Raw genomic sequence first — 144,179 nt, 5'->3', positions numbered from 1 at the left:
TCATGTACTTTTGGAGGAGTTATGTTGATTGTATGTTTAGAGTATATACACATGTCTGTTGTATTGTTATTGGAGGATACATGTTGATTGTACTTATCTTTTGTGTACATGTGTCTGGTGGGATTATTGGAGATTTTTGGTTGATTATACATGTGTAGTGTGTACATATGTTTGGTGGGATACGTGGAGGTATCATGTCGATTATACTCACGTTGGAGGTATTTATGAGGTTTGGGGTTGTTGCATGGATGATGATTATATATATATATCATGTTCATCATTCATTGCATCTGATGGCCATTGTCTCCCTTGTGGTGAGAGAGTCGTCAGTTGGTTTGGTTTAGCGTCGCACACTCGGCCACTCATGGGTAGTGGCAGCTGGAGTAGTTGCCGCTCATCCTGTCGTGCCACCCGGTCACGAGGTTTAGTGAGATCCGGCGTTGTGAGCAGTCAGGGACCCTGATGCTATTTAGCTAGATAGCTATTAGCGGACTGTCCGCCTCGACCACTATATAGTGGGCTGGAGGGTAGTACAGTCGTCACAGACCCAAGCCTCTCGGCCATACAGGGGTCGTGGTGTCTAGAGAGGTGGCGGGGGTGACCATGGAGCATGCATACGCAGTTATTATTCTTGCATTTGATGCGCGGTGCATCTGCATTTGCATACATGCCTAGTAGTTACTAGTTGCATGTGATTGTCGTTGTTGCACTTGTTTGAGATATGATTGTTGCACTTGGTTGCCATGCTGCATACATGTCATTTATTTTACATGTATATGCAGTCGTACTTATATTGCACAGGTGTCACGGGTATATCTGTTGCAAATCCGGTGAGTTTACTGATCATTGTACCATGGGTCGATTCCAGATTGGGTTTGTATCTGTCATCATGTTAGTTGTGCTTTGTACAGTTTATGTCAGGTTATTATGTCAGGTATGTTCAGATGCATTGATTATGATAGTATGACCATGTTCATATTCCCTACTGAGACTGTATACTTGTGATCTCCATATTGTTTATAGGCCATGCACTATCTTTTCTATTACCCGCTGAGTTACCTATACTCACCACCGCATGTATACATTTATGTTTTCAGGTAGCTTGTAGATGGCTGGTGTCGCTCGGAGTATCCTGTCTGCCGGGTCCTACGTCACATCCGAAGATCGTGATTGTTTTCTTTTGTATATTCTTTTCTTATTTTTGGCATTGTATTTGTGTATAGCCATGTGGCTATCTTATGATTTTGGTGTTGTATTTATTGTATAAAGCCTAGCCGGCTAGCAGTGTGTTGTTTGTGTTGTATTGGGTTTTCCGTGTTCGTTTTTTCGCTGTGTTGGTTTTTAGTACAGCCGTGTGGGCTGTTTTATATATAACTGCGTGGTTGTAATTGTTTCATTCCAGCCGTGTGGGCTGTTATTATAACTGCGTGGTTGTGTATATGAATATTCCAGCCGCATGTGGTTGATGTATATTTTGTTTGTACTTATGCTTCAGATTGTCACCGGTACAGGGGAGATGTTGTCGGATTTTTGTCTGGCAGGGACTCCTTTGGGGCGTGACAGTAATCGCCTTTATAGTCCACCCAGTTACGGGTGACGTTTGACGAAACCAAAGTACATAACTCCTTATGTAGGGATCCATGGTGACTTCAGGTCCAAGGACTAGTAGTCATACTAATAGTCACATGAGAAAGTATATGACACTCATATAACGATCCATGATACTTTCTCATGGCGGGTCATTCAGTATACATTCTCCAATGCATACCCATGTGTCAACTTGATATCTCTATATCCATGACTTGTGAGATCAAGTCATCGAGTTGACCTACATGCTAGTCTTATTAACATTGTCCCTGAATGTTAATACTCGACTAGGAATGATTAAGAGTAGTGTTCCCTATATCATCTCACTATCGGTTCAACTAACCGATTGATATAGGTGAGAATCTTCTACTCAAAGACGCTATTATACTTAGTTTATTTGGCACCAATACAAGTAAGTATAATAACCAACACAAATGCCTTTATTTATATAAGAATATGATATAACAAGTCCATAATACAATCATCAAATGATTGGCTCTAGGGCTCTAACTAACAGGACCTAGTGTATACCCACCTAAGTTTGAGGGAGAGTTCATGATATGGAAGAAACACATGAAAGTATTCTTTAAAACTGATTTTGAATTATTGTTAATAATCAAATATGGTTTTATGGTTCCCAAATACCAAAAAGGAGCTAAAAAGGAGGAATACCAGTGGACCAAGAAAAAACAAGCTGACTTCATGGTGAACGAATGAGCTGAGTTCCACCTGTTGAGCGTACTTACACCCCAGGAAGTTAGTCGAATTAGAACTTACAAACCTGTAAAAGATTTTGGGGAAAAGTTCTTGGAGCTACACAAAGGAACGTCCGAAGCAAAGCTCGAGAGATGGGACCTGCTCCAGAACCAAATCAGCAACCTCCGGATGGAAGAAGTTGCTCATCTACATGGAAGAATCAAGAAGCTAATCATTGGATTAACAAACATCGGAGAAATGGTAACTAATCAGGACGCACAAAGATATGTTTTAAATGTGTTCTCGAGAACACTAGAATGGGCATTAATAGTAGATTTCTACTATATCTCCAAAGACCTCAAAGTAAGTACACTAGAAAACCTTTTTCTTCTTTCGAATTACATGAGTCTTGGTGTGTAGGACAGTCCCAAGTCGGAATCTAGCACTATAAGCCTAGAAGAGCAGACTAGATTCAGACTCATCAATTAACGAAGACGAAGCAACCTTCATGGTAAGAAAATTTACTAAGTTTGTCGCAGACCAAGAAATTTATTCTGAGAAAATAGAAAGTAAGGTACTACAATTGTTAAGAAGAAGGGCACATTAAGGATGACTGCTTGAAACTGAAGAAGGAGAATAACAAAGGGCCAAGCAAACTGAAGCATAAAAATCTGAAGGCGACGTGGGACAAGTCATCATCGGAGTCCGAACTAGAGGAGTATGTCGAACTAGCACTCATGGCAAGTCACTAAGAGGAGAGCATCAATGAAGGGGAAGCTACATCTGAAGAAAGCAGCAACGAAAGGGGAGCATCCAACTTCAAACATGATATGGTAAGTGAAGTATGTTTCTTACCCCCTAATCAATTGTAGTCTGAAATAACCTTAATGACTAGATCTTTATGTAAACTAAAATCTAAAAATAATAAATTAAAGAAAGAAAATATGGATTTAAAAAAAAATAGCTAATGCATGTCCACTAGAACTGTTTGATAAACTCAAAATGAGAATATTAAATTAAAAGAACAAATAGAATCCTTGAAAAATGACTATGTATGTTTAACTCCGAAAGATGTACGAAATTTAAATTTTAGAAATTAAAAATGACTAAACTGGTATATTAGGAACCATAGGAGTCAAATTAGAAAAATCACTAAAAATTATGTTTCATCAAAATTTTTTATTAATCCAGTAAGAAATAATTTATATTGGATTCCCAAATCATGTTTAGTATAATTTAAAGTTAATCTTATGCATACTTTAAATTTCAATATATTTTATCTTTAACAGTATTTGAACAAATTATTTCAATGTCTATTGTTCATATTTTAAGTTAGAAATTTTTTCTATGATCTTTGCTAACAAAATTTTTTTAAAATTTTCATTTCCATTAAAATATTTTTTATGATTTTTTTTACAAAAATGGTATTTTGAAAATTAAAAATACACTTTAGATTGACTTTTTTTAAAATTTTATATTTTGTGATAAAATTAATGTTTTCTATCATAATAAAAATTTTTGACATTTTTTTTAGATTTTATCTGAATTATTACGAATTATTTTTAAAAAGTCAATTTTTAATATTAAAAATTTAAGTAAATAGATATTTGAGAACTTTAATTTTTCTAGTATTCTTCAATCTATTTTTCATATACAGAAATTTTAGTAGAATTTTTAGAGTTGAAATATATTTTTAAGATTTATCTTCGTAATATTGGTTATTTTAATAAAATAAATTATTTCTATTAGATAAACTATTTTTTTCTCGGTCAAAATTTTTATACTAATAAAAAATATTCTGTTTAAGTTTGACAAAAAAATTTAGGATTTTTTTGAAATAGATGATTAATTTATAAATTATTTTTGTCAAAATAAAAGATTAATTAGTAAAAATAAAATATTTTTGAAAATTATTTCTGAAAAATATTAACTTAATGATAATTGTTGTTATGTACCCCTCAAAAAATATTTTAATTTTTTCTAATAATTTATTTTATTTTTCTCCTTTTTTTTGATGTGATCAAAGGGGGAGAAATAGGTACAAGTAAAGGAGGAGTAAGGATATTTTTTCTTTTTTACGACTTTTGTAATTTTATTAACTTGCATAATTCATTGCATTGTAATATTTTATTCTATTTACAACTTCTTTATCTCTTTACATAATTATTACTTTTTGTTTAACCTTAACTTTAACTTGGGTTGATGCACATCAAAAAGGGAGAAATTGTAAGTACCTCGTGATAATTTTGATATAATCGACCAAGTTAAGTTAGATCCTATGCATTTGATCCTTGTGTCTAAGTGTGTAAGAGCTTAGGAACACAAGAAGTCGAGCAGAAGATGCAACTAGCGAGAATGATGGTACGGAAAAGGAGTAAACGAGCTCGATGCATTCGAAGGACAAGATGCTACGGAAGAGTACCCTGGTGGATGAGAAAGACATGCACGACATTGAAGGAATGAGAAGTCAGGGAGGAAGCCTGTTCGAGGAGAAGGTCGGAGTTGAGTTCAAGTTAGCTCAACTCTGATTAGACGGAGAATCACCCACATGAAGACAACGGCTACTATGGAGCTGATCTGCCTCTTGGAAGGCACCATTCCATGGCTTGAAAGGAACCTTCGATGAGTAATGCGAAGGTGCATTCCAGCCCATGGAAGGCGTTTTCTATAGTCGTTACCCGAGCATAAAGTTTTATCCTCAAGAGATAAAACTTATCCGATAGAAGGCGCCTTGAATCTCTTTGAAGGCGCCTTCAAGCTGTGGATAACATTTTCCAAGAGTTATAAAAGACCCATAGAGTTAGGAAATATTGAACAACTCTTGTATTCATTTCCTTGCACATTTTTGAGAGGTCAACGAGTGTAACAAGCATTTTTGCCTGTACGAAGGAAATCTTTTTAGTACTTTTTTTCCTTGGATTAATAATCATCTAAGTTGTAACTAAGTAATTTCTTAGTCTTTTTTATTTGGTTAATTGTTTAATTTTCTTTTTATAAGTGTGTTATTAATATGAGTTGAAAGATCGAGAAGAGTTTAGTTTTATTTCGTATAGATAATTCACCCCCTCTTGCTGGTCCCACTACACTAACAATTCACTTAAATATCATTCGAATAAACTTGGAAAAATAAGAAGATGCAGATCCACGGAAAATACTAGGGGATAAAAACATTGAAGACCTCAAAGCAAAGAGAAATATATATAACCAATCATCTGTTTCAGACGATATATATCTTCCCTTTAGCTAGTGGTCTTTGTCTCACAGGAATTCTGAATTGATAGTATCGTTCAGAAAACCAAATAGAAATCATGATCATTTATAATTCATAAGACATTTAATTAAGCAAACAAAGAACAGACTGCAAAATACACAATTTGACTGTGTCTGTCTTGATAAAATATACAAATTGAGACAACTGAAGCATAATCAACTGTCTTGGTGCAAATACAATCAGTTACGTTTGACTGTTTGCAATCTGCATGATCTATACTAAAAAATTTACGCATGTTAGTATATGATTCGGGATTTTAAATTATATTATAAGGGATTTAATTACATCCATCACAGTTTGGGAATGAAACATAGGAGGAAAGCAACCACAATCGGTATGAGTTATTCTAACCGCAAGATTTGACTTGAGCTCTTGGAGTAGATCATGCATGTGGTGATTATCTTCATCGAGCTTCTCCTGCTTAGAAGTTAGAACTTGTCCTAGCCCCAAGCTTTACAGTGTGACATCTATCTGTCTAAGAGCTGCTCTTCTAACCTCCAGGGCACACTCAGTAAAGAGATATTCATATCAATTTGATTGAAGAACTCAGCAAAGAAAATTATCACGTTACATTAGACATATCAATGAATGGCAAACCAAAAGAAGAGGGCCCTAATACAACATTTCAGGTGGGGCACGGGGTGAAGTTACAGGCGACGATGGAGTCGCCACCAAAAGCGCCGGAGTTAGCCCTTCGAAACCGCAGCGCCGCCAGGACTACCTCTTGCTGTGAACCGAGTAGCGCTCTATTCATGAGGTCGATCACGCTCAGCGTGGGGTAATAAAAACTTAGGCTGTTGTAGGAGTTGAGGAGGGAGGTCGTTCCTTCACGGAGCAGAGTTCTGTAGACGTCTCTACGTCCCTGCAGCGCTTCCCACAGCGTCGTCTCCGCCCCGTACCGCCCGGCGGCTACTGGGCCGAACGCGATGGCCACCCGTGTGTCGGGGCTCACCATCCTCCAATAGCATTTGTACTCCACCATCGTCCATTTACTGCACAAGTATACAACCATCTCAAGGAGAGAAAGACTGATACGAGTAAACAGAGAGCATGAGCGTACTAGTAAGGGCAAGCGGATGCCTCGAAGAATGTTATCGCTGGCGGAGGAGGAGAAGGAAGCAATGGCGTTGGCACCCATCTAATAGGTGGTGGCGGAGGCTGTACTGGCCACAGCGTCGCCGCCCTAGGACAAGCCTCGGTGGGCTTCGCTGGCTCGGATAGTAGAGGCTCAACCGCGTACATGGCCATGCCAAACATTCGGAAAAGAAGCGTCAGTCCACGCGCCGGCCCAGCCGCCGCACCACATACGGCTGGAGCACCAACCACCCTCGCGTAGCACCCGCCCAGGTCGGGGCTTCCATCTAAGTACACCGAATAGCTACCAAACCAATTGGTCTCCTCCTTGTACACCGTCGCCGCCCCATCGCTGCCCCCGCACGTCACCGCCACCGTGGCACCTACATTGCCACGATAAAGATCACAATAACATACATATATTATCATGCATTGCATTAATTAATAAAGGGCCACCGGAGAGAGGGTAGTCGAAGAAGCTTCGCTCGCCGTCCTTGCACTGATCACAGTAGACGGTGCCGGTGACCAACGTAGTGGCGCTTGCCGATCTCAAGAAATCTTGCTCTGTGACGAACAAGATGATGCAGGCTAGGAACAGAGACATGAAGGCATCCTTTAGGCGTTCCATATCGCTACAATACTAGTATTGAGAAACTGAGCAGCAAGCTAGGGCTCAATCTGTATAATAACAGAGGAACGAATGGAAGCAAGGAAAGTGCACTGAAGCAACGAAGAATGAAATATGTAGAAGAGTAAATGAGGTTTCCTACCTCCCAAACCAATCAACTGCTCCAATTTATTACCAATGGGAACCAGGAAGAATGGTGTTCAATCAATGAACTTACAGATGGCATTAAATGTGGCATTTGAAAAAAGATGCCGCCGAAGGCTGAAGCTGTGAAATAATGGCGGTGGGCAGTTGGGAGAGCATTTAGATATAATGGAGCTTGGAGCTTCGTGCAATTGATCTAGTCTCTCCATCTTATTCTTTCGTCACCACACAACCACATCTCTTGCTCACGAGCTTAAATTTGAGTTTAGAGGGAAAAGGAATATCTCCAAAGTCCAAGCTTGTGGACTATTAAAAGATGCCACGACAGGAGTGAAAACATTTGTAATACTAAAAAAACTTGGATATTCCAGGTTCATCCATGTCTGCAGAATAAACAGAGACTGCCAGGTTACAAGATTCATATTAATCACGCATGAAGTTAATCCTGAAACCACAGCTATTACATGTCGAATTCGAGGACAAGAAGGTTGTAATAGCATAAACTTACAAATCTTTCTTTGGCTCAATCTGAGTAATCAACATCACATGAATGACTATTCGCCACCATTCAAGAAAACTAAAATTAACACATTATAGTAGAGATGCCTTTACGCAATATAGTAGAACAGAAGTAGTGAAGTCTGATCTCAGTCGTGTATTTTCAAATCTTTTATGCTTTAATAGGATCTGAGAAATACTAACCACCAGCAAGTTTTGATCATAATAACAATGGTTTATCTAGAGATTAAGGTATCAAACTCTCAATCCTATCCATAGCAACAAGGTAGTAAGAGTCCAACTACTAAAGCTTATCAATTTTTAAGATCATTCTTCAGATAATGTCAAGATACCAAATGAGGAAGGAGTAAGTTATTTGATTGTGCAGTTTGCTAAAACTATAGCCCATGGAGCACATTCTGATTGTGAAGAATAAACAAGAATTGATAAGACAACATCACTACTATCAAGGTAAATAGAAGTATATAGAGAAAAGTAATCAAAAAGGTCAACAGTTCCAATCAAATTGATAGGGAAACAATTAGTATTTCAAGTTGAAGTTTAAATCTTCGTCTTATCACACCAGGATACACATTTGAGAGATGACACTTTCATGAGGATATGAAATTCAAGTATTTCATGGTGCCTTGACTCTGTTACACCACAAAAACAACTAAAAGTGTTAAGGGAACCAAGAAAACCAATATATGTTTGATTTGAAATTAGATTATTAGTACAGAACAAAGAATTACTGTCAATGAGAATTTCCTTAGAAGTTGTTTACCTACAAATGAAGAAAAAACAAATAATTGGATTTTCTTGGACAATTTAGGTTGTGAATAATAGCTTAACTGAAAAAGTGAGAAAGAAGGCAACACAATGAATTAAAAATTTAACTACTAAACCTCAAAATCAAAGAGGTGCTTAACAGTTGTGAATATTCTAAACTGAAAAATGTAAGGAAATAAGCACAATTAAAGTAGAGGTTCGCTAAAAACTACAATTGGCGGGCCTCTTTGTATGTGTTATTTTGAAAGAGGACTTAACGATTACTTGCTTGCCGGAACTAGAAGTTATAATTGTCGTAGATATGGATCCTATAAAAACCTCATTCAAGGAATGGTACCCGGCCATTTCTCAAGAACACTAGCTAAAAGGCCCTAGATACTAACACTTGGATTTGGAACCTAATGCTCACAATTTCAATAGTCATACCAATATTTTGGAGGAGATTTCTCAAAAAGTATTTAGGTCTCATTTCTGTCAAAAAAGTTACTTACATAACCACCCATTTTGAGCATAATTTTCTTGTAGACGCGACTTGGAAGATCAGTAGCTTCTAGGATGTTATTGAAGAAAAACAAGGTATCAAGATGATGCAAATAATAATGCGTCAATAGAAAAACACCATGAAATCAAACAATGAAAAATATAAGAACTGTACTATCTAAACAATGTAGAAAAGAAGCATGTAGTATAAATGCATCAAAAGATCAGAAAGAGAAATTACAATATCAGAATTTCCAATATTCCAGAGATGGAACATGGGGAGGAAAGTCATTTCCAAAACTACAAACAATCAGATGAAATTATAAATCAAAAGCTACAAGTCAATCTTCGTCTTTGCAGCAAATATTTTCAATCCACACTCCAAGTATCCTCTTGGAACCCCAATAACTGCAAGAAGACACAAATTTTAGCAAATATTCTAAAGACACAATGAAGGAATGAAGGTTAAATATCACATGTGAAATGAATCACAAGGGAGCATGACTGTAGATCAGAAAGAACCATTGTTGTTTTTCCTGTTCTTGTCAACTTTACTCATTTCTCTAACCCTCAGTTCTGTTTATTATAACAAAAGGAGCTCCTAGTATGACCAAATCATTATAAGATCGAGAACTTTTGATCTCACAATAAAAAGTAGCATCTATTGAGAATAAACAGTTGCACTAATTCAGCATATATTATCTGGATCCACACTGTACAAATTCAGTGATTGAGAGCAAACTATCGCCAATAGGTCTATGAGTATTGTCAACCATGTTCGGTATTGATCATCCTCAACATATATAGCTCATTTATTTGCTCAATAAGACCAAAACAGTGGGTTATGAGGTGTTACTTGAGCAAGAATACTGTTGTGAAGGTAGTCATATGTTCAAAGATAAGATATAATAGCGAATAGAATCACAAGGAATAATTTGTTCACACAAGATATTTTCTCAAATTGAAACTTGAAACTGAATTAGACAGATTTTGAAGGTAATGTTTGGGCAAGAAAATCAAATATCTTAACAAAGTTGTGTTATAAGTTTTAAAATACTAAACTTTTAGGCTATATCACAAAAAAAAAAAAAAGATGGTGCACCAACATTAACAAAGATACAGATCTAATAAAATGTTACAAGCAAATGTTCCATCAAATATGCTGGGCATAAAACTGGAACTTCCTTTTTAGGGTTTCATCACGACCACATTCTTTCCCATCTCTTCTATTTGAATTTTTCATCATGCCTTGCAATAGAAAGATCATGCAAGACTAATAAAGTCGCCAACAATTAATGACAACAATTACAAAATATTTTCTCATTGGTGTTCAAGTGCTTCCACTTTGCTTTGTGGTTTTTCTTGGATACACATTTCATCTCATCTAGGAGAAGCTTGAATTTCAAGAAAAGTGCGAATTGTCATATCAATACACAAATGTATCTCCCTGAGAATTTCATTGCAAGCACAAACCTCACTTAAAATTTGAAATTTGTTCTTCATGGGTTGTTAAAGCAAGCAAGATCATGTCAATGTCCTAAAACAAGCACCACCGTTAAGCAAATACTGTTGGATATAATTATCCCTATTAGGTGGGCTTATTTGAAAGTTTCATATGTGAATACGATTTGAACCCTTTAAAGTAATCTAACTTAGGCTTATTGGGTTCAGTTGTTGGATGTAGAACTTGTATGTGTAGAACTTTTAGTCCCGCATCTATCATCATCTATATGTTGATAATAGATGTTCAGTATATATATGGACTTTTAGTCACGCATCTATTATTATATATGGGTTGATAATAAATATCTACTATATATATGATTAGTTCCCAAGGGCTTAGGGGAGAATCTTGACAGAGCTTTTAGTTCCCCATTGACCTAAAGCTTTTCAGCGCTGTCACCCCTAAGCCCCTTGGAAGACCTTCCTTTTATTTTCGCTGCATCTTCTTCCATAGGATTATTTCTGGACGACGCTAAAGACAAGGATGACTCTTCAATCAGGTTTCTTGTCATATTTGTTTATGTATTTATTTTTCTTATGTCATGTCTTTGATGAAACGAAGATCCATGCTCACATGTTCTTGTTTTTCCTATTCGAATTCTTATTTTGATAGTCTAGAATTCATGCAGCTTAGGTTTTACAAGAACCATCAATTGGTATCAGAGCCAAATTCTCTCTTTCATCGATTTCATGGTTTAAAGTTTAAGTTTTTTCGTCAATTTATTGTTTATATGCTAGATTAAATTTTCCTAGTATAATACAATTATTTGATCGTCGAAATCTTTTGTATAGAAAATCTAGGAAAGACTTGATCTTTCATGTAGCAATGGTTTAATAGATTGGATTGGTCGACCAATAGATTACCAAGCCTAAAACATCGAACATAATTGATAGAAATTGATTAAGAATTTATCTTAAATGATTTTCTGCCTTAAACTCGCGACTATGTCAATTTTAATCGATTAAGTTTAATTTTTAATCGATTAAGATTATTTTGTATTCGATTATTTTTATGAATCGATTAAAAAAAATTGTGAAACAGTTTGCTATGATTCCAACATGAACTGTGAAAGAAAGAAAAAAAAATTAAGGTTTTTTTCCTGTCCTTACACTTTCACATTCAACCAGCATTATTATTTTTTATTTAAAAAAAACAAAATACATTAAATAATTATTTAATGCAACGATTAAAACATTAAATAGTATTAAATAATACTATTTAATTATTGAATTTAAAGAAAGTTCTAGCTTCTTAAGAAAGAATTCTATATATAATCACGTAGTCGCATATAGTAGACTTTCGAATCGATTGGGATAATCTATTGGATCATACCAATCGACTATCATAAAGTATCAATCGATTAATAAGCCTAATTTTATATTGTTAAGGCTGATTAAGTAATTTCTATTCGAATTAAGTTCCTAGTATTTTCTTGGGTCTATGTACACAACGTGCTACTAAGTTGAATTAATGTGTTGGCCCAAAGGAAGGCACCTTAGGTAGGTTTAGTACATTTTGTGTTGGTAGATGTATATCCTTGCTAAAAGTAATCGACCCAAAGGAAGGTTACTTTTATGCCAGATATATGCATAAGGTAGCTTACAACTATGGAACAAAATATTATTTTGTTCAAATCATGCACAAAATATGTCGGCCCAAAGGAAGGCATATTATATGGTCGATTAAGGTTGTTGTGAGTTATGGACCAAAATATAACTCATATAAAGTATCATATTATGCACACAATGGGTCGGCCCAAAGGAAGACACATTGTCTGACCAATTAAAGTTTGAGTTATATTAGAGAGTATCGCTAACAAATAATATGTCAGCCTAAAGGAAGGCACATTATGTTCTTGGTATCTCATAAAGAGTCCATTTATATGCATTTAAAATTTTATTTTATTTACATAATTTTATATTACTTATATGTTCTTGGCTTTAGTAAAATCGTGAGCTTAAATAAATTTCTCTCTTTAATTTTAGTGCAATATGTAATTCCCAACATTAATAATATCTCAACATTAATTGGTTTGAATTTTGCTGCATGGAAAGAATACGTGATTGTAGTCTTATGCTACATGGACCTAGACTATGTATTAAGAAATGATCACCCCACACCTCTAACAAGTGCTAGCACTATAGAGCAAAGGGTTGAATTTAATTGTGGGAGAGATCAAATAGCATGAGTCTAAGTATCATGAGGCTATCCCAATGAACACCAATTAAAGAGTCAATAACTGAGGGAGAAGATGCTAGGAGTTTTCTAAACCAATTGGCAGACTGATTCACCTCAAATAAAAAGGTCAAGACTACTACACTTCTTATGAAGTTGGTAACCATGCGGTATACAAGAAAAGGAAACATAAGGGAGAGACTGAGGCGTGAAACACCTGAAAGTGCTCACCTAGCATCTAGATCTCAAGGTTCAGGCAAGAAGAGAAAAAGGAAAGCGGACTACAGATTCTAAGAGTCTTCAAAATTTTATTAGTTCGGAAGTTAATTTATCTATTGTACTCACTGGCACTTGGTGGATAGATACCAGTGCTACTACTCACATAAGTGTCACTATGCAGGGTTGTCTCAGGAGTTGGCTTCCACTTGATGGTGAAAGATACATTTATACAGGAAATGGAAAGAAGGCTAAAGTCGAGTCGATTGATGTTTTTAGGCTTTGTTTAAGAACCAATGCCTTTCTGGATTTAGAAAATACATTTATTGTACTGTCTTTTTGACGAAATTTAATTTCAATTTCTTATTTAGACAAATCATATTATTCTTGTTCATTTAGAAATGGAATTTTAAGTATTTTCTTTAATTCAGTGTTGGTTGGCAATGATTCCTTGGTTGATAAGCTTTATAAATTGAACACCTTTAGTCCTACAGTTGACAACATAATAATGCATAGTATAGGTATGAAACGTAAATTAGCTGACGAGAATTCTTCCATGTTGCGACATAGACATTTAGGACATATATCCAAACAACAGCTAGAAAGGTTAATGTCACATGGAATTCTCGATTCCCTTAACATGTCAGACTTTGATGTTTGCATATAGTGTATCAAGGGGAAGACTATTAACAAAAGGAATAAGGGGGCTAGCCATTGTAGTGATGTTTTGGAGCTAATACATACAAATATTTGTGGATCATTCCCTAAGGCATCTTGGAATGGACACATATTTTATTGGCTTCATAGATGACTATTTCAGATTTGACTATCTGTACCTTATTCATGAGAAATTACAATATTTGGATATATTCAAAATTTTTAAAGCCGGAGTTGAACTTCAACTAGGTAAGAAAATTAAAGCTGTCTGATCCGACCATGGAGGTGAATATTACAATCGATATGATGAATTAGGTGAACAAGGTCTGGACCTTTTGCAAATTACCTTGCTGTTGAGCGTCGCAATCAAACCCTAAAAGACATGGTAAGAAGTATGATGACTTTGACTTCTCTACCAAAATCCTTGTGGGGTGAAGCACTCAAGACTGCAGTTTACATACTCAATAGAGTACCTAGTAAGACAGTAACTAAAATCCCATTTAAGATGTGGATGGGTAAGAAGCCTAGCATTAGGCACTTATATGTCTGGGGTTGTCCAGCTGAAGCTAGGCCTTACAAGCCTAAGGAAAGGAAACTAGACTCAAGAATGGTTAGCTGTAATTTTGTAGGATACTCTGAGAAGTCAAGAGGGTTTAAATTTTATGATCCTTCTAATAGATCCTTCTTCGGAATGGGAAATGCCAAGTTCATTGAGGACAGTGGGAATAATAAAATTAGGGAAGTATCTTTTGAGGAAAGCATTGGTGATCCTCTTGTAGTTACATTATGGGTATCACACATCCAGTGAGCGTAGTGAACCAAAATATTCCCATGACATCTCCAATATAATTGGAGGAACCTACCACTGAAATTGAAGTATTACCTCATATTGATAAGCAAGTACCTCAACCACCTCAAACACAAGTGTCTTTAAGGCGATCCACAAGAGAATGGAGAACCACTAATTCTAGTGATTATATTTATCTCTAAGAGCATGATTTTAACATAGGGTTGAAGAGTGATCCTACATATTTCCAAAAAGTAAAACAATATTCTAACCTTAAAAGGTGGATTAATGCCATGCAAGAAGAGTTGAAGTCTATGGCGGATAATGACGTTTGGGAACTTGTCGAATTGCTTGAAGGAAAGAAGCCCATTAGTTGTAAATGGATATTTAAAACCAAGCGGCATTCAAAGGGCAATGTTGAAAGGTATAAGGCTCGTCTTGTTGCCAAGGGATTCACTCAGAAAGAAGACATTGCTTACAAGAAGACTTTCTCATTTGTGTCAACAGAAGACTCCCTTAGGGTAATCATAACACTTGTAGTTTTTTATAATTTGGAGCTATATCAAATGGATAAAGACTACATTCCTCAATGGAGACATAGAGGAGCATATATATATGGTGCAACTAGAGAATTTTAAGTCTAAAGACTCAAAGCACCTAGTATGTAGATTAGAGAAGTCCATTTATGGTTTAAAGCAGGCATCCCATTAGTGGTACCAGAAATTTGATCAAGTGGTTAACTCATTTGGATTTAAAGAGAACCCCGTTGATCAGTGTATATATGTCAAGTTCAGTGGGAGTAAGTTTGTTATACTTGTTTTGTATGTGGACGATATATTGCTCGTGAGCAATAATAAGGGTATGCTTCATCAAACCAAGTCATTTCTATCTGGTAATTTTGAAATGAAAGATCTTGGTGAAACATTTTTGTTTTAGGTATATAGATCTATCGTGATTATTTAAGAGGCATTCTTGGACTTTCACAATAGGTCTATATTGAAAAGATGTTTATAAGGTATGGTATGCAGAACTGTACACCTGGTGACACACCTGTGTCAAGAGGTGATAAGTTCAGGTTGTAGCAGTGTCCATGGCTTGAACTTGAAATAAAGGAGATGGAACAATTTCCATATACGTCAGCAGTGGGAAGTCTTATGTATGCACAAGTTTGTACTCGACCAGATATAGCATTTATAGTGGGGATGTTAGGAAAATATGTAAGTAACCCAGGACCATCACACTGGAAAGCGGTAAAAAGAGTGATGCAATATTTGCAAAGAACTAAAGGACATATGCTCATGTATTAGAGATCAAATCACTTAGAGGTGATTGGATATTCAAACTCTGATTTTACTGCATGCTTGGATAGCAGGAGGTCCACTTTGGGCTATATTTTCATGCTTGCTGGAGGGGCTAAATCTTGGAAGAGTGTCAAGCAGACGCTAATAGCTAGTTCTATTATGGAGGTAGAATTGATATCATGTTATGAAGCATCCATTCATGGGATTTGGCTGCGGAACTTCATCACAACATTACAGATCGTTGATGGCATTGACAATTCATTGAGGATCTACTGTGATAATAAAGCAGCAGAACTTTATACCAAGAACAACCGCAGTTCATCGAAGTCTAAACACATCGACATCAAGTTTCTAGCGGTTAAAGAAAGAGTTCAGAGTTGTCAAATTATGGTAGAGCACATCAGCACAGATTCTATGTTAGTTGATCCACTCACCAAAGACTTAGTGCCTAAGGCGTTTCATGCGCATGGTGTGGGTATGAGACTCTTTCTTATGGAAGAAGAACTCATCTAGTAGGAGTTTGTATTTATTGCTCTATGTTGATTAATAAAGACAAATATTTGTTTTAATTATTGTACGTACTTAAAGTTTAAAATATTAATGGAAATTTATATGTTTGTTTGACACTCTGACTATGATATCATTATTTACTGTTGTTATTTAGCATTTGGTGTTTGTAAATAAGATATAGATTCCTTTTGGAATAATATAGTTTAGATCATGATTTGCTATTGCAGTTTAGCATAAAATATTTTACAAATATGATCTAACCTCTTTTGAGGTCATCTTAGGACCAGTTGAAAATTGACATATACTGATCACATTTCATGTAATTTTCACTCTACACATCTACATCTTGATCTATGTTATTAATGACATTGGTATTGTGATTACTATTGGGGCTTGTTACGATCATATACATTAGCTATGACCTCTTTAGTCATATACTAAGGAAGTTAATGGACCAGATTATTTGCAGGGGTATCTTATACCCATAAAGTTTGAAATCTACTAAAGTTTTACTTGTATTCCATATACAACTCACATATAGCCCAAGTGAGAGATTGTTGGATATAATTATCCTCATTAGGTGGGCTTATTTGTAAGTTGCATATGTGAATACGATATGAACCTTTTAAAGTGATCTAACTTAGGTTTATTGGGTTCAATTGTTGGATGTAGAACTTGTATGTATAGAACCTTTAGTTCTGTATCTATTATCATCTATATGCTGATAATAGATATTCAATATATATAAGGACTTTTAGTCCCGCATCTATTATTATCTATGGGCTGATAATAGATGTCTACTATATATAGGGTTGATCCCCAAGGGCTTAAGGGAGAATCTTGATAGCGCTTTTGGTTCCCCATTGACCTAAAGCTTTTCGGCGCCGTCACCCCTAAGCTCCTTGGAAGACCTTCCTTTTCTTTCTGCTACATCTTCTTCCCCAGGGATTATTTCTGGACGACACTAAAGACAAGGATGACTCTTCAATTAGGTTCCTTGTCATATTTGTTTATGTATTTATTTTTCTTATGTCATATCTTTGATGAAACGAAGATCCATGCTCACATGTTTTTGTTTTTCCTATTCGAATTCTTATTTTGATTGTCTAGAATTCATGTGGCTTAGGTTTTACAAGAACCATGAAATACAAGTTGATGAGCAAGATCATTGTCAACATCCTAGAACCTATGTTACATGGATATGGATATCGTATCGGACATGACACGGATACGACAATATGAAAAATTTTAAAAATATAAGACACGATACGGGGTAGGATGCGGCGATTATTAAAAAAATATAAAAAATATTATATATATATATATATATATATATATATATATATATATATATATAGTATTAAAAATTAAAAATCTTAAATAGAAAACCATATTACATCAATTATAATATCCATTACAAACAAAAATTAAATATAACAAAATATAAAACACCAAATCCATCTCAAATAAGTAAAAAAAAAAATCAAACATCTATATTAGTCTCATCACCAACACTGCCTTCATCAGTAATTAATTTATTTATGAATTAGTCCTAAAAAATTTATTATTTTTTAATTTAATTCTTGCAACTTTTAATTTTTACAATTGAGCCCAAACGTATCCGAAAACATGTTTCATCTATGTCTTAGCCGTATCTGATTGATCAAACTTTTAAAAAGTCAATAACACTATTTTTACTGTATCCGACATATGTATTTGTGTGTCGTGTCCGTATCATATCTGACACTTCAAATATTTTTTTTTGAGGGTCCATGCTACACAACCTAGAGCAAGCACCACTCTTGAATTAAATACAAGTTGATGGTCCAGGCATTGTGTATTGGATATTATATTTGAAAAATAAAATAAAATTGATAAAACTATAGTTTCAACTATTGCAAAAATCGAGGTTTGCAACTGTTTGAAATTTTAATGAAACTACATAAACACGTTAAATAAAATTTCAAATTTTGTAATAAAATAAAACTTTATACATGTTAACTTATCAATTTTGTAATCTTAAATTATCCACACAATAAAAATTCTTTCATATTATTTTTTTTAAATAAAATATTTATCAATTTATACTTTACAAAAACAATCTTTTATAACTAGTTTAGAGCCATATTATGAAACTTTAGAAAAGTGAGAAAAAAATTAAGAAAACTAAGGTGGTCGAAAATCAATTTTGATTTATGCATAAAAGGCCGACAATAAAAATTATACATTTTCATATTGAAAAGTATTGGAAAAAGAAGAAAGACTTATATATTGTATTTACTAACCTTATTAAAGATCTTGTCCTAAGAGAAATAATATGAAAAATTTTAGAAAACAAAGTATTCATGAAATATATATTGAAACAATTAAGGATAATGTAATGACAAAAATTTATACTCCAAGCAAATTGACCGAAGCATTTTCTATAAAAAATAGGGTTACGTCAACTCTAAGTGTATATATTTTTTATATTAATTATGGAAGAACTCACTAGATACATCCAAAACACACTACCACAGTGTACGTTATTTGCACATGATATTGGTTTGGTTAATGAGACATGTATAGGAGTAAATATTAATCTCAAATTTTGATAAGAATTATTGAAAGTTAAAGATTTTATGCTTAGTAGAGTAAAGGACGAATATATGAAATTTAAGTTTAGTAGTAGTAGTACAAGTAGTAAGATAATTATTAAGATAAGAGATGACGAATTACCTATAACTGAAAGTATTTATTAAAAATAGAGGGGTTGATAAAGGTGTTTTACATAAGATACAAGTATAATTGATGAAATGGAGAACGTTAGATGTTCTGTGTGATCGTAAAATATCTTCAGCTCAAAGAAAAGTATTATACAACTATGGTTACATTTGCTATGTTATTTGGATCTAAATGTTGAATTATGTGTTGGATTTTTCGGGCCGCGAAAACCGCTTTTTCGCGTCGCGGAAACCCCGAAACCCTGCCACCGGATCCGTGCGAAGATAAAACTTTCGAAAAACTTATGAGTACGAGTTTCTAAACCTCAATCTACAGTAGATCTACAAAGGAGAAGGAATATACCCTTGATGCGAAGCCCTTCGCAATCCCGCTTGTCCTCGGTTCGCCGGATCTCGAAAGTGTCAAAGTAGACACTTCTCTATGTGTATCCACACAAGCAAGAGATGGAGAAAAACCTCTAAGGATGTGCTAGCAACCTTAGAGATCAGTAAGGGAGGAGAGGGAGAGCAAGAAGAAAGCTAGAGAGGAAGAAGATGAGAGTTACCACAAAAAATGAAACTCACCTTATGAAAATCAAAGTGGCCGGCCACTTTAGTGGAGGTCACTGTTGGTGCAACCTTAGGTCAAGGTTGACCTGGTTGACCTGACTCGAGTTGACCTGACTCGAGTTGTATTTTGATGTTTGACGAGAATAGAAAAGTTCTATTCTGATGTTTGACGAGAATAGAAGAGTTGTATCTTGATGTTTGACAAGAATATTGGAAAACTTGGGAGGTTGTGGGTGCAACCCTTGGTCAAGGTTGACCTAGTTGACCCGACTTGAGTTGATCTATTTCAAGAAGTCCAAGCAGGGAGCTTGGCACGGGAAAAGTCCAAGTATGGAGACTTGGCATGGAAAAGTCCAAGCAGGGAGCTTGGCATGGGAAAAGTCCAAGCAGGGACTTGGCACGGAGAAGTCCAAGTATGGAAGCTTGGCATGTGGAAGTCGGAGAGGGCTTGGTAGCTCGTTCTCCGGAATGTGGTCAGAGAGGGCTCGGTAGCTCGTTCTCTGGACCTGATGGAGTCGGAGAGGGCTCGGTAGCTCGTTCTCCGGACTATGGTCAGAGAGGGCTCGGTAGCTCGTTCTCTGGACCGGATGTGGAAGTCGAAGAGGGCTCGGTAGCTCGTTTTCTGGACTAGGCCAGAGAGGGCTTGGTAGCTCGTTCTCTGGACCGGACGAAGTCGGAGAGGGCTCGGTAGCTCGTTCTCTAGACCAGGAAGGCAGATAGAAAATCCTGGTGAGTGAAGCCAGGCAGACGTGAAAGTCCTGGTGAGTGAAGCCAGGCAGACGGAGAAATCCTGGTGAGTGAAGCCAGGTGAAAGTCCTGGTGAGTGAAGCCGGGCAAGGAAAAATCCAGATGGATCAAGGATGATCGGACATCTGGTGTTGAGAAGGTCAAGTAGGTAAAGGGAGTGACCGGATACTTGGCACGAAGAGAAAAGTCCAAGTGGGTCAAAGGGATTGACCGGACACTTGGTGGGGAGTCTTAGCAGGTCAAGGGAGTGACCGGATGCTAAGCATGATGTACCAACAGGTCAAGGTTAACCAGATGGTGTGGGAAACTTGGGACTTGGTATTGGGAAAAACCAAGCTCTGGATCGGTCTGGTGACCGATCAGTAACCAAACAGAATGCTTCTGTGGATTATCTGATCGGTCTCCAGACCGATCAGGAAGCAAACAGAAGAGAAGAAGGAGAAAGGCTGATCGGTCGTGGGGACCGATCAGACTCCTCCTGGACAGATCAGGACATAGCCTGATCGGTCCAAACTTAGCCTGATCGGTCCCCAAGACTGATCAAGGACAATGTGGACCGATCAGGTTGGAGCCTGATCGGTCCAGACCTAGCCGTTGTGAGTGACAACGGCTAGATCTCGGTCTTCTGTGTCTTCTTCTGCCTTCACAGGTTTGCAGGTTTAGCTATATAAAGAGTCGAGCGACTCTACAGGATCTTCTTCTTGCTTCTGCAAGTTCTTCCAGGTTCCTTCTGCGAGCTTTGCTGAGCTCATACTTCTTGAAGCTTCGCGTGAGCTTCCCTGCTGCTGGCATCCGTGAAGCTGCTGCTTCATCAACGGACTCCAGACGAGAAGGCAAGCTTGTTTGTTTTACATCCATATTTTCTTGTGCTTCTTTGTATTTTGTGTACTTCTATCTTGCTGTTTGCAAGAGTTATTGTGGCGAGGTTTCTCCACCCAGAAGGAGTTCATATTAGCCGATTTTCCGGGGTCTCATCCACCGACGGATTGATAGGCTTCGTCCACCTTACGGACACGCCGAGGAGTAGGAGTTTCATCTCCGAACCTCGTTACATCGTTGTGCTTGAGGTTTGAATTCTCTATTTACGTTTCTGTTGTTATTTTTCCGCTGCGCTAACTTGATTTGTAGAAAGAAACGCAAATTTGGAGTCGGCTATTCACACCCCCCTCTCTAGCCGCGACTGTCGATCCTAACAAGTGGTATCAGAGCAAGGTTGCTCTTCGTCGGATTAACACCCAAGGGAGCACAAGCTAGAGAATGGATGGACTTGGATAAGACGTCACGATTCCACCCTTCTACGATCGCGACGACTTCGCGTTTTGGAAGGTAAGAATGATGTACTTTCTTATGACTAACTTAGTTAATTGGAATTGTGTACAAGTAGGTTTTGTTCCTCCAAGGGATGGAGAAGGAGAAATTCTTGAGAAGAAGAGGTGGACGAAGGAACAAATCCACCAATCCGTAATCAACGACGAGGTAATGAAAATTTTTGAATTCTCATTACCTAACGATATCTTGTGTAAGATAGGTGGTTACAACAATGCCAAGGAATTGTGGAACAACTTGGCCAAGCTCAATGAGGGAAGCTCCAATTCAAGTCATGAAGAGGAGTCAAGTGAGTCAAGTAGCTCACTTTATGGAGGTAAGGAATTAGAAGTTGAGGGCTACTCAACATCTAAGGAAGAGGAGGAGGAGAGTTCTTCTTCAAGATTGGAGCAAGAAGAAGAAGCCTCTACTTCCGGAAGGGATGAAGAAGAAAGCATACAACCATCCTCAACCCTAGGTAACTCAAGCAATTTACTTTCAAGTAAATTACATATAATGTGCTTTGAGTGTAGGGAATTTGGGCATTACAAGAGTAAATGTCCAAGGAGGATTAGGAAGACTCCACCGGCGCCAAAGGTCAAGAAAGCCGGAGTCCCGATACGCAAGGGTAAGGAGCACGTGGTGTGCTTCCAATGCAAGCAAAGGGGACATTATAGGAGCCAATGTCCGAGGGGGAGGCAACCTCACAAGGACAAGAGACCAAGGACATCTATGGGGGGAGCTAAGGCAAACCCTAAGGTATCTTTAAAGGCACATTATTGCAATTCTAATAAGAAACATGCTAGTAGCTTTATTGCAATTGCCAATGATGATAAGCATGATAACCATAGAATCCGATACATGTCCTTAGGTGCCAAACATGTTAGCCTATGTAAGGACAATTCTAGAAATGCTAACCCTAGAATTAACTCATCTAAGGCTAAGGAGAACCTAGGTAGAAATCCCAAAACAACTAGACATATGCCTAGGAATACCTCAAAGATAAATGACAAATTAAAACTTGAGGTATTAGAAAAGGAAAATCAAGTCTTGAGGTCAAGACTTGACAATTTAGAAAAGGCCCTTAAAAACTTAGAGAAGTCAACTCAAGGGTCTAAGGGTCAAAAATCAAAGCCCAAGAACATGAGAGGTTTGGGTCACAAACCTAAGACTCAAGTGGTCAAGCCCACTTATCATAATGTTCCATTCGATTATGGAACAAGACCTAGGGCTAGGAAGACCATCACCAAGGTCACAAGGGGAGTCACCCCTAGAGTTGATCTTGATGAGTCCCAAATGACCAAGGCTTTAAAGCCTAGGAGGGTTATTAGGAGGGTTGCTAGGGAAGTCATCCCTAGTGAATATTTAGTGAACCCAATGAGCTCCAATAGGTATTGGGTTCCTAAGAGCGTGATTCCATCACGCTAGATAGTTTAGGGTGTGCCAACCTTACTTGAATAGGTAGTTAACCTAATCATGGCAAAAGGTGGCACTTTAGGAATTTTTAAGGTGTAATCAAGCCTTGAAAATGAAATGGAAAGTTATTCCTAAAGTGATTAGGATGTGCCAATCACATTTGAGGAGTTTTCTAGGGTCAATCTAATTGGCACATAGTGATCTAAAAATCTTTAGTATATGATTTTAGGTCTATTACACTTAGGAATATGGAATTTATGGCAAAATGATCAAAATTATCAAAAATGACAACTAAGGATAGAATTAGGTATTTTCTATACCTTTATATATTATTTGCCATGTATTGTTTGCCATATGCCATGTCATGACATCATATTTAATTCATTATCATTTGAAATGTCATGATAATACTTAGGTTAGCTATATGTCATGCCTTATTTAAGTTTCATACTTTATGACATGACATCATGACATTGGCACATGTTTTCACTTATGATATTATTTTATGCCATGTCATCATCTTTTGCATTTATAATCAATTAATTTGATTTAAGGACAAAAACACAATTTGATATGGAGATCAAATTGTTGTTTAGAAAATGCATGAGAACTTAGATTAAGATGACCTAAACCATATCTCACATCAAAATTGACTTGGATGTGTTTGATACACCTTAGATGTGTGTGAGATATTAGGATCATGAGTTAGGATCAAGGTGCATAGTTCTTGTACCTAGATGAGCCTAATTCAAAATGGAGGATCATAGGGAAAGCTTGTGTACAAGTCATGTACATTTAGCCCTAATATTGTGGTCCTAAATTAAATGGTTTAAAATCATTTCAAAGTTGATTTGAAAAACCTTGATGAAGCTTTTCTAGTGATAGCATTCATCATTGAGTAAGTTGATACAAAGATTGATTAACTTTGAGTTATTTCAAAATCTTTTGAACTTTGTATCAAGATTTCAAAATGGAAGTTATTTTCATAGAAAACTATTTTTTCTTGATAGTATATGTTATGAGGAATGTATCCTCAAAGTTTTACAATTTTTGGAATTTTCTGGAATTTTCTAGGAGTTTCTGAATTTCGGGAGGAAAATCAGAAATTCTGATATCAGTCTTGTGGACCGATCAGAGAGGATTCTGATCGGTCCAGGAAAGTGTGGATTGGTCACTAGGACCTATCCAGGAGAGTGTGGATCGGTCTGGTGACCGATCCAGTGAAGGCTGATCGGTCTGGTGACCGATCAGAGCGTGCCAAATGCTGATTTTTCGACTGTTGACTGAAATTTCAGCTATGGAAGTTGGTGGTTTAGATTTCTAAAGGTTTGAAACTCTCCAAGACATTGTTGGTGCAATGGTCAAGGGGGAGTTGACCTTTAGGGGGAGTTTTTACTCCTAAAGACTTGAGTGATAAGGGATTATCACTAAGTTAATTGTTGACCTTAGTATCAAGGGGGAAATTAAGAGTTTCAATGAAAGGTATGAGACTCTCATTAGGAAGAAACTCTTGACCTTGATTCACTCTTTTTGATGTGTGTCAAAAAGGGGGAGAATGGGAGAATGTCCAAAGAATGTTCAAGGAAGAACATTGGAAAACCTAAGTTAGGTTATCGGTTTAACCTAACTTGATTATGGTTTTGTCAAACATCAAAAAGGGGGAGATTGTTGGTGCAACCTTAGGTCAAGGTTGACCTGGTTGACCTGACTCGAGTTGACCTGACTCGAGTTGTATTTTGAAATTTGACGAGAATAGAAAAGTTCTATTCTGATGTTTGACGAGAATAGAAGAGTTGTATCTTGATGTTTGACAAGAATATTGGAAAACTTGGGAGGTTGTGGGTGCAACCCTTGGTCAAGGTTGACCTGGTTGACCCGACTTGAGTTGATCTACTTCAAGAAGTCCAAGCAGGGAGCTTGGCACGGGAAAAGTCCAAGTATGGAGACTTGGCACGGAAAAGTCCAAGCAGGGAGCTTGGCATGGAGGACTTGGCACGGAGAAGTCCAAGTATGGAAGCTTGGCATGTGGAAGTCGGAGAGGGCTTGGTAGCTCGTTCTCCGGAATGTGGTCAGAGAGGGCTCGGTAGCTCGTTCTCTGGACCTGATGGAGTCGAAGAGGGCTCGGTAGCTCGTTCTCTGGACTATGGTCAGAGAGGGCTCGGTAGCTCGTTCTCTGTACCGGATGTGGAAGTCGGAGAGGGCTCGGTAGCTCGTTATCTGGACTAGGTCAGAGAGGGCTTGGTAGCTCGTCCTCTGGACCGGACGAAGTCGGAGAGGGCTCGATAGCTCGTTCTCCGGACTAGGTCAGAGAGGGCTCGGTAGCTCGTTCTCTAGACCAGGAAGGCAGATAGAAAATCCTGGTGAGTGAAGCCAGGTGAAAGTCCTGGTGAGTGAAGTCAGGCAGACGTGAAAGTCCTGGTGAGTGAAGCCAGGCAGACGGAGAAATCCTTGTGAGTGAAGTCAGGTGAAAGTCCTGGTGAGTGAAGCCGGGCAAGGAAAATTCAGATGGATCAAGGATGATCGGACATCTGGTGTTGAGAAGGTCAAGTAGGTCAAGGGAGTGACCGGATACTTGGCACGAAGAGAAAAGTCCAAGTGGGTCAAAGGGGTTGACCAGACACTTGGTGGGGAGTCTTAGCAGGTCAAGGGAGTGACCAGATGCTAAGCATGATGTACCAACAGGTCAAGGTTGACCAGATGGTGTGGGAAACTTGGGACTTGGTATTGGGAAAAACCAAGCTCTGGATCGGTCTGGTGACCGATCAGTAACCAAATAGAATGCTTCTGTGGATTATCTGATCGGTCTCCAGACCGATCAGGAAGCAAACAGAAGAGAAGAAGGAGAAAGGCTGATCAGTCTTGGGGACCGATCAGACTCCTCCTGGACCGATTAGGACATAGCCTGATCGGTCCAAGCTTAGCCTGATCGGTCCCCAAGACCGATCAGGGACAGTGTGGACCGATCAGGTTGGAGCCTGATCGGTTCAGACCTAGCCGTTGTGAGTGACAACGGCTAGATCTCGGTCTTCTGTGTCTTCTTCTGCCTTCACAGGTTTGCAGGTTTAGCTATATAAAGAGTCGAGCGACTCTACAGGACTTCCTTCTTGCTTCTGCAAGTTCTTCCAGGTTCCTTCTGCGAGCTTTGCTGAGCTCGTACTTTTTGAAGCTTCGCGTGAGCTTCCCTGCTGCTGGCATCCGTGAAGCTGCTGCTTCATCAACGGATCTCCAGACGAGAAGGCAAGCTTGTTTGTTTTACATCCATATTTTCTTGTGCTTCTTTGTATTTTGTGTACTTCTATCTTGCTGTTTGCAAGAGTTATTGTGGCGAGGTTTCTCCACCCAGAAGGAGTTCATATTAGCCGATTTTCCGGGGTCTCATCCACCGACGGATTGATAGGCTTCGTCCACCTTACGGACACGCCGAGGAGTAGGAGTTTCATCTCCGAACCTCGTTACATCGTTGTGCTTGAGGTTTGAATTCTCTATTTACGTTTCTGTTGTTATTTTTCCGCTGCGCTAACTTGATTTGTAGAAAGAAACGCAAATTTGGGGTCGGCTATTCACACCCCCCTCTCTAGCCGCGACCGTCGATCCTAACAGTCACAACTCTTGGTAACTCTCATGAGGTGGCATCTCACTTAAGTAACCATGATGATGTGGAGCATCATCATTAGCCCACTCAATGCCAACTCACCAATGAGGTGGCAAATGGTCAAGTCAAACTTGACCTTTCATCTTCCTCTCAAGTCAAGTCAAACTTGACCACTTCTCTCTCTTGGTTTATCTAATCTAACCATTGGTTCAAGTCAATTTTAATTTAATGAATCTATATTCATTGAATTAAATTAATTCAATGAGTCTAAGTCCAAATTAGACTCATCTAATACATGAACCAAATTGAGTCCAACTCAATTAGCCTACTTTGGATTACTCTTAATCCAATTTGGTTCATCACATGAACATAATCCTTTAGGTTCATCAAATGAACCTAATCTCCATCTAATTGCCCTTTGTGTTTGACCCTATAGGTTCTTATAACATTGGTAATGCTCCTAAACTCATTTAGAAACATAAGTAATGAGCGGTATCTAGCAACACATCATTACTACCCAAGTTATAAGAATGTTGAGATCCAACATCACCTTGTGACTACTAATTATGACTCCTCACAATATATGACAAGTGTCCTTCTATCCTAGACATCTAGATTGATCAATGTGAGGCATAGACCGTGTCATCCTCTGACCAATCTAAATCTTGAACTCCAAGTAGACTCACTTAATCAAATGAGCTCAATATCTCATATTGACTCATTTGGGCATGGCCATGCACTTCGTGGTCTCACTCTATCAAGAATATCGATGTCGCTCCCGTCATATAGGAGGGATAGATCCCATTTACATCACTCACATCCCTCTGCATAATTCGTTACATACCCAGTAATCGCCTTTATAGTCCACCCAATTATGGGTGACGTTTGACGAAACCAAAGTACATAACTCCTTATGTAGGGATCCATGGTGACTTCAGGTCCAAGGACTAGTAGTCATACTAATAGCCACATGAGAAAGTATATGACACTTATATAATGATCCATGATACTTTCTCATGGCGGGTCATTCAGTATACATTCTCCAATGTATACCCATGTGTCAACTTGATGTCTCTATATCCATGACTTGTGAGATCAAGTCATCGAGTTGACCTACATGCTAGTCTCGTCGCATTAACATTGTCCCTGAATGTTAATACTCGACTAGGAATGATTAAGAGTAGTGTTCCCTATATCATCTCACTATCGGTTCAACTAACCGATTGATATAGGTGAGAACCTTCTACTCAAGGAAGCTATTATACTTAGTTTATTTGGCACCAATACAAGTAAGTATAATAACCAACACAAATGTCTTTATTTATATAAGAATATGATACAATAAGTCCATAATACAATTATCAAATGATTGGCTCTAGGGCTCTAACTAACAATCTCCCACTAGCACTAGTGCCAATCAGTGTAGGCTCTAAGCCCCAATGACCTAGTGTGACCATCATGCTTTCTCTGTGCCAAAGCCTTGGTCAAGGGATCTGCGATGTTAGCCTCTGTAGGTACTCTGCATATCTTCACATCTCCTCTCTCGATAATTTCTCGAATGAGATGGAAGCGTCGTAGTATGTGTTTGGTCCGCTGGTGTGAGCGTGGTTCCTTTGCCTGTGCTATAGCTCCATTGTTGTCACAATAGAGCTCAATAGGGTCAGCGATTCTGGGAACCACCCCAAATTCAGTGATGAACTTGCGGATCCAAACTACCTCCTTTGCTACCTCTGATGCAGCAATGTACTCGGCCTCTGTCGTAAAATCAGCTACTGTGTCCTGCTTCGAACTCTTCCAGCTCACAGCACCACCATTTATGCAAAATACGAACCCTGACTACGATCGATAATCATCCTGGTCGGTTAGGAAGGTAGCATCACTGTAACCCTTTACAATTAGCTAATCATTGCCTCCATATATCAAGAAATATTCTTTAGTCCTTCTTAAGTACTTAAGAATATTCTTGACCGCTATCCAGTGACTTTCACCTGGATCTGGCTGGTATCTGCTCGTCATGCTCAAAGCATACGAGACATCAGGTAGAGTACATAGCATGGCGTACATGATAGATCCTATCGCTGAGGCATAAGGGATCTGATCCATGCGGTCTCTCTCCTCTCTAGAAGAGGGACCTTGAGTCTTCGAAAGACTCACGCCATGTGACATCGGCAGAAATCCCTTCTTGGAGTTCTGCATGGCAAACCGAAGGAGTACCTTGTCAATATATGTACTCTGACTTAGGCCAAGCAATCTTTTAGATCTATCTCTATAGATATGTATCCCTAGAATGCAGGATGCTTCACCTAAGTCCTTCATTGAGAAGCAACTCCCTATCCAGGTCTTGACAGACTGAAGCAAAGGATGTCCTTCCCAATGAGTAGTATGTCATCCACATACAATATGAGGAAGACAACTATATCCCCTACAACCTTCTTGTAGACACAAGGCTCATCTTCGTTCTTGATGAAATCAAACTATTTGATTGCATCATCGAATCAAAGATTCCAGCTCCGAGAAGCTTGCTTTAGTCCATAAATAGACCTATGCAGCTTGCATACTCTGCTAGTATGCTGTGGATCTTCAAAACCCTCAGGTTATGTCATGTACACATCCTCGAGCAGGTTTCCATTCAGAAACCTGGTTTTGACATCCATCTGCCATATCTCATAGTCATGGTAAGCTGCAATAGCAAGCATGATCCGAATGGACTTAAACATCGCTACTGGAGAAAAGGTTTCATCATAGTCAATACCATGAATCTGCTTGAAACCTTCAGCTACCAAGCGACCATTATAGATAAGTCCATCCATGTCACTCTTTCTGTTAAAGACCCACTTACACCCAATGGGTTTTACCCCTTCAGGTGGATCAACCAAAGTCCATACTTGGTTGGTGTACATGGATTCCATCTCGGGTCTCATGGCCTCTAGCCATTTCTCGGAATCTGGTCTCATCACAGCTTCTTGATAGGTGGTAGGCTCATCCTCTATGAGCACAACGTTATCATGGTCAGACAAGAGAAATGAATATCTCTCAGGCTGACGACGTACCCTATCAGACCTGCGAAGAGGTATGTCTACTTGAACTAGTTGTTGTTCATCAACTCTTTATGGAACAACATCATCCACAACACTTTGTGGTTCCAGTTCAACTTCCATCGAGGTTTCAGTGCTATGGTCCGCATCTTGAACTTCTTCAAGATCGAACGTACTCCCACTAGTCTTTCTAGAAACAAAGTTTCTTTCTAGAAAGACCCCAGTCTTTGCCACAACTACCTTGTGCTAACTGGGAATGTAGAGGTAATATCCCTTAGTTTCCTTGGGATATCCAATGAAATAGCATTTGTCAGATTTGGGTCCTAATTTTTCTGAGACTTGACGTCTAACGTAAGCCTCAAAACCCCAAATCCTCATGAAAGACACCTGGGCATCTCTCCCAGTCCATATCCTATATGGTGTCTTTATCACGGCCTTGGATGGAACTCGGTTGAGTATAAAAGCTGTCATGTCTAGAGCATAGTGTCACGCCCTAGAGGAGTCCCTGTCCGAAGAAATTTCGGCAGCACCTCCCCTGTACGGGTGACAATCTGAAGCATTTCTACAGGCTTAATATACATCAGCCACAGGCGGCTGGAATATACACACAACCACACAGTTATATATATATTATCAGCCTACACGGCTGAAACAAAACCAATACAACGGATAAACATAAAATACAAGCCCATACAAAACCAAATAAAACACTGCTAGCCGGCTAGGCTTACACCACACAACCAAAACAACACTCCGAACACAAAACCGGAACACAATGCTAAGTACACAAATACATATACCAAAAATAACAATAAACAAAGGCAGAGACAGGTCTTCTGATGTGACGTGGGGACCGGCAGCTAGGATACTCCAAGCGTCTCCATAAATAACCTAGTACCTGAAAAAGATAGTGTCCACGGGGGTGAGTTCAACAACTCAGCAGATACCTAGTTGACATGTATAGTAAACTATAACAAATAGTAATAACTATGGAGTACAATCTCCTGAACAAAAGAAGGTAATGCATAATAGAAAAGGCTGAAGAGTACTGTACTCACCAGGGCCACCTATCAGAATAATCAGGTCGTCAGACCGGAAGTGTCATAAATCCTGTATGCATGTCAAACATATGCACCCATCCAAATGCAGCATATAAGTGCAGCAAACACAAGCAGTAAATGCATAAATGTGTATGATGCCAATGATGCGTCCTGGTCACCCCTGACGCCAGTCAGTCATCTCACACACAATAGTGAGGCCGAGTGGATAGGGCTGTGACAACCGTGCACTCTACCATCACTACACCTGATGAGTGAGTGAGTGGACGGGATGCTGTCGGAGTACTCCTGTCCTGTGAGCCCAAATCATAAATGGGGGAGCTCAATGCTCTCATCTCCCGGTACACGATGACGGGGAGGTATCTCTGCCGACTACCACGCTGAGTCACCTGACCAACGGAGCCAAACAGAGTCCACCGTCTGCCGGCTACTACGCTGCTACACTAAATGCCAGCAGAGCCAAACCGAGCGGAACTGTCTGCTGGCTACCACGCTGAGTCCTCAGACCAACGGAGCCAAACAGCAGAACCGCCACACACCTGTCTGATATACCACTAACCCATGAGTGGTGGTGTGTGCAGTACATGTAACTGGCGATGTGCTCAACCATAGTGGAGCCGACAATCGCGCAACATGCAATCATGATGCATGACACTAAGCATGGCAATAAACTGATCAGCATAACCATATCCATATACATAAAATGAGTATCATAATATCGATGGTCAAATACGAAGATCTAAAGTACACAGGTCAGATAGGATATCAAAAACCTAGGTCCTGAACATAACAAGCATGGTATGTCACTACTTCTCTGAGCATATATATATATATAATCATGTGGGTACTAGCATAAAATGCATATCAGGTGAGCAAACAAGCATGTTACAGGTACCCAAAAGTGACATACCGAAACAACGACGAACATACACTACAACAAAAACTGCAAACGACAACGGATATTATCCGTTGTCGTAGGGTGAAAAACCGTTGTAACTAAGGGCGTTGTAGAATGTATGACCCTACGACAACGGTTTTGAATCCGTTGTCTTTGTAGACATTTGACAACGATTTTTATCCGTTGTTGTATATATGCTCAAAATTTGGCTACGAAGGATACGACAATGTTTTAAAACCGTTGTAATAGATAATTTCAACAACAGAAATAAATCGTTGTGGTAGACTTTTTTTACAACAGATATAAACTGTTGTGGTAGATAATATTTAACACGTTTTGTTTTTTTTACAACAGTTTTAATATATTTTACAACGGATAAAACCGTTGTCTTTTATCACTTTTTACAAAAAAAATTTGTTGTGGTTTACCTAGTTTTTACAACATTTTTAACTGTTGTCTTTAATGTTCATTAATACCAAACAACCAATCTTATTTTACTATAAGCAAACCACTAATATAAAACTAAATATTTACTACATTAAATCCAAAATAAACATCCATATATAATTCATCTTGTAGCCATATATACAAAAATATACAAAATGAGTTGTTACTCATCAAAATGAACATGTTTTCCATTACTGTTCTCCATATACATTAAATCACATGTTTTCCATTTGTTGTTCTCCATATGACTTTTAATTTACAAATTAGCAAGGCAAGCTACATCCTAACAAAGCTCACTTCTTGCATAAAAAAAACTCAAGCCTCACGAATTGTCGACCTGCAAGAGAAAAATTTAACAAAACTTATCAAATTCCAGAATTCCAGATTATAGTATACATGACAACACGAATTCCTGGAAAACAAACAATACAACATAGAACAGATATTAGGTGTTGTTTCATGCTACACAAGTCAAACAAAATGATACAAATCAGTGTGTATCAAGAAACAGTCGGCAACATCCATTCACGCAGGACAAAATTACATTATACTCAACACAAAAGAAGGAATGATCTTTTCTTCCTTGAGAATTATACCTCCTTGTCACTCGTTTGACCAAACTAACATGCAGTATATAGAGCAAACTATTAAGAAATCAAACTACAGAATATAGATGTTTTCTATAAAACGTTAAAGATGTAAACTCATCCTTACCACCTTGCATACATGGAGACTGTGAGATAGGAGGAAACACAGGATTGAGTCATGGCATATAGATGAAAACCATAAGGAGAGAACAAACAAGAAATTTGTAGAGCAACTCATAAGATACAAAAGGTCATCATCTAACAATTCATAAAGAGATAACTTCCACATTGTCAGTCCTTGCATAATTCAGAAACAACTAAATAAGCTACTTACACAACCCAACCATTATTAATTTTGGACCACAAAGAAACATACCAAGAAACACTGTTCGATGCATGTTTGGCAACCATTTTTTAGGAAAAGGAAGTAGAAGTCCTGACCATAGATAACACATGGTTGCCAAACAAAATTATAAAGACACCACGACTTTACCTATAACTAAATTCACAAAATGTTTAATCAGCAAGATAACACATGGATGTATATTAGGTATTGACATATCAAAGCAAAAGATGAGAACAAAGAGAGGCAATAAATAAGGGAAATGTCAGCTAATTCTGCTCATGGTAGAAATGCAAGAATGAAGTATTGAGAAAAGGAGATAGCTAGCTGTGAACAAACAAATTATTGGCACTGAGGAATCAAAATCAATACGTCATGGAGTCACAAACAAAGTGTTAAACCATCTTTTGAAGTCTAGTAATTTATACCTAGTAATGAATATAGTCTGTACGCAATCCACCCATTCAGACCACAACATCACTGAATCTGCCCATAAATCACATGTTTTCCATTAATGTTCTCCATATGTAGGTACTGCATGAACTGTAACCAGAGAATAAATATTTCGCATAGCTCTAATATCTTGACATGAGAGAAGGATTTTCATAATTTCAGGACAACACTCAATGTCTGCAAAACAGAAGAGAAAAAATTTATTCAATATAAACTTATGCAATACAAACTTATAGTCTCTAAGAAATAAAACTTATGCAATACAAATTCTTGTTGTGGCATTACTTAATTAGTCACAGTCAAGTTGTAGAATTAATCATGTTCTAGATAATAATGGTGAGGAACCTTTCTCTTCAAATAAGCAAGGTCACTGTTATAGGCTTCCAATGTAGCACCTTCATCTCCTTGTATCATATCAGGATGAGCCTCTAAAATGGAAAATGTATTTAGGAATAACATTCATGGTCAATATGAATAACTAAATAGCATTTGGATTGAGATTGTTCTAAATTGACTTGGATACCAACAATAGTGATTCCAAAATAATCTCCATACTTACATTTGGATTGAGATTGTTCTAAATTGACTTGGATACCAACAACAGTGATACCAAAATAATCTCCATACTTAGCTCGAATATGCTGCACCTGTAAGCCAATTGCAAAATACATCCATTAACACAATAAAAAAAATGTCTAAAATAAGATAAACTTTCTAGTACAAATACTTAATCGCTAAAAAAACAAGACTATTACTTTCATTGGTTATGGAGACCATAGCCCACATATTTAGTTATGTATATTTCAAAAGGACAATTTACAAAATTAGTATATCTTGATGTTCAGTGTTCAGTCAGTGAAGATAAAAGATAAAGAGGATTCTCAACAAAGGCCACTTGCGAGCTATTAAAATCCCCATAAATGAAGCCAAAAGACTTTAAAATGTATGAAAGAAGTATACCAGATCAAGGGCGCATGCAAATCCACCAGCCACTTGAACAAACTTATCTTGACCATGAGGAGGATCCCCCTTGAGTGCCAGGACATTTTGAATACCATTGGCCTTGATGGTATCAGAGCATGGTCGATCTTCTCCACAGGCATATTCATGCATGTTAAGTGCATAATAGTTTCCATGCAGACCTGCAAAAGGAAGTCAGGAACTCACGAACAACAAGCAAAATTGTGGTCTCAAAATATGCCTTCGAGCTTGTGGATTTGGAACTATTGGGCCATAAATTTTGTATAAGTAAATTCACGAAAATGTTCTTCCTTAGAATAAATTCACCACGAGAAATATGAAATCCCACGAAGTTAATCATTACAACGGGAAATTCAAAGTCCAGGACTGCAAGCCATCACAGTTCAAAAAGGGAAAAGTAGATGTAATATGACAATAAATTCAACCATCAGCAGTCCAGAAAATAGCAAAGATTCAAGACAAAAGAGCTACTGACGAAATGACCTTGATATTGAGCTACAAAGGAACTAGTTTACCTTTAATGCTATCGCAATAATCACATCTAGAGAGAAGACACAAATCAATGAACTAATCCATAGTGAGTCTTAGCTCTTCAAGAACCTGAAAAATAAGGATGAGAATAAATACAGTAATTCAATTAGCAATAAGCAGAATAAATATACCTTTGAAACTTCAAATTTCATCACATAGATTTTTTTGGAACTACGATCCATTAAATGATGGAAAAACCTTGGTGCCCCAAAAGTTAAAGTATCCATATATGTCTTTTGAGGCAACCGCAAACACCTAGAGATTGCTAACAAACAAATATGTTTAAGATTCTAAAGTTAAAAAAATAAAATAGATTGTGTTACATTGCATCATTTTACCTTGTCGCTTTTGCAAAGAGCTGCACATTGAGCTTCTTCTTCATAGGGTGCCTTTAGATCAGAAAGATGAGTTTAGCTTCTAAAATAAGAGATACAATACTTGTATATTAAGCAATTGCATGCAGCTTTAGGAAATGTTTGCAAGAGAAAGTAAAATTGTATCATTGTTAGTTCAAATTCTTGTAGCAAGGATAAAGAATTCAATAAGTGAAAGTGGACTAGTTTACCTCAATAGTAGGCACACCTATTAGTCTTAAGAGACGTTTACAATCTTCATTATGTTGTTTGGTTACCTGTGAAAAAACTCTACAGTCAGCTACTGGAATCAAATTCTTCAAGAAAGTAATTTGAAAGTTCAAAATATATTTAAAGAAACTTTATTTAAGGAACTTCTACTGCCGACTTGTTTTAAGTATCTGATATCAGCAGCTAACAATAGCAATAAAAGAAACAATCACAAATCTACCTAGACAAGATAACATGTTATTATGATATTAATAGACATCAACTTATGCCCTTGAGAAACATAGGATCACATTATTACCTTAAAGAAAATCCAATTAGATGCACATCTTATTAAAATTTTAGTTTTTTAAAATTCAGGAGAGCTGGTTAATGGTATACATGACCATGATTAATGAATTAAAATCAGAACTTCTTATCTTAATACTGACTAAACAACAAAAGGAGTATAGAAGAGGTCACATGCTAATTTTATGGTGGAAAGCAGATCAAACTTGGATCATTTGTCATCTTTTCATAATCTTCTTAATGTAAGACTGACTTCGACATCAAAGATTCTGTTGCCTTCTCTAGGCATGGAAAAATTAGCCTATTTTGAGTAAAACTTATTGACTCTCTTTGTTAGAAAATGGACAGTCTTCTTGGAGCATATAATGTAGAAATATGCATCTCTGACTCTGCTGTAATTCTATAGACATGAACAAAAACAACAATAAACAAGGATGCCATGGCTAAAATCCTGATGCCTTTGCAGTCTACTATAGACCCTGCAGAAGAAGCTTGCTTACATGCGAAACAGACGTATGTTTTCATATTCTTCTCCAATCTATGAATTATTCTGATACATCAAGGAACAACCAAAGCCTGTAGCGGCGACAAAAGCTGCTAAATTGAACTAAAAAAGAAGAAATGGCGATTTTTTTTCAAAAGGAAAAGAAAAGAAAATACTAATTTGGAAAACTCCGTCGGCATAAAAAAAAGCAACTTCTCCAAGGATATCTACATGAAAGGATGCGCACAATTTCGGCAAAATCCAACAATTCTCGCCTACAATTTCCACCAAATTCCAACCACGGGAAGCAAAGCACCAGGAAAAATCAAAACTTTACCTGACCTCGATAGGCGACGCCACCGCAAGATTAGGGCCATCATCCGTCGAAGCAATCGGTGCTCCATCATGGATCGATCCCAAGCCAGAGTTTTTCCAAAATGATTCGGAGTGACACAACGAAGCGAGTTGGGAGAGAGAGCAGGAAAGGAGGAGGAGGAGGAGAATGACAAAGGGAAGGCTGCAAGGCCAATCAAGATCGATTTGGTCCACCATTTATTTCTTCTCCACCAGAGAGACGGATCAAACAAGAGAGAGGATGAGGATCTTCTTTGCTTTAACCGCCAGCCAACCCACGTTCTACTTATTTACAAGCTCATAAACAAGCGGAGGGCGCCGACCTGGAGGAGCACGGGCTGCGGCTTCCCCCCGCTGTCCTCTTCGCCTCTTCCCAACAGCGCGAAGAGCTTGTGCGTGCTGCTATATAGGGAAACATGTTCAAAGAACCCTCTTCCAAGGCCAGACGGCGAAGCGGCGGCTTGCGCCCTAGAGAAGGCGATGAAGACTGCGTCATCGCTCTTGTCGATGACGAAGCTGGCGCTACCTGCATTGGCACGCAGGCAGCGGGTCCAGGCTTGCTCCAGAAGAGGGGAAGATGCAACGAGCACACCAAGGACATGGCCTGTCTCGAACCTTTAGGAGGCAAAGGTAGACAAATCAAGAGTGAGGGTGAGAGTGAGAGAGAGAGGAGAGCACACCGTCGTGGAGGAAGATCCAGCGGTCGGCAGGATGGTGTGAAGAGATTGTATGGGGAGAGGGAAAGAAAAATGGCTTAGGGTTTAGGAACGCGAAGGGGAAAACACGGCGCCGAAAAATATTCAGAGAGAGAGAAAACAAAACTGCGCACGAGGGGAAAAACAAGACCAAATTCAATTACAACGGTTTTTTCAAAACTGTTGTCGTAGCCGCTAAAAACGGGGATAAAGACAATGGTTTATAAAACCGTTGTAAAAAGTGTTGTCATTTTAAAAAAAAGTCGCTCAATGACAACAGTTTTGCTAAAACCGTTGTCTTTTATATTTAATGGGGAGTACAAAGACAACTGTTTTGGCAAAAACTGTTATCTTTGAGCAAATACGCAACGCTTTCTCTTAAAACCGTTGTCGTAGGGGTGTTGTCGTTTGCAGTTTTTGTTGTAGTGATAATTATTACTAAAAGCTATGACCTACTAGACATATCAACAAGACATATCAAAAAGATAAGTCAAGGTACCCGCCTCCAATGTAGACTGAGCTAATCAACATCTATGTTGAAGTGCTCGTCCCGAATCAACGTCCTGCAAATCACATGATTATAATTTAGCTAATTATATATGCAACAATTAGCTAAATCTCAACTCAACCTAATTAGGAAAAACCCTAATCAAATAACCCTTTAATCCCTTAATCTTTCCAAAACACTATACATCTTATAATCAATCCAATGATCCATGATATCGATCATAACTCTTCTATTAATCAAAATGTCAATTTGATTAAAAATCCATCATAACAAATCATGATACTAACCCCATAATCCTATAAATGATCATGTAACCTACTACATCATGTATCAAAATTTACTACACCATACCTCAAGCTGCACAGATTAACAACCTCAATCCCGAAAATGAATCAATCCTCTGTTCACAATTAACACTTAAATTCTTAAAACCATAACCAAATTCAATGCAACAACAAAATAATGGATTTAATTTAGTACTAATCCAATTCTATACACTTCTCACCTCGATGCAACACTGCAACTAAAGAGGTACTGCTGGAACCCATCGGATCAAGAAGGAGAAAGTGGTGATCGGCAACAGGGACAATCCACAACAAACAACCTACTAGAATCCATCACTTGGCACCTTTTCCGTGACCAAGACAGTGAAGAGAGGACGAAGCCCGGAGCTAGGGCACGATTCACTGGTGGCAGTGGAAACCAGGGCACCGGCAGAGGGAAGCTAGTAGCCGGTGATCAGAGCACTGGGGCGAGACCTCATGGCCGAAGCGGATCAGGGCAGAGGGGAGAGGCAAGGAGACCGGCGTCGGCAGAAGAGAGGAAAAGGGAGAACCTCGACGTCGGCTGTAGGGCGTCGACGCTGCTCCATGTGGTGCTGGCAGTGGCGGCGGAACGACGCAGAGAGATCGGATGAGAGGAATAAGGCGCTGTCGGGAATGGCTAGGGCACGGTAGCGATAATCGGAGGCGCTCGGTGGCGGCGCGAGATGCTAGGGCTCGGCGATGTGGCGGATCAAGGTGGCTCGTGCTCGCCGGCACTTAGGCAGGGACAGAGGATGTGGCGGCAGAGGAGAAGAAGAAGGAGAAACCGCTCGGGATCGGGGAAGGAGGTTAGGGCACGCACGGGTTCGGGGGAAAGAAGAAGAGGAAATAAAGAAAATAAAAGAAATAAAAGAAAAGGAAATGTAAATATAAACATTTCCTCGCTTAAAGGGGTAGCCTAAACAGGCTTTCCGGCCTGTTAACTCGTCCGACGAGCTCGAAAAATTTCCAAAAATTCTGGAAAATTCCCTTATTAATATTTACCTATTTTCCGGTATTTTACATTCTCCCCCACTAATAAAAATTTGGTCCCCAAATTTCGTTATCTACCATCAGCAAGTACTAACAACAAACAAAGAGTATAAATGTTGAACGGTGAATTTAATCACATAACTCATGTGAACATATGGGATATCGAGCTCGAATAGTATCCTCGAGCTCCTAAGTATCCTCCTCGTATGTATGATGCTGCCATCCGACTTTAACCAGCCGGATAGTCTTGTTCCGCAACTGACGCTCTTTCCGGTCTAGAATCCATACCGGAATCTCCTCATAAGTGACTTCAGGCCGAACGGGAACTAATATATCTATCAGCACAATGCATCGGGTCGGGTGCGTATCTTCTCAGCATAGATACGTGGAATACATAGTACACGCCTACCAAGGACAGTGGTAGTACTAGCCAGTATGCTACCGCTTCAATCCTCTCCAAGATCTGGAAAAGTCCAATGTATCGCAGAGCTGGCTTACCTCTGAGGTCAATCTCTTCACCCCTTTCGTGGGTGAAACTCGCAGAAATACATGGTCGCAAATGGAGAACTCTAAGAGTCTCTGACTCCGGTCAGCATAACCCTCTTCTAGTAGTCCTGTGCCTCTGACACTCTCCGTCTAATAGTACGGACCAACTCTGCCTCATACTGAGCTCTATGAGATCCCAACTACTGGGCCTCCCCAACCTCATCCAGAGGTTGGGTGTCCGACAGAGCCTACCATACAACGCTTCAACGGTGGCCTTTGGATAGCCGAAAGAAAACCGTTGTTGTAGGCGAATTCTACCAATGGCAAATGGTCCTCCCAACTGCCTCAAAATCCAATACACGTGACCTCAACAAATCCTCTTGAGTCTGTATGGTCCGCTCTGACTGTCCATCTGTATGCGGACGGAAAGTTGTATTGAAACAGAGCTGTGTGCCCAAGACCTGCTGCAGACTTTGTGAAAAACAAGATGTAAACCGGGGGTCTCTATTCGAAATAACAGTCAACGGAACACCACGTGATCTGAAAATCTCCCGACAAAACAGATCTACCAATCGATCCAGGAAATCAGTCTTCCGGATCGCTAACGAATGCGCGGATTTGGATTAATCGATCAACGATTACCCAAATCGCGTCATGACCTCGTCGTGTCCTCGGCAAACCCACCACAAGTCCATGGTAATGTGTTCCCATTTCCACTCGGGAATTGGAATCCGCTGAAGTAATCCAGCAGGTCTCTGGTGCTCAGCCTTCACCTGCTGATAGACAAGACATCTAGCTACAAATTCCGCGATGTCAGTCTTCATACCATTCCACCAGTAGGAACGCCTCAAATCTTGATACATACGGGTCCCGCCTGGGTGGATCGCAAATCGAGAGCGATGAACTTCCTGAAGTAGCTCCTGTAAGACCGGATGAGACTGAGGTACGCATAATCTGTCTCGGAAGTATATAATACCCTCCTCGTCTCGTGTAAACTCGGTCTGCTGCCCGGAAGCTATCTGACTGCTAATGAACTGCAAATGCTGATCACCAGCCTGGGCCTCTCGGATCCTCGTCCTGATCGATGACTGAGCAACCATGGTAACAAGTATACCCTGCTCTGTAGGTCCCTGCTCCTCAAGGTCTAACTCGGAGAAACCCTGAATCAAGTCCGTAACCACAACTCGGTGGCAAGCCAAAGTCCCTCTAGACTTCCGGCTAAGTGCATCAGCAACCACATTAGCTTTTCCCCATGTGATAGCTAATGATACAATCGTAATCCTTCAAAAATTTCATCCATCTCCTCAGTCAGAGATTAAGTTCCATTCTAAGTGAACAAATATTTGAGACTCTTATGGTCAGTGAAAATCTCAAATGTCACACTGTATAGATAATGCTGCCAAATCTTCAAGGCAAAAAAATAATGGTGGTCATCAACCAATCATGTACTGGGTAGTTCTCCTCATGCTCCTTCAACTGCCGAGAAGTAGGAGACTACCCTGTCGTGCTAAAACAAAACAACGCTCAAACCCTGTAGAGATGCGTCGGTATAGAACAAGAATATGTCCTCTCCAGAAGGTAAAACCAAATCGGAGCCGACACTAGTCTCCGCTTCAGCACCTGGAAGCTGGTCTCGTAGTCCTCGAACCACGTGAACTTCACGCCTTCCTGGTCAGGCGTGTCATTGGTGTAACAACGCGTGGAAAATCCCCAACGAATAGTCTGTAATATCGAGCCAGACCAAGGAAGTTGTGAGTCTCCTGTATAGACTACGACTACTCCCAACGACAACAAACTTAATCTCCTGTGGAACCATAGTATACCCTACTGGAGACTGTGTGTCTCAAACATCTCACAGAAGACAACCAAAATACGCACTACTAATCTTCGCATATAGATATTCCCATCGAAACATCTCTAGAACTATGCAAAGATGATGTGTGTGACTCACCGCGAATCCGAAATAGATCACAACATCGTCAACAAAGACAATGGAAACTGATCCAAACATCCTGGAAATACTAAAATCATCAAGTCTCTGAAAACATCTAAGGCTTCCCAAGCCCTAATGGTAAAATCAAGACACAAAATGTCCGTATCACAGACATTCCTAACCATAAGATCTCTGATAATAAGTCGGAAATCTAATTACCAACAACATAAATCACCAAGGAATAGACACTCTAGTGTGAGAGCAACGCTCCATCACACGAAATACCACATATGTGGGAGCAACGCTCTACCACAAACAATCCGTAATAAGTGGGAGTAACGCTCCACCACAATAATCCAAAATATGTAAGAGCAACGCTCTATCACAAACCAATAATAATATGTGGGAGCTCCGCTCCACCACAAACGATCCATAAATGTCCAAGGCACCTAACTATCCAACTAGAGGCTGCACGAGATCACTCAACCACATATCACTGTGGCCAGCCAAAGGTATAACAATCTAGCAATCACATCAAACTCATTGTCAAATCTATCAACATCGTAGTGAGTCACCCACTGATAAGAATATGGGTTTACAGGGTAATCCAACAAATGACATAATACAGACACTCCACATTCTGCATTCAACATAAGTAGAATTATCATGATGCTACCAACAATACACCTGGCGCACGTGCTCACACAACATATGTATGATCGACATAATCCTCCAATTTGTACACACCACACATACTCACAATATAGGTATAATTCATCGTGATACCTCCAACAATGCATACCGAACCCGTATGCATATGTCAACATAGGTATAATCAACAATACACCTCAACAACACTCACATGACATATATACACCTATGCCAAGAGTATAATCAACGTAATACTTCCAACAATTCATAATAAACACAAGTGTACCCATAAACCAAATATAATCCACAAGATACCTCGAATCTTACACTGAACACATATGCTCATATCACAATTCAAATTAAATCGACAAAATACTTCCAATATGACACTCACACCCATGTACACATACCACGACACAGATATAGATCGATAAGATACCTCCAATATGTCAATCAGGCACGTACAGCTAACTAAAAAAACTATAATCCACAAGGAACCTACAATAACCATATCTAGATGTGACTACTCACACTACCTGCATATGAACTATCATCATAGAACTCCTACAACTCATAACAATCATATGTACCTACCACATAGATATGCAAAATCAGCATATTTAATCCAATCCACCTTGTATTCTGAAATGGCAGGGTCGCCTTCTAAGTTATCCAACTAGGTACATACAGTTAAAATTAACGTACCCATGGAATAGGATACATCGATCCTCTATCGACTGACCAAATCGTAAATAGTATATGGCTAATTCAATCCTTTCCCACGTCAGTATAAGCTAGGTACTTGATGTGCTCAAGATATCCAACTAAGCACGAATAACCCAAGATTCAAACATCTAAAAGTAAAGTAGGTCAATCCCCTACTGATCGGATCAACAAAACTAATCGATCATCTACTAACTAATCAAGAATAAATAAAGCCTCTACAAGCATCTAAGGTAAATCGATCACGACTACCCAAGTCGACAAACGTCAATCTATCTTCTACTGACCGATCTAACAAGAGTAAATCTATTATCTACGGATGAAATTAACTAAGATAACATGGTATACTACTGGCTAGATTAACATAAAGATATAGATACTATCCACTACACAGCTAATAATAGCAGAGGCAGGTATGTGCCTCCATCTGCTAACCAACTAGAAATAACAAAAACTAAAAACTACTGGTGTATGATATGAAAAATCACTAGAAACTGTAACCCTTAATCTCTATCAAAGTCTACCATAATCAGTGATTTACCTAACACATAAAATATATGCTATATCAACTAGATAGGTACTAATAAAGAATACTAATACATGTCATAGACTGTAATAGTGAACAGGGCATAAACTAATCAAAAAGGTAGGATAACATATACCAACATACCTCCTATAGCTTGGAGATGTCCTGCTGCTGCCAGGTCCCAAAACCCGAAAAGTCACATCGAGAAGATCAAAACACGAAATCCGAAATACAGGGAAAATAAGACTCGTAAGTCGATCCCTGATACCAAATAAATTGATATCAGATAAATCTCAAAAATCCAGAACACATAGCAAGTATCGTATACCTGCTCTGATACCACTAAATTATCACGCCCCAGAGGAGTCCTTGTCCGAAGAAATTTCGGCAGCACCTCCCCTGTACGGGTGACAATCTGAAGCATTTCTACAGGCATAATATACATCAGCCACAAGCGGCTGGAATATACACACAACCACGCAGTTATATATATATTATCAGCCTACACGGCTGAAACAAAACCAATACAGCGGATAAACATAAAATACAAGCCCATACAAAACCAAATAAAACACTGCTAGTCGGCTAGGCTTACACCACACAACCAAAACAACACTCCGAACACAAAATCGGAACACAATGCTAAGTACACAAATACATGTACCAAAAATAACAATAAACAAAGGCAGAGACAGGTCTTCTGATGTGACGTGGGGACCGGCAGCCAGGATACTCCAAGCGTCTCCATAAATAACCTAGTACCTGAAAAAGATAGTGTCCACGGGGGTGAGTTCAACAACTCAGCAGATACCTAGTTGACATGTATAGTAACTATAACAAATAGTAATAACTATGGAGTACACTCTCCTGAACAAAAGAAGGTAATGCATAATAGAAAAGGCTGAAGAGTACTGTACTCACCAAGGCCACCTATCAGAATAATCAGGTCGTAAGACTGGAAGTGTCATAAATCCTGTATGCATGTCAAACATATGCATCCATACAAATGCAACATATAAGTGCAACAACCACAATCAGTAAATGCATCAATGCATATGATGCCAATGACATGGTCACCCCTGACGCCAGTCAGTCATCTCACACACAATAGTGAGGCCGAGTGGGTAGGGCTGTGACAACCGTGCACTCTACCATCACTACACCTGATGAGTGAGTGAGTGGACGGGATGCTGTCGGAGTACTCCTGTCCTGTGACCCCAAATCATAAATGGGGGAGCTCAATGCTCTCATCTCCCGGTACACGATGACGGGGAGGTATCTCTGCCGGCTACCACGCTGAGTCACCTGACCAACGGAGCCAAACAGAGTCCACCGTCTGCCGGCTACCACGCTGCTACACTAAATGCCAGCGGAGCCAAACAGAGCAGAACTGTCTGCCGGCTACCACGCTGAGTCCTCAGACCAACGGAGCCAAACAGCAGAACCGCCACACACCTGTCTGATATACCACTAACCCATGAGTGGTGGTGTGTGCAGTACATGTAACTGGCGATGTGCTCAACCATAGTGGAGCCGACAATCGCGCAGCATGCAATCATGATGCATGACACTAAGCATGGCAATAAACTGATCAGCATAACCATATCCATATACATAAAATGAGTATCATAATATCGATGGTCAAATACGAAGATCTAAAGTACACAGGTCAGATAGGATATCAAAAACCTAGGTCCTGAACATAACAAGCATGGTATGTCACTACTTGAAATATATATATATATATATATATATATATATATATATATATATATATATATATATATATATATATATATATATATATATATATATATATATATATATATATATATATATATATATATATAATCATGTGGGTACTAGCATAAAATGCATATCAGGTGAGCAAACAAGCATGTTACAGGTATCCAAAAGTGACATACCGAAACAACGACGAACATAATTATTACTAAAAGCTATGACCTACTAGACATATCAACAAGACATATCAAAAAGATAAGTCAAGGTACCCGCCTCCAATGTAGACTGAGCTAATCAACATCTATGTCGAAGTGCTCATCCCGAATCAACGTCCTGCAAATCACATGATTATAATTTAGCTAATTATATATGCAAAAATTAGCTAAATCTCAACTCAACCTAATTAGGAAAAACCCTAATCAAATAACCCTTTAATCCCTTAATCTTTCCAAAACACTATACATCTTATAATCAATCCAATGATCCTTGATATCGATCATAACTCTTCTATTAATCAAAATGTCAATTTGATTAAAAATCCATCATAACAAATCATGATACTAACCCCATAATCCTATAAATGATCATGTGACCTACTACATCATGTATCAAAATTTACTACACCATACCTCAAGCTGCACAGATTAACAACCTCAATCCCGAAAATGAATCAATCCTCTGTTCACAATTAACACTTAAATTCTTAAAACCATAACCAAATTCAATGCAACAACAAAATAATGGATTTAATTTAGTACTAATCCAATTCTATACACTTCTCACCTCGATGCAACACTGCAACTAAAGAGGTACTGCTGGAACCCATCGGATCAAGAAGGAGAAAGTGGTGATCGACAACAGGGACAATCCACAGCAAACAACCTACTAGAATCCATCACTTGGCACCTTTTCCGTGACCAAGACAGTGAAGAGAGGATGAAGCCCGGAGCTAGGGCACGATTCACTGGTGGCAGTGGAAACCAGGGCACCGGCAGAGGGAAGCTAGCAGCCGGTGATCAGAGCACTGGGGCGAGACCTCATGGCCGAAGCGGATCAGGGCAGAGGGGAGAGGCAAGGAGACCGGCGTCGGCAGAAGAGAGGAAAAGGGAGAACCTCGACGCAGAGAGATCGGATGAGAGGAATAAGGCGCTGTCGGGAATGGCTAGGGCACGGTAGCGATAATCGGAGGCGCTCGGTGGCAGGCGACTAGGGCACAGGTGAGGGGGTCGGCGTCGGCACTGTGCTGAGTCGGATCTGGTGGTCGGCGGTGCTCGGGCTGTGGCCGGCGGTAAGAGGTGAGGAGCTGGGTCGGCGGCGGTGCTAGGGCCGGCGACGGCGGTGCTAGGGCACGCTGGAGAGGCGCCGGGCGAGGCGGCTCGGGTGCGCGAGGGAGAGGCACGCACAGGTTCGGGGAAAAAAAAAGAAACGGAGGAATAAAGAAAATAAAAAGAAATAAAAGAAAAGGAAATGTAAATATAAACATTTCCTCGCTTAATGGGGTAGCTTAAACAGGCTTTCCCGGGCGGCTATTTTTTTCCCCCCGTTAACTCGTCCGTACGAGCTCCGAAAAATTCTCGAAAAATTTCTAAAAATTCTGGAAAATTCCCTTATTAATATTTACCTATTTTTCGATATTTTACACATAGCCCCAAAGGAATGTCGGAAGATCTGTGTGACTCATCATAGATCGTACCATATCTAATAGGGTACGATTCCTCCTTTTAGATACACCATTCCACTGTGGTGTCCCAGGATGAGTGAGTTGGGATAGAATCTCACACTCAGCTAGGTAGTCACGAAACTCATGGCTAAGGTATTCTCCACCTCGATCTGATCGAAGTATCTTAATACTCTTGCCAAGCTGGTTCTGTACTTCATTCTTGAATTTTTTGAACTTTTCAAAGGATTCTGACTTATGTGTCATCAAGTGCACATAACCATATCTACTGAAGTCATCAGTAAATGTGATGAAGTACCTATAACAGCCTCTAGCAGCGACATTGAAAGGGCCACATACATCACTATGTATAAGACCTAACAAGTCAGTCGCTCTCTCACTGTGCCCACTAAAGGGAGTCTTGGTCATCTTTCCTAATAGGCATGACTCGCACGTCTCATAAGATTCAAAATCAAATGAGTCCAACAAACCATCCTTATGGAGCTGGGATAAGCGCTTGTCATTTATATGACCTAAGCGACAGTGCCAGAGATAGGTTTGGTTCATGTCATTTGACTTGAACCTTTTGGTATATATGTTATAGATAGGGCTTTCAAGGTCTAGAATGTAGAGTCCGTTCATCAGAGGTGCACTACAATAGAGCATATCTTTTAAATAAACATAACAACATTTGTCCTTAATTATAAAAGAGAAATCTTTCTTGTCCAAACAAGAACTGAAATTATGTTCTTAGTTAATGCAGGCACATAACAACAATCATCCAACTCTAATACAAGCCCAGAGGGAAGAGATAGATAGTAAGTTCCTACAGCAACAGCAGCAACCCGTGCTCCATTGCCTACTAGTAGGTCTATCTCGCCCTTTGTCAATGCTCTGCTATTTCTCAGCGCTTATACATTAGTACAAATGTGAGAAGCACATCCGGTATCTAATACCCACGATGAAGAAATAGAGAGGTTGACTTCTATAACATTTATACCTGAAGTAGAAATCTTATTTCTCTTCTTCTTAAGATCTTCTAGGTATCCTGTGAAGTTCCTCTTCCAGTGCACTGCTTGTCCTTGATACAGTAGACGAAGATGTTCAACTATATCATAAGCAGTCATCAACTCATGTTGCTTCTGAAGCCCAGAGTTCATGGTTGCGAGCATAAGACATGACACATCTAATGCATCATCTTGATGCTTCTTGTAAGCATCACGATCAGCTTGCATGGCAGTGGCAGGAGGTGCCTCGGGAATGGGCTGCTCCAGGACGTACAGTTTACGTTCCTGGGTGAGAACTATTCTCAAGTTCCTGTACCAGTTCAGGAAATTTACTCCGTTGAGCTTGTCCTTCTTAAGGACAGAACGCAGGGAGAAAGAGTTTGTATTCGACGTCATGATTATCTACAACAGATAAATACAGAAAATGAATATTATATTCTTTTAAATCATTTAATTAGCCTTTAACTAAATGATGCTCCCACTGAATTATATAATTTTTGTAGAATCAAGTGAGTGATGTGGTCAAATCACACTTACTAGATTCTAACCAACTAGCTATAATTCGTGTGGGACAAGATCCACATCATACTACGCCTTGAGTTAGCATTGGCTAAATCGCCCAAGACTTAGTATGATCGGTAGGTAACTAATTACCAATTACATCTCTATGCAACTCTTGTTTATAGGATCAAAATCCGCATTTATATTAAAACTTGAGTTAGCTTTGGCTAATACGCCCAAGAGTTAATATAAACGTGATTTTGACCTATCTACCAACCATTGGATAATGCCTATAGTTAAACTCGATCCAATTGAGTTAACTAGTTACTCAATCTAATTGAGTTGTACTCACCCATGCGTTGATAGGCGGGACCAAGATTGTCCCTCCGTACCCTACCAAGATAGTATGCGTTGCTCTGCTTTGGCAGATTCAACAACAACATGCGATCGAGGTAGTGGTAGGTATCACGGCATGGTAGGCATTACGAGTTGACGCGATTGAGATCTAATCTAATCATCGAAGTGTATCATATACTCGATTTAGATCTAATCTAATCGTTAGGGTGCATCATGTACGCGATTTAGATCTAATCTAATCGTCGAGGTGTATCATATACGCGATTGATCGAATCGAATCGTTAAGGCGCTAATTAATTACTAATTATGCATCACATACACACAAGCAATTAATTAAATTATTTGTGATTAGTCATGGCCCTACTACGATCTTCTCAAGCCAATGAGAAGATCGGATGGTCAACCTAAGGTCAACAGCTTCTCAAGCTCCTCCCTTTGACCACCTTGTGTTGCTCGCGCCCTCCTCGTAACTCTGTCTCGAGTGGACCTTCCATGACTCCAATTTTGTACATTACAATTTTGAAACTCGAGTTACATTCGAGTCTAAACTAATTTACAACAAGAATATAAAATAGAGAAAGGCACGACGCGCAGGTCGCGAATAAAATACAACACGCACATCACATGACGGCACGCAGGTCGTATTATGAATTACAACACATTTATACCAATCCAATTGGGTCTTTTGGGTCATGACCATCACAAATTATACATAATTCTAAATTATGTAATTTCCATAATTTTATGTAATTTTAATACTAATTTTTACAATTTTTACGAGTAAAAAATTCCCGGCGGTCCCGTTTAGCAATTTTCGGGTGCAATCACGGAACGAATCCCCTTGTGGGGCCAGGGGCAGCGCCCCTACCCGCGATCTAACCATCGCGAGTGTCCCTAAGCGATCCAACAGCGCCATAGCCCGCTGTCCCAAAAAGTTTTGGGAAACCTTGCCGTTTCGGGAAAAACTTCTCGGTAGTCGAAGCCTATAAGTGTCGAAACACTTGTGCTTCGCTTCTACGAGAAAAATACCCATAAAAACTCTAAAAATCATAAAATTACAGAATATCACAGAACCTATATTTTTCATAAAAAATCAAATTAAATTAGTACAAGTCTTCGCACGTGGCTCTGATACCACTGTTGGATTTTTCGGGCCGCGGAAACCGCTTTTTCGCGTCGCGGAAACCCCGAAACCCCTCCACCGGATCCGTGCGAAGATAAAACTTTCGAAAAACTTATTAGTACGAGTTTCTAAACCTCAATCTACAGTAGATCTACAAAGGAGAAGAAATATACCCTTGATGCGAAGCTCTTCGCAATCCCGCTTGTCCTCGGTTCGTCGGATCTCAAAAGTGTCAAAGTAGACACTTCTCTATGTGTATCCACACAAGCAAGAGATGGAGAAAAACCTCTAAGGATGTGCTAGCAACCTTAGAGATCAGTAAGGGAGGAGAGGGAGAGCAAGAAGAAAGCTAGAGAGGAAGAAGATGGGAGTTACCACAAAAAATGAAACTCACCTTATGAAAATCAAAGTGGTCGGCCACTTTAGTGGAGGTTGTAACCTCCATGGGATACCAAGAGTCACAACTCTTGGTAACTCCCATGAGGTGGCATCTCACTTATGTAACCATGATGATGTGGATCACCATCATTGGCCCACTCAATGCCAACTTACCAATGAGGTGACAAATGGTCAAGTCAAACTTGACCTTTCATCTTCCTCTCAAGTCAAGTCAAACTTGACCATTTCTCTCTCTTGGTTGATCTAATCTAACCATTGGTTCAAGTCAATTTTAATTTAATGAATCTATATTCATTGAATTAAATTAATTCAATGAGTCTAAGTCCAAATTAGACTCATCTAATACATGAACCAAATTGAGTCCAACTCAATTAACCTACTTTAGATTACTCTTAATCCAATTTGGTTCATCACATGAACCTAATCCTTTAGGTTCATCAAATGAACCTAATCTCCATCTAATTACCCTTTGTGTGTGACCCTATAGGTTCTTATAACGTTGGCAATGCTCCTAAACCCATTTAGAAGCATAAGTAATGAGCGATATCTAGCAACACATCATTACTACCCAAGTTATAAGAATGTTGAGATCCAACATCACCTTGTGACTACTATTTGTGACTCCTCACAATATATGACAAGTGTCCTTCTATCCTAGATATCTAGATTGATCAATGTGAGGCATAGACCGTGTCATCCTCTGACCAATCTAAATCTTGAACTCCAAGTAGACTCACTAAATCAAATGAGCTCAATATCTCATATTGACTCATTTGGGCATGGCCATGCACTTCGTGGTCTCACTCTATCAAGAATATCGATGTCGCTCCCGTCATATAGGAGGGATAGATCCCATCTACATCACTCACATCCCTCTGCATAATTCGTTACATACCCAGTAATCGCCTTTATAGTCCACCTAGTTACGGGTGACGTTTGACGAAACCAAAGTACATAACTCCTTATGTAGGGATCCATGGTGACTTCAGGTCCAAGGACTAGTAGTCATACTAATAGTCACATGAGAAAGTATATGACACTCATATAACGATCCATGATACTTTCTCATGGCGGGTCATTCAGTATACATTCTCCAATGCATACTCATGTGTCAACTTGATATCTCTATATCCATGACTTGTGAGATCAAGTCATCGAGTTGACCTACATACTAGTCTCATCGCATTTACATTGTCCCTGAAAGTTAATACTCGACTAGGAATGATTAAGAGTAGTGTTCCCTATATCATCTCACTATCGGTTCAACTAATCGATTGATATAGGTGAGAACCTTCTACTCAAGGACGCTATTATACTTAGTTTATTTGGTACCAATACAAGTAAGTATAATAACCAACACAAATGCCTTTATTTATATAAGAATATGATACAATAAGTCCATAATATAATCATCAAATGATTGGCTCTAGGGCTCTAACTAACATTATGAAGTAAGCACATAAGCAAAAGATGAAAGTTGTGAAGATAAAGATATTAAAGTGAATATATTGACATATGAGAATGGACAAGATAAAAAATGAGAACATTAGAGAAAAAATTGATATTACATTTATCGAGAGAAAATTCCAAGAGATACATTGAAGATAGTATGAATATGTACTTAAACGATCAATAAATATCTTAGTTAGACGATGTGAGATTATGACAAATATACATATTAATTAAGGAAGAGAGAGACTAAAGAAAACTTAGTCAGCAATAATTAATAAAGATAAAATTCATTTAAATATAGATAAGGATATAGTAAAAATTGAATATTATAGGAAGATTCATATAATGTACTTATTTAGTAAGATAAAGACTTGATTTTTATTGTTTATATCAAACATGAAAAAAAAGGTCAATTGTCTTGTTGGATCGAAAAGCGCTAGGGGGGGGGGGGTGAATAGCGCTCGTGGCTTTCACTCGGTTCGGAATCGTAAAACTATCGGAGTTAAAACACGCAGCGGAATAAATAAAAACAAACAGAAAGAACACGAGAATTTACTTCGTTCGGAGCCTAGATCCACTCCTACTCGAAGGCTCGCGATCCTTGATCGCTTTTCGTGGGCAACAACTATAAACTCGATAAGGTTTAAAGTATAACAATTTACAACTTAATTTAAACCAGAAATCTTATACTGACAACAATGGATGAAAAAGCGAAGCTCCGGGTCGTCGGTGTTAAGTCGCAGCACTTCCGGGTCGTTGATTTAACAGCACGCAGCAAGAGGATCACTTGGAATGAGTTGTCTTGGTTGCTGCCTCGAGACCTTCATTTATACTATGTTCAAGGTGCCTTCAAACCCTCTCAAGGCGCCTCCAGCCTGCCGAGGCACATTCGTGGATCAGCACAAACCTGGTCGAACTCTATCTGGTTCAAGGAACCTTCAGCCTCTCCAAAGCGCCTTCCACCTTCGGTCCAAGGCGCCTTGAGCTTCATTCATGGTGCCTCCAGTCTGCTGCGCTGGCTTTTCCTGACTCGCACCCAAGGCGCCTCCAAGCTCCATGGAGGCGCCTTGGACACTATTCATCCGAGGTTAACTTGTGCTCCTTTGGTCCTGCAAAAGTGTTAGTTCCAAACACATACCCTGCAAAATAAAGTTAGCACAAAACAACAGTAAATATGATAACATAATATAATGACAGTCTCCGGACTGTCTGGGTCTGACTTCGGATTTCCAACTGGAAACCCTAAGTCGACCCGACGCTTACTGTTCCCTCTACGGGGAACACGTCCTCACCTACTCCACTTAGGAGATTTACTTGATGCCAGTATGATCCTCCAGATTGACTAGACTTTTGCTCGGTACTCGATGCTTCCAGACTTTCTGCTGGACTTCCGCTTCCCGGCTGGTCCAGTCTTTCACCTGGTTCGCGACACCAGGACTTTCCACCTAGGGTTACCCCCCCTAGGACTTTTGCCTGAAGCACTCGACCCTCAAAGACTTTCCGCATAGGGTTACCACCCCCTAGGGTTTTCACCTTGCCTAACCACAGTTAGGGCTTTTCGTGAAACACTTAACATACTTGTTAAATCATAACACACCTTAACTTTGAATCCTTTGTCATTATCAAAACTCAGGTTTGATCGTCGGATGCTTCCCGCACCAACAATCTCCCCCTTTTTGATTATGGCAACCCAAATTCAAAGTTAAGTAAAACAAATGCATAAATATTAAAAAAGGTTTTAAGTGAGCAAGCTTAAGTATATAAATTCAAATAAAAGCATAATTTAAGCTAACACTTAAACTTTTGTGAGGCTCCCCCTTAATACAGGGCTTCCTTTTTGAATTTTTAATTTTTACTTGCTTTTTTTTTACTTTTGAATTTCCTACTCTCCCCCTTTGCCATTTATCAAAAAATAAGCCAATTGAAAATAATTTTCAATTTTTCTTTTTGAAAAGTAAATTAGGCTATGAAAAAAATACGAGATAAGTGCTAAGTTGAAAAATAAATTTTCACCTAAAATTTTGAAAGCACTGAATTAAAATTTTGCAAAACTATTTGAAAGGTGACTTAGGAAAATATCTTAGCAAGAATTTTTAAATTTAGGTTTCAAGGTTGGCTAAGTTTGAAAAAGTTTGAAATTTGCTCTATGAATCACTTAACTAAGCTTTTTGCAAGCATTGAATTTTGACAATATAGCTTAAGTGAAAAAGGGACTTGGCTTAATTTTGAATAAAATAATACTTATTTTTTGAACAATTAGGAGTAAGAACTTGTTAATTTTTAGGATGAAGAGAGAGTAGCTAAAAATTTAAGTTATTTATTCAGTTGGTCCTTAAGTCCAAGCATGAGTCAACTTATTTAACTTGTCTTGATCAGGTATCAGAGCCCTAAATTTCAAGCATGCTTAATCTTAATATTTCTATTTCCTTCACCAACTATCTAACCTTTAGCTACTTGCTGATTGCCTAGAGGGCAGCAACTTTCACTTGGTTAGTCAAGTTAAGTCATTTAGTCCAGTTAGATTTGACTAAGACTGGAAGACTTGACTTGATTACTGTTAATAAAGTGTTTAACACCCAGACTCATATTGATGCACAGAAATAAGCATTCTTGAGTCCAGGCTGTACCCTATGCATCTCACACCATTCTATGTTTTTCAAGCACAAGCAAGGTATACCTAGGTGTTTGTGAGATGCTCTGGCTTAAATCTAGGGGAATAGGATTTCTAGGGTAGAGCCTAAACTAAGTCCAATTTTTTGAAAATTCTAAGAAAATGGGATTTTAAAATCATTATTTTTCCTATAATTTTCAAAACAATTTAAAGGAGGTTTTGAAATTATACTCACAATTTTGAAAAAAATAAGAGAATGAGTTTTGAAGTAAGACAATGAATTTTGAAAATTAATATGTATTCTACCCAACACATTCCTATTTGTCTTCTAAGTGCACTGAACTCAAGCTCAGGTAAGGGTTTTGTGAAAATGTCAGCTATGTTTGATTTGGACTCAACATAGTTGAGTGCAAGTTCACCTTTAGCTACATGATCCCTTACAAAGTGGTGTTTTACCTCTATGTGTGTAGTCCTAGAGTGGTGAATTGGATTTTTAGTTAGATTAATTGAGCTTATATTATCAATTAAGATTTTTGTATTTTTGTATTCTAATTCATAGTCTTTTAAGGTATGCATCATCTACAAAAGTTGAGAGGCACACTCTCCTAGGGCTATGTATTCAGCTTCAGTGGTGGATAGAGCAACACAATGTTGATTTCTGCTTGACCAACTTACTAGGCACTGACCTAGGATTTGGCAGCTACCACTTGTACTTTTTCTGTCTAATTTACACCCGGCATAGTCTGAGTCAGAATAGCTAAACAGGTCAAAGGTGCTAGTTCTAGGGTACCAAAGTCCTATATTGAGGGTGCCTTTTATATATCTAAGTATTCTTTTAACATATGTTAAATGTGATTCTTTTGCACAAGATTAGTATCTTGTGCACATACCAACTGCAAATATTATATCTGGTCGACTTAGAGTTAGGTAGAGTAGGCTTCCTATTATACTTCTATAGTACTTTAGGTCTACTGATTTTCCTTCTGGGCCCGAGTCAATGTTGATGTTAGTGGCCATTGGGGTATTTATGATTTTAGAATGTTCCATGCCAAATTTTTTTAATTAGTTCTTTGGCATATTTAGTTTGGTAAATGTAGATTCCATCTTTTGTTTGTTTAATTTGTAAACCTAAGAAGAAATTTAGTTCTCCAACCATACTCATTTCAAACTCATTTTCCATTAATTTAACGAATTCTTTTAGAAATTTAGAGTTAGTCGAGCCAAAAATTATATCATCAACATAGATTTATGCTATGAAGATGTCTTTTTCTATAGTTTTTACAAATAGGGTTGGATCTATGTGACCTTGGTTAAAACCTTTAGATGTTAAGTAATTGGATAACCATTCATACCATGCTCTAGGAGCTTGTTTAAGTCCATATAAGGCCTTTTTTAATTTAAATACATGATTAGGGTAGTCTAAGTCCTCAAATCCTGGGGGTTGGTTTACATAGACCTCTTCTTTAATGAACCCATTTAGGAACGCGGATTTTACATCCATTTGGTACAATTTAAACCCTTTATGTGCTGCATAGGCTAGCAGCATTCTAATGGATTCGAGTCTAGCTACTGGTGCATAGTTTCGTCATAATCTAAACATTCAACCTGACTGAATCCTTTGGCTACTAGTCTGGCCTTGTTTCTAACTATTTCACCCTGATCATCCAATTTGTTCCTAAATACCTATTTGGTGTCAATTATGGACTTATCTATTGGTTTAGGTACAAGTTCCCAGACTTGGTTTCTTTCGAATTGTGCTAGCTCTTCCTGCATTGCAATGATCCAGTCTGGGTCGGGTAGGGCTTCTTCTATAGTCTTAGGCTCAATCTTTGAAATAAGGGCAATCTGACTCAGGTTCCTATATGAGGATCTGGTTCTGACTCTTAGGTTTGGATCACCCAATATTTGGTCAGGTGGGTGAGAGGTACTTGCTCTAGTTGGTCTTATATTTGGGTCAGAAATTGGTTCCTCTGGTTTATTAGTGTTGGGATGAATTTCATCGTCTTCAATAATTCTTAGATTAATGTCAACATTTTCATTTAAGTTAGGTAGATTATTTTCTTCATCAAATATTATATTAGTTATTTCTTCAACTTTTAGGGTATTTTGGTTATAGACTCTATAGTCCCTACTGGTTGTGGAGTACCCTAAAAAGATTCCTTTGTTTGATTTGGGTGTAAATTTTCCTAAGTAATCTTTAGTATTTAAAATATGAACTTTACACCCAAAAACTTTTAGGTAGTTTAGGTTGGGAATTTTATTATAATACATTTCATAAGGCGTTTTATTATGATATTTGTTAATTAGAATTCTATTTTGAATATAATTTGCTGTATTTATGACTTTGACCCAAAATTGATGACTTAAGTTATATTCATTTAGCATGGATCTAGCGGCTTCTTGTAGGGTTCTGTTTTTACGTTCCACTAGACCGTTTTGTTGGGGGGTTCTAGGACATGAAAATTCATGTTGGTATCCATTGATTTTACAAATTGGGTAAACCTATGATTTTCAAATTTCCCCCCATGATCACTTCTTATTCTTTTAATTTTAGTATCTTTTTCATTTTCTGTTAACTTGCAAAAATTACTAAATTCTTCAAATGTCACGCCCCGGGTGAGTCTCTACCGAAAAATTTCGGCAACATCTCCCCTGTACCGGTGACAATCTGAATCTCACATACATGCAAAAATACATCAGCCACAAGCGGATGGAATATATGTATACAAAAGAAACAACACCCACCAGTTAATATGCACAGCCTACCCGGCTGAATAAAAGAACTAACAACAATCAAGCAACTAATATGTAGCCCACACGGCTATATCAAAAAAAACAAAAACACAACGGAAAGACGAAGAGGACACCCACCAATACAAAAGTCCGTGAAACACATCACAAATACAAGTCCACAATACACATATCAAAACATAGTTCGTTCTCACAATTCTAAATCCAACAAATACGAAGTGTAGGAAAAAAGAAGCAAAACCGATAAGAGTCCTCGGATGTAACGTGGAAAGTGGGACCGGCTGGCAATATACTCCAAGCTACTCCATATCAACTATCCACTACCTGAAATTAAAATAGTGTAGATGGGGTGGTGAGTATAGGAACTCAGCGGGTAATAGACAGAATAAGGCATGGTCTACATATAAAATAGGAATCAAAGAATACAGTCTCCATAAACAAAGAATAAGAACATGCTATCATAATATAACACATCTATCCCTATCTGATACAATAACCATGCATGAACATACCTGACACAATCAATGAACATAACTGACTAGAATCAGTGCTATGATACCCAAATCAGAAAACTAACCAGATCAGCCATAGATCTCCACGTGATACCTGTGAAATATAAATACGACTACATATACATGTAAAATAAATGACATGTATGCAACATGGCATCCATATGCAACAATCATATCTCAAACAAGTGCAACATCACACAATCACATACAACTAATAGCTACTAGTCATGTATGCAAATGTATCTCCACAGATGCACCGCGCATCATATGCAAAAATGCGCATGCATGACATATGGTCACCCTCGACACCTCTCCAAACACCACGACCCCGGAATGGACGAGAGGCTTGGGTCTGTGACAAACCGTACAAGCCTCACGCACGTAACCGCTATAAAGCGACTGAGACTACGGTACACTATGTTGTTATCTAACTACATAGTTAAGGGTCCTTGACCACTCACAACCCAAGCCCTCTGACTACTGTACCCTCAAGACCACTACTCCAGAGTGGTCGAGGCTGACAGAGTAACAATACTGAGCAGCTGAGTAAGCGCGACAGGACTAGCTCCACTCCTAACTACCACTCTCCAACAGTGGCAGAAAGGATAGCTACACACAACCGACGATCCTCTCAACCACAAGGGAGACTATAGTCGTCAGTATGCAATGAATGATGAACATGATGTGAATAATCACAATATAGATACCATCATCAATCATGCAACCTCAGAAACCACCTCCTAATCATAACAAACATATAAACACACAGCCCAATACAAGATGGTCAATGAACTATGCAACTCCAACAACCACATACCCATCACGTATACACTAACTCAATAATATGCATGATCAACATGTAAACCGAATAAACCAGACATCCCTATGATACAACCTCTACATGTACATATGTACAGAGTCTAGATGTCAAAAGTCGAGACTGTAATGAATTAAATAAGATTATATCAAGGGTCCAACAAAAGTGACAAGCAGGAAAAACAACAATAAACAGATTTAAGGAATGCAACCTAAATATCCAAATATAACCATGCCTTATAGTTCAAAGAACTAAATAGGAGATAAGAAAGGAATACCCGCCTCAATATATCCCGTATCGACAGAACCACCCACGCCACGTAGAACGTCGCCAATCAAGGTCCTATATCACATATACAATTTCATGTAACTATATATGTGTACTCTACAAATAGATGAATTAATTTACAAGTAACTAGCCAACTTTCAAGCAATAGCTGACCACGATTCCTACTCCTTTCTACTGGTAAGTGTAGATTAAATTTCAACTTAGCTTACCCGGCCCATCCATAAATCAAATTCCCATTACCGACCTTAGTTATCACTAATCCTTTCTATATCACCTAACAAGAAATGAACCTAAACATCATGGAAATCCTTTTTATATTTAGATTCATCCACATTTGCCCCCTAATTATCGAACAGATATAAAACAAAACCACACAACACTTTAGTTTGTAATCCAAACACTGATGACAATTTAAACAGCCTACTCTTAACCCTCTAACCACTAATCCGAACAATTCACAACTCATGATGTTCCATCACTGATTTAGATCAAGGAATACACCAAACTCATTAGATAGAAGTTACTGTAACTAAGGATTAGTCATGAGAAAGAACAAGAAGTAGACATCGCATCAAATCCCTGTTATCAGAAACCTACCCACTGTAACTTCACCCATCCGATCAAGAACAACAAAATTTTCTGATCTGTTTAACCCTACAACAGTAATACAAGTTTCTCTCCTTACCTCTGTTTCTTCAATCGCCGAAAACGATCGCAGTTTCGATGGAGGAATGAAATCCCTAACAGAACTGTGGTGGCCGAAAATCAAAACACCGATCTCTGCTACCCAAAGAAAACCACCCGAATCAACACTAGAAAAGGATCAAGGTTCGAATTCACAACCAAAACCAAAATGCTTACCTCCAAGAATCACGGCTAGGGCACGATCTGTGCTTGCCGACGAACAGGGGAAGGAGACAGTGGTCGTTATCTCACCAATTCATCGAAGCCGGCCAGATCCAATGCCGATACCCTCGATTCCCTTCCGACAGCCGGCGAAATCCACAGATTAAGGATCCGTCGCCACTGTTCGTCGAGATCAGAGAAGGGAGAAAAGGATCGGAAAGAAGCAGACTATCTCCTCCCTCTCAATACTCCAAGATCGCTCCTCACCGGCGCCACCGAGATATGACGAAGAGAATCGCCAATCGTCGAGGACGTCGTCTGCTTCGGGCGTTCGCGAGAGAGAGAGAAAGAGGAAGAGAGAGTCGGGTCGGGCTACTGTGCACGAGGGAGAATGGATATAAGAAGAAAGAAAACGGGTTATCGGGTTCGAGTGAGTGAGGGAACCCTTATTAACATGGTCCACCTAGGGTTAAGGAAATTAAACCCTGCGTATTTCTAAACAGACCTCCACTACTATCCCCGCAAAACTAGTCATACGACCTCCGGAAAAATCCAGAAAAAATTCTAAAATTTCCTAAAAATTTTCATAAGGTTATTCCTCGATAACCCTAAAAATAAATTTGCATATCTTACATCAAAAGTTTCATCTTTTGTTTTTAGAAATTTTACCCAAGTGAACCTAGAGTAGTCATCAATTATTGCTAAGCAATACTGGTTCTTGCTTAGTGACTTGGCTCCATGTGAATCAAATAGATCAAGGTGAAGGAGCTCAAGTAAAGAGTTAGTTCTTTCTAGATTAGTTGATTTGTGGGTTGACTTGGTTTGTTTTTCTTGTTGACAAGCATTACAGATTGAGTTTTTAATAAATTTTAATTTGGGTAAACCTTTAACTAGACCATTTTGACTCATTTTTGAAATGAGTCTAGTGTGAGTGTGACCCAATCTTCTGTGCCACAACTCAGTTTCCTCTTCTTGTGTTAGAAAGCACTTTAATGAGGAAGTGGGTAGATCAATTGAGTACATATTATTTTTCCTAAGCCCCTTAAGTGTGATTTCAGGGTTTTCAATATTTTTAACTAAACAACTAGATCTGTCAAAGGTAACTAAATATCCACTATCACATAATTGGCTTATACTTAGAAGATTAAAATTGAAGTTTTCAACTAATAGAACTTTTTGAATAATAAAATTGGAACTAAGTTCGATGTTACCTCTTCCGATTACCTTAAGTTTGTCGTCGTTGCCGAATGCAACAGACCCTAAATTCTTTAGTTTGAGCTTTGTGAACTTTAGTTTATCTCCAGTCATGTGTCTGGAGTATCCATTATCTAACATCCACTGATCCAATTCTTTATGTTCCTACACATACATTGGTTGAATTGGACTCTATTTGATGAAAAGAAAGTGAAGTGATTAAGTTTGAGTTTGTATTTGTTGAAACAAAGATCTAACTTTAGGTTTATTTTGAAGTTAATAATTTTAATTTAATTAATTTGAAAAATAATGTTTAAGTCGATTTTGAAAAACAATTTTAAGTTAATTTGAAAGATAATTAAGTTTGATTAATAATTTTTAAGTTGATTAATTTGAAAAGTAATTTTTAAATAATTTTGAAATTGATTTTGAAAAGATTTTTAAATACTTTTGAAATTAAGTTTTTAAAAGATTTTTAAAATAATTTTTTAAAAGCTTTTTCAAATAATTTTGAAATTAAGTTTAAAAATATTTTTTAAAATATTTTTCAAATAATTTTGAAATTAAGTTTTTAAAAGATTTTTAAAATGATTTTTAAAATATTTTTCAAATAATTTTGAAATTAAGTTTTAAAATAATTTTTAAAAGATTTTTCAAATAATTTTAAAATTAAGTTTTAAAAGTTTTTTAAAATACTTTTTCAAATAATTTTGAAATTAAGTTTTTTTAAATGTTTAAAAGACTTTTATAATTTTGAAATAATTTTGAAATATTATGAATTATTTGATTTGATTTGTAATCCTTAGTCATCTCACCCGATCTAAATTCCAAAGCAGGGACTCCTATAATTTTTGTGAGATGATTTATGGTTCAATTTTAGGGTTTTGTTTAACTTTGTGTTATATTTAGGTTTAGCTTTGGGTTCAACAAGTAGACATTCTTTAGATAAACTTCTGGGCTATGGTGAGTCACAAGGACATCATTAAAGTAACCATATCTTCGAGGTTTTCCAAATAGTCCTACCCATTGAACTTAATACAAAACCTTGGTCTAACTAGTTAGGATCCATAAAGGGTAGCTTCGGTCAGTTCCACTTAGCCAAATGCACTAGGTCGAAGTCATATCTTCCTAGACATGCGATGACTAAGCTTCCCCAACGTACTATCATCCAATACTTCACCAGTACTGTGGGTCATGTTAAACCTAGCTCCTTTTAATCTAACCTTAATTACCCTGCTGGGTAGTCTACTCTTGTTTACCCATTTCGGGTAGATTAATTCGGTTACCCAGTCGGGTAGTTTAGTTGGGGGTGCCAGCTATTCTGGATCATCCTTCTAATTTTTGAATTAATTTCGAATTGAATTTTGAATTTTAATTTAATTTTTTGTAATCTTTATTTTCGAATTCTTAATTTAATTTTGAATTTAATTTAATTTTAAATTTTTAATTAATTTTTGAATTCTTAATTTAATTTTGACTTTTTAATTTAATTTTTAATTTAATTTCAATTTTTTAATTGAATTTTGAATTTTAATTTTATTTTTAATTTTTTATTTATTTTCAAAATTTTAATTTTGAGTTTTTAATGAATTTTTAATTTCTTAATTTAATTTCGAGTTTTTTAATTGAATTTGAAATTATGTTCATTTTATTAATATTATTTTTCTTTTTCCTCCTCCTGGATCATAGCCTTGATATGGTCTATCGAGGTAGTGTATTTGATCCTTCAGGATCCAATATTGACCAAGTCCAACTTGATTGATCAATTTGGACTTGGGGACCCATGCTTGGACTGTTTTTCTATTTATTCTTTCTACAAGAGATAAGTATAATTTGTATTTCCTTTTTGGTTTAAATCCTAGACAAGTTCTATTGTAAATGGCTCTTTGTGTCCCAAGAATTAGGTCAAGATTCTTGGAACCTAAAGTGTAACAACCACCCTTCTTACTACTACTATTCTCTAAGGGCGACCGTTACCTAACTCCTACTCTACTTACTAGTGTCACTTATGCTATTATTAGCGACACTTAGATTTATCACGGTTCAGAGAAATTCCTATCGAAAAATTTCGGCAGAGTCTCTCCTGTACCGGTGACCAAATCTATAATACACAAGATATATACACAGCCACATGCGGCTGGACCACAATTTATTCACAACCACGCAGTAATAAATCATATCATAATCAAAAACTAATCTAGCAACATGAACTAAACTCAAGCTCCCAGAATGAAGCATAATAAGCTACAATTCACATCAAACTCAATCATAAACTCATAATTTCATAACAGAAATAAGGAAAATGAACTAGACATAAACTCTAAATAAATAAGTCTTGCTAGTCCCCTCTGGACCTCTCCATAGTTCAGTCACCACACACATCCATCATCACCACCACCCTGTCGCCTCCCTTCATATCTTAGCTTTTCCTTTATCTGCAGTAGGAGGAAAACAAGATCTATAAGCGAAAACGCTTAGTAAGTACTAATCTATCTCACAAAACTCGAAATGCATAAATGAAATGCATAAGTGCTGAAACTGAAATAATAAAGCTATCTGCATGTGCTCATGGTATACAAAAAATGAACGGAATATAAATCATACTCAGTATCAAGCAGGATAACAAGAAACTAACAATGTAAACTTAGAATCAAAGAAACTAACCATTCTTATTTATTCTAAGCTTGGAACTTATTTCATTTCTTGTATCCTTGTGTTAGAAATTAATCTTTTAATTTCTATCTTTTACTTTCTTCTTCTTTCTTTCTTCCTTCTTACTTAACTTTTCTTTTCTTTCTTCCTTCTTACTTAACTTTTCTTTTCTTTCTTAGGTTTTCTTTTCTTGGGCCCAGGCCTAGTACCAACTCATGCACGTTCCCTAATAGGTTGGGGTTGCGAGCCACCAATCCTAAAAGAGCAGACCTCGGTCTACCAGGGCCAAGACCTCGGAAATGGTCACCTGGATTTGTTTAACGACAAGCTCTTGGATGTCGGGTACTAGCCTCTTGCTTGACTTACTTTTTATCTTTCTTATTCTTTTATCTTCCTTATTATCTTTTATTAAAGATTGTGGGAGTCCTTTAAATATACTTAACAAGTATGGGTGTATAATCAACTAACCATGCTATATAATAGAATAAAACAAGTAACTTAAAGCTTACTGATCATGCTATAAGCTAAACTAAAGAAAGCAATTTAAAGCCTTTGAATCATACGGTGAAAACATGGCAAAGGATGCTATTTTTGTGCTTCTAAACATGCTGTAAAATCAAGTATGAAATGATTCTAATCATGCTGTAAAAACAAGTATAGAACGATACTTTAGGGCTGCTAACCCTGCTGTAAGTACATGGCAAGGATGACTACTCTAAGGCTTTTAAACATGCTGAAAAATAGAATAAAACATGCTACTTTAATCTTCTAAACATGCTATACAAAATAGGCAAAAACATACTACTTTAAACTTTCTAATCATGCTAGAAATAAAGCAAAAGGAAGCTAACTTTGGGCTTTCTAAGTATGCTGTAATAAACAGGTATAGGATGCTACTTTAGTGACTCCATTCATGCTGTAAAAATAGGCAAGGAATGCTACTTTAGGGCTTCTAAACCTGCTATTAAAACATGACAAAGAATACTACTTTAAGGCCTTTAAACATGCTATACAAAATAATGTAACATGCTACTTTAAACTTCTTAAACATGCTATGAACGAAGCGTAAAGGAAACTAATTTCTTGGCCTTCTAAGTATGCTGTAAAGACAAGTATAGGATGCTACTTAGAAATTCTCATCATGCTATAAGGGAAGCAAAGGAATGCGACTCAGGTTTTATAAGCATGCTGTCCAAAATATTTACTTATCAAACTTAAGTATGTACAACATGACCCTAAAGCAAAGAGGTTCATGAACAACATACGCTCAAGAATAAAATGCATACAATTCTAATTAGCACTAAACCATTCTACTTGCTCAATTAGCCTAGATAATACTTGGAGTTCCCTATGCAGGTCACGGCATAAACCCAAACTTCATGTGCAGGTCACGGCAGGTATCAAGGCTTCCTGTGCAGGTCTCGACAGCACTCGGATGGCACCAAAAATCCACCCACTTCAACCCCGCAAGCTCATATCATGCTAGACTTAGGCTTAAAACCGAAATCTACAAACCCTAATGTTAAAGGATGTTGTTCGGCTATGAACAGGGCATGGAAAGGAAACAAAACCGAGCTTACAATTCTACACGGCAAGCAAAAATCCGAAAGCAACCATACCAAACGGAGCAACTCCTACCACAGGTGAGAGTAGTACTTACCTAGGGTTTCTTGCACTTACAACCGGAAAGAAGGGAAGGGAACTTCTAGGGCTAGGTAGATCCCTTTTCCGGCGTGTCCTCTGAGCTCTCGGGCTTCTCTCCGTCGGGAACAGCCACCGTGGATGAAGGACGGCTGGAGGGAAGCTTCGCCGGCGTCGGAATCTCCAACCCTAGCTGCTCCTGGTTTCCGCCGAGAGTTCTTGCGCCGTCGCGAGGGAGAAGGCGAAGAAGAATTTAGAGAGAAGAAGTTAGGTTTTTTAAAATCCCAAAACTTATTTCCTTTTATAAGTAATCGGATATAACTCAACTATACTATAACCTTATTTAACTCTATTTGAGATTAACATAAATCTCTTATCCCAGCTGGTCAAGCCGGTTTGGCTTGGTTTGGTCCGACCCGAGGTCGCGGGTTCGAACCTCTTCTCCAACACTTTTTGCTTAAACTTCTTTGGTTTTGTAAAAATGCTAAACGACCTCCAAAAATTACGCAAAAATACTCTAAAAATTTCTAAAAATCTCTAGAATATTTTAAAAGCATTTTCAAATATCTTTATGGACATTTGAAACTCAGAATAGGGAAAATTGGGTCGTTACAATCCCCCATACCTTATAAAAAGTTCGTCCTCGAACTTAGAATAGCTCTGGATACTTCTGTCTCATACTGTCCTCCCGCTCCCAAGTGATTTCCTCGTGCTTCTGGTTCTGCCAGACGACCTTCACTAGTGGTACTTCTTTGTTTCTCAATCTCTTGACTGCTCTGTCCACTATCTGTGTAGGTCTGCTCTCATAACTAAGATCCTCTTGGATCTGCATTGACTGAGGCTGAATCACTTGGCTCGGGTCATGGAGACACTTCCTTAGCATGGAGACATGAAATACATTGTGTATTGCTGACATGTCTTGTGGTAAGTCCAGCCTGTAAGCTACTTTCCCAATCCTTTCTATGATTAGGTAAGGTCCTACATAGCGAGGACTTAATTTGCCCTTCTTGCCAAATCTCATCACTCCCTTCATAGGAGCGACCTTGAGGAAAACTGAATCTCCTACCTGGAATTCCAGTGGCCTACGGCGTGTGTCAGCATAACTCTTCTGTCTGCTCTGGGCAGTCTCGATTCTCTGTCTGATTTTCTGGATCGCCTGAGTGGTCTCGTCCATCAGCTCTGTCTGAATACCCAGCTCTACTTCCATTTCTTTTCTCTCTCCTGCTTCTTGCCAGCATATGGGTGATCTGCATTTCCTGCCATATAGTGCTTCATATGGTGCCATCTTGATGGTGGCCTGATAACTATTGTTGTAAGCGAATTCAGCTAAGCACAAATACTTGCACCAACTTCCTTTGAAATCTAGCGCACAAGCTCTGAGCATGTCTTCTAAAATCTGATTCACTCGCTCTGTCTGTCCATCAGTCTGCGGATAGAAAGCTGTGCTGAACTTGAGTTTGGTGCCTAGTGCATTCTGAACGCACTCCCAAAAGTGTGAGGTGAAGCGCCCATCTCTATCAGAAACGGTAGATTTAGGAACTCCATGAAGTCTGATTACCTCTTTAACATATAGCTGGGCCAACTGCTCTATGGAGTGGTACACCTTGATGGCTAGGAAATGAGCAGACTTGGTCAATCGGTCTACTATTACCCATATCGCATCATATCCATTGGTGGTTCTTGGAAGACCTGTTATGAAGTCCATGGATATATCTTCCCATTTCCATTCTGGTATTGGAAGAGGCTGAAGAACTCCTCCTGGTCTTTGGTGTTCTGCTTTTGACTCTCTGGCATGTCAAGCAGGTACTGACATATTTAGCAACGTCTCTCTTGAGTCCTGCCCACCAGAACCTCTGTTTCACATCTTGGTACATCTTGGAAGAACCAGGATGCATGGAATATGGTGTACTGTGAGCTTCCTCTAAGATCTTCTTCCTCAGTTCCTCATCATTGGGCACGTAAATGCGACTCCCCTGATAAAGAATCCCGCTATCTGTCACTCTAAACTCTGAGTTATCTTCTTTCTGTATCCCCTTGCTTGATCTTCTGGATGTCCGGATCTTCACTTTGCTTTCTCTGTATCTCCACAAGCAGTGTAGACTCTAAGGTCAATGTAGAGAGCTGTCCTTCGATAATTTCAAGCCCAAAATCTGACAACTCCTTCTGCAGTGGCAGGGCTAGTGATGACAACGACATCAGTGATGCACTAGATTTTCTGCTGAGTGCATCTGCCACTTTGTTAGCTTTGCCTGGGTGGTAGAGAATTTCACAGTCGTAATCTTTGACCAACTCCAGCCACCTACGCTGTCTCATGTTTAAGTCCTTCTGAGTGAAGAAGTACTTAAGACTCTGATGATCTGTGAAAATTCTACACTGGACTCCATACAAATAATGTCGCCAGAGTTTAAGTGCAAAAACTACAGCTGCCAGCTCGAGATCATGAGTAGGGTAGTTCTTCTCATAGTCTTTGAGTTGTCTGGAAGCATAAGCTATGACTTTTCCTTCTTGCATGAGTACAGCTCCTAAGCCCATCTTGGAAGCATCGCTGTAGATGTCGAAACTCTTGTCGCTTTGTGGAACAGTCAGAATGGGAGCACTGATCAATCTCTTCTTTAGCTCTTGGAAGCTCTGCTCACATTTGTCTGACCATTCGAATCTCTTGTTCTTTCTGGTGAGGGCTGTTAGTGGAGAGGCTATCCTGGAAAAATCCTCCACGAACTTCCTGTAGTACCCTGCTAAACCAAGGAAGCTTCTGATCTCTCTGACGTTCTTGGGTCTACTCCAGTTGTTGACCGCTTCCACTTTGGCTGGATCCACTTGAATACCTTCTTTAGAGTTAATGTGACCTAAAAACACCACCTGATTTAATCAGAACTCGCACTTTGCGAACTTAGCATAAAGCTGCTTTTGCTGAAGAGTCTGCAGTACCATCCTCAAGTGCGTGTCATGCTCCTCTGGGGTCCTTGAATAGATCAGAATGTCATCGATGAATACAATGACAAATTTGTCAAGATATTCTCTGAACACTCTATTCATTAGGTCCATGAAGACCGCTGGTGCATTAGTCACACCAAAATACATGAATCACAAACTTGTAGTGTCCATATCTGGTTCTGAAAGCTGTTCTGGGTATATCTCTTTCTTTCTCCTTCAGCTGATGGTACCCAGAGCGCAGGTCTATCTTTGAGAACACTGTTGCTCCTCTTAACTGATCAAATAAATCATCGATCCTGGTAAGGGGGTACTTGTTCTTGATTGTCATTTGATTCAGAGCTCTGTAATCTATGCACATTCGCATAGATCCATCTTTCTTCTTGACAAACAACACAGGAGCTCCCCAAGGTGAGTGACTAGGGCGGATGAAGCCTTTGTCAAGTAGCTCCTGGAGTCGTTCTTATAACTCCTTCAGCTCTGCTGGAGCCATGCGATACGGAGCTTTTGAAATTGGACCGGTTCCAAAAACCAATTCAATCTCAATTCCACTCACTTATTGGGAGGTAGTCCAAGTAGATCTGCTGGGAATACTTCGAGATATTCACAGACCACCCGAACCCCCTCTTTCTTACCTTCTTTCTGTTCTTCTGCACTTACTTGACTGGGGCTCCAAGCTCCCTACTGTCTTGTCTTCTACCTTGGCTGGCTTGAACTCTATAAACCCCTCATAGTGCTTGTTGGTGATAGAACTCTTCATAGAACTCTAACTGAAAATCTGCTCAGCTCATCTGATCGGCTGCTCTCTTGGTCTTTACCCTCTCCCACCGCATACGAGCATCTCCAGACAGGCAGAAAGAGGCGCACTTGACCTTCTCGACTTCTGGCCAGTCAAGAAGCTCCATTGTGCTCTCAAGTGTCTTGAACCAAGTCTGGGCATCCCAAGGCTCAGTCGTGCCTGAGAATCTTTCTGGTTTCAGCTTCAGCCACTGGATAAGGTATGCTTCTTGTCTTCTAGGTGTTGTGGCGACTGCCAGGGCAACCGATAAGACTTCAGTCACCACTGGGGTTTCCACATTAATGGTTGGGGGAGTGGGAGTAGCTGGCTTCTGATTAGCCATTAGATTGGCAATCACTTGCTGTTGTCCTGCTACTTGTCTCTGGAGTTAGGCAACAACTTCAGAGAGACTGGGCTCAATTGATCTAAGCTCTTCGTTCTCCTGATCTTGGTTCTCAGTACCAGCGGTACGAGGACGTCCTCTTCTTGACATCAAGTCAGGCAGAGGAAAAGAAAACTTACAATTATCACTATACTTTCTAGATATATCTTACTTATACATGATTCTTGACTTTCAACACCTATGAGTAGGTACTTCTAAACATTTCTCTATCCTTTCTAAACATACATAAATATGAATAAAGAAAAGGGAAACTAAATCTTCTATCTTACTTTAGTACTCAAAAAAAGTACTCTATACTGCAGTTAATAATAAGGAAAGCAGAATAAAGAAAGGATTTAAATACTTTCTTACTTGGAGACGGCAAGGATGATGCTGATGTGTGTGTGATGCTGGAGAATGGAACAGTGCTCTGATACCAACTGTAACAACCACCCTTCTTACTACTACTATTCTCTAAGGGCGACCGTTACCTAACTCCTACTCTACTTACTAGTGTCACTTATGCTATTATTAGCGACACTTAGATTTATCACGGCTCAGAGAAATTCCTACCGAAAAATTTCGGCAGAGTCTCCCCTGTACAAATCTATAATACACAAGATATATACACAGCCACATGCGGCTGGATCACAATTTATTCACAACCACGCAGTAATAAATCATATCATAATCAAAAACTAATCTAGCAACATGAACTAAACTCAAGCTCCCAGAATGAAGCATAATAAGCTACAATGCACATCAAACTCAATCATAAACTCATAATTTCATAACAGAAATAAGGAAAATGAACTAGACATAAACTCTAAATAAATAAGTCTTGCTAGTCCCCTCTGGACCTCTCCATAGTTCAGTCACCACACACATCCATCATCACCACCACCCTGTCGCCTCCCTTCATATCTTAGCTTTTCCTTTATCTGCAGTAGGAGGAAAGAAAACAAGATCTATAAGCGAAAACGCTTAGTAAGTACTAATCTATCTCACAAAACTCGAAATGCATAAATGAAATGCATAAGTGCTGAAACTGAAATAATAAAGCTATCTGCATGTGCTCATGGTATACAGAAAATGAATGGAATATAAATCATACTCAGTATCAAGTAGGATAACAAGAAACTAACAATGTAAACTTAGAATCAAAGAAACTAACCATTCTTATTTATTCTAAGCTTGGAACTTATTTCATTTCTTGTATCCTTGTGTTAGAAATTAATCTTTTAATTTCTATCTTTACTTTCTTCTTCTTTCTTTCTTCCTTCTTACTTAACTTTTCTTTTCTTTCTTCCTTCTTACTTAACTTTTCTTTTCTTTCTTAGGTTTTCTTTTCTTGGGCCCAGGCCTAGTACCAACTCATGCGCGTTCCCTAATAGGTTGGGGTTGCGAGCCACCAATCCTAAAAGAGCAGACCTCGGTCTACCAGGGCCAAGACCTCGGAAATGGTCACCTGGATTTGTTTAACGACAAGCTCTTGGATGTCGGGTACTAGCCTCTTGCTTGACTTACTTTTTATCTTTCTTATTCTTTTATCTTCCTTATTATCTTTTATTAAAGATTGTGGGAGTCCTTTAAATATACTTAACAAGTATGGGTGTATAATCAACTAACCATGCTATATAATAGAATAAAACAAGTAACTTAAAGCTTACTGATCATGCTATAAGCTAAACTAAAGAAAGCAATTTAAAGCCTTTGAATCATACGGTGAAAACATGGCAAAGGATGCTATTTTTGTGCTTCTAAACATGCTGTAAAATCAAGTATGAAATGATTCTAATCATGCTGTAAAAGCAAGTATAGAACGATACTTTAGGGCTGCTAACCCTGCTGTAAGTACATGGCAAGGATGACTACTCTAAGGCTTTTAAACATGCTGAAAAATAGAATAAAACATGCTACTTTAATCTTCTAAACATGCTATACAAAATAGGCAAAAACATACTACTTTAAACTTTCTAATCATGCTAGAAATAAAGCAAAAGGAAGCTAACTTTGGGCTTTCTAAGTATGCTGTAATAAACAGGTATAGGATGCTACTTTAGTGACTCCATTCATGCTGTAAAAATAGGCAAGGAATGCTACTTTAGGGCTTCTAAACCTGCTATTAAAACATGACAAAGAATACTACTTTAAGGCCTTTAAACATGCTATACAAAATAAGGTAACATGCTACTTTAAACTTCTTAAACATGCTATAAACGAAGCGTAAAGGAAACTAGTTTCTTGGCCTTCTAAGTATGCTGTAAAGACAAGTATAGGATGCTACTTAGAAATTCTCATCATGCTATAATGGAAGCAAAGGAATGTGACTCAGGTTTTATAAGCATGCTGTCCAAAATATTTACTTATCAAACTTAAGTATGTACAACATGACCCTAAAGCAAAGAGGTTCATGAACAACATACGCTCAAGAATAAAATGCATACAATTCTAATTAGCACTAAACCATTCTACTTGCTCAATTAGCCTAGATGATACTTGGAGTTCCCTATGCAGGTCACGGCATAAACCCAAACTTCATGTGCAGGTCACGGCAGGTATCAAGGCTTCCTGTGCAGGTCTCGGCAGCACTCGGATGGCACCAAAAATCCACCCACTTCAACCCCGCAAGCTCATATCATGCTAGACTTAGGCTTAAAACCGAAATCTACAAACCCTAATGTTAAAGGATGTTGTTCGGCTATGAACAGGGCATGGAAAGGAAACAAAACCGAGCTTACAATTCTACACGGCAAGCAAAAATCCGAAAGCAACCATACCAAACGGAGCAACTCCTACCACAGGTGAGAGTAGTACTTACCTAGGGTTTCTTGCACTTACAACCGGAAAGAAGGGAAGGGAACTTCTAGGGCTAGGTAGATCCCTTTTCCGGCGTGTCCTCTGAGCTCTCGGGCTTCTCTCCGTCGGGAACAGCCACCGTGGATGAAGGACGGCTGGAGGGAAGCTTCGCCGGCGTCGGAATCTCCAACCCTAGCTGCTCCTGGTTTCCGCCGAGAGTTCTTGCGCCGTCGCGAGGGAGAAGGCGAAGAAGAATTTAGAGAGAAGAAGTTAGGTTTTTTAAAATCCCAAAACTTATTTCCTTTTTTAAGTAATCGGATATAACTCAACTATACTATAACCTTATTTAACTCTATTTGAGATTAACATAAATCTCTTATCCCAGCTGGTCAAGCCGGTTTGGCTTGGTTTGGTCCGACCCGAGGTCGCGGGTTCGAACCTCTTCTCCAACACTTTTTGCTTAAACTTCTTTGGTTTTGTAAAAATGCTAAACGACCTCCAAAAATTACGCAAAAATACTCTAAAAATTTCTAAAAATCTCTAGAATATTTTAAAAGCATTTTCAAATATCTTTATGGACATTTGAAACTCAGAATAGGGAAAATTGGGTCGTTACATAAAGAAAACTGTTCTAGTGTTTTCTCCAGATCCTTGACTTGAGTTTTCAGACTGGAGTTCTCTTCTTCAAGTTTTTGAACTTGAGTTGAGTTTCCAGTCTGAACTGGTTCAGTCAAAGATTTGGAGTCAGTCACTTCTTTAAGGACAGCTACTTCCTTTAAAAGTGACTTAATTCTATGATTCGACTTAGCTAATTTTCGTAATTAATAATTGACTAAGTTATTGAGTCGAGGGATACTTACAGAGGGATCAGGGCCTTCGAAAATGGATACGGATCTGTGGCATCACTCGGACTCAGCCTCCGACTCGATCTCGCTCTCGGATTCATCGATTTGGTCCCGGGCCATCAGTGCAAGTAAACTCATCTGATCGAGTTCGCCGTCATCGTCTTCTGAGGAAGATTCGTCCCATGTCGCCTTTAAGGCCTTCTTCCTTCTTTGCTTCTTTGCATCCTTTTGATTAGGGCAGTTGACCTTGATGTGCCCCTTCTGGTTGCACCCGTAGCAGATCACTTTGAACTTTACCTTAGAACTTGGTTGGGCCTCCTTGGATTGGACTACCTTCTTTAGGTCCTTCTTGTTGAAGCCTTTCTTCTTCTTGTAGAGTCTCTTCACAAGGTTCATGAGCTCGGTTGTTAGTTCTTCATCTTCATCATCTGAGTCGGGTTCTTCTTTTGACTCTAGTTCAGTTCTTCGTCGTGATCTCGGTTCGCGCGTTCGACTGGTACCTGCAACCAAAGCAACCCCCTTCTCGGTTGGTTGTGCATTAGTCTGCTCATGTAATTCAAACTCACAGAATAATTCATCTAACTTTATTGAAGATAAATCCTTGGAGACTTTGTAGGCATCTACCATTGATGCCCACAATGTGCTCCTAGGAAACGAGTTTAGTGCGTACCTTATGACGTCCCGATTCTCTACCTTTTGCCCGATTCCGTGGAGAGAATTGAGGATGTCTTGAATTCTTGCGTGCAGTGAACTTACCGTCTCACCTTCCTGTATTTTCAGATTATATAATTTATTAAGTAAAAGATCTCTTTTACTTACCTTGGTATCGGAGGTCCCTTCGTGAAGCTCGATCAGCTTCTCCCATAGCTCCTTGGCGCTTGAGAATGGACCGACGCGGTTTAGTTCCTCCTTTGTTAGTCCGCACTGGAGGGTACAAGTTGCTCTGAAATTTGCCTCCACCTTCTTGATTAATGCAGGTTCCCAATCCTCGCAGGGTGTAGGATTGCCGTTTTTATCCGTTGGCAGATCCAAACCAGTCTTGACGATCATCCACGTCTCGAACTGGATCTTCAGGAAGTTCTCCATTCTGCCCTTCCAGTAACCAAAGTCCTCTCCGGTGAAGAGCGGGGGACGGACAGTGCTATAACCCTCTTGTTGGGCCATTTTAAAACAACTATAAAGAAAATAAATGACAAGAAAATTCTAGGACTTGGTCCTGGATTAGTAGTGCGGGAAGTATTTAAAAGAAAACGATATCGAGTGGTGTTGTACCAACTTCGAGCAAAAACCGATTCGAGAAATGAATTAGAATATAGCTAATAAAGATACATTCTAATTGACTCCGAAAAATCTGAAAATACCACGAAAACATTATTTTGAATGGTGGTTGCACCGATTCAAAACGACCCCGCTTTGATACCAATTGTTGGATCGAAAAGCGCTAGAGGGGGGTGAATAGCGCTCGTGGCTTTCACTCGGTTCGGAATCATAAAACTATCGGAGTTAAAACACGCAGCGAAATAAATAAAAACAAACAGAAAGAACACTAGGATTTACTTCGTTCGGAGCCTAGATCCGACTCCTACTCGAAGGCCCGTGATTCTTGATCGCTTTCCGTGGGCAACAACTATAATCTCGATAAGGTTTACAAGTATAACAATTTACAGCTTAATTTAAACCAGAAATCTTATACCGACAATAATGGATGAAAAAGCGAAGCTCCGGGTCGTCGGTGTCAAGTCGCAGCACTTCCGGGTCGTTGATTTAATAGCACGCAGCAAGAGGATCACTTGGAATGAGTTGTCTTGGCTGCTGCCTCGAGACCTTCATTTATACTGTGTTCAAGGCGCCTTCAAACCCTCTCAAGGCGCCTCCAGCCCACCGAGTCGCACGCGTGGATCAGCACAGACCTGGTCGAACTCTATCTGGTTCAAGGCGCCTTCAGACTCTCCAAGGCGCCTTCAACCTCTCCAAGGCGCCTTCTACCTTCGGTCCAAGGCGCCTTGAGCTTCATTTAAGGCGGCTCTTGTCTGCTCCGCTGGCTTTTCCTGGCTCGCACCCGAGGCGCCTCCAAGCTCCATGGAGGCGCCTCGGACACTGTTTATCCGAGGTTAACTTGTGCTCCTTTGGTCCTGCAAAAGTGTTAGTCCCAAACACATACCCTGCAAAACAAAGTTAGCACAAAACAACAGTAAATATGATAACAGAATATAATGACAGTCCCCGGACTGTCCGGGTCTAACTTCGAATTTCCAACCGGAAACCCTAGGTCGACCCGACGCCTACTGTTCCCTCTACGGGGAACGCGTCCTCACCTACTCCACTCAGGAGATTTACCTGATGCCAGTGTAATCCTCCGGATCGACTGGACTTTTGCTCGGTACTCGATGTTTCCAGACTTTCTGCTGGACTTCCGCTTCTCGGCTGGTCCAGTCTATCACCTGGTTCGCGACACCAGGACTTTCCACCTAGGGTTACCCCCCTAGGACTTTTGCCTGAAGCACTCAACCCACCAAGACTTTCCGCATAGGGTTACCACCCCCTATGACCTAGGGTTATCACCCCCTAGGGTTTTCACCTTGCCTAACCACAGTTAGGGCTTTTCCTGAAATACTTAACAGACTTGTTAGATCACAACACACCTTAATTTTGAATTTTTTGTCATTATTAAAACTCAGATTTGATCGTCGGAGGCTTCCCGCACCAACATGTCTTACTAAAACTTTTTTTCTAAAAGAATGTGCAAACGAAATCTTAAAACTTTATCAAATAAAATAAGCAAAAGTATTAATAAATAAATCAAACTAATATGAGGAGGCCTCCACTTTTTTTTTTATCCTTTTATATGAATAAAAATTTGCTGAAGTTGATGTAGAGTAAGAGTGGGATTAATCTAACACTTCAGATTGTGGTTAAAAGAGAGAAACACTTTATAATAATTAGGATAAATAGTCAAGTCTCCTAGAAAACCAATATTTAAGTGAGCCCCTCAATTTGATTATTAGACATAGATTAAAATGCTTTTAGTGTGTTCTCCCAATTTTTTGCTATTTATTGGGCTTAAAGAGATGCATGTGGATTTTTGTTCTTTATAAAATTGCAAATGTGCAAGAAAATGATTACAGGCTCAAATTATTTTAATAAATGTCAACTTGTATTGAAACTTGAAACTTGAGAAGTCGCATGAGGGTATGGAAAGGGAAAGAGAATTGAGAGCATTCGAATTAATTAACTGTTTTGTAAAAGTCAATATGAAGTAATCAATTATATTTTGTAAATTATTATAACGGCAATTGGAGCGGAAACACACACATGGATAGAGGGAGTGATAAAGAGAGGAATTGTAACATGGAAAGATTTGGAGAGAGGGAGAGAGATAGGAAGCTAGTCTGAGAGAGAGATGGGGCATTAAAATGAAATAGACGAGATTTTATTAATCTAAAATGATAGATTGACTGATAATTAGTCCCCCTTTCACAAACTTGAAAATAAAACCACCCTAAGTTACATTTAGTTTGATCCTTTATTAGTTTGATTCTTAATTGATTTTTCTCCGCTTGTTGATTTTGTTATTGTCGGTTTCTTTATTAAATTATGCTCTTCTTGCTAATTCTTTGTCATCCAGTTATGAACCCCTTTGTGATTGTTTCTTGGCTTCGTCACTACAACAAAAAAACAGTTTTTTAGGGATAAATTTTGGAACGAATTTGTTAAAAAAATTCGTCGCAAAAAATTTTGCGACAAATTTTGGAACGAAAATATATTTGTCCCAAAATTGCCGTTGCTAAATTTTGCGACGAATAAATAATTTTCGTTGAAAATTTTTACGACAAATTTCAATTTTTGTTACAAAATTCGTTGCAAATTTACAACGAACATTAAGTCGTTGCAAATTTCATAATCTTAAATCTGCGACAAACATAAATTTCGTCCCAAATTTGCAACAAAATTTTTTCATCGCAAAAAACGTTGTATAATTGCAAATAACCACGATAAAAAATCCTATTTTCGTCGCAAATTTGCGACAAAAATAGATTTTCGTTGTAAAAATGCAACAAATTTGCAAATCTGCAACGAATCTAGATTTGTCGCAGATCTACAACGAATCCATATTCATCGCAGATCTGCAACGAATCTGGCTTCGTCGCAAATCTGCAACGAATCTGGCTTCGTCGTAGATCTGCGACGAATCCAAATTCGTCCCAGATTTGCATCAAATCTGAATTTGTCCCAGAAAATGTCGCTTTTTTCACTATAAAGCTTGGCCATTATATAAATTTGCAACGAATTTTGTGACGAATCTAGATTCATCACAAAAGTTGTTCCTTTTTGCGACTAAAAATTAATTTTTGATCCAAATTTGCAATGAATTTTGCGACGAATATTGATTCATCACGAAAGTTAATCCGTTTCCATATGAATCTCAGCCAGATTTGCGACGAAAAATTAATTTTTGTCCCAAATATGCGGCAAATTTTAGGATGAATCCTGAATTATCGCTTATTTGGGACGAAATCATATTTGTTGCAAATTTACAACGAATCCTAATTTGTCGCAAAATTACGATAATTTTGCAACAAAAAAATTTGTTGCAAAATTTGTCCCAAAAATAAAAAAAAACCCAGAATATTTCTTTTTTTTCTTTTATCTTATTTACAATTGCACATACAACATCTTTAACAAAATAATATCCAAACACATATCCAACACATCTATATCCAACATCCAAACAAATCATCCTAACACTAAACACAGCCATATCCAATGCATCCAAATAAATTATCCCCAAACTAAACACATCATATTCATATATACAAATAACCAAAATCCAAACAACAACAAGTTCAACAAATCATAATATCTAAACATGAAAGTTCTATCATAACAAGGCATCCAAAGCAAAAAAAAATACAGATCGTCACGTCTCAGGAGCTTTGGTCGTCTTTCATGCTTCTTTCCTACGTTAAATTATAAACAAACAATAAGTAACATTTATAACTTAAAAAATATATCAAACATATTAATGATATATGTATCTAACATTTACATACATGTATTAAATTTGTAACTAAGATTGTTTGTCAGGACATGCAAAGTATCACCATGACATAAAATGCAAACTATCAAGGTGAAATTAAAGTTGTATACAATTCAGATCCTTTGTTCAAAACTCATGTTTCTAGTTAATGCTTTGTTTCATATTTCTTGTAGATAATTATAATACCCACTAATGTCAAACTCATAATATTATTTTGAATATAGTTTTTATACAGTTATGACATATGATGTATATGTAAAAATATATCAAACATGACATAACATTCAAAGTATTTAGATAAAATAAAAATATAGAATGAACTATAACAACACATGAAAAAAAACATAAACTTTACCATAAATTTACGAAGAATCACCACCATCACCATTATCATCATCACCATCTTCATCATCATCACCGTCACCGGGAGGAATTTGACTTGGAACAAAACTTAACTGAAGATCCAACCTCGTTCATTCTGCATTTTGTCTGTTTACAATAAATTATATTAATAAAAAATTCTAGACAACAAACTAATGGTAAATATGTACCAAGTGCACATACATATGAAAATACAATATAACAACCAAAATAAAAATAAGAGATAGTACAATAGACAAACACAGTATCATTATTACTATCATTATTAATAAATAAGTCTAGATATATATACCTGACAAAGGAGAACAACAATGAGCACAACAATGAGTGTGTATCCAAGCCAAGTCTAATACAAACCTATACAAACAACAATACAATGTTCAGTTAGACAAGTTCAAATTCAGAGACTAGGTTAAATTCAAAATATTTCCAAGACAAGTATACTTCACAATATAAAATCAGATACTAAGTTCAATTATAAGATTCATGTTCAAAAGAGCTCATATCTAATATAGACACAAAGTTGGAAGTCTTAGGCTAAAAATTGAAAGTCTAGTAAAATTCAGAGGATTATAATCAGTCACTAAGTCGTGCTCTAAGGTTCAAATTCAAAAGAGAAACATGATTAAGTGCTGAATCAAGATGCAGACCTAAAACCAGAACTACATTTCAACAAAAACTCAAATCGAAGATTAGAATAAATAGTAAACAATAGTAATATTTTGTCAACCACCAACGCTGCTTTAGTTCACTCACCGCCTCCTCACTTGCAATCCTTAGAGATGTGGAAAAAGAGAAAGGCTCATGAGATCTGCAACTCTCACGACCTCCTGAGTTCGATCCTCACCAATCCTTTTCTCACTTGCAACCCTTCTTTTCCAGATTACTACATTCTCTGCTGACTTCCCACTCAAAAAATAAACAAGCATCTACAAATTCTCTACGCCCGATATATTGGAGAAGAGAGGGAGAGAAAATATACTTTACCTGCGAGATCGTGTTCGGAAGGGATGGAGAAGCCTTCCGTGAAAGATCAGCCACCGCGACTAGGCAGCAGCCAACGCGGTGAACACAGAATGCTGGAGAAGAGAGGGAAAGAAAATGAACCTTACTTGCTAGAGATAGTGCACCCGGAAGGGATGGAGAAGCCCTCACGCCGCCGCCGCTGCCAATAAGCTGAGAAGAGAAGAGGAAACAAAGAATTAGGTTTGGGTAGGTATCGACAATATTAGGGATTTTAGCGGCAAATTTAAATTCATCCCAAATTTGGGACGAATTTCTAATTTCGTCCCAAAATTTAAGTTATATATTTAAAAATTGGAAGATGACTCTAGAGAGCTCAGAATGATATGAAACAAATTTCTATGAGTTTGTATCGTTCTCCAGATCTCATTAATGGGGTCAAACATATTTTTTAACAAATATACTGATGATTATAAATTTTTTACCCCTGAACAAGTAATAAATATTTGATTCTTGTTGTAAAAATTTATAAACGTTAGTGTATTGGTTAAAAATTATGTTTGGTCCATTAGTAAGATCAGGAGATTGATACGAACCCATAGAAACTTATTTCATGTCATTTCGAGCTCTCTAGGACCATCTTCCAATTTATAAAAGTCTAACCTAAAAAATTAGATTTTTAGGGACGAACTTGGAAATTTGTCGCAAATTAGGGACAAACTTCTGAGTTCGTCAAAAAAATTAATTTTTTCAAAAATCAAAATAAATGCGTATAAAATGAGGAAGATGGACCTAGATAGCTCGGAATCACATGAAACAAGTTTCTATGGGTTCGTATCGATCTCCATCAAGAGGCTAAAATCAATTCCTCCTCTCGGTCCCTGTTGTAGTCTCTATAAAGCCTCGCATTCACCCATTTTCATTTTGCTTCCTACCTAAGAAAGGTCGACCACATCCTTGCTTGGGCACCAAGCAAGGCTTGGCCGGCCCTATGCTTGGGCAACAAGCAAGACTTGGCCGACCCCTTGCTTGGGCACCAAGCAAGGATGTGGCCGACCCCTTTCTTAGGTAGGAAGCAAAACAAAAATGGGTGAATGCGAGGCTTTATAGAAGCTACAACAGCTACCGAGAGGAGGAATTAGTTTGGCCTCTTGATGGAACTGAGCTTCCTGTGTTCGACCCAAACACCCAACTCAAGTTCATCAATAATAACTCATACCACTAAAAGGTCATTATTGAACTACCGCACCAATCCTATATTACAATATGGGCTCCTACTTATCATGAGTGCGTTAATCTCCCTGTGTTTAAGATATCGTATGTCCGTTAATTAAATGAGTTACTGACAACTCACTTAATTAACATCTAACTCCAAGAATAGTATCATTCAACTTTATTATCATGTTGAACTAAGTCCACCTGCAGGGTTTACATGATAATCCTTATAAGCTCCTCAAGGGGGCATCATCAACCTAAATAAATAGGACACAGTTTCCTTTTATAATCAACAACACACCATATAAAATGGTATTATGTCCTAACTTATCGGACCTATTGATTTAACGAATAAATCTCACCCATTGATAAGTTAAAGAAATAAATACTAAGTATATGTGTTTGTTATTATTTTGGGATTAAGAGTACGCACATCCATAATGATAGAGGTTCTGTTCTTTTATGCAGTCAGTATAAATCGAACAACCTCAAATGATCCTGCTCAATACACACATAGTGTACTAGTGTAATTTTATAGTTAAGACAAACTAATACCAAATTACACTACAATCGTTCCAATGGTTTGTCCCTATCCATCTTGGTTGTGAGCTACTATTTATAATTTATAAGGAACCAATAACATGATCTTCTATGTGGCACCACACACCATGTTATCTACAATATAAATTAAATAGACAACTGCATTGACATATATATAAATATAAAATGCAGACATTTGACCACAGTGATTCTCATTTCAAAATATCTCAAAACAGATATTCATACAAAATCTAGTCTTATAGTATACATCCCAACAATCTCCCACTTATACTAAAAGACTATGCTGCCATATATGCTGCCATACATCTTATTCACATCCCCTCAATATGCCCATCAAAAGCTCTCGCCAGAAGGGCCTTGGTGAAAGGATCTGCCAGGTTATCTGCTGATGCAATCTTGACGAAAACAACTTCTCCTCGCTTTACGATGTCTTGTATTAGGTGGTACTTACGCTCAATGTGTTTACTTACCTTATGGGCTCGTGGTTCCTTCGATTTTGCTACTGCACCACTATTATCACAATAAATTATGACAATTTTGGGCAAACCAGGAATCACATCTAAGTCCATCAAGAAGTTTCTGAGCCATACAGCTTCTTTGGCTGCCTAAGTGGTTGTCACATACTCAGCATCCATGGTGGAGTCCGAAAAGTATTTCTGCTTAACACTCCTCCATGTTATGGCTCACCTCCCAAAGTAAACACATACCCTGAGGTTGACTTACTACTGTCCCTATCTGATTGGAAGTCCGAATCTGTGTAACCCACAGGGAGCAAATCATCTGTCTGGTAAATCAGCATATAATCTCTAGTCCTTCTCAGATACTTTAATATATGCTTTACGACAATTCAATGTCCCGGTCCTAGGTTACTTTGATATCTGTTAACCATGCCCACGGTAAAATAGATATCCGGTCTCGTACATAGCATCGCATACATTAGGCTTCCTACAATCGAAGCATAAGGAACTGCCTTCATCTCCTCTATCTCCTTTGGTGTCTTAGGAGACATCTCTTTTGATAAAGGTAATCCATGCCGAAAGGTAGAAAACCTTTCTTAGAGTTTTGCATGCTAAAACGAGCTAGGATAGTATCGATGTACGAAGCTTGGGATAAGCACAACATCCTTTTCTTGTGATCCCTTATTACTTTGATCCTAAGAATATGTCCACATTCTCCCAAGTCCTTCATAATAAACTGTTTGGAAAACCATACCCTTACGTCTGACAACATTTTGACATTATTGTCAATGAGCAGAATGCCTTCTACGTATAGTACAAGAAATACCACCATATTTTCGTCACTTTTCTTATATACACAAGACTCATCCGGACACTGAATGAATCCATAAGACTAGATTAGTTCATCAAATCGGATCTTCCAAGATCTCGAAGCTTGCTTCAGTCCATAAATGGACCGATTGAGCTTACAAACTAGATGTTCTTTGCCCTTTGCAATGAACCCCTCTAGTTGCTTCATATAGATATTTTCTTCAAGACCTCCGTTAAGGAAAGTTGTCTTGACATCCATTTGCCATACCTCATAATCTATATGAGCAGCAATAGATAAAAGAATCCGGATAGACTTAAGCATGGCTACCAGCGAAAAAGTTTCCTCATAATCGATTCCCTCTTTCTGAGTATACCCCTTCTCAACAAGCCTTGCTTTAAAAGTTTCCACCTTCCTATCTGTCCCTCTTTTCCTTTTGTAGACTCATTTACATCTAATAGTTTTTACACCATTTGGTGGTTCTACAAGCTCCCAGACTTGATTAGAATACATAAATTCTATTTTAGAGTTCATTGCACTTTGCCAAGATGCTGCATCTTTATCTTGGAGTGCTTCATCATATGTCCAGGGATCAAGTTCATGTTCACCAGGGATCAAGTTCGAAGACTGTCCCAAAAACGTGAATCTATCTGAGTATACCCCTTCGCAACAAGTCTTGCTTTAAAAGTTTCCACCTTCCTATCTGTCCCTCTTTTCCTTTTGTAGACCTATTTACATCCAATAGTTTTTACACCATTTGGTGGTTCTACAAGCTCCCAGACTTTATTAGAATACATAAATTCTATTTCAGAGTTCATTGCACTTTGCCAAGATGCTGCATCTTTATCTTGGAGTGCTTCATCATATGTCCAGGGATCAAGTTCATGTTCACCAGGGATCTGTTGGTGCGGGTAGCACAAACGGTCTAACCCAGGTTTTGATGAATGACAAATAGGTTAAGTTAGTTGTGTTGTTGTCTGACACTTTGATCAAGTGTGCAGGAAAAGTCCAGCTAGGTCGACGGGCTGACCAGATAGCTGGCGAGAAGTCCAAGCTGGTCGACGGGCTGACCGGACGCTTGGCGAGAAGTCCAGCTAGGTCGACGGGCTGACCGGATAGCTAGCAAGAAGTCCAAGCGGGTCGACGGGCTGACCGGACGCTTGGCGAGAAGTCCAGACGGGTCGACGGGCTGACCGGACATCTGGCAGGTAAGTGAGGTAAGTCACTGGAGGGGAGTGACTGTGAGGACGCGTTCCCGGGAAGGGGACATTAGGCGTCGATCCGGCTTAGATCCATTTCGGATGTCTAAGTCGAGATCGTGACTAGATTCCGGTCTCGGAAAGACGGAATCTAAGTCATACTAACTTATGCCAATTCATACTATTACAAATGTGCTAATAATCTGTTTTGCAGGATATATATTGCCTCGGACTAACTTTGTTTTGCAGGAAAAAGGAGATTTCTGGAACAAGGTGGTCCGGGCGCCCGGAAGGGATCCGGGCGCCCGGAATGCAAATTATATCCAGCCGAGTCGTCGCCACGTGGAGCATCACGGTTTGTGCAGCTACGTCACATTCCAGGCGCCCGGAAGGAATCCAGGCGCCCGGAACAGCATATAAAAGAAGCCCCAGACAGGAGCTTCAGGATCAATCAATCAAGCTGAGAATTCTTCTGCTGCTGGTTTTGCTGCTCAACGTTCAGTGCGACACCAACAAAGCTCCGACACTACGCTCCATTCTTTTCCCTTCTTGTCGGTATTTTATTTTTAGTTTTCATTAGCATTCACTGTACGGTTCTTTTGTAATCATTATCTCGAATTGCTAGTGATTGCCCAACGAAAGTGGTCAAGGACCACGGGCCTTCGAGTAGGAGTCGTCACAGGCTCCGAACGAAGTAAAACAACTGTGTCTATTTTACTTTTCCGCTGCGCCTATACTCTTGTTTTTCGAATCGATATTCACCCCCCCCTCTATCGAATCTAACGGTCCTACAAGTGGTATCAGAGCAGGTACCGCTCTGATTTGGTGCAACCACCAATCAGACAAAGAGGGGGCCTATACGCCTTTCGTTTTTTCCCTCCAAAACTGGTTTTGAAAAATACATCGTCATCTCTTCACTATTATTTAGTATCGACAAAATATTACATTTTCAAAAATTTGAGATAATATTTTTTATTAATATTTTAATAATATTTTATTATTTAAAAAAAAAAATTAGTAGTGAAATATTATTTTTTTTCCAGCACTGCTAATCCAAGACCAAGTCTTGGGATTTTGTCTTTGTTTCATTGTGTGCAAGAACAATGTCTTTTCAAGAAGGATGGAACCCCAATGAACCACCACCGTACGATGAAGATTTCAACTACTGGAGGCGAAGAATGGAATGCTTCTTAGGAAGCGTAGATATCGATTATATGCTAATATTGAAAAAACCTTCTCAGAACTCGGAGCTGAATAAAAACGTAAGTAAAATTATTTATAATATTTTACCTAACAATATTATATGCAGACTAGAAAAATACAAGAATGCATATGAGCTATGGACCCAGTTGATCAAGCTTCACGAGACGCCAATGGAGCTAGAAGATCAAGTTAAAGTCGAATCCGGACTCGAGTCAGATCCAACGGAGAAGCCTGCTGAATTAGGGGTTGCGCTCAAGGTTAGTAATAATTACCAAAACACCCTTGCTAGTAGTAGTTTAAAATATGTGCATGTTAATTTGGATATGTCTGAAAGGATATGTGAAAATAGTATACATGACAATACTTGCGAAAATACCCCTAGGATATTTTCTGATAAAATAAATATAATTAATTTAGAAAATACAGAAAATCTAAAAATAATCAATAAATCTAAAAATTCGAATTTAAACCTAAACAAATTTGAAAATTCAAACAAAAAGGATGACAAGGTCAATATTAATCTAGACATAATTAATAAATTATTTAATAATCTAGACAATATCAATCTGGAAAATTCTATCCAAACCCAAGATAATTTAATTAACAAAAAATTAAATTTTAATGATAAGACTTATTTAATAAATTCCACTAATTATATCAACTTAAAAGGTAAAGAAAATATAAGGATAAAATCAAACACTTTGATAAAATCAAACACTTTGATAAAATCAAAACGAAAGTTAACAAACTTAAAATTAAATGTTAAAGATAACATATTAAACAAAAATAATCTAGAAAATTTAAAATTAACAATTAATAAAAAGTTAAAAGATAAACCTTTAAAGAAATATAATTCAAACAATTTAATTAACTCAAAAATAAATAAAAACCTAAACTTTAAAAATAAGCTATTAAAGAAAGATAATTCAATTAACCCAATAAAATTGAAAGAAAATTTAAATGTTAAATATACTCTTTTAAAGAAAGATAATTTGACCAATTTAATTAATTCAAAATTAAAAACTTAAATTTAAATTACAAATTAAACATTAAAACTTAACTAAAACCAACTCTAATTATACAAGAAATCTTAAAAAGAAAAATCAATAATTTAAGGGGAGGCTCCATAATAGCTGGCACCTCCAAAAATAACTTACCCGACAGGGTAACCCAAATAAACTAACCCGGCAGGGTAATTAGGATTAGTTAAAAAGGGACCCAGTTTAACTTGAATCACGGTACGGGTAAAGTTTTTGGATGATAGTACGTTAGGGAAGCTTGGGCATCGCATGTCTAGAAAGATATGACTTCGATCTGGTGCATTTGGCTAAGTGGAACTGACCGAAGCTACCCTTAAACAGAACCTAACTAGTTAGACCAAGGTTTAGTACTAAGCTCCATGGATAGGACTATTCGGAAAACCTCGAAAGGTTGGTTACTTCTAATGACGTCCAAGTGACTCGCCAAGCTTAGAAGTTTATCCGAAGAATGTCTATTTGTTGATACCAAAGCTAAACCTGAATCTAACACAAGTTAAATCAAACTCTATAATTAAATCTAATTCATCTCACAAAATTGTAGGATTCCCTGATTGAAAATATAGATCAGGTGAGATGACTAAGGACCTAAAAGAAATTAATTAAATTAAATTAAATTAAAATTAAATCAATTAAATAAAAATAACATTTTCTTTAATTTAAAAATTTATTTTAAAAATTAAATTAAATTTTCTTTTACTTACAAATTTATTTTTAAAATTAAACTTATATTATCTTAATCTAAAAATTATTTTAAAAATTCTTTTAAAAACTTTTAAAACTTATTTTGAAAATTACTTTAAAAATTCTTTTAAAAACTTTTAAAACAGATTTTAAAAAATTATTTTAAAAATTCTTTTAAAAACTTTTAAAACTTATTTTTAAAAAAAATTATTTTAAAAATTCTTTTAAAAACTTTTAAAACTTATTTTGAAAATTATTTTAAAAATTCTTTTAAAAATTTTTAAAACTGATTTTAAAAATTATTTTAAAAACTCTTTTAAAAACTTTTAAAACTTATATTAAAAAAAAAAATATTTTAAAAATTTTTTAAAAAACTTTTAAAACTTATTTTAAAAAAAAAAACTATTTTAAAAATTCTTTTAAAAACTTTTAAAACTTATTTTAAAAAAATTATTTTAAAAATTCTTTTAAAAACTTTTAAAATTTATTTTAAAAAAAAATTATTTTAAAAATTCTTTTAAAAACTTTTAAAACTTATTTTGAAAATTATGTTAAAAATTCTTTTAAAAACTTTTAAAACTGATTTTAAAAAATTCTTTTAAAAACTTTTAAAACTTATTTTAAAAAAAAATTATTAAAAAAAAAAACTTTAAAAAAAAAAATTTCTGTTAAAAATTATTATAAATCATTTTAAAAATTATTTTAAAAACACTTTTAAAAATCATTTTAAAAACCTTAAAAAATTATTTTAAAATTTATTTTAAACATTATTTTAAAAACTATTTTAAAAATCATTTCAAAAACATTAAAAAATTATTTTAAAAATTATTTTAAAACATTTTAAAAATTATTTTAAAAAACTCTTTTAAATATCATTTAAAAAAAAACTTTAAAAAATTCTTTTAAAAATTATTTTAAAACATTTTAAAAATTATTTTAAAAAAAACTCTTTTAAAAATCATTTTAAAAACTTTAAAAAATTCTTTTAAAACCTTTTAAAAATTATTGTTATTTTAAAAATTATTTTAACATAAAAATTATTTTAACTTAAAAATTATTTTAACTTAAAATTATTTTAATATAAAAAATTATATTTTTAAATTATTTTAACTTAAAAATTATTTCAAAAATTATTTTAAAAACTTTTAAAAATCATTTAAAAACTATTTTAAAAATTATGTATAATTTTGAAAAATTCTTCTTATTTTTTTAACTATAATAAAATTCTTTTAACTTAAAAAAATAGTAATAATAATAAATTATTTCTATAGACTATTTTCACTTTAAAAATTATTATTTTGACTTTAAACTCATTTTTAATCTTAAACATTATTACTTAATTTAACCTAACTGAAAATTAAAACTTAAAAATTTAACTTAAACTTAAAACTTAAAGCTAAATTAATCACTGATATTAATTTTAATCTAAAATCAAAACTGAATTGAACGTATATTAATTGTCATTAAATTCCTGTTAGAAATCCCTTAAAAATAATAATTATTATAATTCTTTTAAATTCATTTAAAACTTAGACACCTAACTTAAAAACTTAAATTCCGTTAACTTCAACTTTAAACTTAATTATGTAATTAATAAGTAGAACTTAACTATTTAAGTTTAACTTTATTTGAGAACTAAGCTTGATTTGATCAGAACCTAGGTTTAACCTTAGTAAAAATATTAAAATTACTCTAAGTCATTTTTCTTAATCAACCTTTAAAATATTAATTATTTTTATTAAAACATAATTAAAGTTTGACTTAAATTGAACCTTACTTAACCTTGTTTAATAACGAGTTTAACTTCAAATTACCACCAACTTTAAACTAAGTCAATCCAACTTAAAAGGAAGTAAATGAAAAGTTAAATTATAACTAACACCTTCATCAATTAATACAAAATTTAGATTATAGCAAAATTTAATCAATAAATTATTAATATTGATCAATTATTGAATTAATAACAACTTATCTTACTTAACATTACACTAAAGGTTAATTTATTTCAACTTAATCTAACATTAATTACGGTTAGTCAAATTTAAATGAACAATTTTATAAAGATAATTATACAATCGTCTAAAACACTTAGGTACAAAAATATGTTACGGTTGTAAAATTTTATATTAAGGGGAAGTAATAAATAAGGAGGATTAATAAATTAAAGGAGTATCAAATTAAGGGGGAGATTTATTGTTTAATTATCTCCTGAAGTGTTATTTTTTTAATCTTCTCTTTAAAATCTCTCTAGAAAATTCTACCTCAATTTAAAAAATAAATATATATTTACTTTGAATATTTTTAGCAAATAGTTTCAAATTTTATGTCAGGTTCAAGGGGAGGAATTAATTAAAAATTTTCCTTTATATAAAATATTTTAAATTTTGTTTGAAAAATATTTTCTTAAAAATTTTTTAAACCTACTTTTGAAAACTAACTCTTATAAAACTAAGTTGTTTTTAAGAATTGGGTTTTACTTTTTATTGAAAATTGATTTTGAAAATTAGATTTAACTTAGTTTTGAAAATTGTGGAAATTAGATTTTTCAAAACTTAAGTTTACAAACTAAGCTTCTCAAAATCATTTTCCTTAATTTTGAAAATCAAAGTTTAAAAATCAATTTTCAAAATCAACTTGCTTAAAATTGTGAAATTTTTTTTTTCAACTCAAAATTGTTTGTTTTAAATCACAAACTTTTTATCCTTTTTACTTAGTACTTAAAAACTGAACTTTTCTAGTATTTTAAACCATGGTTTTGAAACTAGTACTTTTCTAGTATTCTAGAAAACTGAATTTTTCTAGTATTTTTCAATCAGTTTTGAAAAATAAATTTTTCAAACTTAGTTTTGAAATTTTGGTTTTGAAAACTTATGTTTGAAAAGCGTTTCAAAGTTGAAACTTGTTTTGAAAATTTAAACTTGATCTTGAAATTTAGACCTTACACACTTATGTTTGAAAATTAGACTATCTAAACTTAGCAATTTTTCTAAAAGCTAAAAGCTAATGCTTTAAGCAAATTTTCAAAAGCTTAAACTCCCCCAAGTCAACTTGACTATTTTTTAACTTGCTGTTAAAAATTGTACTTTTATCAATATCTTTGAATTTTTTGAACTAAACTTTTTATTACTCTACACTATGCTTGTTTACCCCTGCTTACTTTTTGATGAATGCCAAAGGGGGAGAAGGGTTAGGTGGTTAAGTTAGCTAAACCAATTTGAAAACACAAACTGACTTTAAAACCACACAAATGCATGTTGTTTCGTACATATGCTTTCACTAACTTAACCAGGTTGTCATTCCATCAAAAAGGGGGAGATTGTTGGTGCGGGTAGCACAAATGGTCTAACCCAGGTTTTGATGAATGACAAATAGGTTAAGTTAGTTGTGTTGTTGTCTGACACTTTGATCAAGTGTGCAGAAAAAGTCCACTAGGTCGACGGGCTGACCGGATAGTGGCGAGAAGTCCAAGCGGGTCGACGGCTGACCGGACGCGAGAAGTCCTAGGTCGACGGGGCCGGATAGTCGGCAAGAAGTCCAAGCGGTCAACGGCCGACTGACGCTTGGCGAGAAGTCCAGACGGTCGACGGGCTGACCGGACGTCCGCAGGTAAGTGAGGTAAGTCACCGGAGGGGAGGACTGTGAGGACCCGGGAAGGGACATTAGGCATCGATCCGCTTAGATCCATTTCGGATGTCTAAGTCGAGATCGTGACTAGATTCCGATCTAAAGACGGAATCTAAGTCATACTAACTTATGCCAATTCATACTATTACAAATGTGCTAATAATCTGTTTTCAGGATATATATTGCCTCGGACTAACTTTGTTTTGCGGGAAAAGGAGATTTGAACAAGGTGGTCCGGGCCGAGGCCCGGAAGGATCCGCGCCTTAATGCAAATTATATCCACAGTCGCCGCCACGTGGAGCAATACGGTTTGTGCATATGTCACATTCCAGCGGAAGGAATCCAGCGCCTTAACAAGATATAAAAGAAGCCCCGACAGGAGCTTGGGATCAATCAATCAAGTCGAGAATTCTTCCGCCGGTCTTGCTCAACTCGGCGACACCAACAAAGCTCCGACACTACGCTCCATTCTTTTCCCTTCTTGTCGGTATTTTGTTTTTAGTTTTCATTAGCATTCACTGTACGGTTCTTTTGTAATCATTATCTCGAATTGCTAGTGATTGCCCAACGAAAGTGGTCAAGGACCACGGGCCTTCGAGTAGGAGTCGTCACAGGCTCCGAACGAAGTAAAACAACTGTGTCTATTTTACTTTTCCGCTGCGCCTATACTCTTGTTTTTCGAATCGATATTCACCCCCCCCTCTATCGAATCTAACGGTCCTATAGGATTAAGTCCGAAGACTGTCCCAAAAATATGAATCTATCAGGTTGCCGAACGACCCTCCCACTATGATGAGACACTACCTGTAATTGTGCATTATTTGTGACACTTGTTGTAGTTTCTTGTGGTATCTCATCTTGTACCATTGGTACTAAACTAAACGTGTCCTCTCTTATTTCCTCAAGAATAATTTTACTCATGGGTTTGTGGTTCATCACATAGGACTATAAAATAAATCACCTTTCGTTCTTTTAGAATAACCCACAAACTGACGAACTTCTGTACGTGATTCCAACTTGTTAGCATCTCCCTTCAGCGCATGTGCTGGACTACCCTAAATCCGAATGTATTTTAAACTAGGCTTACGTCCATTCCATAATTCTGCGGGAGTAGAGGGTACTGCCTTAGAAGGTACCAAGTTCAGAATGTAAGTCGTCGTTTCCAGAGCATATCCTCAAAATGAATTTGGTAATTCTGAATAACTCATCATTGATCTAACCATTTCCATAAGAGTCTTATTCCTTCGTTCCGCCACACCATTTTGTTGGGGTGTATCAGGTGGAGATAATTGGGATTAAATTCTGACCTCTGATAAGTAATTCCTAAACTCTCCTAAGAGGTACTCTCCACCACGATCTGACCGTAGTGTCTTGATACTTTTACCATGACATTTCTCCACATCAGCTTATACTCTTTGAACTTATCAAAGCACTCAGACTTGCGGCGCATCAAGTAAATGTACCCATATCTCAAATAGTCATCTATAAAAGAGATAAAATATTTGAAACCACCTCTTGCCTGGATAGTCATAGGTCCACACAAATAAGAATGAACCAATTCCAACACTTCTTTGGCTCTATACCCCTGTGTCTTAAAAGGTCTCTTGGTCATTTTTCCTTCGAAGCAAGATTCGTAGATTGGAAAATTTTCCACCACCAATGAACCCAAAGGTCCATCGGCTATTAACCTTTGAATCCTACTCAAGTTAATATGACCTAGCCTTAGATGCCAAAGATATATTTGGTTCATTTTCGAAGGTTGCTTTCTCTTATTAGAATTAGGAGATGTGTTATTAATTTCTATTTGTTGTATCATGGGAGTTATTGGATTAAGAGTATACAAATTACCAACCATCATACCAGAACAGACAATCTCCCTATTTTTCTTGACAACCACTTTGTCATCAAAAGAAATAGAATATCCATCCATAAATAATTTAGAAACTAAAATCAAGTTCTTTCTAAAACATGGTATGTAAAGAAAATTTCTCAAAATCAATATTTTATTCCTATCAAAAGTTAAATAAACATCTCCCACTGCAATAGCCGCCACTCTCATAGCATTTCCCATGTAGACGATGATCTCCCCTTCATGTAGTCGTCGAGTTTCCTGGAACCCCTGCAATGAATTGCAGACATGATCAGTGGCTCTCGTATCTACACACCAGGTACTGGTAGATAATACCACTAAACATGTTTCAACAACTAATGAATAAGATATACCTTTCTTGTTCTCCTTTCTGCAAGGACAGTTCGTCAAATGAGCCATCATCTTGAGGATATGATCCCTTACGGGTGTCCCCTCAGTCATGGTGGTCGTCATTAAGTTTCTCATGGCCTCCTACCTGGCAGCCCGATTCTGGTGTCCGAAGAGTTCCTTGAGATTGAGCATCATGTCATAAGCAGTGGGTAAGGCCTGATGTTGATGTTGCAGCACATTTGACATAGAAGCCAAAATGTAATACCGCACCATCTCATCTGCCTTCACCCATTTCCTATGTCTCTCTATCTCCTCTTCACTAGAATCCTTATCAGGCACACTAGGACAGACCTCAAGAAGTACGAACTTGTATCCTTTAACAGTTAAGACAATGTCCAAGTTTTGTTTCCAATCAATATAATTGGGACCAGTAAGTTTGTTTTCTTTTAAAATAACAGCAAGAACATTTTGAAATCCTGAGAATCACAAAATAAGATATTTGGTCAAACCTTTAGAATTTAAAATAATATTGATTCCTCGAATAATATAATTTAAATTCACCATCTTAAAACACCGTGAATTTCGTATGCCATGATAGTGTGGACGTATACTAATTCAAACATTTGTAAGAGGAGGTTTTACCCATTAATTTTATTATCTTGTCAACCTAACTTTATGACAAATAAAATTAATAGTTGGTTTGTCTTGGGTCACACAAATAATAACAGTGACTCCGATGGGGAGGATACTATTAAATGCGCCTAAGTGTATACCATTACTTGATACTTAGTCCATTAATTAGAATTGTGCCCCTTCAGATGGAGAAGATCACACAAACCTAAATAATTTCCTATAATCATCCATAGAGGAAGTTTGATCTAGTGATCCGCAAACAAACTCATCCGATGTGGAGGAAGGCACTTAAAGCCAACGCGGAAGTTTGTATGCATCACTTACAAACCAATAATGGACACCGTGGAATTTATTTAAATAATTCCTCTCCCACTTAGTTATTTAAAATCGAGGAATTTTAACATGCACACACATCACACATGCACACAAACACAGCATATAATGGCAATAAATATGAAAATAAATTTCCAACTATTATGGCCTCATCCATCGCTGTCCTCCGTATGCCACCAACCCTAGCCGCTGCCAACCCTAGCCTGGTGAAGAGGAGAAAACCTAGCCGCTGACCCTAGGGTTTATGTCGTCGCGTCTATCTTACTTCCTTCTTCGCTGCGCCTCCGGTCCTCAAGGTAGCACCATACATAGCAAGTCGCAACAATAAGAAATAAAAAATTACATTTATCGATCCTATATTCCATGAAGAAATGTACATGTAATATAGATCAAACAAAATGTAAAATAAACTAATATAGTTCCGGCTATATTTAATAATTACAATCATGCACACACAAAATACCCTCGACATGCTCGAGGGTTCAAATCACATACAAACACAATAGGCCATAATAGTTGGAACTCAGATGTCTGCAACCACAGAGTTAATCTATTTTACATATCTTACTATTGTCCTGCCTAAATTATATATGAACAATGCATAATTTAACCGAAAACCAATCACACAGAATCAGAAAACTCACTCTGATACCACTTGTTGGGCGCTGGAAATTCCGTTCTGTGTAAATCCCCTGTACAAAAACTTTATACGAGCACAGAACCTTTCCTAGCAACCCACATGCTCGATCAGACATGTGTTTGATCAATCAAGCAAGATCTTGATTGATCAAAGAGCATCTTAATCGAAGCACAAGATCATTGGCCTCTTGTGTTGGTATTCAAATCGATATCCAAAATCTACACGAAGAAAACAAAACCAATTACGCAGCAGAATTAAAGAACTAGTTGTACCTTTCTTCGTAGCTAAAGACCTCTTGATCTTCTTCCATATTTCTCTCCTCTTCTTGGATGCCATGTGGGCGACGATCTACCAAGACAAAACACCCGAACCTCTTCTTCCTTTCTAAGCCGCCTACCACCAAAGAATGCAAAGCAAAAGGGGCGCCTCCTCCTTCTTCTTTTCCTCCAAACCGTTGGCCACCTAGGCGCTTCTTCTCTTCTTTTTCTTCTCCTTCAAGCCCCAACCACCAAGGGGAGATGGGGCACCGGCCCTAGAGGGAAGAAAGGGAGGAAGAAAGGGATGGGGTGTCGGCCCTAGAGGAAAGAAAAGGAGGGGTTTTGGGCGCCGACCCTAGAGGAAAGAAAATGAGAGGGTTTTGGTTGTGGAGAAAAACTTATCACTTATTTTTTTTTTGTGACACAACCTCCTCTCCTTTTATAATCCTTGGCACCAGATAAAAAAGAAGAAATATTAATAGATTTTTTTAGAATTCTGTTGAGAAAAAAAATCTCCTTTTTTTTCTTTTTCTTTTTTTTTCTTTTATTGTGGTCGACCCCTTGCTTGGGCACCAAGCAAGGCTTGGCCGACCCTATGCTTGGGCAACAAGAAAGGCTTGGCCGGCCTCTTGCTTGGGCACCAAGCAAGGATGTGGCCGACCCCTTTCTTGGGTAGGAAGAAAAATGAAAATGGGTGAATGCGAGGCTTTATAGAGACTACAACAGGGACCGAGAGGAGGAATTGGTTTTGGCCTCTTGATGGACTTGAGTATCCTGTGTTCGACCCGAGCACCCAACTCAAGTTTATCAATAATAACCCAAACCACTAAAGGGTCATTATTGAACTACCTCACCAATCCCATATTACAATATGGGCTCCTACTTATCACGAGTGTGTTAATCTCCCTGTGTTTAAGATATCGTATGTCCGTTAATTAAATGAGTTACTGATAACTCACTTAATTAACATCTGACTCCAAGAGTAGCACCACTCAACTTTATTATCAAGTTGGACTAAGTCCACTTGTAGGGTTTACATGATAATCCTTATGAGCTCCTCAAGGGGACATCATCAACCTAAATAAATAGAATACAGTTTCCTTTTATAATCAACAACACACCATATAAATGGTACTATTTCCCAACTTATCGGACCTATTGATTTAATAAATAAATCTCACCCATTGATAAGTTAAAGAAATAAATACTAAGTATATGTGTTTGTTATTATTTTGGGATTAAGAGTACGCACATCCATAATGATAGAGGTTCTGTTCTTTTATGCAGTCAATATAAATCGAACAACCTCAAATGATCCTGCTCAATACACACATAGTGTACTAGTGTAATTTTATAGTTAAGACAAACTAATACCAAATTACACTACAATCGTTCCAATGGTTTGTCCCTATCCATCTTGGTTGTGAGCTACTATTTATAATTTATAAGGAACCAATAACATGATCTTCTATGTGGCACCACACACCATGTTATCTACAATATAAATTAAATAGACAACTGCATTGACATATATATAAATATAAAATGCAGACATTTGACCACAGTGATTCTCATTTCAAAATATCTCAAAACAGATATTCATACAAAAGCTAGGCTTATAGTATACATCCCAACATGCTTAACGCCAAGAGGTTCAAGAATTAGCACGAGTTGAGCTCGAGAAGGCAACCTAATGGAAGACTACCTTGGATAGTTTTGAATCTCAACTTCAATCAGAGATAAGTCTTCAGTTAGACATGAAGACGAAGTTGGATGAGCAGATTGTAGAGAATAAATAGTTGTCCACTTAGTTACAAACACTAAAAGTTTCACATGTTTCCTAGTTAGTCACCAAAGTTTCTGAGCTAGCCGCTAAAGAGCCAAATGAGATTCCTTACACTCGGCTTTGGCAAAGGTCCAAACCATGATATCTATCAATGAAACTGGGCTAAGCACTACTAGGGCAGAATTGAAGACCTACCAGAAGGTAGAAGATGGGTGATTTGAAAAGAGGAAGAAGATGCTCCTTGAATCACCCAAATTTAATAACCCCATCGCCATATCCATCACTAAAGCTTTCACTTATGGAGCTGAGGGGGCCATAGAGCAGTTAAGGGAAGGAGGCTATCTAGTGTCTGAACCCTCTGCTAATTTCCTCAATCGCAAGAGACTACTCAAAAACTGACCTTCCGATCTTTTTCCCAAATTAGTGTAATTTGCAATGTTCCTATTTTCCCATCATACTATCAAAGAACATTTTAGAAATCTGAGTATTAATATTTCTATACCTTTTAATAACCTATGTTTTTCCTGATGAGTGAAAATATGGTCGGGGAAGCAAGGCTTAAGTAATTCTTTTTAGATTCTGTTTGTCCTAGCATTTGTCCAACCCTTAGTGGCCAGCTGATTTTACTTTCGTTCGAGTTTATTTCCGTTCAAGATTAAACTTATTTGAATTTTAAGATAGGATGGATTGTAACTTATCCGCTCTTCTAAATAAAGACTTCAAGGATCAATTAGCGTTACGCTAATCAAATGTTAATTTAACCCCACCATTCAAACCCATTCTCGATAATCACATCGATGCTTCAGGATAATGGCCCATTACATTAGTTACTTGTAAAGGTCTCTTATTGGTGACACATGTGAGTATGGTGTCATAGATGTACCCATTTTCTTATACCCAATGCCTCATCCAATCATCAAATGGTTCACAGTTAATTTCACCTTCTCTTCTGTCATGATCTGACGTCTTTACTCGAAAAGCATTTTCACAACATCCTTATAAAAACTTTCCGAAAAAGAGAAAAACCATAAGGCTTTGTTCCTTTCCTCTTCTTCGCCAATACTCCTTCCTCAACCTTCTGCTCACCCCTTCTTCATTTTGGTACCTCCTTTTTAAAATGGCTGAGGAGAATGAGTGGTATACTCAATCTTGTTCCAGTTTCACCCTTAATGATGCTTATGACCTCACCGTTAACTATGACCTCCCTACTTTCATAGCTATTCCTACCAAAAAATATCACCCTCATTTTCCTCTTACAAAAAGTGTGGCTATCTTTAGGGAGCAAATCGTAGTCGGGCTCCATTTTCCCCTTCCTCCTTTCTTCATCACTGTTAGCCACTACTTTGGTATTCCACTCCACCAACTTATTCCTCAATCTTTGCATATCTTGAGTGGTTTTGTCATCATTTCTCATTTTCTAAATATCCATTTATCTTCCCATCTATTTCATTATTACTTTCTTCCTCAACCTGTAGCAAATGGCTTATTCAAATTTCAAGCTCACCCTAAGTCCATCCTATTCAACTGAGTACCGACCCAAGATGAATGAAGAGATAAATATTTCTTCATTCATCTTTCAACTCCTCCCCCTTATCCTACAACTTGGCAACAAAACCTTCCTCCTATTCCTAACTTACAAAACCTTTACACAGACCCAACCTTGGGTTTAACTTTGGAGCATATGAAAGGCTTGAAATTTAGCTTGCCCAAATTAACTATAGAATGCTTATTGCATATTTTTGGACTCACTCCGGTCAATCTCGAGCTAAGCACTTCATTCGGTAAGAAGAAATCTTCGTCTTTCTCTTAATTTATTTTCTATAAAAACTTTTAGTGTTTTTACAACTGAAGCTATCAGCATGACCTTCCTTTTCAAGAAACTCCTTATAATGAAAGAGGCCTTAAATTGAATAGGCGAGAATTTACTAAAGGAACGTCAGCTTGAACATGCCTCTACTTCTGTTGGTACCCTTTCCTCTAGCGGTACCTACTCCCAACTCCCCTTCTGATTCCTCATATTTAGATACTTCTTTCCTACCCATGCATCAAAGGTCTGAATCCACAAACTTGGGATTACCAGAGCTCCTTTCCGTTCGACAGACCCTTGCTAATGTAACTAAGGATATCTTTGCCCGAGGAAAAGAACCTGCACCTCCCATACGTCATTGATATAACCTCAAGCTTGCTATGATGTAACCAGGTAGATTGATCTTTGGGTCTAGTAAGACCATGCAAACTTCTGAGCCAATTCAGTTGACTGTAGAAATGACCAGGGCATCTTCAGAGCCTACCACGACAATTCTGAGTCCTTTCGCCTCAGAGACTTTAAGTCTGAATTTGCCCGAGCTTCCTTCGCCTGCCCCAATCTCCTTGATGTATCCGGGGCTCTCTCTACTCCCAGAATGAGGTTAGGATCTGCCAAGCGCCCACAATCCCACTCGAAACTAATTAAATGGGGTCAACTAATATGTAGTCTAGTCCCGGAGGCATCGCCCGATCCTCCGAGTTAGTTAAGCCAATTCTTGACATTCTCTCCCCACTACACCAGGACACACTTCTTCTATCGGTCCTCATCACATTCCCATCAATCTTATACACTACCTTCTCAATAAGGACTGGAGATAAATGCTTCCTAGCCTTATGGGACCATTAGACTAAAAGGCCCCTTAGCTGACTCTGGGGTACAGTGGTCCCGATCAAAGGGGCTACAGTTTCAGCACGTGCTGATGAGCACGCTCAAAATGCCATAGCAGTAAGTTTACAACTAGTCTCTCTCATGAATTATCTTGCTGGATGACAATCTCATCTTCACTTTTCCTAGTTCTATGCTTCTGGAATGCACCTAACCCAATTGATCGTGGACTTGGAGCGAGCCAACAAAGTTTTGAAGAATCATATAGAAGAGATAAAGACTACTTCTACTGCTCCAAGCGATGAGTCAACCAATTTGCAGAAAAAATACTACAACAAAAACCCTCATAGACATCGGTTTTCCACCGGTGTCTATTTCATTTTCGACCGATGTTTATGAAGCCGATGTAAAAGGTCTGTCATTTTAGACATCGGTTTAAAACCGGTGTAGTATCACTTAACGACACCGGTCTTCGAATCGGTTATTAACCGGTGTAGTATCACTTAACGACACCGTTTCATCAACGGTGTAAAACCGATGTAATATTGTATGTTAATAACACCAGTTTTGACAGCGGTAAATGACCGATGTAATATTAGTTAATAACACCGGTTTTGCAGCAATGGAAAACCGATGTAATATGGATATTTTTTAACAGCACAAATTAGATTTCCGAAACAATGAAAAACCGACAATAATAAAAAAAATACACAAATATTCATAAATTATACAAATATTCTTCATTCAACAATATCCATAAAATACACAAATATTCACAAATTCTATAAATAATCTTCTTACAACAGTATCCATAAAATACCCAAACATTCTTTTTTACATCAAAAGCTAGCTAATAGATATCAAAATCAAGGTAGAACACATCAAGGTAGAACCACACTTCAAATGTAATCTAGCATGCATTCAGCCCACTCTAACCGCACTTCATTAATTTCAACTCTGGAGTACTTGAGATTTGTAAACTGTAAAAACACATAAATAATATATTAGTAAAGATGCAATTTTGAAAGCTGGAAATGATAAAGATGCAATTTTGAAAGCTGGAAATGGTAAAGATACAATTTTGATTTATTTATTTTTTCCAAATATCTGCTCTAGCTCTAACGAGGCCAGTATAAAGATGCAATTTTGAAAGCTGGAAATCAAGCATTTTGAAAGCTTTTCAGTGATCTGATTTTGGGTTGAGAACTACCAATAAACTAAATTTGGAATGCAAAATATCTAAACCAAAGAAAGTCCCTTTCTAATTGATACTTGCAACAAAGATAATCTACAATACTTTATACAAAGTTAATTCATGATCAGGACCCAATAATCCACCATATGTCAAATAACTAAAACAAATGTGTACATATATCAAATAAAATAGAATACTGAGTTTTTAAAGGCTGCTGTGGAAGATAACGAATATAACATAGAATCTAAAACTTTCATATATGACACTTAGTATATGCTGCTTAGAATATATAACATAGATAATTTGCTCCTTCTAATTCAAGTGTACAGATTGATAAGAACCGACAACATCATACAACAAATTACTAGGCATGATAATGGTTGAACAAAGAAATATGACTACACAACAAATCCAGTGAAGGAAGCATAGAAGAACAAAGCTACCTCTGATGAAGAGATATACTATTTATTGTACTACCTCTGATGCCATCTTCCAAATCTCATAAGCAAGAATGCAACTGTGCCCTTTGTATACACATGGCTAATAGACATAATACAATAAGGAGCAAAAGCTATAAAAATCATTGTAACAAAAGCATAGCATCCAGTTTGTATCAAAAAAGTCATTGTAACAAAAGCATAGCATCCAGTTTGTATCAAAAAAAATCATAGCAAGCACCAGGGGAAAAGCATAGAAATTATCAAAATCACCAGGGGAAAAGCATCCGGGTGTTCACAAAAAAATCATTGTAACATAGAAACACATCAAGCACTAGGGGAAAAGCATAGCAGCAGCAAGATCTTAAAAGCTAAGAGACGTTCATAATCAATCAAAATCAATGAGTTTGTATCAATTATGATACTGAAACAGTGTTGGAAAATGCAACAAATTATCTTTAGGGATTATATGCAAAATGGAAAATATTGTATTATTACCATTGCTGGAAGTGAATCCTTGTGGTCAACTCCAAAATTTTCAATTATATCTTTCATATATCGCATGATATAAAAACCACATTGCTCCGCATCCGGTTGTTGAGGAGCCTATGTTAGAAAAGAAATATTGGAATAACTCCTTCAAGGATAGTGAAACAGTTGCTAATCAAAAGGATATACCTTGACAACTACCCATATTGGTTGTTTTTTCCCTTTCCTTCCAGCCTCCGCATTATACATTTTCAAGGCCCTTCATGCATATAACCCGTGGGAATTGTATTGTCACATCAAAATACATACATGTTTCAACAAAGGTAAGAAAAGAAGCCAAAAAACTTACATGTTGACAACATATTTCCAATCTTGATCATGAATGCGGTGACTAAGAGGATCCAACAAAAAAATAATCTCCTTCTCAACATTGATGATAGTCAAAATCCAGTGAAAACTACACAAAGAAATATAATTAGTGTATATATGCATCTTGCAAGTTCTCAAAATATGCAAGTGAGAGTGATATAAAATGTTATTCTTACTCACCCAACGTTGCATGGCACAACAACCAATTGACCAGATGAGGTACCAATTAGCCTACTGCTTAAGTAACAAGCCCTTTTATTCAACTGTTCTTGGATGAAATCTCTATTCTGATTTCTTGATGGTACATATTCCACAGGCACTGGATCCACCAATCTGAAATCCTACAGCAACATCTTTTCCTACATCTTTCTATATAGATGCCTACAATTGGAAAATATCCCCAAAAAATGATGAAATCTAAATTAATGAAACACATAAATAAAGTCCAATTCAATTGAAAGCTTACCACATATACACAACTATGCAAGTGTCTATAATTGGCTTCAATTCACAAAAGGGAAATATGTCATCGCAATTAACATGGACTGTGCGCTCCATGCCAAATACATCAGGAACTAATTCCAAAATCACATTCTCTGTTTCATCAAGACGCTGAAAATAACTATATAAGATGTGTAAGGGTCTTGGCACATTGGACGATTGTAACTTAGACTTCTCTTGTCTGTTGTCAACTTTTTCTTCCTAGTCTTCTACATATGTAGATGCAACCATATATATATTAGATATGTGACATACTTTAAATGTACACAAAATTTAGACAACACTTTATCACATTTACCTCATCCCGCATGCTGATTAAGTGCACAGGCCAAGCCACATGGCCACCTACAGCATCCCCAATACTCTGACATGCAGACGGGTGATGTGCGTAGATTATATACTCTTTTATGCATGTTTTTACGCACATTTACATACTTTGAGCATGCTTGATCTATGCACTTTTATATTTCCAGCTTTCCTTTTAGCATATTTACTCTTTTGGTTCGGAGATATATTTTTTGTGCATTTTCTGTATACAGGAGTCGAAATTGGTGAAGATTATGCGTCCTCGGGCAAGCTTGAAAGGAATTGAAGGGAGAGAGCATCAGGTCGTGTACCATACACAGCCGTGTGGTTTTAACAGGAAGGGAAGAGGACATGGCCGTGTGAATCTCACACGGCCGTGTCTTGATTTGAAGAAATTAGAGCAGATGCCTTACATGTCCGTGTAGATCTACACGGCCGTGTAGATCTACACGGCCGTGTGAGGTTTCCAGAGGCCAAGCAGGTGGTGGCCGTGTGCACCACACGGCCGTGTAGCATTTCCAGAGAACAGAAGGGTCCTGGCCGTGTGAGTCACACGGCCGTGCAGCTTTGGCAGAGAAGGAACTGGACATGGCCGTGTGAATCTCACACGGCCGTGTCATGGGGCCGCCCGATTTCCTCCTCTATTTAAACCCTCCTTCATGAATTGAAAGGGGATCTCTCCCCCTTTGGGAGAAGGCAAGATTTGGTGGTTTCCTCCCATTCTTGGGAGGATTTCTGGGCGATTCGAGGGGAGTTCTTGACGATTTCGACTCCGGAGCGAGGATTGGATCCGAAGACGAGGCTTCTTCGTAGATAAGTTTTCTCTTTTCCCCTTTTCTTGGTTTCTTGGATTGGGGATTTAAGAAATGCTTGTAATCTTTATTTCTTCGGGTATTCTTCCTCGATTCATGGAGTAGATCTTGTATTCTAGGATTAAGGGAGTATTTGTATGATGGATTGATGTAATCTCTTATGGATTTGCCATTTTCTTGTTTCAATGACATTGTCTTGCTTGTATCAATTAGATCTTGAATGATTAATGGTGATTTGTGCTTAATTCTCATTCTTGATTGATTATTTGGATTTCTTGTGGACTTTGTAAAGATAAACTCTCACTCGATCATCCGAGGGATCCACGTGACAGGTGCAAGCCCGTGTAAGGACGTTTGAGAGATAATCTTGAAGAGGAAATAGGAATATTCAAGAGAGTAGGATGGATCTTATAATTAGTTTCTTGTATCTTGATAGATTAATAAGTTGTGGGCTTCTATGTTGATATCCGAGGAAGGCATAGTAATAGGTGCGCTTCTGTGTAAGGACAACGTAGGTTCACGTCTAATTAATCATATTTAGATACATTTCTCAGTCCTTAGCCGGTTATCTATTGCAAGAGAGAACTGGCAACTTTCTACAAGTGTTTGGCAATTGAGCGATAAGAATTGGTGAACCATTTACATTCAAGAAATCTTACAAAGAAACCGAAACTCCTAGAATCTCCCTTTATCATAACCCAAAACACTAAACTCTTGTTTGTTGATCTTTAATATTATATTTGTTTACCTTCACTTTGCATTTGAAACAATTGGATAGTTGTTTAGCTAATTCGCATTGAGACATTTCTAGTGCTTATTCCAGTCCCTGTGGATACGATAATCTTTTATATTACTTGCGACATTTCCGTACACTTGCGGAGCGTAACAACGGGATTGCAACAAGCAGTGGTGCTGATTGATCAATTGCTTTATCAATGGCAATCCTCATGCAATTCACGGGTAATGGAACATCATCAATAAAGTTTCCAGGTCCATTAACAGAGACAATTGTCCCATATGCAACAGTCTTGTCGTTAGGCTGCAATAACAACATCACTGCTTTTCCCTATAAGACAAACAATTCATGAATCTTCAACATATAGTGCTTTACAAGATTCATTAGATACTAACGATGGGATAATAATATCAACGTGAAATATATATTTAACTTGTAAAGCCGAATCCTTCTCAATAACTTTCACATCATCATCATCATGTTCTTCTAGGCCTTCATTTGAGAGGCATCTTTGACGTTCAACTTCAGGTTTTATATCGAGGAGGCATTGTGGTTTAACTGAGCAGCTACCCTTCTCCTCACTCTCAAATTCTCGACCAGAAAGTTTCAACACCATTGCTTCCAATTTTTCTATTCTGTCACCTTGGTCAGAAAGCATAGCTTTTGCCTCCTTAAACTCTTTCTGTTGCCTTTCATAGGCAGCCTTATCAATTTGCACCTTCCCTCTAGCAACCTTGAAGAAGGATGATGGAGTGACATTTGCTCCTATGCCTCTCACACGTCCACCATGTTCGTTAGAATTCAAGGCCTTCGTGAGAATATCTTCAAATGGTTTGGTAAAGGGCATCTTACCATCCTTCTTTTGGAGAATATAATCATCCTATCATGCATCCAAATACAATAACTTTAAATATATACATATATCATATATGTACAAAATAAGCAATTTATGTATACTTTTGCTTACAATCTTATTCACTGTTTGCTTCAACTCATCGCCAACAAATTCCCCAGCTTTATTGAGCCGCCCTCTCTTCTAGAGGATGGCTCTGTTTATCTCTTCGTCATCACATAAAACACTGGACTTTAAGAAAAAAACCACATGAAGTCAACGTACTCAACACCAACTATGACAACCATAAGTAGGAATTTAATATTAACTAAATACTTACTATTTCTTCAGACAAACCCACATATCCTTTTCGAGAAAGACGATGAGGGTATAAGTTTGCCTTGCTTCTTTGACTTTGTAGTTCACTTTTTGTCACGCCCCAGAGGAGTCCCTGTCCGAGAAAATTTCGGCAGCATCTCCCCTGTACGGTGGACAATCTGAAACTTTTCTACAAGCACTAAATACCTCAGCCACATGCGGCTGGAATAATAACAACAAAATAAACCATCACCACGTAGTTTATATAAGTAAACAGAAAGATAATACCCTGACTCGAAATCAACCCTACTCCACTACACTCATAAAGCTCAAATCCGATGAACTCACATCTTCTGCCGTCCAGGCAGGCATGTAGTAGAATAAATCCAAATCTAAATCCATCGACATAATAAAATCCATACAATGTCCATAAGTAGAATAATCCAAAACATAACAAGTTCAAAACAGTCTAGAACAGAAAAAAAACCAAAAGAAAACCAATCATATCCTCGAGGTCTGCAGGGATCAGCAACTGGAACTCTCTCCTGACAGCATCAATCTGAAAATATCAACAATGGAGGCGGGGTGAGTCCAACACTCAGCAGGTACAATTGATATACAAAGTAGGGAAATAACACCTAGCACTAATCATGCGTACAGTCTCCTGATATAAGAAAGATAAAAACATGCATCTGAAGTAAACAGGAGAGAAACTGTACTAACCAGGACCTGAGTATAAGGACAAACAGTCCGAGTGATATAGGAATCCTGTATGCATGTCAAACATAGGTATCCAAACAATATGCAGCATATAAATGCAGCAAGTACAAACACAAGCAATAAATGCATCATGCATATGATGCCAATGATGTGTCCTGGTCACCCCTGACGCCAGTCGATCATCTCACACACAATAGTGAGGCCGAGTGGGTAGGGCTGTGACAACCGTGCACTCTGTCATCACTACTCCTGATGAGTGACCGAGTGGACGGGATGCTGTCGGAGTACACCTATCCTCCTACCCCAAATCATAAATGGGGGAGCGCAATGCTCTCATCTCCCGGTACACAGTGATTGGGAAGAATCCCTGCCGGATAACACGTTGTGTCACACTACCCATGAGCGGACCAACAGTGCCTAACAGAGTCCCTGCTGCAACACACTCTGCCTGAATCGACCACTAACCCATGAGTGGTGGTGTGTGCAGATCCATGTAACTGGCGATGTGCTCAACAATAATGGAGCGGACTATCACACAGCATGCAATCATGCAAATGGTGCATGGAAATAACCATAAAAACATCCTGACCTAATCCATATATATAGAAAAGTGCACCCTAGGTCAACGAATCATATCGAATCAAAGGTACACAGAAGGTATAAAAACCTAGGTCCTGAACATGGTGAAGCCTGGTATATCACTACCCCCTATAAGCATGTATAAACAAGTAAAGTATACATGGGATGCAAATCAAGCAATCAATCAATCATATATCAGATATTGGGTGTGACTAACCGAAACAAATAAAGGACATAATTAATGCAACTTGTTAAATTCACTACTATGTATATCAAATGACATAAGTCAAAAGTACCCGCCTCCAATCGAAAAGTCCAATCTGGTCCAAATACGACGTCGAGTTACTCGTCTCGCGTCAGAGTCCTGTAACAAACAACATATAAATATTTTATTTAGCTAAATTCATAAAAATAGCTAAATAAAATCCCTAAGACTAATTTAGGGTAAAACCTTAATGACCTCACGATTGACCTACTTAAATTAGATCAAATGCTTAAGCAGGATTAATTACCCTAATCTCAATCATTCCATTAGCTTAGAAATGGAAACCTAAATCCACTACACATAAAAAAAACTAATTAAAACCTTTAATGTAAAACATGATCTACCACTTGTTCTAATACAATTAACCAACCATATCAACCATCTAATAATCCAAATTTATCCCAAATTGATACATAACACATACCTCAAGCTCAACCCAAACGTGTACTCCTGAAAGAGGTCCAATCCAATCCAAGGTGCTGCTGGATCAAAGAGCAACCCACAACACAGAATCTTGCTAAAATCTTTCCTCACCGATATCAACCGAATCAAACAGGAGATCACTAATCAAGCAACCACCTTCTAGTCTCTGCCCGACAGCCCAAACACACCTCACTGATCAAAACAAAACCTCACTGGAAATCAATCGATGGAAATCACAGATCAACCAAGAAACCTAAATCAAACAAGATCCTTGAATCCATAAACTTCTTATCCCTACTTTACCTTTAGGATCACTGCCATGGCACGGGAATACTGGCGATGGACCGGCAGTGGCACACAGAGACAACGGAAATCAGACGATCATGTGGAGACGGCTAGGGCAGAGAGGAAGGGAAAAGGGTGATGGCCGACCCTAGGTGGCTGCGATGCCAACTCCTTTGCGGTGGCGGCGCTGAGGTTTCTGTGGCCGACGACACTTGGGCATAGATGAAGAGAACGGCTGCCCACACTAGGCAGAGGGGAATCAGTAGGTTCGACGGCGGCGGCGCGATGAAGAATGGATCGGAAAGGTGGCTCGACCGGCGGGGGCGCTGGATCGGTGTCGGCGCTAGAGCACAGGGGAGGCAGGAGGAAAACTAGGGCACGGGATACTTGCCGGCGGCCGGCGCTCGGGAGAGGAAGAGAAGAAACTGCCGCAGGCAGTTAGGGCTTCGGCGTGAGAGAAGAAGGGAAGAGGGCGCGCGGGTTCGGCGAGGAAGAGAAAACGGAGGAAAGAAGAAAAAGAAATAAAGAAAAGAAATATAAAAAGAAAAGGAAATATAAACATTTCCTCACTTAAATAGGGTAGCCTAAACAGGCTTTCCCGGAACCCAAATTTTATCCCCCGTTAACTCGCCCATACAAGCTCCAAAAAATTCCCGAAAATTTTTCAAAAATTCTGAAAAATTCCCTTATTAATATTTTCCTATTTTCGGTATTTTACACTTTTCCTCTACATAGTGATAGATGAATTATAACCACATATATCAACCAGAATTTAAAAAGACCACCTTAAACAACTTACTATAAAGTCTTCAGACATCCGATTAATCACAAAACTACTCCAATCTTCACGTGAAATGCAATGCCCTTGAGGTACCTTATTGAGAAGCTTCAGATTATTTCTATTTGGCTAGATGAATGTCCTGGTGAGGTGAGTTTTATACTGACGCCACTTGGTGTTTGCAGAGATCAAACAAGCATTCCTCCATTTTGGATCCAGTTGGTATGTCAACTACACAAACAAATATCTTAAGTATATAAATAAAAGAAAAGAAAAAAATGCATCACATAAGAAAGTATCATGTTACTTACATTGACGGATTCCCATATCATGTTCTTAACTTCATTCGGCACTTGCTTCCAAGAGTGGTAATTAATATTAACTTTTTCCCGAGCAAGCACACCAATAAAACTTTGCAATTCAGAAGCCTTTTGGCCAACTGGCTGTCCATACTCATTAAATTTGGCACTTTGTTTGACTCCCTGAACCCTTTGAACAACAAGCTTATTCATTTGTATACGACCTCTTTTTGATCTTGTTGTTTGGGCCGTCCCATCCGATCCTATGTCCTGGCTATCCTCAGCACCCTCTTTTTGATCTTGTTCTTTGTCTTTTGCATTTGTGTGTGAATACTTATCATCATCACGTGCTAAATGGGCCTTTTTTCTAGTGTTCATTGTGTCGAAAACCTAATCATAACAGTGAGAATTTGAAATAGAGCAGAGCATATCATTCAAAATCACAACAAAGTAAACATTCGTATATTTTTAAAAAAAACTACTACCAAACAATGAACCAAAGTTACCAAAATAAAGTAAATAGTCACATATATAAACCATAAATAAGGTTACCAAACTAAAAATTCTCATTGTCAACCCAAATCCCATCACAATCTCCACGAATACAGGATGGTTCATTGTCATCAGTTTCATCAATATCCATTGATGGCATCCCTTTTGTGAAGCATTGGTAGTGGATTGAAGGATCTCCCAACTTATCATCAGTGATGTATTCAAAATACTCTCTATTTGTAGTTGAAAGTACAATAGATCATGTGGGATCTTGAGGGTCTTCTACATAAAATACTTGCTTCGCTTGAGTGCCCAAGATAAATGGGTCAGAATTGAATCCCATTCTCTTAAGATTTACCAAGGTGAAGCCATTATCATCTATTCTAATGCCAGTGTTATTCTCTACCCAATCACACTTAAACATTGGAACTCGAAAATCATGGTAATTGAGCTCCCATATTTCTTGTATCACACCATAATACATCATGTCTGTTATAATTGAATTCTTATCCTTTGAACTTGCAACTTGCATTGTTTGTGCGAGCAAGCTTACACTCAAGTTTTGAACAACTGTAACATTATCACGTTCTTTCGTGTAATAAGTGACCCCATCGATCATATAACTAGAGTATTTTAGCACTTGCTTGCTAGGTCCATTTGCCAACAGCTTCACTTTTTCTGATAATTGATTGGAGGAAGATGATGTTGTATTTGTAACCTACAATTCATCATAAGGGGGTTTAATTATTAAAATTCTTAAAGTTCTTGTGTTCAATAATAAACATGCTAATATTTATGGTACTTACATGTTCATGGAACCAAGAAATAAAATTTCTGTGGTGCTTATCTTGTAACCACTTTGCACCTTTAATAGGAAATTTTTGCTTCAAGTGTGTCATATGTTCCCTGATCAAAAAATTTTGAAGAGATTAATCAGATATTTTTTTAAATAATTTCAGGAGATTATTACTGAACTAGAGGGCTTACACAATGTAAGGATCAACCTCAGCTTCATTTTCCAATACATAACGATGTGCTTGTTCCCACTCATCGTGACAACAGAAGTGCACCTTGGCACCTGACAAGGACTTAGTGAGTATTGTTTCACGATGCTTTGATGGAATCCCTATCGTGTTCATATTAGATAGAAATTCTGATCAAAACTCTACAGCTTCTTCAGCAATATAACATTCAGCCATGCATCCTTCTGGTCGATTTCTATTCCGCACATAACCTTTCAATATTTTCATATATCTTTCAAATGGAAACATCCATCTATACCAAACTGGTCCACACAACTTGACCTCACGCACGAGATGAACTGTTAAGTGAACCATTATATCAAAAAATGAAGGTGGAAAATACTTTTCAAACAGACACAACGTCGTCACAATTTCTATTTGTACATTATCCAACTTTGAGGCATCTATTACTTTGTTACATAACACATTGAATAAGAAACAAAACCTTGTGATAGCATTTCTGACATGCTTGGGTAGAACACCACGGATGACAATTGGAAGCAAATGTTGCATTAAGGTGTGGCAGTCATGTGATTTAAGACCAACCAGTTTTAGGTCCTTCATTGAGACAAGGTTTTTGATGTTGGAGGAGTAACCCGTGGGAACCTTAATTCCGAACAATGAATTACAAAGTCTTCTTTTCTCATCCTTGCTTAATGTATAACATGCTGGGGGCAAAAATGTCCTTTTCTCCCCTTTTGTGGTGCTAATTCTCCCCTAATTTTCATATCCACTAGGTCGTTTCTTGCTGCAATTCCATCTTTTGTCTTTCCTGGCATATCAAGTAATGCACCAATCAAACTTTCGCAAACGTTTTTCTCTATGTGCATCACATCAAGAACATGTCGAACATGCAGATCTTTCCAATACTCAAGTTCAAAGAATATCGATTTTTTTTCCAGCAGGACTTACCATCATTTTCCTTTGATTGAAGATTTGCTCTAATTTTTCCCCATCGGCATGTAATTCCTTCTACTTTTTTTAAAACTTCATCACCGCTTAGTGGTTTTGGGGCCATAGTAAAGTCTTGCGTCCCATCAAATGCCTTCTTCTGCCTTCGATAAGGATGATCTCTACGAAGAAACCGTCTATGACCTGTAAATGACATTTTTTTACTATGCTTCAACCTTTTTGCACAAGTTTTCTCACCACAGATAGGGCATGCTTGATATCCTTTTACAGTGCATCCTGCCAGGTTTCCATATGCCGGAAAATCATTAATTGTCCACAATAGGACAGCTCTAAGCAAGAATCTTTCTTCTCGGTGTGCATCATATGCTTCAACACCAACTTCCCATAATTCTTTTAAATCGTCAATCAAAGGCGCCAAGTACACATCAATGTCATTTCCCGGTTGTTTAGGACTAGAAATCAACAACGTGAGTATTATATATTTTCTCTTCATACTGCTATGGCCAACAACTATATGTAGAACTCATCAAACTATGAGGATTGATCCCATCAGCTGCTATGGCCAACCTTAGATTTCTTGTCTCAGAAGCAAAATTTGGCCAATTATGATCCACAAGTCTCCAACAAGGTGAATCAGCTGGATGTCGCATATAGGCATCACATACTCTTTTATTAGCATGCCAAATTAACTCCTTAGATATTTCCTTGCTCCGAAACATTCTTTAAAATCTAGGAATAGGAGGAAAGTACCATAAAATTTTTGCAGGGGCTCCTTCAATTATCCTAGAATTCTTGGCCAACTTCCACCTTGACAACCCACAAGTAGGACAATCGGTAAAATCCTCATACTCCTTCCAGTATAAGACATAATCATTAGGGCAAGCATGTATTTTCTTATAAGTCATCCCCATTGCACATAAGCTTTTCTTTGCATCATATAAAGATAAAGGCAATTCATTGTCAACGGGAAGCATTTCTCCAAACAAGACAAGTAGTTTAGTAAAACTATTATCACTCCAGCTGTATTTTGCTTTCAAGTTATATAATTGCATAATTGCAGATAACTTTATAAATTTAGTACACCCAACATACAGAGGTTTCTCAGCATCCTCAAGTAATTTTATAAATTGATCTGGATTCTCTGAACTTTCATATGCAGCGTGTACCATATCTATAGGTTTATCAGCAAAATAGTTTTCACTTTCTCCAGTTGCATCATTCTCTTTCTTTAAATCTCCTAATACAGATTCTTCCCCATGCCATATCCAATTTTTGTATGTTAAGTCTATACCATTACAGTACACATGTGCCCTTATGCTGTTAATATTATTGTTCCATAGATTGCCACATTTCGTACAAGGACAAGGTATACTAGTAGGATTAGTAGCATGTTGCAGCGCAAATTGCAAGAAAGATTCTAGTCCAAGTTCAAACTCATGTGATAATCTATCCTTTGCCATCCATGCCTTGTCCATTTTGTTGTACTAATGAATCTAAAATCAATCAAAAATATCAAGACAATTACAACAATGATCCAAAATTCTTAATCCATCATTATACAAATAAATTAACTATGCGGGTCCTCCAAGAAACCAACTACGCTTACCAAGAAAAGGATACGAATAAATTTCATAAACCAAAAACCAACTACTTCATCATTATACCAATAAATTTTAAACCAAAAACCAACTACTTCATCATTATACCAATAAATTTCTAAACCAGAAACCATGACATATCAGTGAAAAGAATTAGCCTAGACATAAAAGAAACTTGATAGTTCAAGGATTACATAAAACCAACTTAGCAACAGGAACTAACAACTCCTCAATCTATCAAACAAAATGATAAAATCAACTCAAGGTAGTGTTTGAGGAAATTCATCAAACACATTGCATGCATCAATCAATTAATACTTGCAAACAAGAGATCAAGAAGATGAAACTGTCGAAGATGAGGAAGAAATTCAGTAGCGACGATGTATAAAGGAAAAATTACCGGAATGTGAAGAAGGACTCGAGCGGTGGCAGTGAATGCTGGACCAGAGATGGATGAAGCAAAAACTACTGGAATGCGAAGAAGGCCTCCTCTTCTCAACCAAATGGAGGAGTTGGAGGAGATACGGTGTGGTTGGACGGAGAAGCAAGTTCGTCGTGTCTTGATCCTGATCGGGAGAGGAAGGGGCGTCGGATGTTTAGGTTTAGGAAGGGGGAAGAGGGAGATGAGGTTGAGAGAGATGGTCGGAGGTTTAGGTTTAGGCTGAGAGAGATGGTCGGAGGTTTTAGGTTTAGGTTTACACGAGAGAGATGGTCACGCGGAGGAAGGGGCGGGATATAGATTTAGGTTTGGAGGGAACTTCACAGTGTTGCAAATTTTGGCTTGTGGGAAAATTAAAATATTTTATTTTGGTTCATTAACACCGAATTTTAAAAACCGCTATTAAAATCAGTGTCTATTCACGAAAAAAAGGCCGCTCATAGACATCGCCTAAAAAACCGATGTCTATGAGCTAAAATCTGCGCTCATAGACATCGGTTTTTGGAAAAACCGGTGTAAAATACTCAAAGACATCGGTTTTTGCTTAAAATCGTTGTTGTTCCACTGATGTCTATGAGGGATTTTGTTGTAGTGAAAGTGTAGGAGCAAGCCGGATACATTTCCAGTATGAAAAATATTTTGCAAGAATACCAACAGTTAGTAGAGTTTTACCAAATGAACCAGCAGAGAATGGGAGTTCAACTGCAAAGCAACGAGTCTAAGCTCTAGGTAGAAAGTGCATTAAAAGATAAAGCCCTTTCCAACTTAGCTCATAAAACTATGCTACTAAAAGAGCTAAAATCATCACATTCGTTCAGATCTCCCGAACTAAACCATGAGTTAGCCACTAAGGATTTTTTTTTTGTTATTGAATTAGCAGGAGCAACTGAGAGCCCTAGATGCACAGATAGAATCATTATGGGTTGAGCTAGATTACACCAAAACTGAACGGGCTACTATCAAGGCTGAGAGAGATGTTGCTCGATCTGAGCTATAGACATTAAGATGGGGGAGGACGAACGGTGTGAAGCTAAACGAAGAGCTTATCTCAACTCTTCGAAATTTGGTGAAACCTTTGTCACACGCATAGCGAAGACTCTTAGCCATGTAGTTGGAGGAGTCATTCTGTAACACCCACAAAACTATAAGATAAGTATATGGGTGTTATTTGCTTTAGAGCATAAGAGTAAGAAGAATCAAAAGGAAAAGAAATAAGAGAAATAAAAAGAAGAGGTGAAGGTTTGAACCTTGAACCTCTCACAAAGGATAGAAATAAAATTATGTATGATAACCACTAGGATAATGAATAACATATGAATGGAAAATGATGGGAATTGTAGTTAAAAATGAAGATATAATTAAGTGAGAGAACAAGAGAAAATCAAGTAGTTTTCTTCCTCTTGTTTACCTCTTGGTAAAGAAAAGGAGTAAGCAAAAGACAAGTTGTCTTTTCTATTTTTTTTTTCTCTATTTTCATGGGGATTAAGAGAGTGAGGATGAGAAGAGTTAAGGGAGATGAATGAGGACATATTCTCATTAGAAAAGCATATACATGAATTAAGGAGAAAGGGAAGCAAAATTCATATTTATTTCTTCCACCCACTTAGCATAAAAAGGAAAGAAAGAAAAGGATTTCATTTTCTTTCTTCTTCCTCACCATTGCCGAAACTAGAGCTCTTCTCCCTCATCACCACAAGCCGAGTTTAGGTCTTCTTCCTAAGAGAAAACTAAGATACAAGAAGGAGCCTTCAAGGTGTACCCTTCCAAGCAAGAGAAATCAAAAGGAGTGCTAAAAGAAGAAGCTCTATTCTTCCTCTCCACCAAGGGTACCATTTCCTTAAGGATTAACAAGTGAACACTAGGTAAGCTTCCCCTCACCTGTGGTACAATAGCTCATATGGTTTTCCATGAAGATAGATTGCTAAAAAAAAACTAGGGTTGCTTATGGAAATTTCGGCCAAGACAAAAGGAAGAGTCTAAGAAATTTTAAACTAGATATGCTTATTATTCTTCTTGTGACATGTATCTTATGTAGGAGGTTAATCTAATGTTTCTATGCTAGAATGATTAATTAGAACTTAGATCCATGAACCTTAGACTCTCGGCCAAGCATGAACAAGAGGACTAGGTAAGCTAAAGACTCAAACTAAACATGCTCCCTTGTTCTTGTGTTATGTACCCTATGAAAATGGTGTTGTTAACTTTTTCTCTTACTTGTATGTTGATTGAAACTCCATTTACTTATGCTCATGAATATTCGGCCATGGAAGAACTAAAGGCCTAGGAGAGCTTTAAACCTAAAACTAAGCATGCTATGATTTTTCCTAAGACAAGATATGAAGCTAAAATGTTATGCCTTGATTGTATGTTGGTTTGAAAGTCTATTTCATGCTTATGAATATTCATCCATGTTGTGATTTGAGGCCTAGGAAAGTTTAAACCAAGGCTAAGATGCTCATGACCTTCTTGATGAAATGATATGAAACTAGTTTGATGTTCTTAGGGTTGCTTGTTACATAGAAATTTAGTTACATGTAACTTTCGGCCACACTAAGATTTAGGGCTAGGATGCTTAGATTTTAAACTAAGTTTACTCATAATGTTTTTTGTAATAAATGCTATGAAATGTGTTTGTGGTTTCTATACTCTTATGCCACTAGAAACCTAGTTTTCATGCTCACATGTTTCGGCCACCATTGGTTTAAAGGCCTAGGGAAACTTAGAACCCAACTTGGATATGCTCATGATGTTTCTTTTGAAAAATGCTATGAAATGTAGTGTGGTTTCCATGCTCTTATACCATTAGAAACCTAGTTTTCATGCTCACATGTTTCGGCCACTATTGGTCTAAAGGCCTAGGAAAATGTAGAACCCAACTTAGATATGCTCATGATGTTTCTTGTGATAAATGCTATGAAATGTAGTTGTGGTTTCCATGCTCTTATGCCCTAGAAACCTAGTTTTCATGCTCACATGTTTCGGCCACTATTGGTCTAAAGGCCTAGGGAAATTTAGAACCCAACTTAGATATTCTCATGATGTTTCTTGTGATAAATGCTATGAAATGTAGTTGTGTTTTCCATGCTTAATATGTTTCGGCCACCTTGGGTTAATGGGTTTAGGAAGTTTGGAACTTGAACCAAATGTGCTTATGATGTTCCTCATGAAATGTGTAGGATATTGGCTTAAGGTTCAACACCTTCATGCTACATGTAACCTAGAATAAGGCTTGCTAGGGTTCGGCCATGATAAGGATAGAAGCTTATGGAACTTAGAACCCAAATTAAACATGCTCAAGTTGTTCCTTATGAAATATGATGTGATATGAGTTAGGGTTTTCATGTTTACATGTTGTTTAGAACTTGATTGCTCTTCATGAAGGTTTCGGCCATGAAAGAATTAGAAACCTAGGAGGGCTTAAAAATTTAGGTTAACATGCTTATGATCTTTCTTATGATAGGATGTGAAGTTAGCATGAGATTCTTATGTTTGTATGTTGTCTAGAGTTCATGTCCCTACTCTTGACTTTCGGCCATAAGAGGTTTAGTGACCTAGATGTGCCTCACATGCTATGCTATGAATTAAGAGATGTTATTTAAATGATTCCATGTATGATTATGTCTTTCTATGATGAGTGATATGTTCATTATGTATGCTTATGACCCATGCATGTGCTATGTGCCCAATTATGCATGCTTTATGATATGATAAATGACATGTCCATTATGTACGTTTATGATCCATGCATGTGCTGTGTGCCCAAATATGCATGCCTTATGATGTGATAAATGACATGTTCATTATGTATGCTTATGATCCATGCATGTGCTGTGTGCCCAAATATGCATGTTTTATGATATGTTAAGAAATATGTTATGCATAAAATGATAAGAACTATGATATGTATGACATGCTACTTTACTTTATGTATGGCTTGTACCAAGGGTGGGCTCCATAAGCGCCCCGGGGTCGATGGACTAAGAAACGGGCCTCGTTAGGGATGGGCTCCTAAGTGCCCCTAGGTCGATGGACTAAGAAATGGGCCTAGTATGTATGCCTTGTAGGGTTCAAGACTTGCTACCTTGGACCTACATAGGACGCACGTATTTATGTATGTGGTACAAGTCAGGGCCCTAATCATGTTGAGATTATGTTTAAGTATGTATATTATAAGTTTTCAAAAGACATGTTGCATATGTTTCATGATGCATGTATAGGAATTCACCTTGCATATACTTTATGATTATGCCATGATATTTATAATGATGTTATGCTATGTCAGGATTCATTTGATGTTCATGTTAGAATATGCTATGATACTTTATGATGATTATGTTATGATATGCCATAATATGCTGTTTGATATGATAAATTGTTTCCATGCATTTTGGACTTGTGATTTTGATATGCTATACGGTTTTTGTGAGTAGGAAAGGAACTTACTGAGCCATGAGTGCTCACAGCTTACTTTCTTGTACCACAGATAAAGGCAAGGAATGGATGTACTAGGGGAGCAGCAGGAGGGGATAGAAGGATGTGTGTGGTAGTGGCTTGGCTAAAGGGAAAGACCTGCTTTTGTTAATAAAGAAATATGCCATGTTTATGTTATTTCATTTTGACTCCATGACCTTAATTATGTGTTTGGGTATTATGACTCAAAAATCATGATAAGTATGCTATGTGGTTTTATATGTCTATAGTGATTTTAAAGTAAAAGCTTTTAATTTCTTTAAGTAAGACTTCCGCTGTGTTAAGTAAGTATGTATGTGTCCAAGTAACCCCCGTCGCCTTAGCAGGAGGGGCGGGGCGTTACACATTCAACAATTACGGAAGGGCGACTATTTATCTGCCGAACGTCCTCTACCTTCCATAGATCATCGATGACTCAATAGAGAGCTTTCGAAAGACCTCCTAAGAAGATTCGATTAAGTGTATGTCCATGTGTTACATTTTCATATTATCTAATTCTAGTAAAGAACAGAGACAATATCAAATATCACTAAAGTCGGTAATCAAATGGTACCTATTATCTTGTGCAACTTCATATATCTTCTGAACCACTAATAACTAAATTCCTTAATATATTCATGATTCACGCCCAGAGAAAATTTTCATACTTGATCACTAGACAGATGGACTGAACAATAAGTTGGATGGGCACATAATACCGAGTGAAATGAATAGATTGGATAGTTATAAGCAGTTTATAATGAATTCCCGGAATAAGTGATGAGCCAGATGGATATATAATGCAGAGTGAAATGAATAGACCAAATAGTTATAAGCAGTTCATAATGAGTTCCCAAGAAGAGTAATGAGCCGAACGAACATATAATGTCGACCAAAATAAATAGACTGGATAGTTATAAGCAGTTTATAATGATTTTGCAGATTAAGTAATGAGCCAGACGGATACATAATGCCAAGCAAAATAAACAGAACGGATAGTTATAAGTAGTTCATAATGAATTTCTAGACTGAATAATGAGCCAGATAGACATATAATTCTGATTGAAATAAAAAAATTAGATAGTTATAAGCAGTTCATAATGAATTCCCGAACTGAGTAATGAGCCGGGCATACATATAATGTTGAGTGATATAAATAGATCAGATATTTATAAAAGTTTATAATGAATTCTCGAGCTGAATAATGAGCTAGATGAACATATAATGTCGAGTGAAATAAACATACCAGATAGTTATAAGCAGTTTATAATAAATTCTCGGACTGAGTAATAAGTCAGACGGATATATAATGCCGAGCGAAATAAATAGATCGGATAATTATAAGAAGTTCATAATGAATTCTCGGGCTGAGTAATTAGCCAAACAGACATATAATGTCGAGCGAAATAAATAAACCGGATATTTAAAAGCCCTTGATTTTAGAATCTGTTCATAATGAATACTTATTTATAACTTATCCGGAATCTCGGGGGCTTAAAATAGACCCGATTGCTTGGAAGTTAAGAATTCATAGGTGTGAGAATACGCTTACCCATACTTGAGTTTAAAGTCATAGTTTGACTATATAAAGTTTAAAGTCGCAATTTGACTGTAGAGAATTTAAAGTCGCAGATCGACTGTAGAGAGTTTAAAGTCGAGTTCAATTGTATAGAGTTTAAAATCGAGTTTGACTGTATGAAGTTTAAAGTTGAGTTCGACTGCATAGAGTTTAAAGTCGAGTTCGACTGTATAGAGTTTAAAGTTGAGTTCAATTGCATAAAGTTTAAAGTCAAGTTTGACTGTATAGAATTTAAAGTCGAGTTCGATTGTATAGAGTTTAAAGTCAAGTTTGACTGAGATGAATCTGCTTGCACTTTTTATTAAATGTATAAAGGTTGAATAAAATACAAGAGTAAGTTACAGACATACTTGTCAGACTCTATAAGGTTGAAAATGATTAGCACTCCAAGGTCTATCCAATCTCCAGCCTTTAGCATCTTCAAGATAATAAGAACCAGATGCGAGCTTTTGTACCATCTTGAATGGTCCTCCCCATTGTGACTCTAGTTTATTAACATCTTTGACTAGCTTGATGCACTTCTAAACCAGACTGCCCACCTGAAAAAATCTAACAATAACCCTTTTGTTATAATTATGCCTCATCCTTTTCCGATATGATAGAAGTCTAGCAGCCGCCTTGTCCCGGTCTTCTTCTATCAAGTCGAGCTCCAAAAGACGTCTGTTAGGATTATCCTCGCCATATAAGCATCTTTGATCGAATTCTACCCCAATCTCGACCGAGACCACTGCTTCACCACCATAAACTAAATGATAAGGAGTTATACCTGTGGACTCTCAGGAGGTTGTACGATATGCCCATAGTATGTTGGGCAGCTCATCAACCCAACTTCCTCCGATGTGACCTAATTTAGTCTTGAGCTCTCTGATGTTTTCTTTGTTTGTTACTTTGGCTTGTCCATTACTCTATGGATAGGCCACAGAGGTGAAGGCTCGTGTGATACCATATCCCAAACACCACTCTCGGATCCTTCTGCCCTGGAATTGTCTTCCATAATTGGAAACTAGCTTATGTGGAATGGCAAATCTCTAGATAATATGTTGTCATAAGAATTTAATAACTATTTGCTTGATTAGTTTGGCTAAGGGCTCGACTTCCATCCATTTTGAGAAATAATCCACTGCTACTAGTAAAACTCTTCTATGAGCGGATGCTAAGGGAAAATGTCCTACTATGTTCATACCCCATTGATCAAATGGACAAGAAACAATAGAGTTTCAGAGAAATTCTGTAGGGTGATGTGGGATGTTTTGATACTTTTGACAAGATAAATAGGTCCTTACTAATTGAGCTGCATCAGTCTGTAAGGTAGGCCAGAAATACCTTGTCAATAATATTTTTTGAGTGAGAGACTGATCTCTTGCATGACTTCCGTAAGAACCCTGATGCACTTCTTGCAGAATGTAATGCACATCATCCAGCCCAATGCACTTGAGATAGGAGAAGACTCTCTTATAAAGATGATCTCCAATCATAGTAAACCTGCCAGCCCTTTTCTTGAGCATACGTGCTTGCTCTCCATCAGTGGGTAGAGTACCCTATTGTAAGAATAAGATAATTGGCATTCTCTAATCACTCTGTAGCTCTAGCTCGGCCTACCGCTCAATACAAGCCACTAACAATGTTTGCTCAATAGGTTTATCTAAATTCCAAGGAACTATGGCAGAGGCTAATTTAGATAGTTCATCTATTGTTTGGTTATTTGAATGGGAGATCTTCTATATGGTCACTTCTTGGAACTCAACTTTTAATTTGTCAAATGCTCCTGCATATAACTTGAGCCATTCATTATTGTTCTCAAAATTATCGACAGTTGTTGAGCTACCAACTGAGAATCTGAATAGATTAAGACTCAAGCGGCTCTACATGTTGTGCAGCTTGCAATCCAGCTATTAATGCCTTATACTTGGCTTCATTATTGGTTGCTCGATAATGTAACTGAATAGATAATTGCATTCGATTTTCCTTGCGTGATATAACAAAAATACTTATCCCACTACCTTACTGGGTAGAGGATCCATCAACATATATCTTCCAAGTTTCCTCAGTTTCAGGACCTTGCACTTCTATTATGAAATCAGCGAGGGCCTGGGCTTTAATGGCTGCTCGAGGCTGGTATTGTATGTCATATTCGCTAAGTTCAGTTGTCTATTTGATCACTCTTTCAGACACCTCAAGATTGACAACCACTCAACCTAAAGTGCTATTAGTTAACACAATGATTGAATGAGATAAAAATAAGGACACAACCTTCGAGTGGCTCAGACCAATCCATACGCTAATTTTTCAAGTGTGGTGTAGCGACACTCTGCTCCTTTTAATAAATGACTCAAAAAGTACACAAGCTATTGCTCATTTTCCTCCTGCCTCACCAATACTAAACTAATAGCATGTTCATTAGTTGATAAATAAACCCATAAAGTTTCACCTACTATTAGTTTAGCTAATACGAGCAAAGTAGACAAATAATTCTTTAGCTCCTTGAATGCCTTATTATAGTCATCATTGCAATGAAATCAGGTCATTCGACGAAGTATCTTGAAGAAGGGCAAACTTTGATCGAGCGATCAGGAAATGAAGTGAGATAGAGCAGTGATTTGACCGGTCAGTCTTTGTACCTCCTTCAAATTATGTGGAGGAGCCATGTTCTATAGAGCTTGTACTTTATTGGGATTGGCTTTGATCCCTCATTCAGTGACTATGTAGCCTAGAAATCTTTTATTTCTAGCTCTGAATAACATTTACATGGTTGAGCTTGAGCCTGTACTACCTTAAAGTCCTATAGGTTTCATCTATGTCTACGCACAAGTCTACAGCTCGAAGAGATTGATGAGGATATCGTCCACATAAACTTCCATGTTTCGCCTGATTTGCTTTTGAAAAACCTTGTTCATAAGCCAATGATAGGTAGCTCCTACATTTTTTAGTCCAAATGATATGACATTATAATAATAAGTGCCCTCAGTAGTTATAAAGATGACCTTTTCCTAGTCCTCCTTGGCGAGTGGAACTTGGTGGTACCCTTGATAAACATCCAGCATACAGATGAACTTGCAATCAAAAGTATAATCAACCACTTGATTAATGCAGGGCAGAGGATAATAATCTTTTGGGCAAGCCTTGTTGAGATCCATGAAATCAATATAGACCTGCCACTTATTTCTAGGTTTGGAGACTAGGACTACATAGGCCAGCCAGCTTGGGAACTGCATCTCTCGGATATAGCCCGCCTCCAATAATTTGTCCATCTCTTCCTTGATGATTTTATTTTAGTCGGCCCCAAAATCCCGCTTCCTTTGTTTAACCGAATGAGCATTAGAATAGACATATAGTAAATGCTCCATGACAGTTGGAGACATGCCCGTTACCTCTTTAGCCGTCTAGGCAAACATATCACTGTTGCGTGTTAGACACTCTATTAGCTCGGCTTTAAGCTCAGGAACTAGGTCAGCCGCTATCTAAGTGGTGAAGATTAATATTCTCAATATGCCACAAAACAACTAGAAAAATAGTCAAAGTGATAGTCAAAACAACTAAAGAAAAACTGCACTCAAAATAAGAACTAGCATGAAAACAAGCAAAATTAAATTGAACTGAACTATAAAGAAAATGACACTATTATAACACCTCCCCAGACTTAAAATTTTTAACGTCCTAATGAAATCAATATGACGAATGAGGGGGATAAGGAGGACCTTATGGAGGAGGGTAAGTATAGGGAGGTGGATCACCAGACTAAGCAATACATGGTCTGGGAGGAAATCTAGGCATTCCAAGAAGTTGGCTCATATGCTCATGATACTGAAAAAGAGTAATTACTTTCTGTCTAATAATGACCATGGAATGCCTAAAGTCATCCATCCTCTCTTGCTTAGTGTTGTAATCTTGAATAAATTTAGCCACCTAGCCTTGAAAGTTCCTCGTGAACTGGAAATGATCATGACCCTCTTGGAATTGATCATCCAATAATTTGTAATGATCCTCCATCATTTGTTGTTAGGTACTATGCTTCTCATGAAGTGAATCTAAAGAGGCACGAAATTTGAGAAATCAAATCTAGAAAGGCTCGTGCCATAGGCAAAAGAATGTCTAGAAGGTTCTAGATGTCCGAATAGCTGCAGGTGTCTAGATGACGAGGGCTCAGTGTACTCCACAGGGATGGGGGAAAACTCGGGAGCTATGTCCATGATAACTCAATTGGCGGGATTGTGAAGTATGGTATGTTCGGGGCAAGATAGAGGTAATGGAAAATCATCCCTCTTAGTAAAGACGAAGACGTTCTCATCTCGGTATATCATTTTCATGGTAAGACATGTATCAAGATCAATTCTATTATTTCCATGAATAATTTCTAAACCATCCAGTTCATAATCCAAATTTATAGTGATCTGTGTTATTAAACCACCAAAAATAATCCATCCCCAGGATGACTTCCTGGATTTTGCAAGTGTTTGCCAAAAGAAGAATCCGGTATCAAAATTGGCTTGGTAAAGCATGGCCCAAAAAAAGTAAAACTCTACCTTTCTAACTACCCTGTCACTTTCCTCTCTATCGAAGATAGTCTTACTCATTCCATGGTGGAGGTATCGGAAAATAGGATTTTGCATGTTAGAAGCATGGAATGGTTCACTCAAACTGATACCTCCACCATGGAATGAGTAACATGCAAAATCCTGAGTCACATGTGTATCCTGCAGTCATGTTAGAAGCATGGAATGGTTCACTCAAACTGATACCTCCACCATCAACCTGAGTCACATGTGTATCCTGCAGTCCTGCACAACTCAAGTACACATATCAAATACAAGGGTGAACCTAACTTAAACCCTTTGTCGAAACACCAAAACACATGGTCGCACGGACCATTAGGATTGCTCCAACAATCTCCCCCTTTTTGGTGTTTGGCAATAAGTTTAAGTTAGAGAAAACAAATAGCAAATAAACATGTTAATACAATGGACTTACGATGCCAAGGCTACACACTTGGACTTACTCCACCGAATGGACTTATGTTGCCAAGGCTACACACTTGGACTTACACTGTCGAATAGACTTACGTTGCTAAGGCTACACACATGGACTTACACTGCCGAATGGAAATGCAAACATGCATTGGAACCTATCCCAAGGCTCCCTCTACACCTAAGCTCCCCAATGAGCTAGGATTTTACCACAAGAATATTTAAGAACCTATCACAAGGCTCCCCTTACGCAAAGACACTTAAGGTTTTCCCAACTAAATCTTACTTCTCCCCCTTTGCCTAACATCCAAAAAGTTCTCCAACAATATCCCAATTGTTGAAAACTTGTCATCCAAACTGACCCTAAATTCATGTATTTATCCCCCATGGATCCCATACATCTAAACGAGTTGACATGGTCAAGAATAGAGCTGAAAAACACTATCAGGCTGGTATCAGTCGACTGCCCCAAGTACCAGTCGACTGCCCCCTTCGACACAACCTTACAGAAGCATACTATGGTCGAAAAACACTATTACCAGTTGACTAGTATCTGCACCAGTCGATTGATACCCTATTTCTACAAAAATCAACCTTTTCAAGCCAACTTCAGAAATGCACCAGAAATTCCATAGACCTCCAAAAATTCTCAAATTTTGTGGAGAGGTCTATTGTACTCTTGTATACTTGGGAAAAATATATTACAAAATGTATCTATCACCAATCCCAAGATTTACACAAAATCCAAAACTAGTTAAATGGTTCAATTGAACCTTGACCTAAAGTCCTAGTTTTGGCTTCCTCTTGATGTATTTGCCTATACCAACCCACAATGCATCCCTAGCATTGGTTTATATGGCATCTATACATCCAAAATCAATTGTCATGCATTATGACCCCAATGTCATATTTTCTTGCATGAAACACAACCCAATTGTGCCAATTCCCTAAGGTTGAGACTCAAATCCGTCTCCAAACCTTTTGGCACATTTCATGACTCATCTAGAATCCCAAGTAGTACCCACTTGAGATCCATTGGTCATGGGTCCCAATTTGACTCTTTGAGCTCCCCCTAGAGCCCTTAGCCTTAGCCACCTCCCTAGGTGACTCATCCACAGTCGTTAGGCCACATCGATGCACCTCCAGTGACACTTGGCCCACAAACCTAACCTTCTTAAGCTTGGACGCCTTGTCCTTGGTTATTTTTTTCTTACCTTTAAATGGTTTTCCCTTTCCATTTATTGACTTCTCCTTGCTATAGTCATATGCAACCCTAGCATAAGACTTTCCCTTAGCCTTGGAGACACTAGATCGATATCCCAAACCCGATCTGTCATTGTTGGGTCTTTTACTACCCAACACCATACCTAAACCCTTAGTTCCAACATTGAATCTTTCTAGGGTTTTCTTCAATTTATCAAGCTTTGCCTTCAAAGCTTGATTTTCCCTTTCTAGGTTCCTAAACCTAGAGTCAACATGTCCACCATGGACATTCCTAAACCTACCCATTTTTCTAGGCATATGTCTCCCCTTCTTGGGATTAATGCCTTGGGTCTCCTTAGGTCTACCATTTCTAGATTTATCATGTATTGGTCTCCCAGGGTTTTGATCTACACTTACCCTATTCCTATCATAATATTTAAATCCAAAATTTTGCATGGGCATATAATGATTAACATTATTTTTCCTAGCATGCAAGGAGGAATGAAAATTTGAATTGCATTTCAAATTAGGGTATACCTCCCTTACTCTTGAAGCACCCCCTTGACTTGAGCTCTTCTTCTTTTTCTTCTCTTTCTCCCATTTCTTCAATTGTGCTAGCTTCTTGATCTCTCCCTTCTTGGGGCATTTTGTGTGGTAGTGGCCCTTCTCTCCACACGTGAAGCATATAACGTGCATTTTCCTTCTTTGGGCTTCTTCATTCCTACAACCCTTGTTAGTGTCTAAAATAACTTGATTGGGTTTAGAAGTTAACTTCTTCTTACCCAATGGACACCTACTCTTGTAGTGTCCCTTTTCATTGCACCCGAAGCACACAATGTGATCTTTTGATTTTGCTTCGGTGGAGGTGCTCACTAGGTTGATTTCCAAGACTTCTTCTTCTTCTTCACTTGTCTTGGATTCTTCTTCAACCTTGGAGGATGTATCCTCATCCACGCTAGTGGATGACATTTCTTTATCCTTCTCCTCTTCGGAAGTTGAGTGCTCATCACCTTCCGGTTGCTCCCCCTCATCTTGAGCCATTAAGCCCATCTCCTTGGGCTCTTCTTCTTCTTGTGTAGGCATGGGTTCTTCCCATTGAACCTTCTTTATCTTGTTCCACAAATCATGGGCATTCTCATATTTACCTACATGGCTCATCACGTCATTAGGTAAAATATCAATTAATATAGATATTACCTTGTCGTTTGCCTTTGACCGTGAGGTTTGCTCCTCCGTCCAATGTCGTGGTTGGAGCTTCTTCCCTTTCTTGTCCTTCGGGACTTCGAACGGTTTTTTGACCACCATCATGGTGTCCCAATCCGTGTCGAAGAAGACCTCCATCTTCATCATCCAATATGTGATGTCCCCAAGGCTTCCTCCTTCAAACTTTGGAGGTTCAATCAAGCTGTTCATCTTCTTGTAGTTGCTCTTCTCGGCGGTTAGTCCGGTGAAGTGAAAACCTCGCTCTGATACCACTTGTAGGAGGATCGGTGGCCATCTTGAAGGGGGGTTGGATAGACGGAGCCTCTAAATACTCGCTTCCTTCTACAATGTTAGTGCGCAAGCGGAAATACAAACAAACAAGTAGAAAGACTAAAACTAAGAAAGGAAACCCAAACTGCTAACACGTTCGTTTATGTGGTTTGGAGATAACTTGCTCCTACTCCACGGCTGTTCGTAAGGTGGACGATCCCTCAATACGTCGGTGGATTAGTTCCCGGAAACTCCGGCTAGCACAATCCTCATTGTCGGTGGAGAAACCTCGCCACAACTCGATCAAGAACACTTGGATTGCTAGAGCACTAGATGACTACTAATTAGGCTTTAACCAAGTCTAATTTAGTCACCTTGGTCGGCAATCCCAAGCTCCTTCTTATAGAGCTTGGAAGAAATCAGTAAGCTAATTTGCCTGTTATCAGTCGAGTGGTCCTTGCACCAGTCGACTGGTGCCAGCCCAACGGTACTCCAACGGCTCTCTACCAGTCGACTGGTCCTTGAACCAGTCGACTGGTGCCTAGCCGTTCAAGCACAGAAGCTCTCTGTGCTCACCACCAGTCGACTGGTACAACCCTAAACCTAGGGTTTCCCATCCCGAGTATATTTCTCTCGCACTCGGACCCTCACGACTCACTTAACTCTTCTTCACAACTTTGACCTCTTGCCTTCAAGCCTACTTCCTTTGGCTCTCGTCCCTCGGATGCATCCAAGCCCGTGGCTCGTCTCCAATGCCATCATTCGCGTATGCCTCGAAGTTGCTTCCCTTGGCCCTTGTCCTCGCTGTCATGTCCACGGTCCCTCGGATGCTCCATCCTTCACCGGACCCAAAGGCATCAACCTGAGTCACATGTGTATCCTGCAGTCCTGCACAACTCAAGTACACATATCAAATACAAGGGTGAACCTAACTTAGACCCTTTGCCCAAACACCAAAACACATGGTCGCACGGATCATTTGGATTGCTCCAACACTGAGTTCTTCCATAGCCTTCCTCTTTTCATCTTCCATGAGAGGATTATGACTAGTTCATGGAGGATATACTAGATCTGAAAACAAAATTAAAGATGCTTTAAATAAAGTGATAAAGAAAATAAAATGCAAGTGAAAGAAATCCTTGGGTTTCCTCCCAAACAGCCCTTATTTTTGGTCTTTAGCTCGACCCCGTCTCATATCAAGTTGGATTTTCATCCATGGAGGGACGTCTTTCCTCTACAAAGGTTTGTGCCTCTTCTTCTTTCTTCATTTTTGCTTTAGCAGGACAGATGCACATTTTATTTTTAATTAAGGGCCTTCTCCCAATACTTGCTAGATTATGGATAGCATCTGACAACCTCCCATGAGAATAGAACTTCCATTTCTTGGTTTGGAATGCATCGATCCTATTACAATCACTTAGAAAAAGAGAGACATGGTTAGGATATTTAGATAAATCAAATTCTGACCTCTCCTCACCTATTACTAGAGAAAGCTTATGATTTTTAACATCTATAATAGCTCCAGTGGTGGCAAGGAAGGTCTTCCCAAAATAATTGGGATCTTGGGATCCTCCTCCATGTCTAGCACAATAAAGTTAGTGGGTATGATATAGCTACCCACCTCTACTGGCATATCCTCAATGATACCTATAGGGTACCTGCATGAATGATTAGCTAGCTGTAGTGCCATAGTAGTAAGTTTAAAATTTTTGAGACCAAATTTATTACAAATTGAATAAAGAATGAAGCTAACATTTGTCCCCAAATCACAAAAAACTTTTTCTATGATTTCATTCCCTATGGTGCAAGGAATTGAGAGGCTTCCTAGATTTTGAAGCTTTAGGGGAACGATGTTTAGAAATAAAGCGATGCACTCCTCTATTAGCGCTACAATCTCGAACCCTTCTTTCTTCTTCGATTGGATATAATTTCTTTTAGAAATTTAGTGGAACTTTGGCATTTGATGTAATTCATCAATAAGTGGGACTTCAATACAAAGTTCTTTTACCTTCTCTAAGAATTTGTCAAACTCTTTGTCCTTTTTGGTGATGGATAGTCTTTGTGGGAAAGGAATTGTTCAATTTTAAATTTCCGGTGGAGGAAGCTCTTCAACCTTCTCGGTACTCTCCTTTTCCTCTTGTGTGCCACTCGGTTGTGATTAAGAAGGAGAGAGATCTCCAAGAATATCAATTCCCTCATTAGGAGTAGTCATTTGGAGATCTCCAAGGTCTGTCCGCTCTGAAACTCAATTCTATTACAGTGTTCAACTAGATTCACATAAGGCTTACATGGAAAAACTCCCAGTTCTATTGAGGAAGATGAGGCTATCTGAGTTATTTAGCTATCTTGAATCTTCTAGGGTTTTTCAGAATTATCCATCCTTTGAGTGAGTTATTTAATTTCATGTTTCATCTATATTTATTCTGCATGGACTTTTTTAAGCAATTTTTTAAACGAGATTGTTGATAGCCTTGTTATTGTGGTTGTGGTTGTTGTTGTTGATAGATCTGTTGTTGCCCGGTTGGTAGCTATGCCTTTGTCCCATAGGTTACCCCTAGTCTTGATTATTTCTGTAGAAAAATTTTGGGTGGTTCCTCTAACCCAGATTATAAGTGTTGGAGTACGGGTTATTTTGCCTCGTGTTGAAACTTTCTATAGCATCACATTGCTTAAATTGTTCAATTTGAGAAGAAATGATGCCAAGTGGGCAAACTTCTGGTGCATGTTCCAAACTTCTATAAGAATCACAAATTCCTACTATGACATTCATTGTACCGATCCATATTAACTCGAGATTCTTTGTTAAGGCATCCACTTTTGTTGACATTAATGTAAATGCATCCACATCAACCTTGCCCAATGCCTTCATTGGATTTCCAGGGAAGGAGCTTCTGCTTCGCTCAGATGTCCATTGGTGATGGTTAAGTGCCACACTTTCAATAATTTCTTTGGCTTCATCTAAATCTTTGTTCATTAGTGACCCTCCAGCTACAGAGTCTAGAGACACCTTAGTATGATAGTTAATGTCATTATAAAATGTGTGGATAACTAACCATTTTTCAAGACTATGGTGAGGACACATTCTGAGCATGTTCTTAAATCTATCACAGCCTTCATATAAAGATTTTGTATCAACTTGCTTGAAGCAAGCTATCAAATTCCGCATGTATGCTATTTTGCTTGGTGGATAAAATTTATCAAGGAATAATTGTGTTGGATCGAAAGCGCTAGAGGGGGGTGAATAGCGCTCGTGGCTTTCACTTTTTGTTTCGGAAAGCTTACGAGTAACGCAGCGGAAATAAGTAAAAGACATACACACAAAAGACTCCAAGATTTACTTGGTTCGGAGCCTGTGACGACTCCTACTCCAAGGCCCGCGATCATTGATCACTTTCGGTGGGCAACAACTATAAGTTCGTAAATCTTTTACAAACAGGTGAATACAAATATGAGCTTAAAAGAAAAGTTATACCAACAAACTACAAAAGATGAAAGTCATTGCCGATTGTCGGAGAAGCAGCGTGTAGTCGAAGGTTTCGGGGCAGTACACCAGATCACAAGTTCTTCTGTTCGAGTTATTCTGATGCAGTACCCTGAGGCTCCTTTTTATAGTCTCCGCAACACTGATCCAGATCCGGTCACTTCGGGATCAGAGTTGACTCAAAGCGGATCGGTCGACCGATCCCCGGTTCGGTCGATCGATCCCCTTGTCGAGCTGGTCCAATCTCTGGAAAGCTGATATGCTGGCTTGGGGGTTCGGTCGACCGATCCTAAGGTTCGGTCGATCGATCCTGGTCAGTTCTAGCTCTGCATAAACCTATTAGTTTCCTGCAAAACAGAGTTAGAACAAAACAGAATATATAAGAAGCTTAAGTTTAACAATCTTCGGACTGTCCGGTTCTGACTTCGGATTTCCGATCGGAAACCCTAGGTCGAACCGACGCCTAATGTTCCCTCTGCGGAGAATGCATCCTCACCTACTCCTCTCATGAGAGTTACCTGTTGCTAGTACGATCCTCCAGATCGACTGGACTTTTGCTCGGCGCTCGATGCTTCTGGACTTTCTGCTAGACTCCCGCTTCCCGGCTCATCTAGTCTTCCACCTGGTTCGCGACACCAGGACTTTTCACCTAGGGTTACCACCCCTAGGACTTTTTCCTGAAGCTCTCGACCCGCCAAGACTTTCTTCATAGGGTTACCTCTCCCTATGACCTAGGGTTACCACCCCCTAGGGTTTTCCACCTGCTTAACCGCAGCTAGGACTTTTGCCTAAGTACCACTTAGGACTTTCCTGCAAGCTCCATGAACCTTGTTAGATAACAACATAACCTTAACTTTAAATTCCTTTGACATTATCAAAACAACGGTTCGATCGTCGGATGCTTCCCGCACCAACAATCTCCCCCTTTTTGATTATGGCAACTGAAATTCAAAGTTAAGTAAAATAGATGCATAAATATTTTTTAAAGTTTAAGCAAGTTAAAAATATTTAAATATAAGCATAGTTAAGTTAAAACTAACTTAAACTTTGTAAGGCTCCCCCTTAATAAATGTAACGACCAAAATTTTCTCCTTTTGAGCCCAAAAGTAATTCAAAAATATTTTAAAATGCTATAGAAAAATTCTAGAGATTTTTAGGAATTTTTAGAGTATTTTTACGTAACTTTTGGAGTTCGTTTGGTATTTTTACCAAGAGGAAGAAGTAAAAAGAAAAAAGAAAAATAATATATGTTGAAGCCGGGTTTTGAACCCAAGATCACGGACCCGAACCCGAGTCTTAACGAACTCAGCCCAACCATCTGGTCTACGGATGTTTTGTTAATCATATATGGAGCGATATATATTTAACTAGTAGGTAGGAACAGTAAAATAAATTGGAAATAAAAGTGCGCGGCTGAGGAATCGAAGCCGAGATCTCTGACTTGGTTAAAACCTGGCTAACCAAGTGTGCTAGCGAGCGTTTCTTATTAAAGAAGGAGAAATATTCTATTTAATCAGTAGTTAATGAATAGGAAATAAATAGGAAGAAAAATGGTTGCAGCCGAGATTCGAACCGGTGAGCCGAGCCGTAAGCAGAACGTAACCAACCAAGTGTTCCACAGGAGTTTTGTTAATCAAGTAGGGAGCGAAATATATATAAGCAATAGTAGTTAACAGAATATTAAGGTTATAAGAAGAGAACTTAGGGCTTGATTGTGATTACCCGTGACCTAATTCTTTCTCCTTCTCCCTCTTGTGCACGCGACGACTCTCGGGTGAAAATCAACGCCGGCGTTAGGGCATCACTTCCGGCGGCCGGTGAGGGTGTTTCTCCATGAGGTCTTCCTATTTTCGTGATCTTCTCGTTGAGGAGAAGCTGTGAGCACGAAGAAGAGTCGGTATTTGAGCTGCCGAATCCTAGAACCTTCCTTTCTTCTCGGTTTGAATCCAAGAACACGCTGTAAGTCGCTTCTCACCTGCAGTAGGATAGCTCTGGATTCCTGTTCCTTTTGTTTTCGGATTTTCTGTGATGATTGTTGGTGGCGTTTGCTGCCGTGAGTCCTTTTTGGAAGATGAGAAGGGTTTGTAATGGATAGTTAGTTTTAGAAGTGTTCGGATCTCAGTTTTGATCCATGGGTTGTGCCGTGTAGTTAAATTTCAGAATTTCTTTTTTTCTGAGCAATTTGATTCCTTATGGTTTTCTTGTTGTGGCACGGAACAGAGGGATTAGGGGTGATTTTGTTTGGTTTGAGGTTCTAACTTTGGATGAGGTTTGCCTTCTCCTTTGTATTACAGCTGTAGCATGTTATAAGACCTCCTGTTGCCGTGACACATGGTTTAAAGAACAGATATAGTTTGGGTTTACAGTAGTCCATGACTTTGTTTCTTCTTTAATCCCTTGCCAAGCATGAACAGTCCTTCTTGTAGCATTAGGGTTTTGAATTCATGCAGTGAATATAACCGGCCTTGTATTTGAAAGCATTGTAGATTGAGCTTTGGGTTTCCTTAATAAGTAGGAACAACTAAAAGAGTTAATCTTCCGAATTGGTCACCTTTGATCTCTGTTGTATAGTTTGGTATTTCAAGGTTTTTGTTAGCTTTATTATCTCGGTCGTTTATGCCAGAATAGAGATAATGAATTGATCACACTAATAGTAGTGATAATATCAAATGTTTTGGAAGTAGATGTACCCAGCAGCTAGACCACCAATTGGGTGTCTGCTAAGATTTAAAAAAAATAGGTTAGGTATATAGTAATATAAAAGCAAAAGGGAAAGGTCCACATTGTTGGTGAATAAGCCGTAGGTTACCTTGGTTTTAGTTTAGTTCCTAAAGTGTGTAATTTAAATGTTCTATAGATTTCTTTTGGTTAAACTCAAAAACAGATTTATGTTAAGCTTGATTTCCGTGTGATAATAGTTTCCTTTGTATATTGTAATGTATAGATTTATGAGGTATCTGATTTAAAACTAGTCATGTAGCAATTGGTCTTAGGTGTAAAATATTTAGGCTTTGAGATCTTGTTTCCTTGTTTAGTGATAATGCTAAGGTTGTTCAAGTATAGAGTGAGGAGGTTAAGACATGATTGAGTACAGTTTATATGTATTGAAATCTTCAAGTTTGAGTGACAGTGCCATAATTTCATCAAGATTATTTATGTCGAACAGAGATTTGTCTTCTTTAGCCAGTATTAGCTAGTTTTCTTTAAAGTTTATAGTGCAGATTTGGTTAAGTTTACAAGTGCAGATTTTATAAGTTTAGTATGCAGTTTTCTGTTAATTTAATATGCAGAATTAAGCCTAAGTTGGTATGCAGATTTTTATTTAGTAGTATAGTAGTATAGTGCAGAATTTGTGTTTACAGCAAGCGTGAACGGCTCTATTTAGAGCTTAGAAAAACCTTTCTTTCTTTGTATTTCTGCCGGTCTGAACAGCTTTACTTGAAGTTTAAAACAGCGCTTTCAATTTGCAAGATAAGCAAGTGCAAATTCAGTTTCGGGTTAGTTTTCTTTGCTGCTGTACAAAACCCGAACTGCCTTTTATTCCAAGTATATATATATATATAGTTAGATTTATCTTTAAGCTTTTAGTTTCCCTTGGTTCTGTCATTAGGCAATGAACATAGAATGACTTGGATCAAGTATTGGTTTATTAGGCTAATTGGAGGTTGATCCGGCAGTAATTTTAGTTTATTTTATGATGAAGTAGATAGTGTAATCTCTTTAGTGCAGAAGCGTGGATGAAGAGTGAAGATGAGCATATGTAATATATTGTTTTGGTGAGTATCATGTATTAAACTAAAGATGATTTGAATTGAGGTAATGAATTTAACAGGTGAGAAGTATGTGAGTAATTTAGATATGCAAGTAGTAAGTTCAGAGTAGAAGTTTAGTTTAGATATTAGAAGATAAATTAAAGGGATTTATATGTTGATCAATATAGATTTTATACTGAGGATTCTTTTCTGACCATAAGTTTAATGGCATAATTGATGTTCAGAATTAAAGTATTTGGATGTGGCAATATCAAGGATTCCATTTGGTCTCAGCCGGTTACTAGAATCTGAAATTCTAGGTTTATAATTATCATGTGAGGATTTTAGTGCAGATTTTTATTAAGCATTAGTACGCAGATTTTTGATAAGTATAACATTACAGAATTTTGGTAAGCATTATAGTGTAGGTTTGCTTAAAGTATTTAGTTTCTTTAGTAGTGCAGATTTGCTAATAGATAGTTTATGGATAGCATTATAGAACAAGGCTTTAGAGTTTCCTTAAATATGCATGATTGTGTGTTACCTAGTTGATTTCACTTATAGATGCATATGGAAAAATACCCTAACAGTATTTTGGGTTTAAGAAAAGTATAAGAAAGATAAAGAAAAGAAAGAAAAAGACCAAGGTCTTAAATTGATCCTAAATTCCAGAAGTTTAGGATTAAAAGCACACTAAGTGTTTGAATAAATGCCAAGACATTTTGTTATAAGAGAATTAAAGAATAACAAGTATAAGGAAGTTATAGTTAAAAGGAAATAAGTATTTTACTTTTTTAATGGCATGTACCAGACACAAGGTCCATTGGGTGGGCTCCTAGATCGCCCTAGGCACAAGATCGCCTAGAAGTACCTTAGTAGTTTCGGGATTAGCTACCTCGACTCATATTAAGGATGCGCGCAAATTGGTACAATGCCGGGCCCAAGAGTAGTTGATTATTATTTTGAAGTATATAAGTATAAGTTTTGAACAAATGAAATAAGTTTCATATAGTTCTAAAATTAGCAAGTTTAGTTCTTTATTCTACCATGTTTATCTAGTAGATGAGTAGTTTTTCATGTTTACCTATTGGATGAGAAGTTTTCACATGTTTAGCTTTATTCCTAGCATGCAGTTTTATCATTGTATAGCATGATTAGCTATTAGTATTACATGAGTAGATTCCTTAGTTTTTCTTTGCTATTAGTTTGACATGAGCAGTTATGTTTATGCTTTACTTTCTTTTAGAGCATATAGTTTCTAGTTCTTTCTGTATACATGCATATTCGTGTTTTTGTGAGTTAGATAGCGCTTACTAAGCAAATTTTACTTATAGACTGCACTTCCTCTTACTATAGATACAGGAAAGGAAAAGATATGCAAAGGAAGGCGACAAGGAGGTGTTCGAGGATGTGTGATGCCAGGACTATGGAAGCCCTGGGACTTAGTTAAGAATTTGTTTAGATTAATCCTTTATTTAGGATGATAAGAAAATTTGGAAGTAAGAAGTTGTAATTCATTATTAAGTTTCCGCATTTTAGTATTTGAGATGGTATATGTTATTTTGATGTTGTTAGGACATAGTAGATGAATTGTAATCTTGTGTGATGATTTCTGGTATAGTTTTCTTTTGGTTTTGACACTTATATAACTGCGTGAGAGTTTGTTATCTGTTCCAGCCGCCTGTGGCTGTGTATATAGTGTTGGTATATCGGTTTAAGGTCACCGGTACAGGGGAGACTCTGTCAAAAATTTTCAGTAGGGTTTCTTTGTGATTTTAATCATACCAGTTAAGTAGAGTTAGTAGTTAAGTAACGGTCACTCTTAGGTAGTAGTAGTAGTAAGAAGGGTGGTCGTTACAATAAAAGCTCTCTATATAAATTTTACTTTTGAATTTTACTTCCCTACTTTCCCCCTTTGCCATTTATAAAAAATAAATAAGTTTGAATAATTCTAACTTTTCAAAAAAAATAGAGAATTAAGTAAACATGAGGGATAAGGATACTTTGATAATATTTAGCTTTTTAAAATTAATTGTAGAATTCTTAGCTAAGTGAAATAAGGATCTAAATAGATATTTTTCATTCAACTTAGTTTAAAAGGCTAATAAAACGTTGACTTTGAAAGATAATATTATCCAATTTTTGAAACTTAGTTGAACTCTTTGAAAAATATGTTGTAAAATTTGAAAAAGATATTAAAGTATACTTCAGGCAAGTTGAAATACTTTTAAAGTCTTAGCTAAATTTTGGAAAACTAAGAAAAATACTTAGTTAAATTTTGAAAATTTGTTAGAAGAAAAAATACTTAGCTAAATTTTCACAATAAATTCGAAAGGTATTGTTTGGTAAATATTTTCTTAATGTTGAAAAAGTTTTTGAACAACAATTTGGAAAGAGAGAAAATATTTAACCGAATACAGAGTTCCATGATGCTAAAAGGCAAAGGAGGATTAATAAGCTTAAAAACCTAATGTCCAAGCATGAGCTGAGTTAAAGAGATTGCAAGTTAATTAATTTCTTTTAGTAAGGTATCAGAGCCCTAATGTCTAAGCCCTAATGTCTAAGCAAGAAAATAATTTAAAATCAAGCACTTAACTTTTAGGCCACATGTCTAACCATCTAGCTACTAGCTAATTGCCTAGAGGACAACAACCTTCACTTGTTTAGTCAAGTTAAGTCAGTAGATCCAGTTAAATTTGACTAGGGCTGGATGATTTAACTTGATTAATGTAAAGTTGGTTTTTAACGCTCAAACTCACTATGATGCACAGAAATAAGCATTCTGGAATCTAGGTTGAACCCTATGCATCTCACACCATTCTAAGTTTTGCAAACACAAACAAGTTATGCCTATTGTGCTTGTGAGATGCTCTGGCTAAAGCTAGGGAAACATGATATCTAGGAGGAGGATCCTTGTCTAAGTCCAAATTTTAAAAACTAAGGAAACTGGGATTTTGAAAACATTATTTTTCCTAGTTTTAAAATAATTTCTTAAAAACATTTAAAAATTAGATGTAGGAAATTTTAAAATCAAGATCTATTCTACCCAACACATTCCTATTTGTCTTCTAAGTGCACTGAACTCAAGTTCAGGTAAGGGTTTTGTGAACATGTCAGCTAGGTTTGATTTGGACTCAATATAGTTGAGTACAATTTCAACTTTGGCTACATGATCCCATACAAAATGGTGTTTTACCTCTATGTGTTTAGTCCTAGAGTGGTGAATTGGATTTTTGGTTAGATTAATTGAGCTCATATTATCAATTAAAATTTTTGTATTTTTGTATTCTAGCTGATAATCTTTTACTGTATGCATCATTCATAAAAGTTGGGAAGCACATTCTCCTAGGGCTATGTATTCAGCTTCAGTAGTGGATAAAGCAACACAGTGTTGCTTTCTGCTTAACCAACTTACTAGGCACTGACCTAGAATTTGGCAGCTGCCACTTGTGCATTTTCTATCTAGTTTGCACCCGGGATAGTCTGAATTGGTGCAAGTTCTAGGGTACCAAAGTCCTACATTTAGGGTGCCCTTAATGTACCTAAGTATCCTTTTAATATATGTTAGGTGCGACTCTTTTACGCAAGATTGGTATCTTGTGCACATACCTACTGCAAATAATATATCGAGTTGACTTGCAGTTAAGTAGAGTTAGCTACCTATTACACTTCTATAGTACTTTGGGTATATTGGTTTTCCTTCTAGGTCAGAGTCAATGTTGATATTTGTTGTCATTGGAGTATTTATGATTTTTGAATTTTCCATGCCAAATTTTTTAATTAGTTCCTTGGCATATTTAGTTTGATAGATATAGATTCCATCTTTGGTTTGTTTAATTTGTAGACCTAAGAAAAAGTTAAGTGTTGGTGCGGGAAGCATCCGACGATCGAACCTAAGTTTTGATAATGGCAAAGGATTCAAAGTTAAGGTGTGTTATTATCTAACATGTTGAATGAGTGTTTCAGGAAAGTCCTAAATGCAGTTAGGCAGGTGAAAACCCTAGGAGGTGGTAACCCTAGGTGGAGAAAAGTCCTAGCTGCAGTTAGACAAAGGGAAAACCCTAGGGGGTGGTAACCCTAGGTCATAGGGGGCGGTAACCCTATGCGGAAAGTCTTAGCAGGTCGATGGCTTCAGGAAAAAGTCCTAGGGGGTGGTAACCCTAGGTGGAAAGTCCTGGTGTCGCGAACCAGGTGAAAGACTGGACTAGCCAGGAAGTGGATGTCCAGCAGAAAGTCCGGAAGCGTCGAGTGCTGAGCAAAAGTCCAGTCGATCTGGAGGATCGCACTGGCAACAGGTAAATCTCCTGAGTGGAGTAGGTGAGGACGCGTTCCCCGTAGAGGGAACAATAGGCGTCGGGTCGACCTAGGGTTTCCGGTCGGAAATCCGAAATCAGACCCGGACAGTCCGGAGACTGTCATAATATTCTTTATCATATTCATACTGTTGTTTTATGCTAACTTTGTGTTGCAGGATATTGTTTGGGACTAACATGTCTTGCAGGTAAAAAATAACAAAGTTTTCCCTCGGATAAACAGTGTCCGAGGCGCCTCCATAGAGCTTGGAGGCGCCTCGGGTGCAAAAGCTGACCTGGCCGCGAAGCAGGGCTGAAGGCACCTCTGTTGGCTATGGAGGCGCCTTGGAAGGCGCCTTGAAGACCTATGAAGGCGCCTTCAAGGTGATAAGCGTAGAATGGTCAGCGCTCATCTGCACGGTGGACTCGGAGCTATGGAGGCGCCTTTGGAGTCTTTCAAGGTGCCTTGGATGCCCTTTATAAGGGGTCTTCGAGCAGTAGTGAAGATAAACAATTGACAAGCTTTCCTTCTACTGTGTGCTGCTCAAGAAACGACTCTAAAGTGCTGTTGTAGTCGCCGACGACCCGAAGCTTCAGTTATTATTTTGTTGTCGGTATTATTTCAATTCCAGTTGTACTTATTTCCTTGTACTTATTCACGATATTTTAGTTGTGGCCCACGGAAAGCGATCAAGGATCGCGGGCCTTTGAGTAGGAGTCGATCTAGGCTCCGAACGAAGTAAACGACTGTGTCTCTGTGTTTGTGTTTATTTACATTTCTGCTGCGTATTTTACTCCGATAGTTTTACGAATCTAACGAAATAGCTGCGAGCGCTATTCACCCCCCCCCCCTCTAACGCTTTCTCAATCCAACAATTGGTATCAGAGCGGGGTCGCTTTGAACTGGTGCAACCACCATTCAAGCTTTTCGTGGCTTTCACGCCTTTCATTTTTTCCCTCCAAAACTGTTTTTGAAAAATTAATTTTCATCTTTTCACCATTGGTTGGAATTAACAAAATATTGTGTTTTCAAAAATTTATGGTAATATTTTTTTAATATTATTTTAATAATATTTTATTATTTTTTTCGAAATTCCTGAATTACTATCTTTATTTCTCTCCTGCACTACTAATCCAAGACTAAGTCTTGGAACAAGTTTTATTGTGTTTATTTTGCGAGATTGTCTTTCTAAAATGGCTCATCAAGAAGGCTACAACACTGCTCGCCCACCACTCTTCTCCGGAGATGATTTCGGAGATTGGAAGGGTCGGATGGAGGCGTATCTCCAGACTCACTTTGAAGTCTGGATGATCGTCAAAACCGGGCTTCAACTGCCAACTGACGGCGCCGACAAGCCACTACCGTACGAGAACTGGGACGCGAACCTTATCAAAAAGGTAGAAGCAAACGCAAAAGCAACGTATACACTTCAGTGTGGCTTAACGAATAAGGAGCTAAATCGCGTCGGCCCATTCTCAAGCGCCAAGGAGCTGTGGGAGAATCTGATTGAGCTACACGAAGGTATTCTTGATACGAAAATAGGTAAGCATGTTTTAATAAACAAATTATTTGAGCAGACTAATGCTATTCCGGCCGAGGAAGGTGGTGCGTTATTTGTAGGAACAAGAAAGACAAAGAAAGCACTGAAGGCAACTTGGTCTGAGTCATCAGATGAATCCGAATCGGACGAAGAAGAGCAAGCGAGCCTTCTCGCTCTACCAGTACTAGCACATGTTGTCGAAACCGAGTCCGAGTTCGAGCCCGATTCAGAAACCGAGAGTGAATCAGACACCGAGTCCGAGCGAAGCCACGGATCCGTATCCGTTTCTGAAGGACCCAAAACCACTGTAAGTGCTCTAATTTCTAGTATTAGCTTAGATGATTCAGAAAATTTAATTCCTTACTTATTAAAGAAGTTGGCTAAATCCAACGTCCGGGTTAAGTCGCTCCAAAAGGAGGTAACAACCCTTAAGGAAGCGACTGACTTGAGTGCTTTAACTGAGCCAGTTCAAATTGGAAGTTCGACTCAAGTCCAACAACATGAGGAAGAAAATTCTAATTTGAAAACTCATATTAAAGAACTAAAAGACACGTTGGAACGGTTCACCTTGGGTTCCAAGAATTTGGATCTAATTCTTGGAAAACAGCGAGCCATTTACAACAAATCCGGACTTGGATTTAAGACCAAAACAAAATATAAATCATATATGTCTCTAGTTAATAGAAACAATAGAAACATAATTCAAGCATGGGTCCCCAAGTCCAAATTGATTAATCAAGTTGGACTTGGTCAATATTGGATCCCGAAGGATCAAATATACTACCTCGATAGCCCATATCGAGGCTATGATCCAGGGGGAGTTAACAGAAAAACCATTAAAATTAAACAAAATTAAATAAAAAAAATTCAAAATTGAATTAAAAATTTGAAATTGAATTAAAAATTCGAAATTGAATTAAAAATTCGAAATTAAATTAAAAAATTCAAAATTAAATTTGAAATTAACTTAAAAATTCAAAATTAAATTAAAATTCAAAATTCAAAAATTCAATTTAAATCAAATAAAAATTTAGAAGGAGGATCCAGAATAGCTAGAACCCCTAACTAAACTACCTGACTGGGTAACTGAACTTAATGTACCCAAAATGGGTAAATAAGAGTAGACTACCCGGCAGGGTAATTAAGGTTAGAAAAAATGGGCTAGGTTTAACTTGACCCACGGTACTGGTGAAGTTTTTTGGATGATAGTACGTTAGGGAAGCTTGGGCATCGCAAGTCTAGGAAGATATGACTTTGACCTGGTGCATTTGGCCAAGTGGAACTGACCGAAGCTACTCTTAAATGGATCCTAACTAGTTAGACCAAGGTTTAGTATTAAGTTCAATGGCTAGGACTATTTGGAAAACATCGAAGGCATGGTTACTTTAATGAGTTCCTTGTGACTCACCATAGCTCAGAAGTTTATCCAAAGAATGCTAACTTGTTGAACCCAAAGCTAAACCTGAATCTAACACCCTTAAATTGAACCTCAATTCATCTTACTAAAATTATAGAATTACCTGATTGAAAATTTAGATCGGGTGAGAGGACTAAGTAATTAAAATCAACCAGATAATTAATTCAAATTCAAATTAATTTCAAAGTTATTTTAAAACTTAATTTCAAAATCTTTTAAAATTTAAAAATAAAAAATTATTTAAAAATCTTTTCAAAATTAATTTCAAAATTATTTAAAAATATTTTCAAAAGTATTTAAAAATCATTTCAAAATCAATTTCAAATTATTTAAAAAAGATAAAATCTTTTCAAAATCAATTTCAAAATTATTTAAAAACCATTTCAAAATCAATTTCAAAATTATTTAAAAAATCTTTTCAAAATCAATTTCAAAATTATTTAAAAATCTTTTCAAAATTATTTAAAAATCTTTACAAAATCAATTTCAAAATTATTTAAAAATATTTTCAAAATCAATTTCAAAAGTATTTAAAAATATTTTCAAAATCAATTTCAAAATTATTTTAAATCTTTTAAAAATTAATTTCAAAATTATTTTTAAATCTTTTCAAAATCAATTTCAAAATTATTTAAATCTTTTAAAAATTAATTTCAAAATTATTTTTAAATCTTTTCAAAATTATTTTTAAATCTTTTCAAAATCAATTTCAAAATTATTTAAAAATCTTTTCAAAATCAATTTCCAAAGTATTTAAAAATCTTTTCAAAATCAATTTCAAAATTATTTAAAAATATTTTCAAAATCAATTTCAAAAGTATTTAAAAATCTTTTCAAAATCAATTTCAAAATTATTTAAAAATCTTTTCAAAATGAATTTCAAAATTATTTAAATCTTTTAAAAATCAATTTCAAAATTATTTAAAAATCTTTTCAAAATCAATTTCAAAAGTATTTAAAAATATTTTCAAAATCAATTTCAAAATTATTTAAAAATCTTTTCAAAATCAATTTCAAAATCTTTAAAACTTCATTTCAAAATTTATTTGAAAAATCATTTCAAAATCTTAAAACTTCATTTCAAAATTTATTTGAAAATCTTTTCAAAATCTTAAATCTTTACTTCAAAATTATTTGAAAAATCATTTGAAATATCCTTTGAAAAATTAATTTCAAAACCCTTTTTAAAAGTTATTAAATTCTTTGAAATTCTAAACTCAATTAATTTTTAAATCTTCAAAATAATGGTCACACACTCTGTAACGACCATCCTTCTTACTACTATTACTCTCTAAGGATAACCGTTACTTAACTACTAACTCTACTTAACCGGTATGATTAAAAATCACATGAAAACCCTACCGAAAAATTTTGACAGAGTCTCCCCTGTACCGGTGACCATATCAACAATACATGCAATATATACTCAGCCACAAGCGGCTGGAACACATATCAATCAACCACGCAGTATAATAAATCCAAAATAAAGAAAACAATACCACAACTCATCACACCATATCATAATTCATCTACTATGTCCTAATCACATCAAAATATCATGTACTATCTCAAATACTTCTAACATAGCAAAAGACAATAGAAACTAAAAGAAAACTTCTTTCTTAGTCCCAAGACTTCCATAGTCCTGGCATCACACATCCTTCGATCACCTCCTTGTCGCCTTCGTTTCTATATCTTTTCCTTTCCTGTATCTGCAGTAAGAGGAAGTGCAATCTATAAGCAAAATTTGCTTAGTAAGCGCTATCTAACTCACAAAAACATGAATATGCATATATACAGAAAAACTAGAAACTATATGCTCTAAAAGAAAGTAAAGCATAAACATAACTGTTCATGTCAAACTAATAGCAAAGAAATGCTAAAGAAATCTACTCATGTAATTCTAATAACTAATCATGCTATACAAGGACAAAACTGCATGCTGAAAGATAAAGCTAATCATGCTAAATATCAAATCAGGAACAAACAAAACTAATACTGCATGCTAGAATTCAAATGAATTAAACTTTCTGACTCTAAGCATAAATAGTGCTTGTTTCATTTGTTTCAAAACTTATACTTTATTATTTTAAAATAATAATCAACTTCTCTTGGACCCGACATTGTACCAATTTACGTGCATCCTTAATATGAGTCGAGGTAGCTAATCCCGAAACTACTAAGGTACTTCTAGGCGATCTTGTGCCTAGGGGCGATCTAGGAGCCCACCCAATGGACCTTGTGTCCGGTACATGCCATTAAAAAGTAAAATACTTATTTTCTTCTTAACTATAACTTCCTTATACTTGTTATTCTTTAATTCTCTTATAACAAAATGCCTTGGCATTTATTCAAACACTTAGTGTGCTTTTAATCCTAAACTTCTGAAATTTAGGATCAATTTAAGACCTTGGTCTTTTTCTTTCTTTTCTTTATCTTTCTTATACTTTTCTTAATCCCAAAATACTGTTAGGGTTTTTTCCATATGCATCTATAAGTGAAATCAAATAGGTAACACACAATCATGCATATTTAAACGAAATCTAAAGCCTCGTTCTACAATGCTTTCCATTAACTATCTGTGTTTTTAGAACAAAGACTACAGCTCTAGTTGTTCCATAATTCCAAGCCCCCTAAGCAGTTAGGTGAAGCAACTCCATTAAACCTCAATAGTGCAGTAACATTCAAATATCATAAAATTGATGATTCATAACTGCACAAATTTAGCTAACATAAGGTAAACTTCAACTCTACTCATTCTACAATCTTACTCCTTTAGTCATGATAAAGAGTGATCTAATCTAAACATTACCCTATCTAGAAGAAAGGTCTTGTCGTTAAACTAATGTTGTACCAACATTTAGAGTCACCTAAAAAGAATAGAAATCATGCTCAGAATTATCTAACCTTTAAATCTCTTTTCTCATCTTCTAAACTAAATTTCTACTCTGAAGTTACTACTTGCATATCTAAATCAATCACATACTTCTCACCTGTTAAATTCATTACAACAATTCAAATCATCTTTTAGTCTTAATACGTGATACTCACCAAAACAACATATTTCATATGCTCATCTTCACTCCTTCATCCACACTTCTGCACTAAAGGAATTACACTTCCTACTTCATCATAAATAAACCAAAATCACTACCGGATCAACCTCCAATTTGCCTAATAAACCAATACTTAACCCAAGTCATTCTATGTTCATCGCCTAATAACAGAACCAAGGGAAACTAAAAGCTTAAAGATAAATCTAACTATATATATATATACTTGGAATAAAAAGGCAGTTCGTGGCATAGCTATATATATATAAACTAAAACTGAAAATCTACTTCTGAAATGTTTTCATGAAATCTAAAACTAGCATGCTAAGCTTAAAACTATAACTGCAGGTTAAAGGATCACTAACAATAAATTTAGTAGCATGTTAAACAATTGATAACAAAAGGGTCTAAACTAGTTAGAACTTGAAGCTCTATAAAACTTATACTTCCTATACTTTAAAATATTTATCTTTTCTTCTTCAGACCTTGGTATTTACTTTACTTATAACTTCTCATGAATCCCTAAAAGGATTAAATAGAACACTATATGTACATATAGATTCTAGAGTTGCATAGAACGAGTTCAATTCTGTAACACCACAAATTTCATGATTTGGAGTCCTAAAAGACCTTATTAAAATCTAGAAATGCTTTAGAAAAATTATAGAGATTTTTAGGAATTTATAGAATATTTTTATGTAATTTTTGGAGGTCATTTGGTACTTTT

General features: G+C 37.6%; 1 protein-coding gene across 1 annotated transcript; it reads right to left on the bottom strand.

Moving 5' to 3' along the window:
• Window positions 1-6,066: 6,066 nt before the first annotated feature.
• LOC122020969 lies at window positions 6,067-7,377 on the bottom strand. Its single transcript, XM_042579034.1, has 3 exons — window positions 7,085-7,377; window positions 6,615-7,011; window positions 6,067-6,546 (listed from the first exon to the last, which is right to left on the bottom strand). Exons 1-3 carry the CDS (start codon window positions 7,254-7,256, stop codon window positions 6,180-6,182), a joined length of 936 nt encoding a protein of 311 aa, XP_042434968.1. The 5' UTR covers window positions 7,257-7,377; the 3' UTR covers window positions 6,067-6,179.
• Window positions 7,378-144,179: the final 136,802 nt, after the last annotated feature.

The sequence above is a fragment of the Zingiber officinale genome, chromosome 9A, assembly GCF_018446385.1.
Source record: "Zingiber officinale cultivar Zhangliang chromosome 9A, Zo_v1.1, whole genome shotgun sequence".
NCBI classification, from domain to species: Eukaryota; Viridiplantae; Streptophyta; class Magnoliopsida; order Zingiberales; family Zingiberaceae; genus Zingiber; species Zingiber officinale.
This window is presented reverse-complemented; position numbering and strand designations above follow the sequence as displayed.

Bases quoted from the DNA above. Each gene is read 5' to 3' on its own strand.
- LOC122020969 (XM_042579034.1), bottom strand. From the start codon at position 7,256: ATGGAACGCCTAAAGGATGCCTTCATGTCTCTGTTCCTAGCCTGCATC. The intron at 7,012-7,084 runs GTGGCCCTTTAT...GTGGCAATGTAG, and splicing joins CTTCGACTACCCTCTCTCCG to GTGCCACGGTGGCGGTGACG. The intron at 6,547-6,614 runs GTACGCTCATGC...ATACTTGTGCAG, and splicing joins GCATCCGCTTGCCCTTACTA to TAAATGGACGATGGTGGAGT.